The 144,179-nt window shown below is 42.1% G+C and overlaps 5 protein-coding genes, 1 long non-coding RNA gene and 1 pseudogene across 9 annotated transcripts; 2 read left to right on the top strand and 5 right to left on the bottom strand.

Moving 5' to 3' along the window:
* Positions 1-17,727: 17,727 nt before the first annotated feature.
* mthfr (methylenetetrahydrofolate reductase (NAD(P)H)) lies at positions 17,728-36,372 on the bottom strand. 3 transcript variants are annotated; one of them, XM_086213849.1, is made up of 12 exons: positions 36,103-36,372; positions 34,182-34,443; positions 31,282-31,520; positions 27,317-27,427; positions 27,042-27,235; positions 26,064-26,314; positions 22,940-23,074; positions 22,447-22,627; positions 19,890-20,072; positions 19,711-19,812; positions 19,514-19,633; positions 17,728-18,317 (listed from the first exon to the last, which is right to left on the bottom strand). In XM_086213849.1, exons 1-12 carry the CDS (start codon positions 36,152-36,154, stop codon positions 18,096-18,098), a joined length of 2,052 nt encoding a protein of 683 aa, XP_086069975.1. In that variant the 5' UTR covers positions 36,155-36,372; the 3' UTR covers positions 17,728-18,095. The 3 variants fall into 3 exon arrangements, with proteins under 3 accessions (XP_086069975.1, XP_086069974.1, XP_086069976.1); XM_086213848.1 differs by having other exon boundaries at positions 36,094-36,372; XM_086213850.1 differs by having other exon boundaries at positions 36,037-36,372.
* Positions 36,373-37,410: 1,038 nt separating this feature from the next.
* On the top strand, positions 37,411-94,509 carry clcn6 (Cl-/H+ antiporter 6). Of its 2 annotated transcripts, XM_086213851.1 has the most exons (24): positions 37,448-37,500; positions 37,661-37,752; positions 39,427-39,486; positions 39,590-39,655; positions 42,509-42,574; positions 42,656-42,722; positions 43,575-43,681; positions 44,470-44,596; positions 45,917-45,984; positions 47,876-47,934; positions 48,040-48,172; positions 52,613-52,726; positions 56,411-56,577; positions 65,038-65,149; positions 65,302-65,431; positions 70,041-70,194; positions 71,915-72,071; positions 72,227-72,333; positions 81,167-81,353; positions 82,169-82,329; positions 91,585-91,741; positions 93,285-93,392; positions 93,506-93,631; positions 93,792-94,509. In XM_086213851.1, the coding sequence occupies exons 4-24, from the start codon at positions 39,644-39,646 to the stop codon at positions 93,870-93,872; spliced, it is 2,400 nt and encodes a 799-aa protein (XP_086069977.1). In that variant the 5' UTR covers positions 37,448-37,500; positions 37,661-37,752; positions 39,427-39,486; positions 39,590-39,643; the 3' UTR covers positions 93,873-94,509. The 2 variants fall into 2 exon arrangements, with proteins under 2 accessions (XP_086069978.1, XP_086069977.1); XM_086213852.1 differs by lacking the exon at positions 37,661-37,752 and having other exon boundaries at positions 37,411-37,500.
* Positions 94,510-101,459: 6,950 nt separating this feature from the next.
* Positions 101,460-102,569, bottom strand: nppa (natriuretic peptide A). The gene is made up of 2 exons (XM_086215005.1): positions 102,459-102,569; positions 101,460-101,810 (listed from the first exon to the last, which is right to left on the bottom strand). Exons 1-2 carry the CDS (start codon positions 102,567-102,569, stop codon positions 101,460-101,462), a joined length of 462 nt encoding a protein of 153 aa, XP_086071131.1.
* A 957-nt stretch (positions 102,570-103,526) lies between these two features.
* On the top strand, positions 103,527-116,870 carry LOC147255837 (uncharacterized). The gene is made up of 5 exons (XR_015117724.1): positions 103,527-103,888; positions 104,415-104,537; positions 104,902-105,018; positions 105,535-105,712; positions 116,352-116,870. It is a non-coding gene; the product is annotated as an uncharacterized LOC147255837 (long non-coding RNA).
* nppb (natriuretic peptide B) lies at positions 105,194-106,466 on the bottom strand. The gene is made up of 3 exons (XM_086212655.1): positions 106,118-106,466; positions 105,520-105,799; positions 105,194-105,376 (listed from the first exon to the last, which is right to left on the bottom strand). The coding sequence occupies exons 1-3, from the start codon at positions 106,229-106,231 to the stop codon at positions 105,366-105,368; spliced, it is 405 nt and encodes a 134-aa protein (XP_086068781.1). The 5' UTR covers positions 106,232-106,466; the 3' UTR covers positions 105,194-105,365.
* Positions 113,922-116,386, bottom strand: nppal (natriuretic peptide A-like). Its single transcript, XM_086212656.1, has 3 exons — positions 116,222-116,386; positions 115,666-115,979; positions 113,922-114,130 (listed from the first exon to the last, which is right to left on the bottom strand). Exons 1-2 carry the CDS (start codon positions 116,303-116,305, stop codon positions 115,668-115,670), a joined length of 396 nt encoding a protein of 131 aa, XP_086068782.1. The 5' UTR covers positions 116,306-116,386; the 3' UTR covers positions 113,922-114,130; positions 115,666-115,667.
* Positions 116,871-139,079: 22,209 nt separating the features above from the next.
* LOC147255840 (uncharacterized) lies at positions 139,080-140,314 on the bottom strand (annotated as a pseudogene).
* Between the last annotated feature and the right edge of the window lie 3,865 nt (positions 140,315-144,179).

The raw sequence follows: 144,179 nt of genomic DNA on the forward strand, positions 1-144,179 counted from the left end.
GAATGACTGGACATTCCCAGATGCAGTGTAACAGTGTACCTATGTCTTTTTGACATTTCCAACACAAATTATTGTCCATTATGCCTGTTCTATTGAGTCTTTGTGGCGTCCAATAATACCTGTGGATTAGTTTGTCTTGTGTAAATTTCCCTCTTGCTTCCCTTATGTGTTTCCCATTATCTGATATAATTTTTAGCCATTCCTCCTCCTCCATCACACATCCCAGGTCTCTCTCCCATATTGTTTTCAGGCCCCGGCAGTCATCACTGAGCAGTTGGTTGGTTGTTTTATAGAATATAGAGGCTCGATGGCACTCTGCAGGTAGTGTGAGGTAGTCCATGATGTGGTTTCCATCCTGTTGTTGAATCCTGGTGGTAACACAGTCCCTGATCTGCAGATATTTCCAGAATTGTTCTTTTCCATTCAGATTATATTTTCTTTTTATGTCAGAAAATGAAAAAAAAACACCTTCTCTTCATACAAATCAGCAATATGACACAGCCCATTAAGATGCCAGTCCTTCCAGTAAACTGAAGTCTTGCCAATTCTAATCAAAGGGTTATGCCACAGGGAGGAGTATACCTGTTTACAATGTGATATCTTATACATTTTGTGTATTTTGGTCCAGATCTCTTTGGAATGAGACATAATGGGATTCAATACATTATGTGAGCACTGGGATAACCTATCAATAGGGGTGAATGGAGATGACAGTTTATTTTCAATATTGATCCACTCTAGCTGTTCGTCTGTGTTGTAGTGTTTGGCTAATTTGGCCATTTCAAAGGAGATATAATATAATCTTGGGTCCGGCAGTGCCAGGCCTCCTCTGTCCCTGGGAGCACACATTTTACTGAGTTTAATCCTAGGTCTTTTCTTTTCCCATAAAAATTCTTTGGTTATAGTATCATATTGTTTAAAAATCTGAGGAGATATGGTTACTGGCAACATCATAAGCACATAATTAAATAGTGGTGCAACCACCATTTTTATTACATTGACCTTTCCCTACAACGTAAGCCTAAATTTACCCCATTTATCCAGATTAGTTTAAATTTTTTGTAACACTGGTTCCAGGTTTAGTGTGGGCATTTCTTCCACTACTCTGCTTAGTCTAATCCCCAAATACGTCATCCCTTTTGGTATCCATTTAAAGCCGAAATTTGTCAGTAAATTTGAATTACACAGTCCAGATATAGGCATAGCCTCCGATTTTGTCCAGTTTATTTTGTACCCTGATAATTTGGAGTATGATCGTATTGTGTTCATCAGATTTGGTACCGAATTCAATGGGTCTTTCACCAGTAACAAAATATCATCCGCGTACAGTAACAATTTGTGCTCCTTCCCCCCCTCCTTCCACCCCCTTGATAGCTACATTTGATCTGATGTGAGTGTGAGAAGAACGTATATTCCCTCTCACTGTGATTTATCAGACGCCATATATCCACCAAACCCAAATCCTCACTGATCATGTGCATTGCAGCTCTATCCTTAGGCATTCTAGGACCACTAAATTTGCTTCTATCTAAGAAGGGATCTGAAACTTGATTGAAGTCTCCTGCCAGTATTATTTGACCCTCCATCTCACCCAGTGTCTTATTTACTTCGTGGAAAAAATTTGGATCGCCTTTGTTCAGCGCGTAGATGTTGCACTGTGTCATCTTAGTCCCATTCACCAGCGCCTGAATGCATATCATCCTGCCCTCATCATCTTTGACCTCCTTAAGCAGAACAAAGTTCAGGTTTTTATTCACCAGTATAATTACCCCATTCCGCTGGCTGGAGAAAGAACTATGGTAAATATGACCAACCCAGCCCCGTTTCAATTTGACTGCTTCTTCTTTTACAAAATGTGTTTCTTGGATGAAAGCAATATCAGCTTTGTTATGTTTCAGGTCGGTCAACACCTTCCCCCTCTTTACAGGATTTCCACATCCATTGATGTTCCAACATATGCATGTGACATAGTTCCTAGTCATATTTTACAGTGTACAAAAAAGTGCCTTGTGTAATTTTGTTTAGATCAGAATTGACTATGCCTCTTATTAATGCTTTGTGTACTCTCAACATCTCACTTGTCTCACTTCTAATTTTGACTGTCATCACCAAGTGTAACTTCATGCAAAGCAGCTTGTAAACAATAATGTAAACTTCAAAACTTTCAGACAAAGAAGGAAAGAAAATATACATAATGTTAAACATAAAATAGCCCCAGAAAAACTTAGCTGAGGCCTCTGGCTTTTCTCCAGCCGCAATAAAACAAAAGAAAACAAAAACAAGAAAGAAAAAGGCAGGAGCCTATCCCAGCGGCTTTCGGGCGAGAGGCAGGGTTCACCCTGGACAGGTTGCCAGTTCATCACAGGGCCAACACATAGAGACAGACAACCATTCACACTCACAGTCACACCTATGGTCAATTTAGAGTATCAATCAGCCTAGTCCTCAATTATTAGGGCCTGAGCCAGAAGGTACTTCAGGCGAAGACCCTATTATGTTTTTTAAATTACTTTTTAACATTTTTATGGCAACTGACTTTATAATAAAGGCACACCCTTCAATATGCTTTGTCAAATTTTAGGAGTAATTAATAAGCATCTTTGATCATTATTAATTGTTACTATTAAACAAATTTCGCTCCTGCACAGATGCGATGAAAAAGGGCTGTTTTTCATTACATTAAGACTTATAAACAACGGAGGCCCAGCACTTACCAATCAATAGGTCACTCTTCTCAGCTTTGAGGAGAGCCTCACGTGTCAACAGCACTGGTGAGTCAGTTGTAGCCTCCTTTTCAGGCTCCGTGACAAGGGCCGGCTCTACCTAAATTAGTGCCATAGGCGAGATTACTCCCCCCCCCCCCCCCCCCCCCCACACACACACACACATGCAAATAGAGATATTAATCCTTCGGTATTAGTGAAGTCACACAATGATTTACAAATTACAAGACATCTGGCAATAAATACATCTGAAGCATAAATTAAGAATAACAGTTGTATTGTTCAGTAATGTGACTGTAATATTTAATTACAGAACTCACCTGCTTCATGCTGACTTGCAGAGGTGGGTGGTGTGGTTGGCGTGGTAGTGCTGCTGTATGGTGCCTGACTTGTAGCTGTATTCAAACAGAGCACACCCATACTGTCACACCACTGCATTAAGTTTGTTGTGTCAGTCTATTTCACTTCATTTTAACTGACTAAAAATTACATTTACTGGCATTACGAACAAGGTTGTACCATTCAGTAACAACAACAATAACACAGTCGTTTGTCAGAGACCACAAAAAAATTGGATAAACTTACATGCTTCAGTTAGTGGTGTTTCTATGGAGGTGTGATCAATCGTCCCCTCCCCAGAAGCTGTTGGAGGGGACTGTAAATATTTTCTGTGTGCATCTAGACAGACAGTGTAAATTGTATTACATTACAAGCTAACATAAGTAATAAGAAGAAAAAAAAAAAATAAAAAAAACCTGCTGCAGCTTGAATTTTCATTACTTGGCTACTGAATTTCAGCACAATATCAAATGTGATAAGACAGTAGGAGAACTAAGCACCAGCAACTATGTCAGTGGGCACAAATTGTTAATATACTCATGATGACTATGGTAAAATTAATTTTCAACTCGACCAAACATAATGATGACGTGACGAAACTGAAATAAAACATCAAATCAGACCGGACATACAGGCAGAGATGATAACTTGTAGAAAACTAATGAAAACTCGTCACATAACTCACATCACTCATATAACATAAACAACGCCGATGCAGTGCCCATTTCACATTAAACACGATGTAGCCAGTGAGCAGAAATATGTGCTAACTAGCTAGCACAAATAAAATGTCTTCACATAATATTTTGTGTGTGTGCTATTAATCACAAAAATGGTACAGGCAAATGTTACCTTTATGTTGCAGCTTCCTCTTCTCCTCCTCTCTTCTTCTCTTTCTGTTCTCCGCATGGTGCAGAGAACAGAACAGAACTGTCAAAACCGTCACCCGTCTGTGACCTGACCTGTGATCCCCCTGACCCTGAGGTGCGCACCCATCATGTGATCAGCAACACCACATTTTAGGAAAATCATTGTTTATTCATTTAATATATTAAATAATATATCAATATAACATTTTCAAGAGAGAACACACAAAGGAGGGTGACTGGGCATAGAAAATTATTTTTATTTGTATTTTTTTTATTTATTTTTGTATTTTTCCTCAAGGCCAACGGTGCCTGGTGGCGCCCCTCCAGCAGATGGCGCCCTAGGTGACCGCCTATATCGCCTATGCCAAGAGCCAGCCCTGTCCGTGACCCTGCTTAGGGCACCACCACTGGAGAGTGACTCCTCCTTAGAGAGAGCACAACCCAGTATTAAGTCAGTATTTCTCCTTAAACTACTAGTACTTACTGTCTTATGAGCCTGGGTTATAGTTAGCACACTAACCACAAACACATCAAAGTAACAGCATGCTGCATCGTCATGAGATTAATGGGTAGGTACATCCACCTCCTTATGGACGGGATAAACATTATCCCCTGCAATGTCGTTTCCCAATATGAAGTGAATACCATCAATATGAAACTCCGAATGGACACTCACCTTGAAGAACCCAGTGACCATATCTGACCGTACATGAACACAGTGTAATTGCGCAGGTACGAATCCCATCTCGATACCCCTTACCACAGCACGTTCGTCAGACCTGGTATTTAAAGGCGCTGGTCTTCAGCATTTCCTGAAACAGATACAAATCCATCAACGGTGAAAGGTTTAAAACACTCAGGTATTTCAGGAGCTAGGGGGTCAGTGGATGCCCTGGATGATGTGTCTATTAACCCAACCTCCTTTGGCTGTTTTGAGGCCGACCTCTGTCTTTGTTTCAATGCTTCACAGTCTGTTCTAAGGTGGCCAGACTTAAGGCGTTAATAGCATGTTCTATTGGGCTTAGGACCTGTAAAGTGGATACTGTGGTGACCCACACTGACAGACTGTGATATACATTCACCAAATAGTTACTGTGCCTTTAAGAGCGGAGTGTTAGTTTTGTCTCCCCTTCTGGTTCCGGGTTGGTGTCTCTGTTTTGCTGCAAGTGATATAGAGCAAGGGGGGTTTATATATGCACTTTATGTGGAGAGAAATAAGTAAACTATCTCGACACACCAATGTCTTCTGTCTGGCAGTTTCCTACTCCACATTGGTGACCCTGTGAGTGAATACGAAATGTCCGACAACAAAAACAACAATGCCAGCATTAATGTTCCTGCAGCGCCCGCACTGAACATTAGTTCGGTGGTGTTGGGCATCTAGCTTATGTAGCTGGAAATCATCTCCTTTCTTGTCTCCAACTGATCAGCCGTGTACTAGTCAGCAGGCGTTGGACAGAACAGCTCACTTTACCACTGGCCACCATTCCAGTATGCATCATCTTCCTTGTCTGCTTGTCACAGGAATGGTGCAGCTGGCTTGTACCTGTTGTGGAAGTTCCAGATACGGCAGAAAACCAAACCCCGTCATTTCTGGATCCATGACACAATCTAGAGGCACACATGGCTGGGTGAATTTCACCGCCTTCTCAAGGAACTGCACAGGTCTCTATACTTATGTGCTGTAGTGCCGTAAAGCTCCGGGTGATCACAAATTGCAACAACTAGTTTCTTCTCCATTTTCCAACTCAAAAATGCACCAGTACCATTTGCGTCATGTTATTTCAGATCTGCGCCAAGATTGTATGCTTGCAAAAGAGACAAAATTGCAATGCACGCAATGACAATGCTAAGGTTTGATTCGACAATGTCCATGCTGTCGTTTGTTTACCTCACAGTGTTCCGGTACACTTCTATGTGTAATGATGACGTTGTCAGCACGATGACATACCAGACAAAAAAACACAGGTAGCAGCTACAGCGGGAGCTAAGACCCGCGTCTGCTGGAAGCTTGAATGCGCCCTAATGCCGAGCAAAGGCAGGTGCAAAAACCTGCTTTGGCACACATGTTTCAGTGTAAAAGGGGTATATGCACACCCTGGGGACCTAATCTCCACTCTTTGTAGTGCAGCTGACTGTTGAGGGCCAGGGGAGAGAGGGTGACCTGCTGTGTTACTATCTGCCCTTTGTACCTGCTTTGGCTGGTTGACAGAGCTCTCTTTATTTTGGTTCGTTATTAGGGCCTGAGCCAGTACCTGGCGAAGACCCTATTATGTTTCAAAGGCACACTCGCCACTTCAAAAGTTAATTTGACGCCCTAAACATGCTCGAAAACTCACCAAATTTGGTACACACATCGGGTGCGGCGAAAAATTTGATAATTAAAAAAAAAAGAGGCGCTCTACTCAATAGCGCCACCTACATACAGAAAAAACCACGCCACAGGCTGTAGGAATGTCCTACAGACATGGGACCAACACCATTGAACTCGTCTCATCAAGACGGATAAATCATACACTCACACCCCTGACCTAACTGTAACAGGATGTCCACAATTTGGACACGAATGTCTAATTTTGGACAATTTTGCGCCCCGAACAAAATCTATCTCCTCCTAAGCCGTAAATGCCAGGGCTTCCAAACTTTCACACATTACTCTCCCAACTGTGCTGATTAAAAGTTGTTCAAGGTTAATATACTACGCGCTCGGTTTGGATTTTATGAGCCGTCAAAGTGGGGGAGACACATTTCACCTTACAATTGAAGTCTATGGGGAGAGCGTGTCCTCTCAGGGTACATACTCTCGAACAAATGCTTCTCACGTCTATACCATACATCCCACAGCTTTTAAAAACACACCACTGTATTCCTGACAAAAATCCCTACAAAAATATGGTATTTTGTGTGACTTTTGACCAACGTATGCCGACTTATTCAGCTTTTACACACTACATTTCTTTGAATCCTCCACTCTCTTCACTCTAGCACAGATCAAAGAAAGTGCAGCGGGGGAGGGGCTCTTAGCGGGCCAGCTCTCAACTCTGCACTCACACTGTGCAGCACACTGAGGCTCGTATCTCCTCAACTACAAGGCCTAGGGATTTGCCGATTACACCGTTGGATTCGGGCCGGGCTCAGGCCCTAACAACGCTGCTTGCAGCTTTAATTTTGGCTTTTCTTTATTTAGTTCTTTCTTAGCTTACTGTTATTTTGGATTTTGTAATTTTGTTCCTGTTGTTTTGTTTTGGCCATTTGGTGGGGAGTGACAAAGTTCTCTGTCTGGAGTGGCTGACTTCCACCCAGACCTGCTCGGTTTTAAAGACTGCATTTTAAAATCCATATGTTTTTTTTTTTATCATGTTACTTAGAAATTAGTTTAGTTTTTTCTTTTCTACTATGGAACAGTTGTTGTGTTAATTTGGTTCAGTTATTTTTAATTTCTTGTGTTCATTTTTAGTTAAGTTTATTGAATTATTCTTCTGTGGGCTGTTGGCAGCAGTTTAACCCCTGGTGTTGGTGAGCTCCCAAATCCTGGTATCCCCCACCACTTAATTTACGCCACATTTAGAACCTGGAGATGATTCTGGAGAGACAGGAACAAAGGGAGGTAGAGTGAGTGGATGCTTTTCCTCTGGCCTTTACACCTGCACTGGAGGAGTTGCATTGGTATGAGTGGTCACCTCTGCATCATTATGCGCAGAAGGACCTGACCCAGAGAGCACAGCAGAGTGGTCCTCATCATCAGGTGTCACTGCTGCAGCATCAGCCTCCACAGCTAACGTACGATCCACTGATAATACACCCTGGTCATGCAGACCATGTATCACAGCTGCTTTCAAGTCATCTTTCTGGAGGGAATGAGCCACGGGAATGCAATAGAAGCTAGCACTGTCAAACGAAACAGCATTCTTACACTTCTCAACATTGCTGAGCTCAGGGATAGCCACAATTCCCCATGATAAGATTAGATTTGTTACGAGATGAGGTGGAGGGAAGTAGACCCAATAGCAGACAGAGTGTAGGAGGGTGCACAAAAGAGATTTATTGGAGACTCAGGAGACTGGAGACTGAAGCTGGTGACTTGACACTGGCGACTGGTGAGTGGACACTGGCAACTGGTGACTGGACACTGGAGACTGGTGACTTGAGACTGGCGACTGTAGACATGGCGTGAGGGCGAAGGCTAGAGACTTGGCTTGAGGCTGGAGACTGACAACTTGGCTTGAGGCTGGAGACTGACAACTTGGCTTGATGCTGGAGACTGTCGACTTGGCTTGAGGCTGGAGACTGACAACTGGTGACTCGAGACTCGAGCTTACTGGACTCAGTGTGCTTATGTAGGCAGCAGTACATCATACAAATATACAGGACCGCACACCCTCATAGTGACTAAAGAGGACAGGAAATCGCTACAAACATCTTCCTTGCGGAAAGGCAGCTTGAGGTGGTAATGTCCATCTTTCAGTGTTGCAGAGATAGATGCAATGTCCAGGAATTGTTTGTCTTCCACTGACATCTCATTCCTCTCCTCATAATGCTGTTCTGCAAAATCCTGATTGTACTGCTTGACCAAAATCCCTTCCAATTGCGTAATGGAGATTCTACTTGTACTCACATGTGTACAACCATTTTCATCCATGCTGGTGGTGCTGCTGCCAAGTGGATCATTGACCACCTAGCCGAGGACAGTCTTCAGAGCATATGGTCCATTACCTTTAAGCGCTTTTGGTGTATTGACACCAATCAGTTCTATGCTTGCATCAATTTTGACCAGTTCAACATCCTTCAGTTATGGCCTTTTCCTGATTTGATGTTCCTCAGGAATGTTATCTTTGGTCATAGGGATGCTTTGCTGGGTGTAGACATCTGGCAGGCCCACCTATGATCTGCTGTTGAGAACAGCAACTTCCAGCCCAGCGATCCTGTAGCTGGTAACAGGCTTTTCCTGTCCCAGGGTTTTGAGCTGTATCTCCAACAGCTTTCCTTTTGCATTTAACTGTGCCATCAGTGCTTCAATGCAGAATGTGGCAGAGCTGCCAGGATCTAAAAAGCATACGTCAACACAATCTGGCTTCCCTTACACAGATTTCTCCTTGTTAGGAATGTGCTATATCTTGTTGCATGACTCCATCACATTATCCCCATTGCAATACATACATGGCTTTTGAAAGGAAGATTGGCTGGAGTCTTGTTTTTGTCCTTGAATTGCATGTGGGTTGGCAGTTGTCACGACCCGGCTCACAGATCGTGACATCGAAGGAGGGAAACGCGGAGTCAACGTCACACACAACTAATAATTTATTATTAACAATGCAAAATCAAAACAAGGCAAACCATAACATACAATGGAGTGTGGTTATCAGTAGTGTCAGTGGTGAGTGCGAGTGTGTGCATGAGTGTACAGGGGGTGTATGTGCGCGGTGTGATGGATGCAGAGAACTAAACAAGACATAACTCAAGAAACACAACCATCGCTCCGACGTGGGCCAGGAGGAGTGAGCAAGAGCCAGTCGGCCAGGTTGGCCGCCTGCTTTATAGCTGGGAGACGCCCGGGCCCAGGTGCTCCCAATTAGTCAGCAGCTCCGCCCCGTAAAGCTCCAACCTGGGAAGGGAAGGAAGTCCCAAATGATGCCACGCCCCCATGCCCATGACCATGGGGACGTGACACAGTAATAACAGAATCATTGGGTGGCAAAACTGCTCCCTCTGCTGGCCGGTTTAGGGTTTCGTTTTGGGTCTGCAGGATTTGCCTTGGAGCCTTACTGGTGGTTGTCAGGTCAGTGATGTCACCAAAAATGGGTAACCAGTGCAATCCTAGCCTCCTTCTCCACAATCTCCACCAAGTTCTTGAACTTCACCCTTTGCTTCTGTTTATCATGGAAGTCACAGACGGTTGAACTCCATTTGTCACAGAGCCTGAATAGCAACTTGGATACAATTATTCTGAGTTTTGAGGGGTTGTCCAACTCCTCAATTGCTGGACACCTTGCATTGTGCTGCAACAGCCTCTTAAGAATAATGCATTGGCTCACAACGTCTGTCCATTTTCTGCCCTTATGGTGCACCACTTCAGTGCTCTATTCACATAGGCAGTGGTAATTTTCATTTCATCACCAAAGTTACACTCCTGCTGTTCCTTGGTCTGTTTGTCACCCTTTGTGGGGTCCATATGCAAACAGCTGCCAACCAGCTCTTTTGGCTGTCCAGTTGTAATTTGCCATAAATAATGAAGCCTGTGTTGGTCACTGTCAGTTTTTGCCTCAATTCCATGTTCAAAAGCTTTAATGAATGACCCGTATTGGAATGGGTCACCATTGAAGAGTGGTATTTCTTTTGAAGGAAGGAGGGACTGTTGCAATTGTTCCATCATAATTTCTGTTATGTCATGTTGTTTTCCCATAACACTGACCCAGGTTTGATCATTCATATTCATTAAGGAATTTGCATGTTGACCACCATCCATGCGTCCTGAATCAGTTTGCTGTGGAGATGACTGCACTGTGTGCGACTGTGTTGTACGCGCATTGGTTGAGAGGGGTTGCGCTTGCTGCACTGTGTGTGAGTTGGTTGAGTGGGTCTGAGCTGGCTGTTGGGACGGCAGCACTGTGCGCACATTGGTGCAGGCTGGAGTTGTTGTATTGTACTCAGTTGGTGTTGACATGGTCATGTCACACCCTCTGCTACTGCAAAATAAGATGCTGCCCTCTGCCAGCACTTGAATCCTTGCATCAGCAACTGCCAGCTCCCTTTCAAGTTCCAGCCTCTCCCTCCTTGCTTTGAGCTTGGCTTCTTCCATGTCCACCTCATGCTTTTGGTTGAGAATCCCTGCCTTAGCTTTGAGAGCAGCACACTCAGCTGTCGCTTTTCTCAGAGCGCTGTATGTGGTTGAGCTGGCTGTCTGAGATGCACTGTTACATGGCTGAATAACATCCTCATCATCCTCATCCTTCTTTATTGTCGTTTTGACAATTAACCCAACTCTATCACCAGCACCATTTTGTGCCCGTTTTTCTATAGGCACAACCTTTCCATTCCCAACATCGACTGCCTGTTCTGTAGGCCCCCCTTTCATATCACCATTGCCACCAATATTATCATCATCATCGTCATCGTTGAGCGTGTTTGTCTGCAGAATCATCCCCTTTGTTCAACCATACCAGCACAATGTTTATAAATTCCTTATACCAGCTCATACCGGTCAAGGTGATCTGCCTCTTGTTCATCAAGAGAAAAAAATGATTGCACAGACACATGTAACTGAATAATTTCTGTCGACAGTACATCAAATGCTTCCAACTCTTCTTCTTCTGAACATTTTCCTTATTTTGCTCATCAGTTGTTAATGCTTTGATCACATTGCTCTTTCTTGTGAGGGCACTGACTTTAGCATGTTGGATACCTTTCCATTTCAGAAGTTCTTTTTCAGCCTCATTTTCATCCTGAATTGCACCCTAAAGTTTATCTTTATCAGACGTCTCGAGTTTATCTGTATCAGACAATTCGGTAGACGTTCCGTTCTTTGCAACAATGTATCACTCTGTAAGCAGATAAGTGTGTGCAATTGCCCCCCAACACAGAGGCATGGAGTGGGCAAGGCAAGGCAATTTTATTTGTATAGCCTGTTTTCACAAACAGTTTGTCTCAAAGGGCTTTACATGGCATCATAACAACATCCTCTGCCCTTAGACCCTCACATCAACCGAGGAAAAACTCCATAGAAAACCCTTTCAACAGGGAAAAATCTGAGAAACCTCAGGGTGAGCAACAGAGGAGGGATCTCTCACCCAGGACGGACAGACGTGCAGTAGATGTTGTTACAGAGGAGAAAACAGTTTATAATACAGAATGTGGACTTCTGGTAGGTGGGGGGGGGGGGCGAGCCAGATTGATGGGAGGACTGGATGGCAGACTGGTTCAAGTGGGCTACTCATGGCTTGCAGCGTTGGTGGTGGATTCGTGCTTGACATCAAAGCTTCTTTCCACTTCCAAGAAACACGCGCTGGTAAGTCCATATGATTTCCAACTTTATATATCGGCTTTCGAACGACCATGAGCCGAGACCAGATCGCGGGAAAGCTTTTCAGATGGTATATATACTGTATATCTATATCTATATCTATATCTATATATATACAGTGTATATATATATATCTATATATATATCTATATCTATATATATATATATATATATATATATATATATATATATACACACAGTATATATATAGATATAGCTATATAGATATAGATATATAAATAAAGTGTACTCTTAGGAACAAATAAGCAATAAATCTTCTAAAATTGAGCTGTTGCATATCCAGCTGTATCTGAATATGTTTGGCTTATGGAAAAAAGCAATTAAATACAGCAGCCAATGAAGGATATGAGAAGCTGCAGACTAGTTCTCGACTCTCAAGCTCTGCCAAGTAGCCGCTTTCCCTTTGTAAGGCTACTCAAACTGGGCAGGATCAACTGGGTGATGGAGTTTTAAGTGGCTGATTAGGTTTGTTGTTTGTTTTTGGCCATGAATGTTTTACAAATTTCAAGTGCTATATCCTCATTTCTCACAATGAAGAACTTCCACATTGACCCTGAATTTCCAACAGGCACAGCTGTGCTGCGTTTTGGCTGTGATGCCAGATCTCCCCACAGCGGCAAATGCCAGCTTTGTTAACTTGCTCAGATTCTGCTGATTTGGTTGTTGTCTCTTAATTTATATCTTTTTACCACATGCTCGTAGAACATGTTCATATTGTGCTCTTCTCAGGTCCTGTCTTTGCGATCAAGAGCCTGCACATTGTGCTTTATTTTGAAAATTGACTGCTTTTTTCTGACCATCAATTAATCACTTTTGAATTTGTACAAATCAACTACACTCCACTAAGGAAAACTGTAGTTTGCAGATGTTTGTCTGATCAGGCTGTAGCTAGATTTAAGGAAGCGATTCCATTGGCGCTAAATTCAGTGTCATGTCCCATCGTAAGAGAGGATGCTGATGTCAACCTTAGTCCCTCCCAAATTGATAATTTTATCGATAGTGCAGCAGGCACCTTAAGAACAACTTTGGACTCAATTGCCCCACTAAAAAAGAAATCTATAAATCCAAGGAAACAAGCACCTTGGTACAATTCTGAAACCAGACAGGTTAAACAAAAAAAAACAGAAACTAGACAGAATATGGCGCTCTTCCAAACTGGAGGAGTCTCATAATCTGGCAAGACAGCCTTAAAAGTTATAAGAAAGCCCTTCCTAAAGCTAGAGCAGTCCACTATTCAGCACGAATCGAGAAGCAGAAGAACAACCCCAGGTTCCTCTTCAGCCAGACTGACAGAGAGCCACAGCTCTACCGAACCTAGCATTCCTGTTTCCCTGGGCAGCAAATATTTCATGGACTTCTTTAATGACAAAATTCTCCTTATTAGAGAGAAAATTCATCTCCTCCTGCCATCAGCTGACAACATGGCACCTATAACCTCTGAAGCCTTAGAGGCAGACATACAGTTTGATTGTTTTTCTCCCATTAGCCTTCATGAGCAATGTACAATAATTTCCTCCTCTAAACCATCCACCTGTCTTCTAGACCCCATCCCAACTAAGCTGCTGAAGGACTCTCTACCTCTTGTTAGCACTTGTCTCTTGGACATGATCAATGTGTCGCTGTTATCTGGTTACGTCCCACAGTCCTTTAAAGTAGCAGTAAGTAGACCCCTTCTCAAAAAAGCAACCCTGGATCCAGAAGTTTTGGCCAACTACAGACCGATATCAAATCTTCCATTTCTCTCCAAAATTCTGGAGAAAGCAGTTGCTAAACAGCTCTGTGACTTTCTCCATAGAAACAGCCTATTAGAGGATTTCCAGTCAGGTTTCAGGATTCATCATAGCACAGAAACAACACTAGCCAAAGTTACCAATGACCTCCTACCAGCATCAGATGAGGGACTGGTCTCTGTGCTGGTCTTATTAGATGTTAGTGCAGCTTTTGACACTATTGACCACCATATCCTTCAACAGAGACTGGAACATGTCATTGGCATAAAAGGAACGAGTGTTCCAGCAAGTGAGCAGCTAAGAATCAGGAGGACTGACCGGCCAGTCATTGGTCTGGACCAAACAGACAGACCTGACAGCCAGCTGATTCCAGTCCGTTCCTGACCAGAGAATCTGTGCATCCCTAGTTTTTACTTCGCTTGCAGGTTTTTATCAGCAGTATTTCATTGTGTCACATTGTATATTGTGTTTGGGCTCAACTCATTTTGTTGATAAGAGTATACCTACTTGCAGATGTGCTTACAAACAGCACATTTCTGTGTTATGCCCGGGTGCTGTTTACATTGTGTAAAGAGGACATTACAACAGTGCTTGTAGTTGTGTGCTGTTGCACTATTAACAGCCATAAGGAACCCCCTAAAAACAGCTGGATTTTCAATCATGTAGTGGTGCTCGTTATGTAAATAAATCCAAATTGTCTGTGTATGTGGTGCATCATGTGTCTGGGAACACAGCAGTTATTTATTCCCTGCAGTGTGATAGTGTTAGGACCCTGCCTAGATTCAGTGCACTCTTGCTACATGTCCATGTTTTTTAGTTTTCCCCAGGGCTGGGCGGGGTCTCCCGAGATCCACGGCATCTACCCTCCTCTGCACACCTGCTGCTCATTACCTGATTCCACTACACCAACAGCAGTCTTAAGCCAGCCTCCTCCTCCACTCATCGCCAGTTCGTTGTTCCAACCTCTGTGGTAACGCTTTCAGCCGCTATTCTAAAGATTGCTTAAAATTTCCTTGGACTCCAGCTCAGATCCACGAGTTTTTGCCTCGTCTTACCTGTTTTGTATTCATTCCTCCAGCCGTGACGTTTGCCTGCCCTCCATTCTGCCTCGTCCAGCCCTGTCGTCCATCTGCCTCTGTTCCTCCTTTCTTTTTTGAGCATTGAGCCTGAAGAAAGCACTTTCGTTATCGATCTGCATTGTGGGTTCAGTTCTGTGCTTTTTTTGAACTCCTGACAGATGGAAGATTATAGATTTGTCACTTAACTGATTTTCAGATTTGGAGAGCTCAGCCAATGATTACCTGTATCATGCAGTCACACCCCATAGTATTGTGCTAGTGTTTGGGGTATTCCAGTTTTTCTTGGTCACAGGTGGCTGCATTGGCAGAGTACACAGAATCATGTTATTGTCTTTAACACAGTTGTTGCAGTCGCACAGAAACTGTCTTCTTTGACAAAATCTCATGATTTAGCACACTACTCAAACTTAGTTGAGCACCACCACTTCTGTTCTGTAAAACTGTAACAACAAACTCCAATTCATTATCTGTCATAGAAGTATAAGTACTCTGTAAAACCTGAGCAATTTCTTCTGAAAAACAAATCAGTTTTAAATGTAAAAATATCAGGCTCCTCTCCTGGAGAATTGTCTCACAGTTTCAGTCTGGGATGCAGACACCCTCTCTATGTTTCAAAGTAGATTTAAGACCTCCCATTTTGATGATGCTTATAGTTGGGCTGCTTTAGCTAGCCTGTAGATACACTGCTACAGGCCTAGACTGTTGGATTGATCTCCCATGTTACACTGGGCTTCTCCCTCATCCTCTCTGTCCTCCTGTACTAACACTAAAAAGACTGTACTAAAAGACAGGAAAGCAGAGATAATGAGGATGAGAATGATAGCATCACCTGCTCAAGTCCCCATCTGTCTAAGTTTGGTAGCTTGAGCCTCTTCAGGTCTGTAGCCTCTTCCAGTAGCACCATTGTCAGGGATCTGGGAAGTGGGGAATCACAATGGCTCCAGAGATGAAGACGAGTTAGTAACATATATAAATACAGGAGGACAGAGAGGAAGAGAGAGAAGCCCAGTAAACCATGGGAGATGCCCTGGCAGTCTTTGCCTTTTGCAGCATATCTAAGGGCTAGCCTAAGCCAGCCCTAATTATAAGCTTCATCAAAAAGGAAGGTCTTAAATGTAGAGAAGGTGTCTGCATTCCGGACTGAAACTGGGAGATGGTACCTCAGGAGAGGGGCCTGATAACTGAAGGCTATGGCTCCCATTCCACTTTTAGAAACTCTGGGGACCACAAGTAACCATGCATCCTGTGTGTGCATGGCTCTCATACTAAAAAACTGCAGTGGCAAGAATCGCGAAAGTTGCGTATGCACAAAAAAATCCGGATGTGCGAGCGCCGGAATCCACGCACGCTTCCTTGATACATCCCAATCAGCGTGGAATTGAGCGCAAAAGTCGGAGCGACCGGGCCCGCCCCCGTTACCCCCACCTATAGATACGCAAATTAATGTAAATAGGGTCTCCGCTGTCCGCGCTCACAAAATAATGTCAAAGAAAAAGAGTTGCTGGTCGGAAAGGTGGAGGAGAGACAGTCGATTCTGTTTTGCAGCCTGTCCAGTGGTGTCAGTACAAACAATAACCGTTGTGAGTGGGATAAGAATTGAGAGGGTGGGTTCGGCGCAACGCACCCCCACGGAGATTAAAAAAAATGTGGTGGGACCTGTTATTGGCTAAAGTTGTTGCACGCATGTTTGAAGTTTTATGACGACGGTAGAAAAGTGTTGGCTCCTCCTTTACTGAATGATCAAAGTGATACAAAGCAGAGTTTTCCTCACGAAACCTGCGCGAACATAACTACGTCATCAGCTTGCAACACTGCTGGTGCTCTGAAAGATTTCCTCTAGTTCTAATGCATGTCTGCAATTCTAACTTCCTAAACAATGCAAGCAAAACAGGACTAAATTCAACACTGCGCAATCACTAAATGCAATAACTGCAATAATCAATTGGCTTAAATTTAAATAACAATATGGAAAATGGCACTAACAGGACCTCAAGGTGGAGGTCAAGCAGCGTACAGGTGCCCTCCCGAGGAGTGCTGGCCAGACAGGTGAGGGTCAGGGAGAGGGGCACCTAACGGAATTTGAGCAGCGGGTGGCGGCAGTCATGGGCAGCATCTCTGTGGGGTGGGGCGGGGGTTGTCGCTGCCACAGAAGTAGGAGCAACAGGCCTATAATCATCCTCCATCATGCTCCTACTTCTGTAGTAATGAAGGTCTTTGAGCTCCTAGTCTGTACGTACTTGGTGCACATCACACTAGACCCTCACCAATTTGCCTACAGGGCAAATTGGGAATGGACAATGCAGTTTCACTTTGCAAACATTTCATTTCAATTCTGCATCCATCAAACTGCTAAAGTTTGCAGATGACACCACTGTTGTCAGCCTCATCTGATGGGGAGGAAACTGCCTCCCGGAGTGAAGTAGAACAGCTTGTGCAGTGGTGTGCTGACAACAACCTAATCCCTAATGCAACCAAAACCAAAGAGCTCATATTTGACTTCAGGAAAAAGGCAGCCCGGCCCCTTCCCATTTCTGTTAATGGGCAAGTTGTGGAATGGGTCTCCTCCCTCTGTTTCTTAGGCACCACTATCCACCAGTCCCTATCATGGAACCTGAACACCAGTCTCATTGTATTAGTATGAAATGCTATTTTTGAATTATTAATCTATAATGCCCCAAAAATTGCAAGTAAAACCAAACAGAAGTTACTCCTACTTAAAGTTAATGAAAAGCTTTCACGTATAAATTGATCATTAAACAGGTTTTCGTTTTCTTTTAACATATAAAAATACTTAACATGTCACACTCAAGAGTTGCTGCCTGGACAGGTCTCTCATGAGAATGAAACCCTGAATGTCAACAAGAGTATAAGAATACCTGTACAAATGGTTAAATTGCCGAGGTTCAACTAAAAAAAACTGATTAAGAAAAAACAAATGACAAAGTTTGACTTTTATTCAAAACAAAAAGCATTATTCATAACTTCAGGTAATTAAAAAACATCAAAATAAATGTCTTTACTAAAATACATACATTAAGTCTTTTTGACACATCGTAGGATATACATTATGTACACTGCATTTCAGTTTCAGTGTCCAGATGTTTTGCTTTCGCACAAAAGCTGTTTTAAAAAAACATTTACCAGTTAATTGTCAACTACTGTTTTTAAAAGGCCTTCATGAAATACAGTTAGATAAACTTTGTATTCCATTTTACAATACTGGCTAATAGCAGCATTAAAAAGACTAGCATAAAATATCAATATATCAAAAGTGTTTTTTTTTCTCCTCTAAAATTAGATGTATGAAACAGTTAGTTTTACTTAGAGATTGTTCCATCATCGAGAGGCTCTGATGAAGCATCAAGCAGTTCAAACATATCAGTGATGACCTGCCACAGGCAGTTCTCCAAAGGAAAGTCGTTGTCAACCAGATTGACCAGGAAGTAGTTGTCGTGGATATACTTGATGATCATCCTTGAAGGAGATTCGTCTTCATACAGTTTGGCCCATTGTTCAATCCACAAGGCAAAGGCCTCATCCTGGGGAAGAATTTTGACCAATGAAATGTTTCTTAGTGGACGCAAATAAAGCCCTAAAGTAAGGACTCAGCAAAAGCATTTCTAAAACTTTTTAACCTAACAAATCCCTTTTATATGGAGCCCCAGAAGTGCAATGGTGCTTTAATTTTCTACCTAAATATCATGTAACGTTGCAGCCATAACTTGTGGAAGGTGTGCATACAAGATGATCTGTATAAATGTTGTGGCCATTGTGAATTCTGGCTACAAGTTGACATGTTAAGGGAATTATCAGGTCCACATACCATACAAAACTTGTGCACACACCTTTGCAACTCAAGGCCACAACTGGGGTTCCATATGTTTTTGTTTTTTATCTCAAAAACACTCAAAAATGGCCTACTCCTTTTGGTGCTGAAAGAAACATCAGTCCAACAAGAGATGCTTCATCACTTACTGACAAAGCTCAACAATAATAGTGCAAACTTTGATCACTCTGACTGCCTCTTGTCCCTTCTTATAACTTGGGCTAACTTCAACTGAATGCTATCTTTTTCCATGTGGATGTTATGTGGATCATGTATTATGTATCTGGACAGCATCCCTCCAGTTCCTCTGACTGAACCAAAATGAACCCATAATATTCTGGATATGGGTGTTGCCACCTTACACTGGTGAAATCACCGGGCGTTTAAGATTTTATTCACAAGTCTAGGTCAAAACACAATAGATGGATAGATCTTGTATTATCAGTTGAAAATTAATTGGTTGAAAATATGGTCCTTCCATCAAAGGAATGATCAACATGTCAAAAATGGCCTTCCTGGATCTCTGCAATTTCTTGTACTGTTCCATGTCATATTTGTTGTTAAAATTACAATCATCACTGACCCATTTGCAACAGTACACTATACTGGCTGCATTTTGTTTTTATTATCATCTTCACTAGATTACTTGATAGCTTCCAGACCCCAGGAGGACAAAATATCACTAAATTGGTGGGTAATGGGTATCCTTGTAAAACTGAATTAGCACCGCCAGTGGTTTAAAAGGACTGGTCAAGTTGCTGTTTGAACTGCTTACTGTGATGCTATTTGCACAGCTCATTGTGTATTGCCCCTTTTATCTTTCAAGCTTTGTTTCCTGCAGGAATAAAGTCAGCATGTGGACGATCTTTTGTGATTTCCTGCACATAAATAGGATAATATCTATCTTACCTTCCAAAACATAAAGCTGACTGGGTCAACAACTGTGGGCTGAACAATCTCCCTGCCAGGGAAGATCCCCCATGTCACTGCATTGGGCTGCATGTCAGGGGCATTGGTCAGGTTACGGCCCTGCATGAAGGATGGTCATTGTCACAAATTCATCTTTAATACAATCATTGACTCAAGGGCTTTCTGCTCAAACTTACATGCACATTTACAATGTGGTAGTTGACACGGGGTTCATACTTCTTCAGTACTTTGAGAAGGGCAGCCACATTTTCACTGGAGGTGAAGAACTCTAGATAGGCCTGATGGATACAGAGAATTAACCACTCCATTTAAAGCAATTGAGCATTAAAAAAAAAAAATCACAATGTGGTCTTACTTTCTGAAAGACGTAGCCTCCAGCAGGACCCCAGCCTACTACAGGGTCTGTGGAGGGTTTGCCATTGATGTTTGGCTGGGAGTTGATGGTGAGCACGCCTCGTCTGTTCACCTTCTCCAGTTCATCCTTCAGCAGGTTGGTCTCTTGAGCAAGAGGCTCATCATTCCATGGCAAACACATCACCTGGCAGAAGAGGAAACTTTACCTGTGATCACACGGCATATGGTCTTGGTCTTTAATTATGCGGGAAAGAGAATAAGTTCACATCCCACAAGCTCTATATACCTAAAATTGAATCTGCTGATAATGCAGACTGAGGTATCACATTTTTGATACCTTTATTTAAAAATTTCATTTTCAAAATGATTATTTGTTGGAGGCCCCACAGATTTGCAACCTTTATTCTTCATCTTCTTTTTCTGTGTTTAAGGTATATTGTTAAAAAAAAAAATCCAACCACTACTCAGGCAGAGAAAAAAATGACCACAAACCACTATGATGACCGTTTTATTTTTTGCAATTATCTCGCCAGTTGTTTTGGCCTAGTCTTCATCTGCCTCTTTCCTTCATTGGTCTTCTGTTTTAAAACTTGCACATTTTCAGACTTTTTCAATTGTTTACAATATGGATTGTCATCCGAATATGCTGACCTAACTTTAGAAAAAAATAATTTATAGTGGTTAATTTCTCATAAGTTGTTATAAATTAAAATGACAGAAAGAAAGAGAAACATGATAAAACTCTGTTTGCAACTTTTGTTAATTGTATCAACTCAAGCAACATCTATATTTGCACAAGTATCTGTGCTAATGCAAATGAAATGGATCCAAAGATTCTCTTGATTTTAGACAAAATTGTCAAAATGGTGTCTGCATCTGTCAGATGATGTCTCTGCAGTGTTATTAGTTATTAGCTAATATGAATGCAAAAAAATTTACTAATTTTTTGCCCAGTTTTTTAATCTGAGTCTCCCAAAAAGGTAACAAAAACCTGAAACATATCGAAATGATGGGTGGTTTATTTTATAATTTTTGGACCAAGATTTTGGCAGTTGTAATTCTTTAAATTAAACAGTCAAAAATTCACCACTCTGGCAAATGCGATGTTATCACCACCACCACCTACTTTTCTTCAGAGGAGCAGTTAGTTTTTCACCTATTCTATTGACACATGATACAGATTCTGTGTTAAAAAAATGTCTACTGCATGTCTGAAACTATATTTAAAAGTACTGCTTAAGTGGATGGTTTTGCTTTGACACCATAAAAACATCCTTTTAGAAGGGGTTTGTGCAGCAGGTATTTTTTTTTATTATTATTTGTCGAGTCAGATATTGACATGCAATCTCTATTTCATAAGATTTTTTCGAGGGATGGTTTTCTTAATTTATTTGAAATGGTACTCTTTGAGTGGGCGGCACGGTGGTGCAGTGATTAGCACTGTCGCCTCACAGCCAGAAGCTTCAGGATTCAAGCCCGGGCTCAGGCACGGGATCTTTCTGGGGGGAGTTTGCATGTTCTCCCTGTGCCTGTGTGAGTTCTCTCCAGGTACTCCGGCTTCCTTCCACAGTCCAAAGACATGCAAATGGGAACTAGGCTAATTGAATACTCTAAATCAGGTGTCTCAAACTGATCCAGTAAAGGGCCGCTGTGGCTGCAGGTTTTCATTCCAACCCAGCAAAAGCAACACCTGATCCAACAAATGAACTGTGTGGACACAGCTTAATTGATTTAAGTAGAATCAGGTGTTGCTTTTGCTCGGTTGGAATGAAAACCTGCAGCCACATGGCCTTTACTGGATCAGTTTGGACACCCCTGCTCTAAATGGACCGTAGGCATGACTATGAGTGTAAATGGTTGTCTATCTATATTGGCCCTGTGATGGACTGGCGACTCATCCAGCGTGTACCCCGCCTCTTGCCCAAAGGCTGCTGGTTAGGGTTCCAGCCCCCCGCGACCCTTAACAGGATAAGGGGTAGAAAATGGATGGATGGATGGTGTTTGATTTCTCCAAGAGAGGTCAAGACTTCACAGATATTAAATTAACAAGAAAAAGTAGAGGCTTCTGGTGATATCTTATGCCACTCAACTCATATTCAACTAAGTAGTGTTTTCCACAGGTGATGTCTCAATTTTGTCATCTGTTTTGAGACACAAATGTTGGGGAATCAAACCCAACCCTGAAGAATGGCAATAATTGTGCTGATTTCTATCTCTACATCCATCAGGGATTATAATTAGGTTGTTTTTTTTATCCAGATATAAACATATCATCCTGTGTATAAATGTTTTCCAAAGCTAAGAGTATGTGCACCAGGTTTTTTTTCTCATCGTCACAAATATATTCATTATTTCTCATGAGGGAGTTTTCTTTTTAGATATGGTTATTGTGATATGAAAGAGAACCAAGATTTCAGTAAAGGTTGTGCCCAAGTAAAATATGTAGTGTGGATAACATAATGTGCAAAGGCCATTGAAAACCTTCAAGAGAGAGGCATGATATCACCAGTCTTCATACAGACTGTATAAGTAATACTAAACGGTCTTGTCTTGTCTACCTTGTGTCCACTGGAGTTTGGTTTGGCTGTGATGTAGCAGGTGAAGACCTCATAGACACTTTCTTCACTCATGAGTTCTTCACCCCACATCTGCAGCAGTGCAGCTTTGGATGACTTGCTCTTCAAGTAGAACAAGTAGTAGTCATTCAACTCACCAAAAGCTGGGGAAGAGGAGTTACCCCTAGGGGAAAAAAATTAACAAAAGACAGTTATTGGAAGGTTAGCAATCCCCACTTAGATCCCCACTTCCCCTGGTGACCATGTCAAAGTATCCTTGAGTAAGATACTGAGCCCCAAATTGCTCTTGATGGCCCTGCGATGGGCTGGCGACCTGTCAAGGGTGTACCCCGTCTCTCGCCTAATGTTAGCTGGGATATAGAAAATCGATGGAAGGATGGATTATTATGATATTCAATACAATGTAGGTGGGGAAATGAGCCTTGAGGTTTTCACCACATGAAATATGTTTGTGTTATGGGTTGATGAATCTTACCATCTGCCATTGGGGAATTCATCCCAGTCTTGGGTTCTATAGATATAGCTCTTGGGTCTGGATGCCCAGAAGATGGGTCGCACATCCTCAACTTTGCGTTTAGGATGCGCACTCACTGCCCAGGGGAGAGGTCGTCTGGCAGAGAAAGCAAATTCTTAAACTACTTCCAAACACAAGAGCAAGCATACATTTAATTAAACAGGGTTAAGCTAACCAGACCAAAAATGGCAATATATGGGAGATTTTTTGTTTTTATATATATATAAAATCTCCCTCTCACCCTTGTAGGGTTCTGTGTCATCCTCACATCCTCGAGCTCAGGTCCTCTATCAGAGGCCTGGGAGCTTGAGGGTTTGGTGCAGTACCTTAGCTGTTCCTAAGAGTGAGCTCTTCTGGACTGAGGTTGGACAGATGTTGCTCCTGGAATCTGCTGGAGCGACTCTCCAAGTTTGGGGGTCACCGCCCCAAGTTGTCCTACTACCACAGGGACCACATCAGCCTTGACCTTCCACATCCATTTTAGCTGTTCTTTTAACCCCTGGTACTTCTCAACCTTCTCGTGTTCCTTCTTCCTTATGTTGGCATCAGCTGGAATCACCACATCTATCATCACTGTCCTCTTTGTTTGTCCACCACTACTATTTCTGGTTGGTTTGTCAGTAACCGTTTGTCAGTCTGGAAGCTTAAGTCCCTTAGCCCTGTTGTTCTCCATCACTTTTGGTGGTATTTCCCATCGGGATTTGGGTACTTCTCGTCCATAGTGGGTACAGATGTTTCTGTACACTATCCCCACCACTTGGTTGTGTCTCTCCATGTACACTTTTGCGTCTGGTGTCTTAGACCTCGCTACCTGCATCTTGGGTCTCATCTGGTGTGGTACACCTTGGCCTCTATGGCTCTTGTGCTGCCATGATGAGTGGCTCTGTGCTGTCTTTCAGTCCAGCATGTTCCAACCATTGGTAGGTGTTCTTGATATGCACCGCTTCCTTAATCTGGTGGTTGAACATGGCATGTAGGGGCTTGTCTGCCCACATCTGTACCTCTCCCTCCTCACTGTCATTGGGTTTCAGCTGTCTAAGGCATTCACTGAGCAGCTCATCCTGAGGGGCCATCTTCTTGATGTACTCTTAGATATTCGATGTCTCATCCTGGACAGTGGCTCTGGTGCACATGTCTTCATCCTCCCTCTTTACGCTTAGTGTAAGCCTCAGGATGCTGGACTTAGCGTGATGCCCTTCATGCATGGTGAGGAGCTTTCTAGTCTTGTTGTCTATGGCTTCTATCTTCTCCTTTGGCCAGCTTATGATCCCAGCGGGGTATCTGATGACTGGTAGTGCACACATGTTGATTGCTCAGACCTTGTGCTTACCATTCAGCTGACTTCTCAGTACTTGTCTTACTCTCTGGAGGCATTTGGCAGTGGTTGACTTCCTTGCTGCCTCCACATAGTTTCTATTAGCCTGTGGGATACCAAAGCCCTTGTAGCTGCTCTGGATGTCACCTATATTTCCTTGTGTTAGGTTGACCCCTTCTGTTTGGATCATCTTGCGTCTCCTTGATACCATCCGGCCACATTTGTCCAATTCGAATGACATCCCTATGTCGTTGCTGTAGATCCTGGTGGTGTGGATCAGTGAGTCAATTTCTCGTTCATTCCTGGCATACAGTTTAATGTCATCCATGTAAAACAGGTGGCTGATTGTTGCCCGCTTCACAATCGGTATCAATAACCTCTCTTTGTGATGATCTGACTGAGGGTGTTCAGGCCTATGAAGAACAGTAGCGGTGAAGGTGCATTTCCTTGGTATATGCCGCACTTGATGTTAACTTGGGCTATTGGCTTTGAGTTGGCCTCTAGGGTCATCTTCCACAAACCAATTGAGTTTCTGACAAAGGCTGTCAGTTTACAGTAGATGTTGTACAGTTCCAGATATTCTTGTATACATGTGCGTGGCACTGAGTCGTAGGGTTTCTTGTAATCATTCCAGGTGGTGCACAGGTTCGTCCATCTGCTCTCTGTCTCGGGTGATTGCTCTGCCAACCAGTAGCTGGTACTTTGCTCCTAGGTGTTAGTGCCAATTCTTTTTTGAGCCCTGTTCATGTATTCACCCATGTGCTTACTAATCTTATTCGCGATGATACCTGACAGAGGGTTCCATGTTGTGGAAAAGCAGATTATTGTTTAGTAGTTGGATGTGATGGGGCCCTTCTAGGGGTCCTTCACGATCAGGACTTTCTTGCCCTGAGTTAGCCACTCTGGGTGCATCCCATCCCTTAGCAGCTAGTTCGTCTGTGCTACCAGGCATCCGAGGAGTGCAGTTAGCTTTATCTCAGCCAGTATATGTGGATCATACCAGGGCCCTGTACTATTTTATTTTATTTTTTACTATTGCAAAAAACCACCAATGGAAATTCCTTGTAAGTACAAATATACTTGCCAATAAAGTCCTGTCTAATTTTGATTCTGATCTCTAGTATTTTGTATTTTTGTTGCTGTACTGGGCATCAGCTTGTTGGTTGTGGAGTCTGTAGGAGATGTAACTAGGAGATCTTCTGAATGTACTTTTGAATATATATACTACACTATCTATAAGAGATTAGGAGCTAATGTGATCACTGGAATTTTTTGGTATGTTTGTTTATCTGTTTAAATCAGGGGTGGGCAACCATGTGCCATGGAGGGCCGTGTGTATGCAGGTTTTCCTTCCAACCAAACACTTTAACAGGTGATTGCACTGATTAACACACCTTCAGCCACAGAAGAGTGTTAATCAGTGGAATCACCTATTAAAGTGTTTGGTTGGAAGGAAAACCTGCATACACACGGCGCTCCATGGCACATGGTTGCCCACCCCTGGTTTAAAGCAAAGTTCATGATGTGGATGGATTTTGATTTAATTTGGTGGGAAGATGGAACTTGGTTGAGGATGAATTGATTCTTTTTTTTCTTTTGATCAGTGCCAGGTCTGACAATTTCATATGGCTTAGGCCAAGGCTTTACAGCACCCCCTACTTGATGAAGACATCTTTGTATTGCCACCAGTGAACAGACACATACAATTTTGATAGTGTTGACTGAGTGGGAACTTGGCATTTTCTGTGAGCATACATGGAGATCACTGACCTGGGGTCTTCTTTCCACAGGCCCAGGTGTCGGAGGACCTCCATTGTAGCAACCTCTCGATTCAGTGTGTAGAAATGGAGACCTGGTACCTTACCGCTGTCCAAGAGCACTCGACACATCTCCACCGCTTGTTGGATTCCGTAGTTTCGGATAGCAGCATCATTGTCTTTGATGGGTTCAATGATTTTGGTAATCTCCTCTGGTACTTCAAGTTTTGACAGCTTAACAAGCTGACGTAGAGACTGGTATCCCTGGAGAAAAACAGCTGTACTTGGTTCTTTCCAGTCACGAATGACAGGGCAGTCACTGATCTGATATTTTGATCAATATTACTTTGAGGTATTTATGTAGAAACTTCCTTATGTTTTGTGCTAAAATTGATAAAATGATATAAATTCGAACTCCGCTTATCTTCTTTCTTAATGGTACTGTATTGTTTATAGTATCATGTCATGTAATCAAAAAAGTTGTGCAGAAAAATCACGTGCAACTGCACTGTCCTGAAGTCCACTTCTTACAAATGTGGTATTGTCAAGAAAGACTAAATTTTAAACATTCTTACGGTACGTTTCTAGTTTGCAGACCACTCAAATCTCTTTACAAAATATATGCACACTATTGGCAGATGGGACAAATCAAGGTGCAGACTGTTGCAGAAGGCATCAAGCTTAAGCCAGTAACTGTCAGATTACTACACAGCGATTTAACCACAGAAACTCCACCATGCCCACAGTGTAGACAGCTGCATTATACCTAAAACCTAGCTAAAACCTGGTTCTGGTGAGGAAGATGAGAAACTTCAGTGAATACACCCAAAGGGAATAATGGCCAAAAAACACAAATACAAGAAAACATGCCCCAAGCTTTTTTATAAGCTATAGGACTGGGTGAACATGGGACACAGTCAGCAACCAACTTCAAAGGCTTAATTCTAATAACAATGCGGAATTCCTTTTCGTGGATGAAGCAGTGCATTACCTGAATGGGAAAGATACCAGGGAGGATGGGACACATGATACCAATTGCTCTGCAGTCTTCTACAAACTTGAGAAAAGTTTCCACTCTAAAGAACAGCTGGGTGATTATAAAGTCTGCACCGGCATCCACCTTCTCCATTAGGTGTCGAAGATCCTCCTCATAGCCGTCTGCCTCAGGATGGCCAGTGGGGTATCCTGAAGCACACAAACATTTCAGTCACTGACTGACATATATTTCAGTTCATCTCTTTATTCATCTTGTGGGTGAGAGCATACCAGCAACACATATATCAAAGTAGTCATCAAACTCTGATCGGATATGTTTAACAAGGTCAACAGCATAGTTGAAGCCTCCTTCCTCTTCCTCCCAATCTGCTCCCAATGGGTCTGCGGAGATTTCAAAATAACACATATTAGCTTGCAGTCTTCTGCCATGTGCATCTCCAAAACCATTAAAATAAATATGAATAAAATTATTAATACAATTTAATGGGTTCATCCCAAACCATCTGGATTGGGTTTAGGTCAAGTGACTGTGGAGGCCAGGTCATCTGGCAAAGCACACCATCACTCTCCTTCTTGGTCAAATAGTCCTTACACAGCCTAGAGGTGTGTTTGGGGTCATGGTGCTGATGAAAAATAAATGTTGGTCCAACTAAACGCAAACTGGATGGGATGGCATGTTGCTGCAGGATGTTGTGGTAGACTTTCTGGCTAAACCAAAGATCTCAAATTTGGACACATCAGACCAAAGCACAGATTTCCACTGGTCGAATTACCATTCCTTTAGTTTCTTGGCCCAAACAAATCTCTTCTGCTTGTTTATTTTTCCTGATTTGTGTTTTTTTTTTGTAGCTATTTGACCATAAAGGCCTGATTCATTCAGTCTCCTCTGAACAGCTGATGAAGAGATGTGTCTGCTATAAGAACTCTGTGTGGCATTTATCTGGGCTCTAGTCTGAGGTGCTGTTCACTTGCGATTTCTGAGGCTGGTGACTTGGATGAACTGTTCCTAAGCAACAGAGATAACTTTATCTTCCCTTCCTGGGGCAGGCCCTCATGTGAGCCAGTTTCATCAGAGCGCTTGATGGTTTTTGCGAATGTACTTGGGGACACATTCAAAGTTTTTGCAATTTTCTGGACTGACTGACCTTCAGTTCTTTCAGTAATGATGGGCTGTCGTTTCTCTTTACTTAGCTGATTGGTTTTTGCCATAATATTTATAGCATTTACATAACATTGCTGAGATCAGGCATTTCCAGTCTCAAAAAGATGCAGAAGAATTGGTCCATGCTTTTGTCACTTCCAGGCTGGATTACTGCAATTCCCTCCAATCAGGCTGCACCAATAAGTCCCTAAAGACTCTTCAGCTGGTCCAAAATGCTGCTGCCCGCTTGTTGGCGAGAGCTGGTACAAGAGATTATGTCTCTCCTGTACTGGCTTGCTGCCAAATTCAGAATAGAATTTAAAATTCTTCTTCTAACATACAAAGTCCTCAACAATCAGGCACCTTCATATTTGACAGAGCTCACAGTCCCCTACTATCCAAGTAGAACCCTTCACTCCCAGGATACAGGGTTACTTGTGGTTCCTAGAGTTTCTAAAAGTTGAATGGGAGCCAGAGCCTTCAGTTATCAAGCTCCTCTCCTGTGGAACTGTCTCCCAGTTTTGGTCCAGGATGCAAACACCCTCTTTACCTTCAAGAGCAGACTTAAGACCTTCATTTTTGATCAAGCTTATAATTAGGGCTGCTTAGGCTAGCACTTAGATGGATCTCCAATGGTCCACTGGACTTCTCTCTCCTCCTCTCTGTCCTCCTATATGTGTCATACATAAATCATAGTCATATGTGTTACTAACTCGTCTTCTTCTTCTCTGGAGCCTTCGGGCTCCCCACATCTCAGATCCCGGGTGCTGCTAGAGGAGGCTACAGACCTGAAGAGGTTCAAGTGGCTACCGGCAGCACCACCTGCTCATGTCCCTGGCTGTCCATAGGTCTCTTCCCTTTCTCTCCCTCTTTATCTCTGTCCCTCTCTTTCCTTCTGTATATCTGTCTTCCTCTATTATCTGTCTTTGTCTCTCCTGCTCTCTTTCCCTCCAACCTGTCAAAGCAGAAGACTGTCCCCATTGAGCCTGGATCTGCTGGACATTCCTGCCTGTTAAAAGGAAGGTTTCATCACCACTGCTGCAGGATGTGCTTGCTCATGGAGAATTGTTGAGTGTAAATTCATTGAAGGAGTGTGGTACTAGACATGCTCTACCTGTAAAGTGTCATGAGATAACTTTTGTTGTGATTTGGCCCTAAACAAATTACTCAAATTAAGTTGACTAACATGAATTCTAACAGGTGTCAAATAGAACTGTCAAGAAATTCCACAAATGAACCCTGAAAAGGCACACCTGTTAAGTGAAAACCATTTCAGGGGACTACATCATGAAGCTCATTGAGAGAGGCCAAGGGTTGCAGCACTGTCAACGAAGCAAAGGGTGGCTACATTGAGAATCTAAAATATAAAACATATTATCTATTCTGATTATCATCTGCATGACCACATAAAAAATCCTACAGAGAAATCTTATCAAACTGTTAGGAAAAAACAACATCACACTAGAATATGGAACTGCTGAACTGAATTAGTCACAAAATATAGAGATAGTCCCACTAAAAAGCTATAATATTACATCAACAGACCTGCATAAGAGACAAATATGATTAAGAGCTATAACCAACTATTTGGATCTACTACAAATAGTATTAGGATTTAATATAGGTCTCCCTGAGCCACCTAGAACCCTGGCAGAGATACATCAGGATGCTCTTCATCGAGTTTAGCTCAGCCTTCAACACAATCATCCCTGACATCCTGGTCAGGAAACTGACTGACTTGGAACTCCCCACTCAGACCTGTCACTGGATTAAGGACTTCTTTTCTAACTGACCTCAGACAGTCAAGCTGGGTCTTGCTGGGGACTTCTCAGACACTGAGCACTGGGTCCCCACAAGGCTGTGTGTTGAGCCCAAAGCTCTACACACACTGCACCGCCGATTGCAGACTCGCCCACTCCAGCAACGAATGTCATTGTGAAGTTTACAGACGACACAATGGTGGTGGGGCTGATCACAGGGGGATGAGTCTGCCAACAGGGACAAGGACCTGCAACTGTCTGAGTGGTCCTCGGCAAACAACCTGGCTCTGAACACCACAAAGACAAAGGAAATCATCCTGGACTTCAGGAAGCACAGGACACATCCAGCCCCATCAACATCAATGGAGACGGCGTGGAGATGGTCCACATCTTCACCTTCCTAGGCACTGTAATCAAGAAGGCACAGCAGCGGTTGAACTTCCTGAGAGTGCTCAGGAGGAAAAACATCTGCCAGAGGCTGCTTGTGACCTTCAACTGCTTGACCATTGAGAGCATTATGAGATACTGCATTACAGTGTGGTTCTTCCACTGCACAGAGACAGAATGGAAGAGGCTCCAATGAGTGGTCAAGACAGCGCAGAAGATCATCGGCTACAAGCTCCCCTCCTTGGAGGACATCTGGCCGAGGCAATCATCGGCAACAGCACCCACCCCACCCACTACCTCTTTGACCTGCTGTGCTCTGGCAGGCGCTATCAGTCCATCAGGACCAGAACCAACAGACTCAGAGACAGTGTCTTCCCACAAGCCATGACTGCACTGAACTCAAAATAAAACACTCATAAGACATTCATTCCTCACTGCTGCTACTGTACATAAAACATGTCTTCATTGCCATGTGCACTGTACAATTTAAATTAAAATTATTTGTCAACATTTCTTGTTGTTTAGTATTTTCTTACATTGTATATTTATTTTTACTTGTACAGTATTTCTTTATTAACTTATTTATCTAAGTTTATATAGGAGTTGCACCCCAATTTTGTTGTATCTGATCATACAATAACAACAAAGGTATTCTATTCTATTCCATTCCATTCTGTTCTATTCTATCCTATTATGTGGTTTTTAATACAGTTCCTTTAATCTATAGCTACCCTGATTTTATACATATAGCTCTTGGCTTATTCCCAAGAACTGCAGGCGGGAAGAAACCAATTAACTATTTTGTCATGACTGGAAAAAACTATAAGTTGAAGAATATCCCCTTTCTTGCCTCTTTTCCAAATAATAAAAGGTATTCCAACTAATGGAATTATGAATGTAAACATATATTTATAACTGCACACTGTCAGCAGCAGATTTGCTCCTACCTCCTCTTAGAGCCATGATGTTTTTGAGGCCCAAATGCTTTGCTTTACCCAGGTAGCCAGAGATCTTCTCTTTGGTTTGGTTGCAGCAGGTCAAATGGAGGATGCTCTCAAGACCACAATAGTTGACTGCTGTGCTTGCAATCATCATTGATGAGGTTTCCTTGTCCGAACCTGGGTCCCCAGCTGGGTGCCAGGTAATGTCTATGAACAGTGGCCCTCCAGAGCCCATACGGTCAAATCTAAAGAAAAATGACATGGGAAAAAAGACAGACACTCAGGCATTAAAAATTGTACCAATGTGTCTTGCATGGTTAGTTAAAATGCTGAGCAGGGTCCCAAATTACATTTTTGTCTCATCTGCCAAGGTGGCTGATAAGATGATAAAAATCCACCCAATAATTTTTACAGACTCAAATAGTTAAGTTTGATTTAGTGTCACTTATACATTTGTTCATTGAGAGAATTCTTTAAGAATAGACCAGAGCAAATTTAACACATAAACATACAAAATCATTATACATAATCATCTAATAATTTATTTAATAAAACAGCTGTATATACTTAGGGCTTGTTCAGGTAGCTCTGAACCATTTTATAGCTATGCTGCTACAGGCTTAGACTGCTGGGGGACACATCTGGTCCAGTCCTCCCATCAAGCTGGCTCCCTGCCTCCCCTTCCAGAAGCTTCCTTCTTCAACTGTTATTAACATTTCCATCTTTCCCACATTTTGTATTGTAAACTGTTTTCTCCTCTGTAACAACATCTACTGCATGTCTGTCCGTCCTGGGTGAGGGATCCCTCCTCTGTCGCTCACCCTGAGGTCAGATTTTTCCCTGTTAAAAGGGTTTTCTATGGAGTTTTTCCTCAGTCGATGTGAGGGTCTAAGGGCAGAGGATGTTGTTATGATGCCATGTGAAGCCCTTTGAGACAAACTGTTTGTGAAAACAGGCTCTACAAATAAAATCAGAGAAACCTTAATACTGCAATAAGATCTGAATGCCAATTTACAACCATTTGAAATGTACACATGTGGGAATACATCAATTTTGAATTGTATTATTGTTAAGTTAAAAGCAGACTTAAGTTGAAAGTAGTTTTTTTTCCTCTAAACTTGTCAGTACATTGCTTTTGTAAATATAATTTTATATCAATCGCAGTCAACGACCTACGACCCAAAACAATTCATGTGACAAAACAGTAGAGGGCAGCGCGGAGCTAAAGTTCAGGTCGGTGAGGACCTGAGATTCACTTTGGTTTTGAGACAGATGAGACAAAGAAGTCCACGCTGCAGGGAGACATCAGTTTGGAGGGCTTCTGAGACGCTGTTGGTATGATTGTTTATTTATTAAATGTAGAATGTTTGATTTGATTCTTGCTTTTAAGTCGAAAGCATTCATTCTATGTTCAGTTTGACGGTGCGTCCGTGCCTTTGCTTTGATTTAATGTGCCGGCATGTGCGCATCAATTTGTTTGGCAACATGTGTGTTGCGCAGCGGTTGTGTGGTGACCGCTGTTAAATTGTTTAGTTATAGACATGGCAAATTTCATTTATTAAAGAAAAACGGCACTCGCGCACGTTAATTTATGTTGAATGATTTAATTTAGTTGTTTAATTTTGAACGATTGTGAGACCGTGCGCAAACTTGTGCTCGATATTTAATTAGGTGTATGTTTGTATCTAATACCATTTGCAGTATTTGAATTCATTGGAAAATTTAAATATATACACATGGTTAATTATTTGAACCATTTATTAGGAAATAAAGCCGAAATGAAATAATTAATTTGAAAATGTATTTAAAACATTCCTTTTAATTTAAAGTAAAAAGTAATAAAAGAATTACAACTTTGAGAAATGAAAATGAAAGTCAAGTTATTTGAGGAAAACGTTAGAAAGGTTGTTGCTTTCAAGTTATGTATTTCCTTTGAAATGTAAATTTGGAATGTGTTTGAAGTTGAGCAATAACTAATTTTGTGTTTGTGTGTTTAAAGGTTATCAACCTGCTACACTACTACTACTACCTCATGCAACTACTGTTATTCTCCTACTGGAAAACTGAACCGTCATTGAACACTACCTGTATGAAATAAAACCAAGAAAAGCTGAGTTGCCTGAGGCGTTCTGTGTCCACCTCAAGCCATTTTTCAAGTTTAGGCAGGAACTAATGTTGAACCCAAAATAACTTGACAGTTATCTTCATATGTTAATTTTCAGGCTTTTGAAAGTTTGATTTCAGTGACTAATTTGTTTAAGTTAAGTTTTAGATTCTGGAGCCACTCTTCATCTGTTTACACAAAAAGCAATGAACAGATTTTCACACAGATTTTACCAGGGTTGTCTCTTGGCCTTGTAAAGAATCAGGATCCAGAGCTGTGAAATTTTTGAAGGACTCAACATTGTGAGAAATGCCAAATTAGACATTTGAATCATTTAGTGTGATTTTACCCTTAAATACTTTGATTCCTTAATGATCAAAAACTTTCCTACTATACAGTGAGAGATTTAAAGTTTTTAATGTGTAAAGGTGGCAGTTGTTACCATCCCAACTGTATTACCTTCAGCCTTTTACTGTCTTAGTAATGCTTTTTTTGTTTATTTTTAACATGCTGCTAGTTGCAGCAACAAACATTTTCCAAAGAAAAACTTAAGTATGTTCAGGCAATACCTGCTATGACTCTGTTTTTATTTCGTACTGATGTCTATAATGTTTAATTTTGTAACAGGAAGAGGAGAAATATATTGAAATATGGTGTTTATGTTGAACAGCTTTCCCTTTTAGTTCCACCATGTGGCAATAAACAAATATTGGTAAGCTTATGACTACTCCTGTATTTCGCATCCAAACTTCACAAAACCAAATATGACCCCTTTAAGAAGATAAGGGTTTATTGCACATGCCTTGAGATAAGGTTGACTGCTCCACTTGCTGTACGGGGAGGAAAGAATTCAAGCGAGAACCAGCGATCTCCAGACTCTATCCTCTTCCGCATCTTGTCCCGCAGCCTGTCAATTCGGTCTGCATCCAGCACTGGTGTTGAACAGCGAGAGCTATCCTTGGAGCTCTCCCCCCCGCTGTTGCTTGCCCCACTGGAGTCGCTTTTGCCTGACTGGCAGCTACCATCAACTCGATGAACCTGGTTCACCATAATGCCAAATAATGCTGTGAAAAAAGGACAAAAAAAATGACTCATCAATGTCTTGTATATTTTAACAGAAGGCAAAACGCATCACATTAAAATCTATCAGTTTTCAAAAAAAAAAAAAATCATGTAATGGACCACCAAGAGTTGCAGTCCCAGTTTAATTTTTTATTTTTAGCTCAATAGATTTTAGCACATACACTGGTACAGAAATGAGTCCTACATCTCAGACATGGGTTGGGCCACAATAATACATCATGTTTGTGACACACTACATGCAGATATATTTCAGAAGAGATTTGATTCAAGATGTAGCATCACAGATCTGACACTCAAATCAATCAATCAAATCCTTAATTGAGTGAGAACCAGTGGCCTCTGTCACAATGCCATAAAGACCAGACTGGAAGACACTAAAAGAATACAAATGTATAAATAGTATAAAGTATTTAAGTATAACTGGGCTGATTTGTACTTAAGTGTACATGTGTCTTGAAGCATGTGTTAGCTGCAATAGTTTTCACCCAGCAAGAAAAAATGACAAATCCCAATTCCCACTGCACATGTTCAATCTAGTCCATGATCACCACGAGGAAGCACCCTGATGCAGACACTGCCAATTTTAGAAAGACAAAATATCCCCCAACTCTGTTCCACCCAATCCATTTTTGCCAGAGACATAGCAGTGCTTATTTTTTAGAAAAAAACAACTTTACACTCTAATCGTTTCGTTTGTCAGTTTTAATGTTTCATTTGTTAGCGCCAAGGTAAGACAGTTAGTGGCTAAAAAAAGTCAATTTGTTATTTTCTTAAATGATACAATGTACCCCAAGCAAAAATGTCATTGTATTAATCTTCTTTATTTTAAAACTCCTGCCTGACAAGGGGATGACTCTCAAAATTGCGATAAGAGCATGTGAAGTTATGTTTAAGGACAGGGGAAATTCAGCAGATTTAATCTGAAAAATTGCTAACCAAAGAAAGGTGCGGCAGGTTACCATAACAAGTCAGCTTCTACAAATTACCAACAAACTAATAGGAGAATTAAGAAAATACCAGGGAAGAAGACACATTATCAAAATATATGCATTGTGTCTACGTCCTACTAAAGTAACTCATCACATGAAGAAGTTTGGGTTTCTGTCGTCTGTGGCCCACAATGTCAATGTTCGCGATTGAGTTATGGTTATTTCGAAATTATGTTACAAAGTAATTTCACATTTATCATAATCATTATTTCATAATGGTATATTTAATCAGGTTATATCACAACAGCTGAAACATTTCACTCCACTGTGAAAGACTAGTCCATTCATTTTCTGCGTGATGCAGAGATAGCCGACACGGATGTGTAATTTGCATCATAATTTGTGTACACCGGTTTAAAAGAGCTCCAAACTATCGATAATATGTCGAAAAGATTCCAACCACAACAGTGTCTCCTCGAAATGGAATAGTAGTAGCAAAAGCCGCCTTGAGCCTGTTAGAACCATTAAGTGGACAACGGCTAGCTGGCTACACGAATGTTGGTAACTTTAGTCTATTCAGTTATGAATAGAAATGACAATAGTAAGCAACTCGCTTAGTTTTAATAAAACAAGCTTCACGCTAACCCTAGTCATATGCTCGTAGAACGATGTGTGGGTTGGGGAAAACACCACAAAATTTACTTGTCCCACTTTCACAGACGATTGTCTTTGTATCGCCGGTGTCCCAGACAATCCCATCCATCCAGAGAAGGAGCTACAAAGTGAGGAGGGAGACGGAACGACCCCTTTTGCCAATGCAGTGCGAGGTGGCCTCCATGCGGCGGTGCTGACCGGGAACCAATCCCTTTTCCTTCTTCTTCTTCTTCTTCTTAATGTTTTTATTCTGATACTGCTTCTTCTTCGTTGGCGTTTTACAGCTCTGGCTATCCAAGGACTTGCATTACCGCCGCCCTCAAGTTCTCGTCACTCTCGGGCAGTACCAGTCATTTAAATCCTACCCAAGCTGAGCGTTTTTTGAAAATTAGACAATACTTTTGTCATTTCAGCGTTGTCTCCACATATATCTATACTCCCAACATTGTCCTGCACTGGCTCCACACCCTGTAACTTCACCATTTCTTGTCTTTCTACAATAAATGTCCTGCATGACACAAGGGCAGGCCTTGTCATCTCAGGTTTATTTCTTGGATATTTCCCTCAAATAAAAAGGAGATTAACTCCAACAAATGCTTAATGATATTTGCATGATTTAGATCCATGCAAATATCATTTAGTGGAAAAAGAGCCAAGCTTTTGGTCATCAGACCTTCATCGGGTCAATACAATCACAAGTTTATAGGGGAACAATCAGTACAATGTATACAATCAGCAGTATCAGTTAAAGCTTTTGACTGTAAATAATAAAGTTATAGCTGTATTAGGTTACTAATGCTTCACTGGTAGTTCTAATAAACAGAGCCTTTGCAGTTCTATACACAAATAGATCTGTATTAGGTAGATGGGTCACAGTGAAGGTGTGTACAATAACAACTGGCCCACAGTGTGCAAATAAAACATACAAAAAACACCAAATAAACAAAACAATGATACAAAAAAACACTTGATGCTACTGGATGTATATTTCAAATTTAAGAAGGATGGCAGGAGAACCATACAAACGTCATGCAAGCCGTTATAAAATGTTTAGACTTTTTTTGTATGCGTAAATGACCACGCAAATTTGACAGGATAAAACTATTTTCCTGGGATAAGACCAATAGTGGTGTTATAGGTCCGTGGGAAATATGGAAACTTTTACCTTATATCCTAGGTGATCAAAGTGACAATGCCGTGAATGTAATGTATGGAATTTAATGTAGTGGTGCAGATATTTTCTGGAAAATTATTTTAATTCCACAGCATGATATTTAACGTAATATAATTCAATGCGTTTGCCCTGCAAAGACAGCTTGCCAAAATTGGAAATGGGTGTTTGTTGTACTGCCTTGAACGCAGCATGACACAACAACGAAGATGGCGTGCTGTGGAAACTGTTTATGTTGCCAATGTTGCTGCAGAGAAGCTGAGACGCGAACGCCAGAAGAACTGGTATGTGAGGTTTGGAATTGTATCGCAATGGGGAAATCACAAGTAGTGTGGATATGGGATTGTTTAAAAAAAATCTTCGATTTGACGTGTGCTGTAATGCACTCCTCCTTGACTTGTTTGTTCCACCCTGCTACTTTGTGTTTTTTTTTTTTTCTTACAGAAAACTTAATCACAATGCATGGCTGATCGTCATATCTGCCATTCTGTTTGCTTTATTTGATCGGACGTTACTTGTGCTGTTTCCTTCACCGGGTATGTTTTGACCGTAGAGACTGAACCAGGACCATGCACAAACATTTTTGAGTGATCGTTGCTCTCACCTGGAAAAGATCCACCCCACCCGACAGATGCAGTCACAATTTCGAGTGCAAGAAACTGTGACACAAACAGAGAACGTGCACCGTTTTAGTCGTGCTCTCTTCGAATACATTTTCTTTTTCTAATGTGCATATGATGACATTTTGGATGATGACGTCTCAGTAACAATACAGAGCAGGACCCATCTAGTACAGTATGGACCAACATTCATGTGAGCAGATGGCCCCTGCTTCCTTTCTGTATACTCTTTTACCTTTCAGTAAGTAAAAGCATTTCAACAACTATTTATCAGTTGCCTCAGGATGTAGTCACAGTTAAGGAGACATTTTTACATTTTGCTTTTTTTTTCATTCATTCATATTCCACAATTCTGGTTTTATGTCTGCTTTGGTAAATTCAGCATTCGCTTTAGTAGAGTCAGCATTTGAATTCTGTCTTTTACAAAAAGGTTTTGGCATTTTATGAGCATGATATACTCCCAAATTATGATTGCATATTCAAATTCTTTGATAATGCCTAAAAGCATTTTCCCTTCTCCCAGAATATCTCGCCAAGGCAGTCTATAAAGGATTGTTTATTACTGATCTTTGTCAGGAGGACTTTCTTCCAGGCTGAAACAGGAAACTTGCTGTTGATTTAAGAGAGAACATAGAGCCTCAATCTGTGTGAAACATGGAGTGTTTGGTTGTTGCGCCTCTGCACAAACAGGCTTGCCAGTTTATGTCCTGAGGATGGTCCGAGCTTTAGTCTGAGGTGTCAGGGTGACTCCCGCTGCCTTATACCACGTGGTCTTAGTCAGTCAGTTGCCTCTGTATTTGAAACTCTTTGACAGATGTGTACCTGAAACACATCCCATACATCCCATGTCCGCAATATTTGGAGTTGCCCCACCATCATATGCCAAAGATGCAAGGTCAGAAATATAGCAGTACACTGCAAGAAGATCTGAGATACTGTACTAAAGGCATTGTTAAAAAAATACTGTGTGGTAGGGGAGCCTTTCCTGGAGTCTCTAAAGAAGATCTTTACACTACTTGAGTGAAGGAAAGCCCCCCCCCCCCCACACACACACACACACTCTGAGTGGGTTTTGTTGTTTTGTTATCATTTTTCATATATATAATTTATTTTACTAGTAAGTATTCAACACTAAACTTACGTACAGTACTTGACTGATAGTACTAACTTACTTTCCACTACTAACTGCTGGGGCCTCAAGGAACTGCAGTCCCAAGTTTGAAGTCTGGGGTCTGTGGTCCAGGTTGACAGCCAAGATCACAGGACTCCAGATATTTTTGATGTCTGTCTGAAGGTCAACCTGTGATTTGATGGTTTGAAGATAGTTACAGAACACATATAGACAAGGCACTCGATGAATAGGTCGAGCGTGCAGCACCAATTACATCACAATATGACTGAATGGCTTTGATGTTTTGTATTGTCCCATGACCGATGTAAGACCGATAGTTTCTAAATGTGCATTAGCTAGTCTAATGAATTTAAGATATATAAATCTTGGGATAGATATGTCTTTTTCAACAAAGAACTCAGAAATATCCTCATTGTGATTTAGCTAGAGAAACAATTCAAAGTATTCTTTCATTCCAGACAATCCTCGGGGAAATCAGAGATGAAGAAGATGAGATTCTACCAAGGAAGGACTATGAAGTAAGAGAAGAGAAACTTGTTTAGAGAGCTCTACAGCCATGTTAATTTAAACTGCCCCTGGTATACATAAGAGTCAGTAGAGCCTTTATTTTTCTATCAATAGAGCCTGGATTATGACCGCTGTATCAGTGACCCTTATGTGGACGTTCTGGAGGGGATGAACAACAAGGTAATTTAAACTCAGGATTTGGTAGTGTCTAGCAAGGCCCATGTATTCTGAATATATAATCTAATTGAACCTATTTGTGTGTATATAGTATGTAAGGATTCTTTATTCTTTATTTCAAGGATAGCCCCTTGAGATGCACCATCTCTGTTTCAAGGGGGTCCTGTGGCTCCATGATCTGAAATCTGATCTGTTCATCTGATTGACATCAAACTGGCTGTGCCCAGGGAAATGATGATTTTTTTTTTCCAGGGGTCTAAGGGAATAACCTGAGCCTGCAGCTGAGATAGCAGTCAGAAAGACAGAGATGAATGATAATCATGACTGACTGAGTTGCAGACAGGCTTTTGGATAGTTTTTGAGATGACAGACGAACAGGCTCTGAGAACACAGAGATACCTTGACCAGGGGCTGAGATGACAAAACAACCAAGATGAGTCTGAGATTACAGGTAGAACAACTGAAATGAGTGGTAATAGAGGCAGAACAGTTGAGGTGAAGCTGAGATGACAGGCAGAGTAACATGGCACTTCAATGTCATAATCGCCTGAGATGACAACTTGAGACAACAACCTGAAATAACATCAGCATGACTTTGTAGCATATGAATGTGATGACTGATGAGCAGAATGAATGAGATGATAGCCAGAAAGACATTGTGCTATAACTGGTATAGCTGATGAATGAAGAAGTTAATTTATGTATGCTATGCTTTATTGTTTTTATGTCTCTGACTTGATTAAGTCAACAACCATGCATCCCAGTCACATGAACTTGCTGTACACATTGCTAGGGCCTTGATGAAGTGGACTCTGAAATCTATGAGGGTTTGAGGCTTCTGGATAGGTTCTGAGATGACAAACTGAAATGATTAAATGATCAAAAGCAGATATTGCCGGGACGTTTTATAGAGCATCACAACCCATGTCCAGCTCTCCTAACAATGGACATCCCATATGACTCCCGATAGTTGATAGTCCAGCTGTAATGAACTGATATAGTATCTTCTTACTATAAATGCAAGACATTTCAGTTTGTCTGTGTTGATGTATATTTAGATGTCTATGGTTAGATGATCCCATTAGTTGTATGTCTGATCATTGTCAAACTTGGCAGATGCGTTGCTGGTGTCTGAAGGAAGTTTGGTTCAGAGTTTGAAATTTAGGGTATAAAAGAGTCAATGTACCCTTTGTTTTTTTTTGTTTTCTGTTTCAAAACCATATCGGGGGAAAAAAAGAAAATCAACCTTGATTTTCTTGTTCTGTTTCAAAACCAGAAGAGAAAACTGAAGGACTGAACAACAACAAAAACAAACCTCACATTTGTAGATGTTTTTCTTTTTCATAATCAAATGCGGTGCAGTGGTCTGCACTGTTGCCTCACAGCAAGAAGGTCCTTAGTTTTAATCCACTTTCTGGCCAGGCCCTTTCAGTGTGGAGTTTATGTGTTCTCCCCATGTCTGCATGGGTTCCCTCCAGGTACTGTTTCCTCCCACACACTAAAAACACTCTTGTCTTGTGCCTTTAATTGTCAGTAGGTGTGTGTGAGTGGTTGTCTGTCTCCGTGTGGCCCTGCAATGGACTGGTGACCTGTCGAGGCTCTAACATGTCTCTTGCCTAAGGACAGCAGGGATAGGCTCCAGCCCCCTTGCAACCCAGAACAGGGTATTTGTGTCTGTCATTTAGGAGAATCCCTTCCAATTGTGGGGCAGTATGGTGGTGCAGTTGTTCGCACTGCCGCATTGCAGCAAGAAGGTTCTGTGTTCAAGCTCTGGCTCGAACACAGCAGGAGCCTGGCTCCAGCACGGGTCTTTCTGTGTGGAGTCTCCATGTTCTTTCTGTGTCTGTGTGGGTTCTCTCTGGTACTCTGGCTTTCTCCCACAGTTCAAAGACATCAAGAGGGGGCTAGGTCATTTGGATACTCTAATTTGACTGTAGGTGTGGCTGTGAGAGGAAATGATTGTCTCTCTATATTTGTTAACCCTGCGATGGACTGGCAACCCGTCTAGGACATACCCTGCCACACCCGAAGGAAGGCTCCAGCTCCCCCGTGACTCTTAACTGGATAAGCGGTAGAAAATGGATGGATAGATGGACTTCCAACTGCTGTGTGATGTACATGTCCTTATTTGAATATCATTCCTGGAGTTAAAGCGTGTTCCTCCCTTCTCCTTTTTTTCCCCCTTCACCTTCTCCCGGATCTAATTTGTAAAGAGAGGATGAAAAATGTAAAGAGTTTGTTGTTTAGTTTTTCCATTTTTCTGTTCTGTTTTTTTTTTTGAACAAAAAAATTCAAGGTTGATTTCCTGTTTTTCCAATTTGGTTTTGAAACAGAAAAAATGAACACAGGGCGATGTGTTAAGGGAGTCTTGTGTCTGAAGGTCCAGGTTCTGAGATGAGAGAAATCCCATTAATCCAGCGCTGCCATCTACAAGTCTGCTGAGGTTGTTCTCTGTAACTAACTTGCATGGCTCTGGTCTATAACACATCTGACACATCATAGCCACATACAAGTTACATTTTCAAGCTGGCAATGTTTTCTTCAGAATGAACAAAATGTGTAATATCACATAAGCTTGTTTTTATGATCAACATAAGTAAATATCAGCCATCAGCAAAAATCAGTTATTAAATCTCAGCATATCTGCATAGAATCCAGTAAATACAAGAGTACAAGTGGGCCAGGACCACTACATAAAAATGCAAATGAGCAAACACTGACTACACTCGTGACAAATTTGCCACCTTTTCGAGTGCTGTCCATACACTAAATTTTGACCTTATCTTAGTAGCTCTGCTTGCACATCTGTCTTTATTTTTTCAAATAGTTATCCAGGAATTTCTTGTTATGCAATAGAGAGCCAGAAAACATGAAGCAGTACGATGGATGATGGTGTTCGCAATTGGAGCAACAGTTGGTTTGGTATGTGCATTTGGGATCTCCTTTATTGCCCCTCTTTTTAAAATGCTGTGGATAAATATATAGCGCTCCTCTCTTTTTCAGGTGGGCCTATTTGTGGATTTCTTTGTATGCCTCTTCAGCAAACTGAAGTTTACATTGGTTGGTGACTGTATCCTTTATCACAGCATTGTGAATTTCTGACTTAAAGATGGTCAATACACTTGCACGTCACAGATTTTTTTTTACATCATTTTCCTTCGGAGATGAATAAAGTAATCTATCTATTTCCATATGCTCTATGATCACATAAATGTTTTGTAAAACACCATGATAACTGGGCTTAAGGTCTATCCCATCTTAGTCTGACACATTGTAATCACACAAGAGTATATACAAGAAAAGGTCATAATATTGTGTTCACACTATCTTTGATATTATTATTAAGCTGTCAAATCAAAGTGATGCAAAAAATTGAAACAAAAGAAAATAGTAATATTTTGAGAGTATTTTGGAATTTACAGCTTTGTCACACTTAATTTTACAAGTATTAAATTCACTTACAAAGCTTCTACACGGGCACATTATTTGGCTGCTAATAAGCCTTTCAGAGAATAAATCACAGCTTTTCACAGACTCTTTAACTTTTTGACCAGTAATTTAAGTCCAAAATTTCATTTAAATTACAGGAGAAAATGTTAATTTCCTTGAATGAATTGGCCGCTTAAAACTACTCAACATGACCTCATTACTCATTAGAGTGTAAACATTTGTAATATAATTTGTAAACATCATTGCCTTCAGTTTAACATAAGTTTCATTGTGTTTGCCAGTTTGATTTCTTCTATATAAATTTAACTTAGTTGGGGTGTGGACTGGTGTTCATGAAAAAAGTCAACAACAAAAAAGCAAAATTTAAAGCCATAAAGTTTGGTGAATTTTTGTGGAATTCTCATGGAGTGCAAACAGAATCGCATCAACTCCTTTGTAAATTGTATTTTCTACCTTAGCTTCATGCCTGTAGCTGTAGATAAATGCAGTGACAAAGGCTGTCTCCCTCTGTCTCTGTTGGAGCTGCTGGCATTCAACATGACGTTCATCTTTATCGCTAGTGTGCTTGTCCTCATTGAGGTAAAGACTGCATGTTTTTTCATCTCCGTTGAAGATATTTTGTGTTGAAATTTAACATATTTCAATGAAGTGTCACTTCACTTAAGTATTTTTAATTTTAAATGATGTATTACACCATCCTAATACCTGTAGATGTCCCATACTTGACATATTTCTATAAGATAATCAATTCACACATGGATGACTGTCCTTTTGCCATGTGTCTTTACTCTGTAACTGTATATTTTTTGTACTATATACTTGGGTATAACACGTGTCTCTTGAGAATTAGACTTAAGGTTACCTGTAGAAGGAAAGGTTAAACAAATAAATCATATTGTCACAAATTTTTAAGTGATTTACCAAATTAACAACCAGAATAAATAAAACAGTAGACCAGTTAACTACAATCCAAACTAAAAAGTAGTCCTCGACTCAGTTGTGGCAATTACCCTGTACTTGGCTGAAGTATCAGTTTATGGCTTAACAGGAGCATCCTCCTGGAAGGGTACCACCAGAGAAACATAGAAATAGTTTGCTTTCCATGACGCTGTATGGGTTCTTTGTAAGAAAACGTCACACACATGACTAATGGTCCACCTACAGCAATAAGAATTGTTAACAATGTGTACTTTTTTTGTCATCAGCTCCCCTCACGCTTTTTTGATACCATTTGTTGATATCAGGATTTCTGATATTTTGTTCCATGCTGATTTTAAAGTTATTGTGATGGTAGACAATAGCAGTACATTTAAAATCCCTGAAAAATGCTAACGTGTTTTTTTTTTTTTTGGTGTTCTGTTATCCAGCCTGTAGCTGCAGGTTCAGGGATCCCAGAAATAAAAAGTTACTTGAATGGGGTGAAGATTCCTGGAATTGTCCGGCTGCGAACATTCATCTGCAAGGCTGTAGGAGTTGTATTTACTGTAGCTGGAGGTAAAGTATTTCAGTGTTTTTGGACTGAAGGGGCTCTTTTCCATAATCACCATTAAAAATAAAGAAATACGTTTGTGTTTAAACTAGGAATACACTGATTCCCGGTTTTTGGGCAGTTTCCGATTTCCGGTTTTTCATAGAATTTGACCTGCTGATACCAATTTTAGCCAATTCCAGTTTAATTTTTTTCAAACCACTTACAGCACACAGAGAAATTGATTTTCTATCTTTTCTTTAATATAAAATTCGAACATAGAAATAGAATAGGTGATCAGACAAATTCTTTAAGTCTATTTTTAGATGCAATAATCCACAAGGTGTACTTTACTACATGTGCGCAGTTTTGACAAAATACTCTAAGTGGCTAAATGACATCATCGCCTAATTTGCATAATTGGTCATCTAGATGTGTTACAGCCTGGATGAGGAGCAGTGCAGGTCTCTGATTGCAGTAGGGGCTACTCTGTGACAATTCTTTGAGAGAGACTGACCGCCTGTGAGTGTTTATGGATGAGGAGGGGCTCAGGGCAGCACCTGCTGCAGAAGCGATACGTTCTTTTCACGTAAACTGGGACGGGAAAACGTCACTAGATCTGTCCTAGTTGCTTTTCACAATAAAAGTCACCAAGAGGATTTGAAACATCAACAGATATGGTGAAAATGTCGCTAAGTTGGCAACACTGCACGTGCGTACACTTGTGCTGCTGAAGCCACACACTGTTGATCATGCGGAGTGAATTTGACCGGCTAGTTTAAACCTAGAAGGTATAGAACCTTGCTGTGAGTTTTTGGGTGAAGCCTGAAATCTGTTAATTCCCATTTCCAGTCTTAATTTTCAGCAGCTTCTTTCTGTTGAGCTTGAATTGTGGCTTTATCTGTCACTGATTTAATAATTGGCAGCCTTGTTTATCAGAGAATTTGTCTTTTATAACACTTGGATATTTTAAGTATCTTTGTTTTTTTTAACTTTGGTGTTATGCTGTTGCATGTTCTCAGAGTGCACATTGAGAACATACTGTAGGAGTGAAAACAATGTAACACTTAAGTTAATGTGCAAGTGTAAACAAAGCTTATGTGTGGTTGCTGCCCGAAAGCAGCCAACCAGCGTAGCTCTGATCTCTCCTCTCCATCTTACCTTTGATATGATTGGTACATAAATATTTATTTGCTATTCCAAGTCATGAAATCATACTTAAGGGATGGATGAAAAAGGTGCCCTTCATCAGTAAGTGGTTTGGACAAAAAAGTATGTGAAAGTATCTTGAAAGAACATGTGGGTCTACATTGGCTCTGACCCAGAATGTGTTTGTGTCCAATCAGGCCTTTTTGTGGGGAAAGAGGGGCCAATGATACACAGTGGAGCCATTGTCGGAGCAGGTCTTCCTCAGGTATGATGCCATGCATTCCAAACTCAGCATCAACAGTCAGTGAAAAGAGTTTAATGCTGATGGCATTCATTTTCCTTTGCTTATGGTATGTTGTATAGTCAGCTATGAATGTAACCTGTATTTAACTAGCTGATTTAAGCTTTATTCAGTTAAGTAAGCAAAATTAATTTCCATGATGAATACAGATTCATTTCACTTGAAGAGAGCAGACCTATCTTTTTTGTAACCTACCCTTCTATTATGTACATCCACAAATGAAAGCATCAAATGCCTGTAAGTGTTTCCAAAAGACTGGGTATGTCTTCTCCTAAAGGGGAAGTGTAATATATCTTGTAAGATTAATAAATACTCAAAAGGTCAGATTTTGAGTCACATTTGTGTCAAATACTTAAATGATTTGCTGATACAGATTCAGATCACCCGACAAATTTATTGGTGTCTCTGCCTCCCTTGTAATATTTTTATGAAAATCTGTCCTTAATTGGCTGGGCCCTGAGGGAGGGTCCTTATGAATGTGAAAGGGGTTTACTGACTGAGTGTCTAACTGACCCCCCACTGTTACAACACACATGCATGAGTGTATTAGAAGAGCAATTCACACTCTGGAGCTGAAGGTGGCACTAGCAAGCTGAATAATGATGTCACTAAATCCCCTTTCACACTGCACCAAACACTTGGGTCAACTCGGGTTTTTGGGCACTGTGAAAGGGTTGACTCGGCATTTTGACCCGCATCGACCATCTTGCCAAGTGACCCAGGTGTTCGGCTTGGCTCGGCTTGCCTCGCCTGCAGTGTAAAAAAAGGCAACTTGCGTCGGCTCCCTTCCAGACTAGCCAAAAACTCATTCCTCCTTCACTGCATTAGCGCTTGGACATTTTCCAATCTGCGCCTAGTTTGCATGCTTTGCAAAAGAGACAACATTGGAATGCACGCAACGACAATGCTAATATTTGACTCGACGACGTCCATGTTATCGTTTGTTTACGTCTCAGTGTTCCGTGTTGTGTAATGATGAAGTCAGCGTGATGATGTTCGAGCGAGAATAACACAGGCACGCAGCCCTCACAGCGGGAGTTCAGACCCGGGTCTTCTGGAAGCTTGAATGCACCCTAATGCCGAGCAAATGCAGGTCCAAAAACCCACGTTGACACGCGTTTTTCAGCGTGAAAAGTATAACAAGTGTGTAACATTCACTTGAATCACAGTGAAGGATGAGCTGATTGTTGATAGTTCTGGTGTTTGTACACCACAGCTGATGTGTTTGACCTCTCCAGAGACATCTCAGCTGGCAGAAGGTTTTGGCATGATTTGGTGACTGTGGGTACAAGCTTGGCGACCCTGACCTGCAGCTGTTGTTAACTGGTATTGTGAGTGCTGACTGTCCAATGAACAGGAGCTGGAAGGAGATATAGCATGCCAGCAAAAGAGCAGATCGAATAAAAAAGAGGGAGAAAGACAAAAAATGCAATATAATTTAAGGATTTCAGCTTTGTCCCAGAGGTGAGGGGGCACCCAGGTGTACAAGTTGTGCCTAACTTTTTGTTTGCTATCTTTCTCTGGTAGCTGAGAGTGTGACCAGACTAATTGTGCTGTCAAGAAACAGCTTTGTGACAGTCTTAACATGGGCAAATCATGCTTAGGTTTGCCACTTGCCCAAATCTCTTTTAAACTTTGACCAATGCATAACTTTCCAACTTGTGTTGTAGCACTGGGAGATGTGTGTCAGTTTGGATGGATTTTGACAATTTTTTTTCGTATTCTTTGACTTACAAAGAGGACTGTGAACAGGGAGCAGTTGTTAGAATGATTAACAGTTCAATAATCTAGCCAGTGATGCATGTTTTTTCTAACTATAGCTTTGACTGCTTATCAAATGCACTGTCTCCTTCAGTTTCAGAGCATCACTTTTAAAAGCATTAAATTGGATTTTCCTTACTTCCGCAGTGACAGGTATGGCTGTGGTACACACTCATACAACAAAATACTTTGTTCTGTTTTGCACCTCCTTGGACCCCAAAATACAATTAAGTGTGCTGTGTTTTTTTTGTTCTCAAGGGACAAACGAGACTTTGTGTCAGCGGGTGCTGCTGCTGGAGTTGCTGCTGCCTTTGGTGCCCCCATAGGAGGTACCCTCTTCAGTTTGGAAGAGGGTTCTTCTTTCTGGAATCAGGCCCTCACTTGGAAAGTGGTAGGTCATGTCCACACAGTTGTGATGTGCAGGTCATGTTTTGGGTTTTTTGGGGGGGGGTTTTAGAGCCACACCCACCTGACAAGTGAAAAGAGCCAAATTGCCTTCCGAGACCCACAAAAAATATAAAAAATAGATATGAATAATAAAAGAACTCAACCTGCAAATCATATGTATTTGTTAATTTTTATTAATTAAAATGTCCCAATTTTGGAGAAGTGGTTTTGTCACATGAAACTTGCCTGTAAATATCAAACACTAACAATAAATGCACAGTTTTGACAGCACAATAAAGAATATAAATGTCGGGACCTCTCACTCCTCCTGGCTCACTGTTACTTTTAACATGTGAATTATACTGTAGTAGTTTTTATAGGTGTGAAAAGGAACATTAAGTGAGAGTCTGGAAGGGCATAGACTCTGAGCACATGCTGCTTGTGCTTCTGCTGCTATGAGGCTCTCAGTGCGCACTTTGGCTCCTCTGAACAGGTGTGGGAAAAAGCTTAATGTGAAATATATGTTTTCTGTGGAAATTTTGAATGGGCCTGTGTCTTGCCATGTGTGCCAGTTGGTATGACACAGTCACTAACAGGCAGACATCAGTTGTAATTAGCCTTTAAGGCTTGCTGTTTTTGTAGGGACATACATCAGGTGACAGTACGCAAAAACCCAAATTTGGGATTATTATGCTTACAATTTCTCTTTTGTCCCACTTTTCTGTCACCTCAGTCCTTGCCTCATGCTGGAACTTTGAACACACTATTTTGTGTGCTCATAGTAATGCTAAGAGTGTGTGGGTAGTTCTTCTATGTCTAAAAACCAAGAACTCAAAATTAGCATTAGCATGTGAGGTTGTGCGTCACTTGTCATGTACACAAGAACTCAAAATTTGCATTCACATTTTAATTAAAATGCTCATGAGAATACTAAGGATGTGTTGTCATTCCTCTGGCACACCTGTTCACTTGCAATGGTGATGGCCATCCTTGCAGCTCCAGTGACTAAAGCAAAAGTAAGCACTTTTCATGTGACGAATATATGCCTCATGACATAGTCTTAAACAGGGGCTCGTTTTTATCATAGCTCCTATCCACTCCATTTTCCATTGTGAAGTGCAGCAAGACATTGGGTAACATGGAGATGTCGATTAATGGTGAATGGATAAATGATGGTGCATGTGGCACCAGGACATCCTAGGTCGCAGGTCAATGATCGATTTTATAGTCGTATCATTTGACCTGCGACCGCATGTTCTGGACACTTGGGTGAAGAGAGGAGCTGAGCTGTCAACTGATCACCATCTGGTGGTGAGTTGGATCAGATGGCAGGGGAAGACGCCGCGCAGACCCGGCAGGCCCAAACGAGTAGTGAGGGTTTGTTGGGAACGCCTGGCGGAAGAACCAGTCAGAACGATCTTTAAATCCCACCTCTGGCAGAGCTTTGACCCGGGGGCGGTGGGGGACATTGAGTCCGAATGGGCCATGTTCCGCTCTGCCATTGTCGAGGCGGCTGTTGTGAGCTGTGGCCTCAAGGCCGCTGGGGCCGGTCGCGGCGGTAATCCCCGAACCCGCTGGTGGACACCAGAGGTGAGGGGAGCCGTCAGGCTGAAGAAGGAGGCTTACAGGTCATGGCTGGCCTGTGGGTCTCCAGAGGCAGCCGACCGGTACTGGCAGGCCAAACAGTGTGCAGCTGTGGCGGGTGCCAAGGCAAAAACTCAGGCGTGGGAAGAGTTCGGTGAGGCCATGGAGAAAGACTATCGGTCGGTTTTCGTCCCGGCCGTGGAACCATGGATCAATTCTTCACCCTCGCTAGGGTGCTGGAGGGGGCATGGGAGTTTGCCCAACCAGTCTACATGTGTTTTGTGGACTTGGAAAAGGCTTTCGACCATGTTCCCAGGAGCATCCTGTGGGGGGTACTCCGGGAGTATGGGGTGGATGGCCCTTTACAAAGGGCCGTTCGGTCATTCTACCGGAGGAGCGAGAGTCTGGTCTTCGTGGCCGGTAGTAGGTTGGACTTGTTCCCAGTGAGGGTTGGACTCCGCCAAGGCTGCCCTTTGTCACCGGTTCTGTTCATAACTTTTATGGACAGAATTTCTAGGCACAGCCGGGTGGTGGAGGGGGTTGAGTTTGGTGGCGGGAGGGTGTCGTCTCTGCTGTTTGCGAATGATGTAGTCCTCTTAGCGCCATCAGGCCACGACCTCCAGCTCTTGCTGGGACAGTTTGCAGCCGAATGTGAAGTGGCTGGGATGAGAATCAGCACCTCCAAGTCAGAGGCCATGGTCCTCAGCCGGAAAAGGGTGGTTTGCCCACTCCAGGTCTTACCTCAGCTGGAAGAGTTTAAGTATCTCGGGGTCTTGTTCACGATGGAGTGGGAGATTGACAGGCGGATTGGGGTGGTGTCCGCAGTGATGCGGGTGCTGAACCAGTCTGTTGGTGAAGAGGGAGCTTAGCCAAAAGGCGAGGCTCTCGATTTACCGGTCAATCTACGGTCCAACTCTCACCTGTGGACATGAGCTTTGGGTAATGACTGAAAGAACAAGATCGCGAATACAAGCAGCCAAAATAAGGGTGGCTGGGCTCTCCCTTAGAGATAGGGTAAGACGCTCAGTCATTCGGGAGGGGCTCAGAGTAAAGCCGCTGCTCCTCCATGTCGAGAGGAGCCAGTTGAGGTGGTTCGGGCATCTGGTGAGGATGCCTCCTGGACGCCTCCCTCGGGAGGTTTTCCAGGCATGCCCAACCGGGAGGAGGCCCCGAGGTCGACCCAGGACACGCTGGAGGGATTATATCTCTCGGCTGGCCTGGGAACGCCTCAGGATTCCCCCGGAAGAGCTGGTTGAAGTGGCTGGGGAGAGGGCAGTCTGGGCTTCCTTGCTGAGACTGCTGCCCCTGCGACCCGGACCCACCAGATAAAGCGGAGGACAACGACGGATAAATGATGACAGGATCACTTTTTCAAAACAAAGGTCTTCTGTAATCTGCTGAAACTCCAGCAGAAAAATAAAATGGGAATCAATAAGAAAGATGCAGGTTTCTCCTGGTTACCTCCTGTAACAAAAGAATTGTTATGAAGACTGTGACCCAGTGAGTGAATCTAGCTGGATAATCTTTACAGAAAGAGGTATTCATAGGTTTTGAAACTATTTTTTGTGAAAGTGTACATTGTGGCTCGGCGATCAGTGAAAGAGAAAATGTTTTGAGGAATTTTAGCCTCTTTCCCATTCTTGCAATGACATCACCCATTCTAGCATTTGCAATAGACACCTATTGTAAAAGCTGAAACTCTTCCAAAATCTTCTCAAACTTGAAATGTAGCTTTGTGAAGCCTGTAATAGCTAGCCAAGTGACTTTTTTACACCATCAAAGTTGAAAGTCAAAACCTGGAATCACAAGTCTATGTCGAAGTATGACTGATTGGCATGGCTCCAGAGAGGGGTGGGTTTGATCATTTTACATGAGCTCCCCCTTCATTTCAATGGAATTTTTGGGAATTTTATCACCAATGTTGTGTGAATCCCCACGAAAAGTAACAGGACACTTGTCCCAGTTGAGGCAGATGATTTGATGTACATGTTGTTGGGATTCACTCAAAAGTGTGGGAGTTGTAGGGCATAGACAACTTGACAAATGGGAATTTGTTCTCGGTGTGATCTTCACTTCTCGTTGCCAATAGTAAACAGACAAATCATCGCAAATGATTTGTTTTTTTTAATTGTTGATGAGGCATGAGGGAAAGCAAGTAACTCTGCATTTCTGACATGAATTCACTCAGTCTTTTCCTCCTTCTGATCTTTCTCTCCTCAGTCTTTACCTCATTCAAGTATTAGCATAGAAGCTTTGCACATATTTTAAATTCTGGTTTGAGAAATATATACCTAATAAAAGTCGGGCAGACCGAAAAGTTGTAAATAAACATTCAAGTAAGAAAAATGTGCGAGAGCTTTGTTTCTACTTTAAGATTTGGGAAGAACAAAAATAGCCAAATGTCTTCCACCTGTTGCAAATTAGAAAGTGTTGATGGAAATCAAGATGCAACATTCTGTTCATCCATGCATCCATCCATTTTCTATACCCCTTATACATTAAGGGTCATGGAGGGGCTGGAGCATATCCCAGCTGACAGTGGGCAAGAGGCGGGGTACACCCTGGATAGGATGACAATCCGTTGCAGGGCCATCAGGAGCAATTAGGGGTTCAGTATCTTGCTCAAGGATACATCAACATGGTCACCAGGGGGAAGAAGATTGAACCTGTGACCTTTTGGTTGCTAGACGGCCACTCCACCTCCAAGCCATGCTGCCCCCTCATTGATTCATGTTGCCTAAATTAATATAATAATCTTTTTTCAATCTCTCCAAAACTGAGATGCCAGTTTTTTTTCTGATTCATAATGAGTATCTATGTGTCCCCACCCCATTTACTCTTTTTTTAACCTCTATTCCAGCTTTTCTGCTCCATGTCGGCTACATTCACGCTGAACTTTTTCCGTTCGGGTATAAACTACAACAAGTGGGGGTCCTTTCAACTTCCAGGTCTGCTTAACTTTGGAGCGTTCAAGGTAAAAACTCTTTGACTGAATGAATTGTTCCTCGTAAAAATGAATGGTTGTTTGCGAAGGCATGATGGAAATTGGGGAAAAACTCAAACAACTGTCATCAGCTTCCCAATACATATCAGCACCAGGCATGGTGCCAGGATTTAATTTTGGATGGGCCTTTTATTTTTTTTTAGAAGCTGTTTGCATACCATGCAATTTGGTTTATTGTTGTGGAAAAAGACAGCCACAGTGCTTTGTCTTACTGACTGACAGAAAACAGAATGCATTTGGATGGAATCAATCAATATACAGTAGCTATTATTTAGAACCTCTCAACTGCTTTGACCTCAACAGCTTCAAGTATTAAAGTAATATCCACAAATAGTCTGTGTGTGTCAAGAGTAATTCTGTCATGCTCTATGCATTCTCAAGTGCAAACAATATGGTGTGTGCCAAATCATTTGGCTTCTACATCTCATTTTACAGATGCCTTATGGATTAAGTTTAAGAGATACAGCATTATGGGGATAAATGTGTTTTTATATCTGTAGCACTATCTTTCTTATTTGAATTGGCACCTTGTAACATCCTCCTGTTTGGAGTAGCTCATATTGAGAATATAAGATATGTGAGGGGTCCAAACCAAAGTGCAATACCATATCTTAATATGCTCTCTATCACAGCATGATAAATCGCCATCATCATCTTCTTTTCAACTCCAAACACCTTGAGTCTTTGAAAAAAGCTACTGATGGATCCAACCACACACACAATTTACATTAATATCCCAGGACAGGTTAGACTCTAGATATACCCCCAAGTATTTGTAAGAATGATAGTTGTATTATGGACAAGTAGTGGACAGTTAGTTCCTGCACTTTAGTAGAATTATCCATCACATTATTTGCTGAATTTGCCACACATTTTCTTTCAAGTGTGCTGTAGACATTTGATGGTGATGTAATGTTGACTTAAAAAAATGGTTGCTAAAGGACTGGCCAAGGACATGTTTCAAAGGTAGAGTGGCCGTCTAGCAACTGAAGGGTCTCTGGTTGGATCCTAACTTCCCACGGTGACCACGTAGAAGTATCCTTGAGCAAGATACAGAGCCCCCAATAATTCCTGATGACCCTGCAATGGATTGGCGTGGTGTACCAGGGTGTACCCCACCTCTCGCCCAATGTCAGCTGGGTTTGGCTCCAGCCCCCCCTGTAACCCTTAATGGATAAACAGTATAGAAAATGGATGGATGGGTCGCTAAAAGTGACTGTTGTGCTTGAAAATGTCAATGCATTGCTGGTTTATCTTAGTTTCAGTATGTCAACACTCCATTGATCCACTTTTTTCTTGTCTGAAGATCAATTCATGTGACAAACTTGTATTTAAACCTTTCTTAGGTGCTTTCAGTTTTGTTTCGAGCCTTTGTAATTTTGTTTGAAACCTGACATTGCTAGACAGTTAGCAGCAGGGACTGGTAACGTTGTTGAGAGAGATGCTGAGTTTATGGCATAAGGTCAGTCTGATACTACACTCTGGCTAGGTGTCCCTGCTGCATCCTCTATGACCACAAACATTGGCTAGACAGTAATAGACATCACTTTCAGCATGTGTGGGAATCTTTTGTATTATAAATGCTACATTTATGGGTATTCATGAAATTATGCAGAATCCCATACACCCAGATTCACCCTGAGTCTGGCAGTATATTAACATCCATCCATTTTCTATACCACTTATCCTTTAAGGGTCACGGGGGGTGGGAGGGGCTAGAGCCTATCCCAGCTGGCATTGGGGGAGAGTCGGAGTGCACCCTGGACAAGTCACCAGTCCCTTACAGGAGCAACCAGGGGCTCAGTATCTTGGTCAAGGATACCTAGACATGGTCATTGGGGGAAGCAGGGATCAAACCAAAAACCCTTCAGTTGCAGGACAGCCATGCTGCCTCCAAGCCATGCCACTGCCTATCACATTAACATGATTTCACCCATTTGTGATCATTAAAATTTGATTAGTTTTAGTAACAGTGATGGAATTTTTTCAGTAACATATTATAGAATTACCACTCTACTTAGAACATGCCTTATGGGACAATAAAGATGACCAAAGGCGTGTTCACATCAAACGTGACGCGAATTTCGCACGAGTTTGATCAGTGGATCATTCATTTTTATTCGCGTCATTTGCACAAACTTTTTCCCCCTGCGAGGAGAATTTATTTCTGCCGTTTCTTTCCATCATCAACCATGGCTGACATCACAACCGTTGCTGGCTCGTATCTGTTGTGGAAGTCCCAGATACGGTGGAAAACCAAACCCTGCCGTATCTGGATCCATGTTACAATCTGGAGGCGCACACAGCTGGATGAATTTTACTGCTTTCTCCAGAAACCGCACCTCGTCCAGCGGTACTTCAGGCTGACGAGGGCCCAGTTCGGTGACCTGCTGGCGAGGACTGGTGCCAGGATATCATAGATGAACACCAACTAGGGCGCCAGGACCGTTGATGTGACGCCACTGACGCCAGGGGAATCTCAATGCTGATAGACTCTCTTGACACAAAATCACACAAATTTGTCTAGTTGAAAATATTCAACTTGCGCGACACGAATACGCGAACTTCGTGACATGTATTGACGTCATTCAGGCCGCCTGGCGAGTATACACACGAATTTGCCTCTAATCGCCTCTCTACATAGACTTTACATCTAACTTATCACGCAAAAAATTTGTGTTGCTTTTGGTGTGAACTCAACAGTTAAAAACAACCATATAGGAACCTATTTGTACACACAACACTACTTACAGCTGGGAGGGTAAATGCAAACTGAGCAGATCCGAGTGCAAAAAGCTGTATTGGCCCTTTCTGTTTAAAATTTTTGTCTTTTGTCCACATCGAGCTTCAGTGCCCCCTCCTTCTCCAAATAATACACTGAGTCATTTGCAACACATTGTGACAACAACCAGACTTTTGTGTACCTAAGTAGTTTCTGATCATGATTATAGAGGTCCGTTTTGTTCAGGGTCTATAAAAGGTACACAGCTGCAGTTTCAGTCCAATTCAGTAAAATAAATCAGGGCAAAACATGAATAAACCCAAAAATATGGTGGTGGCAGTGTGCACAATTTTTACAATTTTAATTAAAACAAAAAAGGATTTTGCCATTTCAACCATTGGTGTGTGGCAAAAAATGTTTGGGATGTCTCCAAATGTGACCCTGCCACAAACACCTGACATACATTTGAGCAATTATGATTAAATATTCATTTTTTGTGATATTGTTTTGAAATCTGAATCTGAAAACTTAAAGCTTTCCAGCTCTTTTTATCTGCAGGCATCTGTTTAAAAACAGCCTCGGCAAGAAAAAAAAAACTTGATTTCTGTGGTCAAACTTCTAATCAATGCCTGTTGCACTTAAACGGATTTTACTGTGTGAAAATATCAACGTTACCTCTTAAATGAGACTGAAATCATGCATTTACTCCAAATGGTTCAATAACTGCATTCCTTTCACTGTTGGGACACCTTTCATCTATTTTTTAAGCATATTTGACCTGCAGCTAATGGGGGACTCAAGCTGTCAGTCACAAATGAATCAATTAAGAAGATGTGTAGTCAAACACACCTCCAGCCTCCAATTTCAAATGCTTGTTGATACTTGGCAAATGTTTAAATAATGGTTTGGTTCATGGATTATTGTCTCAATAGTGTTCAGATGAAGATAAGGACTGCCACCTGTGGACTGCAGTGGACCTGGCCTTCTTTGTCCTGATGGGTGTGGTGGGTGGACTGCTAGGGGCATTATTCAACTGCATGAACAAGAACTTGGCCAAGTATCGCATTAGACACATCCATCCCAAGGCCAAGTTTATCAGGTGATTTCTGGATATTATGTTCACAGGGCATTGTCAGTTGTTTGTCTTGAACAGGGGTTCCCTATCTTTTCCATGTTTAACATGTTCCATGTGCCACTCGGCCCCTATTTAAACATTACATTTGGAGATATATTTTTGATGTTCAGCCACCTTTCTTAGGTTTTTCCTGCATCATTGATCTCACTCTCAAAAAACTTTAATTCATCATAATACATAAGACATTATTTTGTTTGGGTGTGATTTTTCATTTTATTTAAATTTTCATGTTTAACCTATCATTTTGAATACGGAATTATATTGCTAATTTTCTACTGACCCTTTTTCCAACAAAATTGAAAAACAAAATTAAATCCTGTGATTTGCAATAATAGAGTATTCCACATGGTGATAGGCTCTCAAAGAACAGCTTTTATTTTCTAGAAAGCGAGAAGATGCCAGTATATTGATTAAGCAGTGCTACCTCACAAATGGAAGTCCCAAAAAACAGATGCTTATTGAACAGAATAGAAGAGAATAAGCCTTTTTGACATGGCAGAACTATGGTTGGAACCCAAGTGCACGACTCTGAGGCGAGGGTCAGGGATAACAAATTTACTGGCAAAGTGCACTCGTCACTCGTGGCGAAGAAATAAGGGCTAAGCTACAAACTCAAAATCACTCTAATAAGAAGTTTCTTGACGGAATACACTGGATCTCTCTCAGAGACCGAGGCAAATGCAGGTGATCAGCAGAGGGACCGATGACCTTCACCTCAGATTCTATTGTGGCAGCATGGCTCAGGGGTAGAGTGGCTGTCTAGCAACCAAAGGGTCGCTGGTTCAATCCTTGATCCCGGTGACCCTGTCGAAGTGTCCTTGAGCAAAATACTGGACCCATAATTGCTCCTGATGAGTAGGTTGGCACCTTGCATGGCAGCCTTCACCATCAGTGTGTGTGTGTGTGTGTGTGTGTGTGTGTGTGTGTGTGTGTGTGTGTGTGTGTGTGTGTGTGTGTGTGTGTGAATGAGATGACACTGTAAAGCGCTTTGAATACTGTTAAGGTAGATGCTAAATATAAATTGAGTCCATTTACCATTTGCCAAGTTACTGCTCTTACCACTCAGCTCAGTGATAGGATGAGTTCAAGTTCCTTGGCAGTAGACTTGTGGTCAAACAGACGGGACAAGCAGTTGGGCTTGGAATTTTGGAACCCCTGCCTGTAAGACAGTACAAAGTAAAAACAGTTAAAAAAAAACAAAACAAGGTCCTTCGCGCAAGTTCAGGCTTTTGGCTATACTAATATACTCTAGGTTCTTGTGATAGGTCCAGACAATGTGTGGATGTTGTGCACCCTCTAGCCAGTGTCTCCACTCAACCAGAGCTATCTTGACAGCCAGCAACTCATGGTTTCCAACATCATAATTCTTTCCAGCCAACGATAGCTTCAGAGACAGGAAGGCACAGGGGTGGAGCTTGCTGTCTTTTACAGAGTGTTGAGAGAGGACTGCTCCAATCCCTTCATTGGACTCATCCACTTCCACCACATACTGTGCCTTGAGCTGCTGGAAGGCCTTCTGAGCTTGAGAAGACCACAAGAGCGAAGTCTGGGGGGATGTGAGTGCACTGAGAGGAGCTGCTATGGTGCTGAAGTTTCTGATTGCAAATCCTAGGAATTGCTGAACCTTTTTGCAGCTATCCGGTGTAGGCAACTGAGCCACAGCACTAACTTTGGCAGAATCCATTTATACCTTTCTTTTAGCTATGATGAAGCCAAGGAAAGATAGAGTGTTGGCTTTTACATACAATTGATTCTTTAGCAACTGCTGGAGAACCTGCCACACATGGCCAATGTAATAATAATAATACATTTTATTTATAAGGCGCCTTTCAAGGCACTCAAGGTCGCCGTACAACAGTTTTAAAAACAATAAAACATGCACAATTTAATAGAACAACAACAACACAAGTCTCTAGCAGAGCACAGAAGAGGGCATTCAGCCATACACCTGTCTAAAAAGGTGAGTTTTGAGATGTTTTTTGAAGGTATCAACGGAGTCAGTGTTTCTGATGTCAGGAGGGAGGGAGTTCCAGAGGCGAGGGGCAGAGCAACTGAAGGCTCTAGCCCCCATGGAGGTCAGACGGAAGGAGGGGACGTTGAGGCTGATGGAGGAGGAAGACCTGAGAGACTGGGTGGGAATGTTGGTGTGGAGAAGGTCTGACAGGTATGAAGGGGCGAGGTTATGGATGGTTTTGAATGTATGGAGGAGGATCTTGTAGTCAATGCGGTGTTTAATGGGAAGCCAGTGGAGTTGATGTAGAACGGGGGTGATGTGTGAGTTTAGATCAGGGGAAATGATCATGATGTCATCGATGGAGACAAAGTGGTTCAGAAAGTATCTGAGAACATCGTTAAACATAGCTTGATATACAACAGGAGCATTAGTCAAACCAAATGGCATTACAAGGTAGTGGTAATGACCGCTAGGGGTGTTAAAACACGTCTCCCATTCATCCCCCTCTCGGATACGCACCAGGTGATATACATTCCTCAGGTCTAATTTGGTGAAAATCTTGGCCTGCTGAAGCTGGTCAAATGCGGATGACATGACTGGCAGAGGGTACCGATTTTTAATAGTTATGTCACTGAGTGGCCCGTGATCAATGCATGGTCAGAGAGACACATCCTTTTTCCCCACGAAAAAGAATCCTGCCCCTGCCGGAGACGAGGAGGGACGATTAAGGCCCACTTTTAAAGAGGACTCGATGTCGTCAATTATGGCCTTCTTTTGGACCAGAGATAGAATATAGCCTCCCCTTGGGGATAGGGGCCCCTGGGATCACGTCGATGGGACAATCAAATAGTCTGTGAGGAGGAAGAGAAGTTGTCTTACTTTTGCTCACAATTTGTCCCAGATCATGGCAGCAACAAGGAACAGAAGACAGATCAAGGGGCTCTGAGTCTATGTCAGGATTAGCAGAGACAATGCTAAAAGCAGTTTTTTCATTCAAATCCTGACATGACTGTCAGGTTAAGTTTTTGGGTGAACTCCCAGTCCATGAGGCTCTCATCTATGGCATCAAATTTACACCAGAAGTCCACCATGAGCGTGTATTACACTCCATGCGTACATTGGAGGCATCTATTTTAATTCACTACAAGTGTGTATTATTCTCCACGGCGCGTATTACAGTCCACGCACACATTGACCCTCCCACGCGCGTACAATTCAGTGACCACAAGCGCCGCTCTTTACTGCAGGCACAAAAGTCAAGTTATGCACGCATGTGTTGCAGCTGTCTGTGCTCTCGGTGTATCAATCTGCCCGCTTTTTGATCTACTTACAGCTGTCTGTGCTCTCGGTGTATCAATCTGCCCGCTTTTTGATCTACTTCTGCTCACTTGTGTGAAACATTGGAAAAACCAAGTGTAGAAAAAAAGCACAGAAACAGTCATTTGTCTATGATTGGCCACTTTTATGCTATCCCCGCCCCGTGACCCCAGTTGCTGTGGCTTCCATAACTAAAACATGGATGTATCGAGCTAACGCGGCTGAGTTGGAGTTTGGTGAAACATGCATGTTTCAAAGAAAAAAATCATAAAACTCTTACTCACCTTACCATCTGCTGGTGAGCCCACTCTTTTTGCCAGACACACTTGCAGTGAGATAACCTTGCTGCCCTCAATAGAAACAACGCCCTTTCTGTAGGCAATGACGGCTCTCCTCTGCAAACAGTTTGGCTCGTCCCAGCTGCATGGGCCTCCACAGAGGTAGCCTTTCTCAGTGGAGAGCCTCTGCCAACTGTGTTGGAGCTGCAGCGCAGCACCGATGGCACTCACCTGATGCTGCCTCTCAATTTCGGTCTTGTGGTCACTCTTGCAAACGATTGTCAGTTCTGATGGCTAAGGCTATTAAAGAGTCAAGGTTAGGCGGTTGGTCCAGTAGTACCAACAGATCTTGAATTTGGTCAGAGTCCTTTGAGAAAGACGTCATAAAGACCTGTGGAATTCCATCCACTGACAGTGGCTAGGGTACGAAAGTGGATGGTATAATCACTCACCGAGTGCATATCTTGCTTGATCTTACTCAGTTCGCGAACCTTCTCTTGGCTGGATGAGATGGGATCAAAATTCCTCCTCAGATCCTCGCTGAAATCGTCAAGGGATTCACAGATAAATGATCCATGGTACCACTCAGCTGTGGCCCAGGCCCTTGCTCTCCCAGTGAGATAATATCATGAACGCCACCTTAGATTGTTCATTTGGAAAGACTGATGGCAAGTGTTCATAATGTATATCATAGTCAGCTATGAATGATCGACATTTGCCAGGCTCACCAGAAAACTACTCTGTTGGAGAAAGGCAAGGAGCTGTGGCCTGGAAAACAGGTGCTGGTGATGCTCCAGCAGCTGCTGGGGAAGGCGTGCGTCCCGAGCCGGTACTCGAACCCGGAAGTTTCTTGCTGTTAGGCGACAGTGCTAACCACTGAACCAACGTGCCGCCTAGATTTCAGCATAAAACAGGAAATCACAAGACAACATAGATAAAAGGTAAACAAAAGACACCACCAAGCTACTTGAACATGACACCTTTTTGTCATTACAGAATACAAGTGCTGTGCAGCGAAACTTTGTTATGGCTCTTTACAACAAGACCCAGCACTTAGTGATTATGTAGCACTAACTGTGTTGTGTGATGTTGTATGTTTGTCAAAAAAAAAAAGAGGGAGGGGGGGGGGCGACACTTCTTCTGCCACTAGATGGCAATACCTGTGACCAAATCACAACTGAAGCACTTTTGGCTTACTATGGGTTTTTCCTTAAGTCTGAATTCTTTCTTGTGTTGTACGTCGCTTTGGACAAAAGCGTCTGCTAAATGAAATTGTAGAATTGTAGACAACAATGCAATATAAAGAGAATAGATAAAAATATAAATAGCTACAAATATAATTTCACACATTGTGCAAATAGTGTACAGATATAAAGACTTATAATACTTTAACTATGCAAATAGTATATAGCAGCAACATGTTTGTGCTGTAACAGTGTGTCAAGTTTTTGAGCAGCCATGGCCCTGGGTAAGAAACTATTGTTCAGTCTGCTCGTGAGGATGCAGAGGGCCCTATAACATTTGCCTGATGGCAACAGTTGAAATAGGTGATGGCACGGATGTGTGGGGTCTTTGCAGATGCTGGTTGCTTTTCTTAGGCACCTGGTGTACATCTCATCCAGTTATTCATTCTAAGATCAAATTCTGCACAACAGATACATGATGGATACACAACGGTTACATAGTTATCTGCAGTGAATAATGGGAGGACATGTTTGTTGAGTATGTTTGTTCTTAATATGTACTGTACACTGTTAGTTACAGTTGCAATGGAAATCATATTGGCCCAATGCTACGAGCCCAGTTAATCAACAGCAGGCACCTACTTGTTTTTACATCATTCAGGCAAACTCCCCATCCTCATCCATTCCATTTTCTCCTACAAATCGTGCCTGCAGATAAAAGCCAACCCAACTTTCATTCCAGATAGTTTGATCATTTTTTGAGGATCCAGATTATGATAAACTTCCACAGTTCTCCCTTTCCTCTTTCCTTTGTTTTTCCCTCCCTTTCTCCCTTCCTCTAAAACATATTTACAACCTGGACAGGTCCCTAACACAGTGAGGGTCACAGGTTCACAACCTGTTCACTGTTAATCATTGAAGGGCTATGCCACAAGGAGTCAATAGAGTGTGGGTACGTGGTCACAGCCTGATCCTGATCACAACAAAATACAAGGCAAAATAATAGACTATAGCCTGAAGGAAGGGACTCTGGTGAAACAGGTACTGCTACAGCATTTCTTCTTAGCTTTAGTTTCTTTATATATGTTTAAAACAATGCTACTAACATAAATGAATACACACATACATACATATGTATGTATGGCTTTTTAACTTTTGGCATTTTACTGTTACAACTCTGATTACAAAGCAACATATAACTTCAATGTCTCTTTGTTTTTGAACTGTTATTTTCTACATGACAAGACACATTTTTCACTTGCTCAGGCAAATGTTAAGGAACAGCTTTCTGAATGGGATAGCAATCAACTGACAAATATAAGTAATGTTGTGGTAGTGCACATTCTGAATTGATTATTATTTTTTAGATTATCTAAATAATTTTTGATCAGTCATGCTGTGACAGATTTCTTGTGTTTAAATGCTGGTAAAAGGCTTCGTAGAACCACACTGTTGAGAAACACAAGAATGAAGTAAGCCGTGTCTTTTTTTGCTGCTCAGGGACTGGGGAAGACTTTTAAGGATCCCTCTGGTTTCCCAGACCACCCTTGGGAGCTGATTTAGAACATCACATATCAAAAACAGTAGCTTATTACAAAACTCCAAGAACCATTCTACTGTACAGGTTAAGCAAAAACTGGAGGCAGAGTCTGGCCTGAAGATATCTGAGGATGACTGGAAATCTGTTTTGGCAGGTCAGGGTTTTCAAGGATAGGATAGCTTCTGGAGACAATGTGGCCAGACAGTGGCTGACTACTTTCATATAATCAGGGCTTGCCCACTTATCCAGCCATATTGGCAAGAACTCGGTGGAGAAATTCAAGGCAAGGCAAGGCAATTTTATTTGTATAGCCCGTTTTTACAAACAGTTTGTCTCAAAGGGCTTCACATGGCATCATAACAACATCCTCTGCCCTCAGACCCTCACATCGACTGAGGAAAAACTCCATAGAAAACCCTTTTAACAGGGAAAAATCTGAGAAACCTCAGGGTGAGCAACAGAGGAGGGATCCCTCACCCAGGATTGACATATGTTCAATAGATGTTGTTACAGACAAGAAAACAGTTTGTAATACAGAATGTGGAAAACATAGAAATGTTAACAACGGCTGAAGAAGGAAGTTTCTGGTAGGTAAAGGAGGCAGGAAGAGCAGGCTAGCTTGATGGGAGGACTGGATGGCAGACTGGTTCATGGAAGGGGAGTGCAAGCCAGTTTAACATTGGGGGAAAAGGGGGTTTAGGGGGGCGATGCAGGCGGCGGTTGGTGCAGTGAGCTGGAGCTCCGGTGGAACTGTGGAGACACAGAGACTGCGAGACACCAAGGCCAAACTACAAAGTGCAACAGATAATGATAATGACAGTTCAAAATGTGAGGAAAGGAGAGGAGAAGAGAGGGCTCCATGTAACCAGATGTGTCTTCCAGCTGTCTAAGCCCATAGCAGCATAGCTATAAAATGGTTCAGAGCTACCTGAGAGCCGCCACAAATCTGGAGAGAGCTGGTTCCACAGTAAAGGAGCCTAGTAACTAAAGGCTCTACCTCACAGTCTGTTTTTAGAGATACTGGGAGTCACTAACAGACCTGTATTCTTGGAGCGGAGTGCTCTGGTAGGACAGTAAGGAATAATGAGTTCTTTCAGATAGGATGGAGCTTTATCATTAAGAGCCTTATAAGTCAGCAGACGGATTTTGAAGTCTATTCTAAATCCTACAGGAAGCCAGTGGAGAGAAGCAAAAGTGGGAGAGTTGTGTTCTCTCTTCCTAACTCCTGTCAAAGCCCTCGCTGCAGAGTTCTGGATGAGCTGGAGACTCTTTAGAGAGTTTTTGGGACATCCTGACAGGAGAGAGTTGTAGTAGTCCAGCCTAGAAGTGATAAATGCATGCACCAGTTTCTCAGCATCACTCTTGGAAAGGATATTCCTAATCTTACAAATACTTCGCAGATGGAAGAAGGCGGTCCTAGTTACATGCTTTATGTGGGAGCTGAAGGAAAGGTCCTGGTCAAAAATGACTCCAAGGTTCCTTGCAGTTGTACTCAGGGTCAGGATGATACCATCTAGAGTATTGATCTGATTAGAGCGTTTCCCTGTGGTGTATAGGTCCAAATACGACCTCAGTTTTATCTGAATTCAGTCAATCCTTGATTTAGAAGTCCGTTTTTCTTTCATCACACTGTACTTGGATAAATTTCCACTTAGAGCTCAGGACAACTATCTTTACAAAGTGCTTTTGGCTGCAAGTAAAAAGGCCATTACACGGAAATGGCTGCAGACAAATTTGCCATCAAAGAATGATTGGATCACCATTGTCAACAAAATACAGTGTATGGAAAAACTGACCTTTGCCGTAAGACTGCGAGCTGAACAGTTCACTAAGTACTTGGAAAAGTAGACTTCATATTCCCGAACATGTAACTCATTGTCTATGTGAATAATAACCCCATTTGCTCAAATGTATGGCCTATGTCAACCTGTTTGTTCTATATGATTTTTTTTCTCTGCTTTATGTTTCCTTGTTTGTCCCTTACTATTGGAAAAAAGATCTGAAAACTTCAGAAAAAGAAAGTTTCACCAAAAACAGTAACTTAATGATATGTATTGTGGTGTTAAAAGAAAATATTTTACTAAATGGCTGTAATTTCTTTTTTTTTTTTACAAGCATGTAATTTCAGTGTCTGATCTCTTTGTTTTCCAGGGTTCTAGAGAGTCTGCTGGTTGCCATGGTAACAACATTGGTTATATTTGCAGCTTCCATGTTGTTGGGGGAATGCAGGGATTTGTCCTCCCCAATAAGCCATAACACCACAGTAAGTGTTAGCATTACAGCACTGAACGCCATCGCACTGATTGACTCTGCTACCAGGACTTGAAATTTTCAGTGTTTCATTGCAGTGTTTTCATGATTTAATGTAGTTTTTATAATCTTGTACCAAGTTACTTTTTTGTTCTTTGCTTTCAGCTGTCTGGCAATGAAGATACCAATTCGACTGTCCGCCAGTACTTCTGCACCAACAAGACCTACAATGATATGGCCACTCTGTTCTTCAATCCACAGGAGGCTGCTATCCACCAGCTCTTCCACCAGGATGGTGAGATAGCAGCAATCTTTTTGTTTTTATGCAAAAAAGTCCCCACCGCTCCTACTGTTGGTTCATATCTAAAATATCTATAATAATATATGTGCAACTCAAGGCCCTGGCCAATTACTGAATTCAAATCCATCCATCCATTTTTTCTACCCCCTGTCCTGTTAAGGGTCACGGGGGGCTAGAGCCTGTCCAAACTACTTTCGGGCGAGAGGTGGGGTACGCCCTGGATGGGTCGCTAGTCCCTCGCAGGGCCAACACATACAGACAGACCACCATAGTCCCCTCTTGCATGTCTTTGGACTGTGGGAGGCAGCTGGAGTACCCAGAGAAAACCCACACAGGCACACAGAAAGACCCCGAGCTCGAGCCAGGGCTCGAAGCTCTTGCTGTGAGACGACAGTGCTAACTACCACACCACTATGCCACGGCTTAATCCAAATCCAATGGCGCTACTTGCAACTGGGCCATAGTTAATATGATTAATTAACATGTGTTCACTTGACCTGCAATGATATATCAAAACGGCTGGTGCAAAATAGCCTATAGCTACTTATAGATAAGTCAAGTCCGTTTTACTTCTATAGCCCCAAATCACAACAAAGTTACCTCATGACACGACAGGTCGAGAAGGTCTAGGACCACACTCTTTCAGTTAATTTACATCCAACAATTATCCATGAAGAAGAAGCACATCTTGCAACAGTGGTCAGAAAAACCTTCCTTTTAACTGGCAGGAACATTGAGCAGACCCAGGCTAAAAAGGAACAGCCATCTGCTTTGACAGGTGTGGGGGGAAAGCAGGGGCAGAGACAGACAGATAATGGAAAAAGGCAGATATAGAGAAGGAAGGAGAGAAAGGTGGGAGAGAGAATGACAGACAGATGGTGATGTGAGCAGGCTGGAAGGAGAAAGAAGAGCAGAGATAAAGGCAGAGGGATAAGGTTCACAGCAAACAATAAAAACAACTAGATACCAATAATAACAACATCTTCAGGTTATTCAAGCAATCTTCCATCCATCCATCCGTCCATCCATCCATTTTCTTCCGCTTATCCTGTTAAGGGTCGCAGGGCAGCAGCTTTTGGGCAAGAGGCGGGGTACACCCTGGACAGGTCGTTCAAGCAATCAGTTTCAGCATAATATGATCATTTAAGTGCTAGCGAGTACAATAAAAACATAATACTAATGTTAATGCTAGTACAGCATTGAGAATACTAATATGAGTACTGCGAGTACAAATACTAATACTGATGCTAAGGGCGGCAGCTTGAACCTCTTCTGGCACCTCCTCCAGCAGCAGTATCAGTCAGGGATCTGGAAAGTGGGGAAGCACAAAGTCTCTGGAGAAGAATTTGCGTTAGTGACAAGAATGAGTACAGGAGGAGGGAGAAGCATGCAAGGAGGAAGTGGCATCATGATTCACCAGTGCAGCCAGCAGGTAACATGGCGCCCAAGCAGCACAAATGCTTGAAAGTTTGGTTATATTTCATGTGAAAGGATGACAACAGGGCAACTTAAAATACTTGCAAAGTGGATATTTCATCAAAGGGAGAAAATATTCCCAATCTGCGGAAACATTTGCACTCATAGCATGTGATAACCTTTAATGAATGTCACTTTTTCGAGCTGCTCCAAAGTGAGTCTCAACCCAGCAGCAGTGGAAACGTTAGCACATTCTCTGCTGTTAATACTACAGGTAACTAACCAATGAGGGTGCAACAAAATTGTCAACTCACAAAACAATACGAAATATAAAACAGGGATCACAATACAAAATACGAAATCATGATTAAAAAAAATCAAAAATCAGAAGTGCAAAAACAAATATTCTTTATTTTCTTCCTAATATGGATACAGACAAGTTTTTGCTGCGTCAGTACAAAATAAAATGTTCTTTGCTTTGAAAAAACAAAATATTTGTATTTTCCTTTATTTAGACTACAGTGTAAATAAAAACATAGAATTGCAATTAAAGTGCTTTGTTGTTGTAAACAATAAGGACAACTACATTCTCGAATGAAAAGCAAAACAAATATTAAATAATCCTCAGGGCTGCAGTCTAATCTAGATCTATAATGTCTGACCTCAATGAACTGTAATATTTAGTCTTCAACAGGTGCATATTCTTCTGTCATGCTAGCAGTGCTCACCACAGTGTACAGTGTTGTGTACTGTCTCACCATTGCATTGTGTTTTACATGGGAAGCCAAAATAAGTCCACACAACCGATTTCTTTGATAAAGGAGCATCTGCTACTTGTTCGACCTCGTCTTCCTCCATTTTGAAATAATTGTTTCGCTTCTTCTTCTTCTTCTTCTTCTTCTTCTTCTTCTTCTTCTTCTTCTTCTTCTTCTTCTTCTTCTTCTCTGGCGTTGCTACAGTGTTCTTCTTGTAATATGTGTATACAGTAGGCGAGAGGGTCAAAAATCATCAGTGTTAGTGGTGTGCGGCGCCGCTTCACATTGTTTTTTAACATTGATTTTTATTTTGTGCGTCTTTGAATTTTATTTCATCATTTTTTATTTTTAGGGCCTGAGCCTGAAGGTACTTCATTATTATACTATTATGTTTGTTCGGCAGAGCAACACATTAGCAGCACTAAAAACACGAATTTGTTTTTAAATTTCGTGACTTGAAATTTTGTAACACCCCTACTAACCAACTAACACACCCTATCATGTTCGTGCCATGTGCCTCATTGTAAAACCTGCTATTACTGTTTACGTTAAGTGAATTCCCCCTCATGTGTAACATTTAGATGACCATGATGAGATACGGAATATGACTATTAGTTTCTCTTTTCTTTCCAAATGAGAATCAATAAGGAACCGTTGAGCAGAATCGTAAATGGAATCAGAATCGTAAAAAATTTTAGTGCACATCTTTACTCATGACACTTTACAAGTAGAGCAGGTCTAGGACCACACTCTTTCAATGAATTTACACCCAACAATTCTCCATGAGCACATCAGGCAACAGTGGCAACGAAAACCTTCCTTTTAACAGGCAAGAATGTCAAGCACTCCGTTGAAAACCCTTTTAACAGGGAAAAATCTGAGAAACCTCAGGGTGAGCAACAGCGGAGGGATACCTTAACCAGGATGGACATACGTTCAATAGATGTTATTACAGACAAGAAAACAGTTTATAATACAGAATGTGGAAAATATGGAAATGTTAACAACAGTTGAAGAAGGAAGCTTTCCTCCTGGATGAGGAAAGACAAAGATGTGATGAAGGACAAAGCACCAATGAGAGAGTAGCAGGATTAGTTACTTCATTATGGTCATAAGGAGGCAAGAGAGGGCCAGTCAGACCAGGTCCAACTGGAGGTGGACTAGCCATGTTGGTTTGCTCTCTGTGTGCCCCCTTCCACTACTGCTCCCTTCATAGGAGCACAGCTAGCGATGGTCTTCAATCCATCCCACACTTCCCTTAGGCTGCTCTGCTGCAGCTTCTGCTCTTGCTTCCTTCTGTAATTGTCCTTGGCCTCCCTGAGTTTGATTTTCAGTTCTTTCTGTACACGCTTCAGCCTCTGCTTATCGCCATCTCTGAAGGCCCACTTCTTCTGGTTTAGAAGAGTCTTGACGTCGCGGTCATCCAGGACTTGTTGTTTGGGAAACAGCGAACAGTCCGAGTGGGCACGACAATATCCATGCAGAAGTTAATATTGTCAGTAGTACAGTCCACTGTGTCCTCAATGTCCTCAGTATGAGCTGACTCCTGCAGCACTCTCCAGCCTGTGCAACCAAAGCAGTCCCGCAGAGCCTGTTCTGCCTCACAAGGAAAGTCACAAGGCTGGTTCGCAACTGCTTTCTAAAGAATTTTGGAGAAAAAAGGAAGGTAATAAGAACATAACATTTTTTGTAAAACATTTTCAAAATCAAGTTTACAGATCTAGTGGCAGTGGTGCAGTGGTTAGGACTGTCGCCTCACAGCAAGAAGGTTCCGGGTTTGAGTCCTGGCTCGGGCACGGGATCTTTCTGTGTGGAGTTTGGATGTTCTCCCTGTGCCTGCATGGAATCTCTCCAGGTACTCCGTCTTCCTCTCACAGTCCAAAGACATGCAAATGGGGACTAGGCTAACTGAATACTTTAAATTGACCGCAGGCATGGCTGTGAGTATGAATGTCTGTCTGTCTATAAATTTTGGTCCTGGCGAACCGTCCAGGGTGAACCCCGCCTCTCGCCCGAAAGCCGCTGGGATAGGCTCCAGCCCCCCTGTGAACCTTAACAGGATAAGCAGAAGAAAATGGATGGATGGAAGTTTATAAGTCCTTCACAGACATAAAAACAGAACAGTAACAACACGGTTATAAATTGAAATCAATCAAAGGATTACAAAAAAATAAGAATTTCATGGTGATCATGAATGAGAAACTGATATTATAATAAACTTTAAACCCGTTTCACACTATATGAAGGTAGGTGTTTTGCCATATTTAAAATCTTTTTACACATAATGAGGTAATTGGTATACATATCAATATATATAATATATATATCCATTCACTTACACAGAGTTAACAGAGCATCATTACTGTCATCTTTATTTGATTATATTCTGATGGTTTATATTAAAGCTACTTGTTTCCTGTCTTTCCCCCCAGGTACCTTCAGCCCTGTGACTTTGACAGTGTTCTTCCTGTTATACTTCCTTTTGGCCTGTTGGACCTATGGTGTGTCAGTACCCAGTGGTCTCTTCGTCCCCTCACTGCTCTGTGGCGCAGCTTTTGGACGTTTGGTTGCTAACATCCTAAAAATGTAAAAAAAAAAAAAAAAAAATCTGTGACATTCCATAGTTACACAACTAAAACTTGGTCATCAGAATCTTCAAATACTGATTGGCACTGAGTCATTATTTTTCATACAATAGTCAGTCATACAGTTTTGGCCATTCACAGATATATCTACATTGTCTGATGTGTAAAGGTATACAACTTTTCAGATCAATACATGTAGTTTATGATCAGAATTCCTATATGCATAACAATAGATTTTTATTTAATATGTCAGGGACCATGCAGATCATAATTCATGAGATCAGACTTAGCTACATTGTTAACTTGTTTCTGCAGTCCCTAAGCAGCAGTACTACAAATGCGACACAAAAATAAAAAAGTCAATACATTTTTCCCGGCAGCAACACCAACAAACTACTAACAAAATTATGTGCATTATGATACATAACAAGACATTCAGAATATACATCAAGGGCCCCATGCTGGAGAGTGGTCAAGTCCAAACAAGTTTAAATTAGTGATTACAAGCTTGTTTGGATTTTAGCCATGTTTTAAGTGTTGAAATAAAAAAACAAAAACGTAAACTCATTAAACTAAAACAACATTGTGATATGTTGAATGTAGCTTGGCTCTAAAAAATATTACAATGCCTCAAAACTTGTAACATCAGTCCCAAAGATCTGATATTGGTCAGGCTGATTTCATTCATAATCAAGTTATTATATTTATAACCTTGTGTTGCCACCTGTATTTGTTTCATGTATTGTGGCACCATCTTATGGTTAAACAAAAGTACATCAATCCTGCCAAAAGACCAGACACAAATCAGTTCCAATACCATTTGAAACACATTTTTATCAAAATTAAGCACAAACAAACCTCACGTCTAGCACTTCACTGAGTCCACTTTGTGATAGTATAATTAATCCCTTTCTGCAACAGTTGAATTTCCTCTATTTTCATCTACTTTGTAGTGTTATATGCTTTTTAACTTGTAACTGATGATTTAGATTGCAGCCTTGTATGATTTTATATTATATTTTTTCCAGGAAACATTTTTTAAAGAGATTCTAGTCCCCCAAGATTTAAAAAGCTGTCCTTAAGTCCATCTCAACATGAATTCTTTACTTGTGCTGATTGTATCAACACAATCCACACAAAAGAGTTCCTACATTTACATCCAGGACAGACATTTAATCTAAATGGATGCATTACCGGTGTCACGAGTAGGTTGGTTTATTTGGTGAAATGTTAATCTGTTTTGAAATACGTGGGAAAGTCTAAACAAATTAATTGAAAATTCAGATTTCAGAACACAAAAGAACTATCAGGAGACAGGATCAAAATTCCCCTTTAGCAAAAAATCTTCCAGTACATAGTGACACAATTTTTGGCTCACACTTCCAGTATATTGTGAAAGTGAATTGAAATCAGGGTGCAATCTAGCTCTATTGTTTTTGAAATGTATATCTTTGTGGATACAAAAATGAAAGTACATTATCACCAGTGTGGCCTCAATGAAGAGCTAAATGTTCTCTTTTAGATTAGGATTTTTTCTTATCTCTGGTAAAAAAAAAAAAAAAAAAAAAAAAAGTTGATGTAGCCATTGTTCCTTACCCATTCAGTACCAGAGTCAGCAACTATGTGGTGAACACTGCCCTTTCTCCCTGTTTCTCCTTATACTTTCACTCAGCAATTCCTTGGGTGATACTGGTTTATGATGTGTATCTGTCCTTTGTCAGGAAACTGGGAATGGACATCTACTCAGGAACCTTTGCTCTTATTGGAGCTGCTGCATTCCTTGGCGGTGTGGTGAGGATGACCATCAGTCTGACTGTCATCCTCATTGAATCCACAAATGAAATCACATATGGACTCCCTATCATGATAACCCTGATGGTACATGGCCATGTTTGTATATTTTTAGCATTATTAAATACTGTGATTGCTAACGTTACGATGATTCAAACCCCCTATAAGAAACCATAAGTCTTTCCTGAGAAACATACAGAAATATTTATTGGGTAATGTTCTAAATGCTTTTGTGTTATCAGGTTGCAAAGTGGACAGGAGATTTGTTCAACAAGGGCATTTATGACATCCACATCCAGCTCAGAGGAGTACCCCTGCTGGAGTGGGAGACTGAGGTTGAGATGGACAAGTAAGAATTGGGCCACTACTTTATAACAATAAAATTAAATGAATTTGAATAGCTGGGCAGCATGATGGTGCAGTGGTTAGCGCTGTTCGAGCCCCGGCTTGAGCTCAGAGTCTTTCTATGTGGTGTTTGCATGTTCTCCCTGTGCCTGTGTGGGTTCTCTCTGGGTACTCCAGCTTCCTCCATTATGTGCTTTTAAAATTGCTGGTAGCTTGGGGGACCTCAGACTTAGTTTCATTATGTGGAGGAATTCCTTGGACATCCAGCATTTGATGTCAGAGAGGTAGGCCAAGGCATGCAAAATCTCCTTTGTGTTGCTACCTGCAAGTGTGACATAAAAATGCACATCATCTGCATAAAACTGGAAATTAAAATTGTGGTGATGGATTGTCTGTCCTGCGGGACATATTGAAAATCATAATGGGCCAAGAATTAATCCCTGGGATGCACTAAATCTGATGTATGCACTACATGACACACAACATGTCCCTCAGGCTGGAGGGAGTGTCTTTAATTTCAACATAATTTTCTCAGTGGTTTAAAAGGATGCCTTGGTCATGTTATCCAATGTGGAGCTTAAATCTAATAAAAATCAAAATTGCACAAGCCCAAAAAACAGCAGTGAGCAGTAGTTCATTAGAGATACTGATGAAAGCTGTTTGATGAGTTGCTTTTGTACTGTTCTGGGAATAGAAGCAAAAAAAAATTCTAAAAAATTGCTATGGTTATTTATATGTCATTAATTGAGAGGCAACAGACATTCTGTCTGGAATACCTCTAAATCCCCATGATCATTGAACTAAGGCAGTAGAGATGGGCAGTAGGACGACTATATTTTCTGTCTGAAATGGGCTCCATCACCATTTGGTTATTATTGAGCCAATATTAATCATATAAATGTATATTATTCAATATTGTTCAGGATGTTTTACTGTACCAGGTCTCTGACGAATCTGGCCCGGTTCTAGCAAAGGGTAGGGGTGTGCCCAGACCACCCAAATGAAAGGAATGAAAATATTTTTATTATTATATAATTTTTTTATATTATTGTTTTGTTCTGCCAGTGGAAGAATAGGATAGAGCCATCACAGTTTCTATCTTCTGATTGGAAGGGCAGCCAAAAGCTCACCTCAAAGTCGTTCAGCCATCTTCTTGTAGTGGTATGGTTCATATATAAGTCCAAAGCAGCTCTGCCACTGAAAACAAGGAGTGTTTTCAGTGATTTATTGTATATACACCAGACTGAAAGTGCAACATACAGAGTAAAGTACAGATAGAAATGAGTATGTACACAAATGCTTCACTTCTCGCATTTCCAAAATCCAGTTGATGTTAGTTACGGGCCCAAGCCCAAAGAAGCTGGGACCGAAAAAGTATGTGAAGCAATGTCAGTCCCATGACTGTACTGGGAAAGCTATTCTAATCTGTGGAAACCCTTAGGGGACTTTATTAGAAATACGATACAAATTTCTTATAGAATTTTGCTTACTGACAGACTGACACACAATGTTGCATGCTATAATTTTTAATTTACAACTATGCAGTACTGTAATTGAGTAAGTAAGACCTATTATCACCAACTCTGACTTCCCCATGCCCCATTGAACCTTAATCACAATTTAAAACATTTTGTGAGTAGGTGGTGCCATATCCAGAAATAAATCTTTGCTCAATAAAAAGTCTTATCAATACCAAATTGGGTACATTAATTAACCTCCCATACACAGTGTGTTAAAATAAAAAATTAACTCTCAGGTGGTGAAACTCTCAATAAGATTGTAGAATAGGCTATCAGTGGTGGAAACAAAAAGCTGTACATTTCAACCTGTTGTTGATGCTACAATCATGAAAAACAAATTTTGGCCCATATCTCCCACCATTGTGCATTCTAAGGCAGTGGTTTCCAAACCATTTACACTCCCCTACCCCTTCAGACATTTGACCCCTAGCAATGCAACCCTTACTCCCCCGCAGTTTAAAAACAAATAAAAATGTCAGTGTCAGTAAGCCCATAGCACACATTAAACAAGCCTTTGGGAGTGATAAATATGCAAAAAACAGAAATCAGGAAGGGGGCAAATACTTTTTCACGGCACTGTAACTGCGGTTCTATGAATGCCGAATGACCGCCAGAGGGCGGTGCTGAAAGCCCCTTCACGCATGCGCAATCCAAGTATGAATACCAACAACGTCACCTGTGACGGATGACCGGGAAGAGGCAATATCTTCTGGTGTCATCAGGGGTTCCGTTCCTACAGAGCCTTTTTGCGACAATGCGAGGATTCTGATCGACAGAACACTCTGGCAATCATTCGGGATTCATAGAACCGCAGTTACATTCGTAACTCTCGTTCTATTTCATCTCTGCTGACCGCCAGAGGGAGAATCCCCAGTACACACGTCATCAGGTTGACTCGGAGGACTCCGGCAGGAGAATCGTACTCAGGGAATGGGGAGTGGCCACATTTACCCTGTAGAACCTGGTAAAGGTGGTAGGCGATGCCCATGAAGCGGCAGCGCAAATAGCCTCCAGGGGCACTCCTCTCAGGGCAGCCCATGAGGTTGAAACACTCCTTGTGGAATGGCACCTCACATCAGTTGGCAGGGGGTGGTCATTCGCCTCATACGCGTGTCGTATGACATCCACTATCCAGTGGGAGAGCCGGTGCTTTGAGAGAGCGTAACCAATGATAGGGACGCCGTCACACACAAAGAACTGGTCTAAGCGCCGGATGCTTGCAGTAGCTGCAACATATGGCGATAGGGCCCACATGGGCAACAATAATTCCAGCCTGTCCCCCCCCCTCCCCCTGGCGGAGGGTCAAACCGTGAGAGTCTCACAGGAAGGTTGAGCTGTGGGCCGGACAGCACCTTTGGAAGAAAAGCCACAATTGGCCACAATGTGACCCTTTAGCCATCCGAATTCCATCTCAGGCACAAGGGACTAACTGACAGTGCGTGTAGCTCACTAACACGCTTTGCCGAGACAACTGCCAGCAGAAAAGCAGTCTTATATGACAGCCACTTGCGCCCTACCCGCTCTAAGGGTTCAAAGGGGGGTTGGCACAAGGCATCTAGAACAACAGGCAGGTCCCCTGCTGCTGTGTCGACAGGATATTGCCACCACATATACCTTTAATGTGGAGGCAGAGCGACCCCCCTCCAAGAGGGACTGTAGAAACTCGAAGATAATTTGCACAGAGCAATGCACTGGATCCTCACTGCGGCTTGCACACAACGCAGAGAACAGCTTCCACCTGTTTCCATACTGCAACCGGGTGGATGGTGCTCTGGCATTCAGGATAGTCTGCCTGACATGATCAGTACACCCACCTAGCAGTGGCTCGGGCCCTCCAGCGGCCAGACCCACAGCTGCAGGCGTTGAGGATTGGGATGCCAGATTTGCCCTTCCAGTTGAGATAGAAGGTCTTTCCTGACCGGGAGGGGCCATGGCATGCCGCAACAGAGCTTGTGGAGCAGAGGAAACCACATCCGTGCTGGCCAGAAGGGGGCCACCAGCAGTATCCTGTGACCCTCCTGAAGCTCCCTGTGGAGTACTGACCGAATCAGAGGGAGTGGTGGAAAAGCATACAGCAGACCCTCTGGCCAAGGGTGCGCCAGCGCATCCAGACCCAGAGGGCTGGTCGAATCTGTGAGAGAGAACCAGAGGGGAAAGTGGGTAGAGTCCCCCGAGACAAAAAGATAGATTCCTGCCCTGCCAAAGAGGTCCCAGATTGTGTGCACCACCTCTGGGTGGAGACGCCACTCCCCCGGTGGTGGTTTCTGGCGGGAGAGGAGGTCTGCCAGCTGGTTCTGCTCCCCTGGAACATACATTGCCCCCAGGCTGTTCAGACGGTGGGCCGCCCATGTCAGGAGGCCCTGGGACACCTGCAGCAGTCGTGCAGACTTGGTGCCTCCCTGATGGTTGATATGGAAGAAGGCCGAGGTGTTATCTCACCGCACAAGTACATGCTTCCCTCTTAAGTGTGGTAGGAAGTGCCTGAGGCCCAAATGCACTGCTCGCAGCTCCAGCACGTTGATTTGTTCTGGGCGGTCTCGCACAGCCCACCTTCCCTGCGCTGTCCTGCTCTGCCACACTGCACCCCAACCCATGGGGCAGGCATCCGTGGTGACAACCTCTCTTCGGGACGGGATGGAGCCCATAGGGATGGACAGATAAGCCCCGTCCCGCCACTGAGCCAGGGAGAGAAGACAGTGCTGTGACACCCTGAGCTGCAGGTGTCTGTGCCGCTTGGCATCGAGGTGGAAGCTGTTCAGCCACCTCTGCAAAGGGCGCAGCGACAGCAAGCCCAAGGGAACGACAGCCGAGACTGACGTGAGCTTTCCAAAGAGACATAAAAAAGTGATGAAGTGCAGTAACCTGCCCCTGCGGAAGAGGGTGAGAAGCTGTAGGATATCGTCCACACAATGAGGGGAGGGGCAGGCCCTCATAGGTCTTGTGTCCAGTGCCACATCAATGAAGGTTATGGTCTGAGAGGGCTCTATGTTTACCTTGAGACCCAACGGGGCGACATGAGAGAGCAGGTGTGCTGTGTCCTGGGCCACCTGAGCACGAGATGGCGCACAAATCAGCCAGTCGTCCAGGTATGGCAATATTTTCATGCCCTGAGCCTGCAAAGGCACGAGGGCTGCAGCAACACACCTGGTGAACACGCTCAGCAAGAGGCAGCGCCAGAATGGAAGCACCCTGATCTGCCAGTGGCAACCTCGGTAGCCAAAGCGCAGAAACCGCCTGTGGTGATGTGCGATGGGGACATGGAAGTAGGCGTCCTTCAGGTCTATGGATTTTATCCATTCCCCATGGGCAACGGTTTGCAGGACCTCCATTGTGGTTACCATGTGAAATGGTAAGACCTTCATATAGTGGTTGAGTCCCCGCAGGTCTAAAATGGGGCAAAATCCACCGGTCTTCTTTGTGACGAGGAGGTACCTTGAATAAAAACCGCTGGTGCAACGGAGGGTCCATGGGCTCAATCGCACCCCTGACCAGGAGTGTGGCTAACTCCTAGTCTAGTGCTGAGGCTTTTGCCAAGTCCCTGATGATGGTCATTTTGACCTGGCTGGAGATGGAGGTCAGCATTGGAACTGAAGCCTGTACCCCTGGGACAAGGTGGAAAGCACCCAAGGGTCCAAAGTATGAGTAGCCCAGTGATTGAGCTGCTGGTGGGAGAAGTATCCGATGGCCGGCCCCGGAGCCTCAGTCTCTAGCCCCCTGACCTCGAGGGGCCCTGGAGGCGCAGCGGGCAGGGTTTGGGGTTCGGTGGTGGTTAGGGTCCAGAGCTCGAGGGTCTGGGTCCCGAAATGGCCGGGTGGGCACGTGAGCAGCACCCCGAAAATCCCTCGTCTGCCTCTGCACGGAATGCTGAGGACCATAACCGCCAGTAGCTCGAGACTGCGCTGATGGACGGGCCCGCATGGCAGCCAAGGGGGCCCCAGACCTGCCGGGGGGGGGGGGGGGCATGCTCCTACTGAGACCAGAAAACCTCCGACTGGTCTCCCGGGTTCGAACAGCTTGTTCCAGTGCGGCAGAGCCGAATATTTCCCCTGGCTCCACAGGAACGCTGCAGAGGGTCCTCCTACACGCCTCCGTCAGGGGGGGACTGTGCAAGCCATACTTGGTGGTGAGTCTGGACCATGAAGGACATCATCCGCCTGAGTTTCTTGGACATGAGAGCGAAAGCCTGCAGAGACGCATAGCTGAAGCTGATGATGGAGGTCTTAGCCCCCCCTTCCTGCAGGGAAGTGGAGAGCGCAAACATAAGGTGGCCCACCTTATGTTTGGAGGAGGAGTTGCCAATGAGGCCAGCACATGCTCCAGCGTTGTAAGCCCTTGTGAGAAGGTCGTCTGTGATCCTACTTTGAGGTCGAGGGCACCTGACAGCCACTCGCAGGGCCTCGTAGGGAGACACAATGAGGGATGCGATGGCCTGGACCGCATGCCTGCTGTTGAGCTAGCCAACTCCTGCAGCACCATGCATGGCTGCCAGGGCTCGACCGTCAGCTGAAAGACGTGAACAAGCCCCAGTATCCCTCCAACAAGCGTGTAACTCCCACAGATATTCCTGTGAGGGGGGAACAGCAAAAGCAGTGGGGGCCCACCTGCGCCTGAAGAAGACGCTCTCAGACGCCGCTTCAGCCTGCTGTGGTATGTCCAGCCGCAGGCGCTCCAAGGCCCCACACAGGATGGCCTGCATGGAGCTATCACTTGCCTCACTCAAAGAGCTCTGAGCCAAGGACAAGGAGCCAGGGTCAGAGGCTTGAGAGGCCATGTCTCCATCTTCTTCCTGGTAGTGGGAGGTTGACACTGCCAGAGAGATAACGTCATCTTCTGGATCCAACAGAGGCATTGGTGGATTCCCCTGGGGCCTCCAGAGGGGCGTCAGAGCGACCAGCTTGTAGAAGGGACCTCATCTCAGCCAACTCCGCAGACGGCTTACCTCCAAAGAAAGCCTACATCCTGATTTCGCCCTCTTCCTGGAGGGTGCAGCAGCAGCAGGCTCAGCTCTGCGTTTTGAACGCGTGGTGCGAGCCGGAGGTTGCGGACTTGAGGGCCCACCTACCACCTGGGCCAATCTATCAGCCCTCAGTGCATGTGGCATGTAGCTGCAATTCATGCATTTACTGTCCGACATCGCCTCAATCAGATGATCCTGACCAAGACACATTGGGCAGAGGTTATGGCCATCACTAGCCTGCAGACGAGCCCCACAGCCAACACAGCAATGACTACCATCCATAGTGGCAAATGATATTCCACAATAAAACACTTAAACTGAGGGAAGGGGGCACAGCGCCGCCTCCTCAGTATCAGGAGAGGTCGGAGTGCTCAGCAGAAGGTTAGCGCCGACAACACTCAGGTCGGCCCGTGACGGACTGTATTTGGCGTACATGGGGGCGAATAAGACTCCTGTCAGCCAAATGTGAGTACAACCACGACAGCAGGAAGGCACCATCAGCTGGGAGAGGGGGCGCAAATGTTGCCTTCACCAGCAGAGGTTCCGAACAAATCAGAGAACTTAACAAAGAACAACCGCCACGAACGCTCCGGCAGGAATTGTTCTCCTCTTTTCTTAATGAGAAATCAAGCAACTTTAACCAAACTAGCCACCGCAATACCGGGAGCGGGGAGCACAACGCTACCTTCACCGCCAGTGACCGCAACTTACACAGCCGTAAGTAACAAAAAAACTTAGCGAACGCCATCGCTAAAACCAGCAAGCTAATCAGAGCTAAACAAAATTAACAGCCATCAGGGGGAGGGAGCGCGGACGCTGCCTACACTGACAACTGTTGACACAAAGTAAGCAGGGCAGTAGTTTACCGAGAGATGCTGGAAAACAAACCGAAGACAAATAGCCGTTGCAGCCCTTGGAAGGTGAGCTTCACTGCTCCGACCAGTCACAGGGCGTCCAGCAACAGTACCGAGGAGAAATGTAGACCCAGGGTCTTATAAGTTTAGAAGAGCAGTTAGCCGATGCTACCGGATGCATACGGACTGCACACGAGAAGAAAAAAGGAACAGAACCCCTGATGACACTGGAAGATATTGCCTCTTCCGGGTCATCCGGGGGTCACAGGTGACGTTGTTGGTATTCATACTTGGATTGCGCATGCGCGAAGGGAACATTAATTGCTTTAAGCACCGCGCTCTGGCAGTCAGCAGGGATGAAATAGAACTTATGTACCCAACTACCCATGTGGAAGAGTCTCGTGTTTGGGATTTTAACTTATTGTTTCAGTATCATTATTGAGATATTTTCGGCAGGTATCATATAAAAGTCATAATTTTGATATCGTGACATACTGTATAACCAGCACGTCTCCCAGTACATCGTCATCCTGCAATAAAGCTGTAACAGGGGAAGAAAATAGGTTCTCTGTCTGCTAAAGGTTTTACTTCAACATTTATTTTACTTAGCAAGTCACGTATTCAGTGGTGCGTAGCGATCATAAACTGGTAAAGGGTCAGCATTTCTTATCACACATAACAGAAACAACACAATGTGAACCGACAGCAACAGACAGCAGGCATCATACACTGGCGCAAACTTATCCCACGGCAGTTAGGGTGGAAGGATGCACTACCATATTAAAGAAACTTCCTAACATATTTGTGGAGTGACAATTAGCACACTGCATGCTACATTACAAAATGTGTTTGTCGTGTGATGTTATTTGACCATTTGGGTTTGCCATGATCAAGTCAAATAAATTCAGGTTTATTTACAAAGTTTCATCATCGCAGATGATCTGTCAGTGTTCTTTTGAAGTATAGCAGTTGTAGATTGAACTTTTACAACTGTTTACGCAATGAGTTTGGCAAGGCACCAAAGGCTCAAGTGTTTCAACTTACCAGAAGCTCAAGTGGTGAGATATTTCAACTCTTAGGATAATGCTGTTTCTGTAAATTTGAAATCAGATAAAAGCTAAAATGCTCACTTCATTTATGGGCGGCATGGCCCAGGGGTAGAGTGGCCGTTTAGCAACCAAAGGGTCGCTGGTTCGATCCTCGACCCCGGTGACCATGTCGAAGTGTTCTTGAGCAAGATACTGAATCCATAATTGCTCCTGATGAGTAGGTTGGCGCCTTGCATGGTAGTCTCCACCATCAGTGTGTGAGTGTGTGTGTGAGTGAGATGACACTGTAAAAGCTCTTTGAATGCCGCTAAGGTAGAAACACGCTATATAAAATTGAGTCCATTTACCATTCAATTCCAAAACAATCCCAAAGTTGCCTCAAAGATCATATGGGTTAAATCAGTATTCATTCAGTGGGTTCACTTTGTCTGTGTATCTTTTACCTCTTTTATCCAAGGCTTACAGCCAGCGACATCATGGAGCCCAACCTGACATATGTATACCCGCACACTCGAGTCCAGTCTCTCGTCAGCATCCTCCGCACCACCGTTTACCATGCCTTCCCTGTGGTCACAGAAAACCGGCAGAATGAACGTGACTTCATGAAGGGCAATATCCTGGTTAGCAACAACATCCACTTCAAGGTACACCCTGTGCTAAGTACATTTTACCTTTTTTACAAGAGCACATGACATTCTAGGTATGATTTCATGGTAGCTAGTTGCAAGGGATTACATTTTAGTGTGCTTTGAGACTGCAAGCAGCTTCGCTCTTGTACTGTGCAAGAGCAATTATTTTCATCACCCTTCTAGACCAAAAGGGTTGGGAAAATAGGGTCCAAGTTAAGGAAGACTTAAGTCATAAGATTTCTTTTAGTAAAGCGGGGTATTTCCAATCAAAGAAGTTTCCATATGCCATAAATGAATGTCAGTATATAAAGATATTAATATGTGTACCAAATCCTTCCAGTTACCATTTTAAGATGGAAACTGACTGACTCACGCACACCTGCTCTGCTTCTCATGCTTTAATCTGCCCAACATGTGGAGGTTTGTAATGCAGCAATTAACATGTACACTTTCCTGCTATCTCAATATGATTCCCATCAGCAGACAGAAACCTGGACTGTATGTTTTTAAAGTGTGCATGAAGGACATGCATCTTCACTGTTCATCCATATCATTAGGATCACTTACAGGTTAAGTGAATAACATCAACTAGCTCATTACAATGACACTTGGTAATTTTTATTTTTGTTCACTATTAAATGTTTATGCTGCTTTTTAGAGGTTTTTATCTATCATCATTTGCTGTGTCACTCTATTGGTAATACAGTTACATGTTATCTTACTTTTTCTTTCCCTTGTCTTGATACTTGGTCTATAAGATAAAGTGTCTCTTTAAAGTGCTGATTTATATTACCTGACGGATCAAACCTACCCTGAACTGTGCCATTTAGAAATCTAGTGTTGTGTCCCGTGCGGGTGAGCAGCGACGGCGCTGCCAGTCCATGAGATCTTACCCATCCAGTGAGCTGAGGAATGTTTGTGACGAGCAAAATGCCATTGTGGAGCCTGCTGAGGAAGGAGAGGACCTGCTGCAACAGATGTTAGAGAGGAGGTGGGACAGACATACAGATACAAGTATCTGCATGTGTATATATATATATGTGTGTGTGTGTGTGTGTGTGTGTGTGTATATGTGTATTTATAGTTTTTTGATATAAATGTAATATGTGTGTATGTGAATGGACAGTGATGAAAGTTGATTCGGAATTTAAACATCTCTGCATGATCTAGATTCCAATATGAAATTTAAGAAACACAAAAAAGATGACCACTATAGTAATGTACATTATCAGAAATTTACATTACATCATAAACTTGCTAACAACAGAAGTTGCTAAATCTTGAATGTCAAGTAAAGTCGGTTTTATTTGTGTTGCACCAAATCACAACAAAAGTTATCTCATGGCTCTTTTCAAGCAGAGCAGGTTTTGCATCATACTCCTGCAATGAATTTACACCCAATAATTCTCCACAAGCAAGCACATCCTGCAACAGTGGCGATGTAAAACTTACTTTTTACAGTTAGGGACGTTGAGCAGATAAACACAGATAATGAAGAAAGACAGATATACAGAAGGAAAGAGAGGGGCAGAGATAAAGAGGGATAAGTTCTTTAAAGCCAACTCTCTTTTTTTGTCCTTTGTAAGGATATCAACTGCTAGAGGAGCAGGAACGACAGGAATAGATAACACATATGGTGCAATTGATTATCTGAACACACAAGGAGGGTTTCTTGACTTCTGACTCTCTTGACTGTGATGAACACATAAGACTTTTGAGTAGGAGGAGGGGCAGATATCCAGGTACTTATTATGAGTCAAAACTCTCCTCCTTCTTACACTCAAAAGTGTGGGCACTATCTCATTCTCGGCCTCTGGACTGAAGGCTGTTTTATAGGCTTGTCCGACACAGTTGAGGGCAAAAAGCCACAAGGAAGAAGCAAATAATGATATAAGGTGCACACAGGTCCATCCTTGCCCTCTGGTTTGACAGTGTACACAGGTATGTCCCCAACTTGCTTTAGGACAATATTTACATCATCCTCCCACTTGTTTGCTAGCTTGTGCTTCCTGTGCAGCTTGACATTACAGACAAGTACAGTGTGAGAGTATCCCTGTCCCCAACTCCAAGGATGAGGCAGTGACTCTTTTGTCAAACCTGATCTTGTTATGTTCAGCATTCTTCTGTGCATTAAGAGGATGCCATTGCTTAGCTGTCTTGCAAGTGACATTTTAATTAACTGATGTACTGGGAGTAAGACTACTTATGGGTATTGATGGGTGACCCTGAAGGAAGATGGATTGAAAGCCTTGGCTGTCTCCCAAACATTAGCTCATATGGAGAGATCCCTGTCACCTCATGTTTTGTGCAGTCATAAGAATGGACAAGAACCTTGATGAAGTTCTTCCCCTGCTGTATCTCATGTTGGCTCACTGTTCCAAGTGTTTAGTTGAATCGCTTAACTGGGTTTCCTCTGAGATGGTAGTAGGTAGGACACACCTACCTCCAAGTCTGGGCCTTGGTCACTGTGACGTCTCTCTTGAAACCCATAATGACCAATACCGATTGAGTTCACACAGCAGTTAGGGGAGTTCAGGCAGTTCTTCCCTGAGACTGAAAGGTGAGGTGTGCCTGTCACAGATGTCCTAAACTAGATCTCAAGAAATAGTATGTGAGGGTTTAGCATCACTGAGGTGGTGGAGTATGAATTCTCCCATCATCCTTTTGTGAAATGGGACCATCTTCAGGTGCACCACAAGATCATCAAGGTAGTACATCTACTTAGTTTTGCTTGCCTGCTTTATATTAGTGTTGAAAGGAATATGTGGACAAGGCAGAAAACCATCTGTAACTCACTCAGATGCTATAATCTAAGTCAGTGGGTCCTCTCAGTCACCAACACAAAGACCATGGTCTAAGTAGCCTGAGAATTTGTTTCTGACTGTCCATTTGAGGGCCAAGTATATATGCAGTGAAGCTGGGGTTCTGCAAACCCAACACTGGAGCTGAGGTTAATTTCTGGATTAATAGGTAAAAGGCTTCCTGGTATTGCGGTGTCCACCCTTGGCTGAAAGTCTCTCTTTAGTTGTGGTTTTCCTCGTCCTCTGCTTATCCGGTTGCTCCAGATCGCGGGGGCAGCAGCCTCAGCAAGGAAGTCCAGACTGTCCTCTCCCCATCCTCTTCCACCAGGTCTTCCAGGGGAATCCCAAGGCATTCCCAGGCCAGCCGAGAGATATACTCGCTCTAGCGTGTCCTGGGTCAGACCCCAAGGCCTCCTCCCGGTCGGACATGCCTGGAAAAGCTCCCGAGGGAGGCATCCAGGAGGCATCTTCACCAGGTGCTTGAACCACCTCAACTGACTCTTCTCAACATGGAGGAGCAACAGCTCTACTATGAGTCCCTCACAAATGGCCGAGCTACTTACCCTATCTCTAAGTGACATCCCAGTCACCCTGTGGAGGAAAATAATTTCGGCTGCTTTGCAATCTGGTTCTTTTGGTCATTACCTAAAGCTCATGACGATAGGTGAGGAACATAGATTGACCGGTAAATCGAATGCCTCGCCTTTTGGCTAAGCTCCCTCTTTACCACAACGGACTGGTGTAGCACCCGCATCACTGTGGATGCCCCTCTAATCTGCCTGTCAATCTCCCGCTCCACCCTACCCTCACTTGTGAACAAGATTCCGAGATACTTAAACTCCACCTGATGCAGGACCTCCGCCCCCCGGAGTGGGCAGGCCACCCTTCTCCGGCTGAGGACCATGGCCTCAGACTTTGGAGGTGCTGATTCTCATCCCTGCTGCTTCACATTAGGCTGCAAACTGCCCCAGCAAGAGCTGGAGGTCGTTGCCTGATGGCGCTAAGAGGACTACATCATTCGCAAACAGCAGAGACGACACCCTCCCGCCACCAAACTTGAACCCCTCCACCACCTGGCTGCGCTTAGAAATTCTGTCCATAAAAATTATGAACAGAACCAGTGACAAAGGGTAGCCTTAGCAGAGCCCAACCTCACTCAGAACAAGTTTGACTTACTGCCAGCAAACACGAAGGGAAGTTCAACTATTGCCCTGACCCTCCTCTCCAGTAACCTGGACCTTTCCAGGGAGGCTGAGGAGTGTGATCCCCTGATAGTTGGAACACACTCTCTGTTCCCCTTTCTTAAAGATGGGGACCACCACCCTGGTCTGCCACTCCAAAGGCATCGCCCCCAATGTCCACACAATGTGGCAGAGACGTGTCAACCAAGACAGCCCTACAACATTCAGAGCCTTGAGATACCCAGGACAGATCTCATCCACCCCTGGAGCTCTGCCACCACAGAGTTGTTTCACTGCCTCAGCGACTTCTGCCCTGGAGATTGGACGATCCCCCGCCCCCCCAAGTACTTCCCCAACTCTGTGTCCTCCATGCAATACATGTTGGTGGAATTAAGGAGTTCCTCAAAGTATTCCTTCCACCATCCCATTATCTCCCCAGTTGATGTCAGGAGCCTCCCGTCCCCACTGTAAACATCGTGGGCAAGTTGCTGCCTTCCCCCCGAGGCAACGGATGGTTTGCCAGAACCTTTTCGTAGCTGACCAATAGTCATTCTCCATGGCCTCACCAAATTCCTCCCATGCCAGAGTTTTTGCCTTGGCGACTGCCATGGCTGCACCCCACTTGGCCTGCCATACCGGTCGGCTGCCTCTGGAGACCCACAGAACAGTCACTTCCTTTAGGAATCCTTCTTCAGCCGGATGGCTGAATCCTTCTTCAGCCGGATGGCTCCACTCACCTCTGGTGTCCACCATTACCGGGGTTCGGTAATTACAGCCGCTACCAGCCCCAGCAGCCTTGCGGCCGCAGATCACATCAGTTGCCTCGACGATGGGAGAGCGGAACATGGTCCATTGGGAGTCAATGTCCCCAACTGCCCCCGGAATGCGGTCAAAGCTCTGCAGGAGATGGGAGTTGAAGATCATCCTGACAGGTTCTTCCACAGGTCAGATGATACGACTATAAAATCGATCATAGACCTACGACATTGGGACGTCCTGCTGCCACCTGCACCGATGGACATCCTTATGTTTGAACATGGTGTTAGTTATGGACAAACTGCGACATGCACACAAGTACAATAACTGCACACCACTCAGGTTCAGGTCTGGTTTGCTGCTCCTCCCAATCATGCCTCTCCAGTTCATGCTGTCATTGCTTACGTGACCGTTGAAGTCCCCCGTTAGGACAATGGCGTCTCCACTCAGGGCACCATCCAGTACCATTCCCACGGATTCCAAAAAGGGTGGATACTCTGAACTGCTGTTCGGCGCACAAGCACAGACAATAGTCAGGACCCATTCCCTGACCCAAATCCGCAGGGAAGCAACCCTTTCGTCCAATGGGGTAAACCCCAACCTACAGGCAGAGAGTCTGGGGGCTATCAAAAAGCCCACCCTGACCCTCCACCTCTCACCTGGAGCAACTTCACCAAAGGAGAGAGTCCAACCCCTCTCAAGGACTTGGGTTCCACACCCGGAGCTATGTCTTGAAGTGAGGCTGACTATATCTAACCAGTGATGCTCAACCTTTCCTCCAGCTCTGGCTCCTTCCCTGCCAGAGAGGTGACGTTCCATGTCACAAAAGCCATCTTCCATGTATGGGGATCAGACAGCCAAGGCCCCCGCCTTGGTCTTCTGCCCAAACCATGCTTCACCGAACCCTTCAGGTTCCTCCTGCAGGTGGTGGATCCAGTGGGACGAGTTCATGTAGCCATGGCTGGACCCCATGGGCTAAGGCCCGACAGCCAGGTGGTCAGCAACAGGCCCCTACCCTGGGTTCCAGTAACCCGCCGGGCTGGGCACACAAACTCCTAGTTCTTATTTCCATGAAGGGTCTTTTTTTGGGTTGTGGTTGTGTGTGCCGATTAGACACCTTTTCTTTCCATTTTGAGGGTAATGGAGAGTCTGTCATGATCCATGTCTTGTGTGTCCTGTTTTACTTTGTAGTCATGTCCTGTCTTCCTGACCTCCCTCCTGTGAATACCCCATGTGTCTCACCTGGTTAATTGCACCACCTGTGTCTCGTTTTCCCTCGTGTATTTAACCTCTGTGTTTCCCCCTTGTCCTTGTTGGGTCGTTGTTGTATGGTTGTCGTCAATGTCAGTCTTCAGTCTCAAGCCACCAGTCTTCAGTCTCAAGCCACCAGTCTTCAGTCTCCAGTCTCAAGCCACCAGTCTTCAGTCTCCAGTCTCAAGCCCAGTCTTCAGTCTCCAGTCTCCAGTCTCAAGCCGCCGATCTTTTTAATGAACCTCTTTTGTGCACCTTCCTTCACCTAGTCTGCATCTGGGTCTACTTCCTCATCCCCCAATCCCGTGACAGAGTCTTTGATATCAAAGTTAAGCTGTGCGAGTTGAGGGGATACTTTCCTCTGTGTCAGAGGTAGGGAAGGCTCTTACAGTTGGCTCTTTGTGCAGCACTCACACTATGGCTTTAATATTTTCAAATGCCGTTCTGGGTGGTCTCACAATGTTGTGATCTGTCTCATTTGTCAACACAATGAGCAGGTTGCAGGGTTGTTTTCTTAGCAAGTTCACTAAGCAGGCTGAAACCATAAGACAGCCTGGCAAGGAAGAGGCTGATGGTTGTTCAATGATGGCACAATTCTCAGAGTCAGCATCAGGGATGTTAACCAAGCTGTCCAGAACAACTGTCTGTTGTGCAGGGACAACCTTTGGTCTCTTTCCCCCAAGGTTTCCACAGCTGAGTCTTGACAACAGCTCAATAGCCATAGAGCGAGGCTGGAAGATGGATAGCTTTGGATCAGAGATGAAATCTGTATAAAGGATGTCAAGGGTCTTTGTCTCAACAAGCACCTGCTCTTGGGCTGCAGAATCAAGGTGAGGGATAACCAGAGCCAGGATGTTGATTTTTAGAAACATGATAGGTAGCTCATTGTATCCTAAATACAGAACTTCTTTGCCTTTGGCACCTTCCACATCAAGGAGATCACGTAGTGAATGGATAGTCAGTTCTGAAGGTGCTACTTATAGAAAGACTGGGGTACAGTTGTCACCTGTGACCCCATATCCAAGAGACTTTGTGTCTTTCCATGCAATTCTAACTTGGACTGTAGTTTTACCCTACAGTCCCTTAACTCTTATAAGCCCGATCGGCCTGCTGCCAAGCCGAAAAACACTGGACGTAATTGGGCGCTGTAAAAATGTACCGAAATTTGACGGCAATGTTTACTTTCAATTCTCGATCAAATTTTGGACTCTAATGCTCACAAAACAGGGTCGGGTGTCTGTTTTAGTGCAAACGTTACCTTTTTATGGTGATTTTAATCTGTTTTGGTACGAAATCGGGACATTTAAATTTTGCAACCACTGCAGAATCAAAGTTGAATAGTGTCGCGTAGACTTCTTCTTTACGGCAGTGTTTGTTGTCTTTGGAAAGGGGAGAAGCTACTGAATTGATCGACACCTACTATTCCAAGAACTACAAATCCCAGCTACGTAAAACTTCGAGCGTAAAACCTGCACAAACTATGCGCTCTCGCCGTCTTTTACACACAGTGCCCCAGAGACAAAGGCAGACCGCTGAACAAAAGCCAAAAGCTCCAATAATTAGTAGTAGACAACTAAAATTAAAATTTATTGTAATCTGGAGCCAGTTTTCATCAGAGGTAGAAAATAATCCCTTTGGCACAATTTGAGAACTGAGTTCTCGCCTGGGTGTATCCTTACAAAACCCTTGATGTAGGCTTCAATGTTAGCCCAAATTCTATCAACTTTGGTAAATTTGTGGTCAAGGAGTGGATGAAGCTAATCAGTGGTGTCTGGGTGCATGAAAACATTGCTGGCATAGTGTTTTCCTCTGTCAAAAAAATAAAATATTTTGGCGAGAGTAAAAAAAACAATTTTTCCTCTGGTTTAGTCCAATTTACTCAGGCTTAATGACAGATACAACACTTCTGACAATTGGAACGCATTCTCTGAAGTCCCTAGATGCCCAAGGACACCAAGAACATGCATATAACCATTAGTAAAGTGTAGTAATTACACATTTACTATGGGTATGTCTTTTTAGGCATTTTTTCCTGAAAATATGCTGTGAGTGGAAGAGGTTAAGGAGTTAAACAGAATGTGGCTTGGTTTGAGCTCTTTTTGAGACAGGTTTCTTTGATTTGGGACTGGAATTATCAGATGTTGCTCCGATTTTTTCCTCAATGGGAGCAGATCTCAGTGCCAGGGGCATGGCTTGCTGTTTGTGTTGATGAGTGGAGTATTTTGTTGTGCTGCTTCCTTTTTCAAAGTGTGCACTTTGTCGTTGGCACTTATCACAGAAGATTTAGGTTTCTGTCAGTTTGCTTCTGTTTGTGGTTCTCTGTTTTTATGTTAAGGCTGCACGGTGGTGCAGTGGTTAGCACTGTCGCCTCACAGCAAGAAGGTTCCAGGACCGTGGGATCTTTCTGTGTGGAGTTTGCATGTTCTCCCTGTGTCTGGGTGGGTTCTCTCCGGGTACTCCGGCTTCTTTCCACCATCCAAAGACATGCAATTGGGGACTAGGCTGATTGATACTCTAAATTGACCATAGGTATGAATGTGAGATTGAATGGTTGTTTGTCTTTGTATGTTGGCCCTGCGATGGACTGGTGACCTGTCCAGGGTGAACCCCACCTCTCGCCCTTTGACGCTGGGATAGGCTCCAGTCCCCCCCCCCCCCCCCCGCGACCCTTAATGTAGCAATAAGCAGAAGACAATGGATGGATGGATGTTTTTATGTTAATAAGATGAGCAATCCCATCAGCACATTAATTCTATAACATCTTGTATTCAGATTCAGCAACAGCATGTTTAGTTTGCAGATGAGACATGAGGCATTACTGAGTACAATAATGGGCAATCTTGGCTTTGTTCAAGTGCTGTGTCATACAGCTGAATTTTGAAGCTTGCTCATCATCCTCTGTTCTTAAAAGCAGTAGGAGTTCTGCAAGGGAAGGTAGACTCTCTGTTTTCTGCTCTAGCTTGAAGTTGATTATGAGAGCATTATCCCAACAACCACAGCAGAACTGCCTTAAAAGCTGTGTGTCAAATTCATGAGCAGACACCCCACACCTTCTCATAGCCATGCACACACAACCATGTAATCTTTGCACAAAGGTGGATGACTTTTCTCCGTCATTCTGCAGTGTACTTGTTACACCACTCACACTGACGACACTCGTGGTGTAGAAGAATGTTCATTTATTGACTTCAGTGGTGAAACTCAACATAACGGCAAGAGTAGCAATACAGCAGCACATCCCATTATTTTGGCCAAATCTTACATTAGAATTCACATTTTAGTAGGAAAATTTGTCCCTAAACCAGTGATACAGATAGGAAAGTGGTCAGACTTATAGTTTAGACATCAGCAGCCTCAGTTTGACGCAAAGTGTATGTCCACGGATTGCCTCCCCATTGGTTTGCATTGTAAGGTACGATGTGGCACAGAAACTTTCGGGACTTACAGAATCCAAACCGTTTGAGTTATTACAAAGTTTTTAATAACTTTTGTTCAGCACAGTGTCATAAGTTGTGTATTAAAGTTTTAAGTAGGATGAATTTTTACATCTTTTGCAATGGTCCAGTGCTGACTCACTTTGAATATGTGTTATGGCTTTTATATTTTTTGTTCTTTACTTGATATTATCTCTTCTTGATGAACATAAATGACATGTGTTGTCAGACAGGGAAAAAGGCCTCTCCACTTGATATGTGGAAACAGAAAATACAAAGACAGTCCTGATGAGATACATTCATACATACATACATACATACATATTCCTTCATTCATTGATATACCCTGGTGACTGATACATTCAAACTTTATTATTACAATACTGCAATCTCTCTCCCTCTCTCTCGCTCTGTCATATATATATATATATATATATATATATATATATATATATACATATATATATACATATATATATATAATGTGTGTGTTTGTGTATATATATGTGTGTGTGTGTGTGTGTGTGTGTGTGTGTGTTTACAATTTTTATATTATATTTTTATATTTTTTTGTTCTGTATATTGACGTTTGTTTTCTTTCTACTTCTACTTAAGACTGTTGACTACGAGAGTCAGAGAGTCAATTAGTGCCTGGACTGTCTGTTTATGCACAAATGGCAAATAAAAACCTTGAACCCTTAAACCTTGAAACTCTTGGCAGATGAGATGCCATTCTTGCATAATGTTATGGTGCTCTTCATTGAACACTGTTTTTATTAATTTGTTGATTTTTTTTTTTTTTTTCCCTTTCTGTCATGTGTAGACATGCTCCTTACCCCAACCTGTACCCAGATCAATCTCCCAGTGAGGAGTGGACAATGGAGGAGCGTTTCAGACCACTCACCTTCCACGGCCTTATCCTGCGCTCCCAGCTGGTCAACCTGCTTGTCAGAGGAGTCTGCTATGCTGAGAACCAGTCGGTGTGTGACACAAATGTAGCAAGTTAAATTCAGAAAATTTGGTTTTGTGATTGAAACTTATAAAATGGTGCAGACTGAGCCATTTAAGTATTTCAGCAGCTGCCTTAACCACACCTCTTTTCAAATTGTCACTCTCAAGGGTGCAAAGATTGGTGCAGGTGTATTTGCTGGTTAATCAGCATGGCTGCAGGGTGACAAAAACACAGCCACCCTGGTTTAAAGCTTGCAAAGACACATGGGCTATGCTGGCAACAAGATAGAGCCCTAAGACTTTGCCTCAATTGCAGTAAATTTAAACTTCTGCAGCTAAGCCATGAATTTGCGCACTCAGTAATCATAGCTTTGTCTTCTTATGTGCACAGGTGTATTGGGGATGGGAATTTGAAAAAGAGGTTTGGTCAAGCCATTGCTCAAGCAGGTTCTATCTAGAGACAATGCACCATTTACCAACAAAATCTGGTTAAAAGTCTACAGCACTTTGTTGTCCTGTTAATTAAAGGGTGCAATGTTCATACAGAAAGCTGCGCTGACATACACATACTGCTTGTTATACACAGTAGCAGTAACAAACATGCACCAGCAGAAACATGCCAAAGATTACAGCTAAGGCATTACAATGTGAAACATTATTACAGTAAATATCATGTCTACATCATGCCATGTCTTTGTTTTAACCCCTCTGGAGGACTTGATATCCTCTGCTCTCTGTCATAATTTGGTCTCAGTTTAAGAAAAGTAGTGCTCCGCTATGTCACAATATACTTTAAGCTTGCTTGTTAACAAAGTAAATGTTGAGGTGAAAAAGTCAGATAATTTGTTGATGGTTCTTTTTTGGCACCAAAGGATTACTTTAAGTGGACTGCTTGATTCAAATAAAAAAACCTGATAAGTACATCCATCTTATAAATACACCGATGTTACATCCATAAGTCATAGTTACAGTTTATCTGAATGACTTGAAATGTGAACAACTTGAATTTATATTTGAGGGATATTTGATGTGTCAAAGGGTTGTTAGATCATGACAAGTAACTTAACAGTTCTATGAATGATGAGCCTTCAACTTCAAATGATTACTGATAGACCAATCCTGATCACACCTCCATAATGTTAACGAAGTACAGTTACCATATGCCAAATACCATGAATGTGACACAGTGTTTCTCTGTAACTGCTGTAAACTGTGATGTAAATGAAGGTCAGTGTCATTTCACTTGCTACATCAAACTCAGATTCTTTATTCCAACAATTCTACACATCAAATGGCCTGCCAATGTGCTTTTGGGTAGAATCAAACCATTATAATAGGAAAACAGACAAAAAAGTTTTTAAAAAAATGTCAGAAATATAACCCTGCCATTTTATTTTCTTCTGTCTCTTTTCAGACCTCAGTATAAACAATGTTTCATGTATCACTGATACTAGAGTACAAGTGAAATTATTTATGCCCCAGTTTTCAGTGTGGTTGCCACAGCATTACTACCTGTAGGGAAAGCTTTGTTTTTTTTTTGTTGATTGTCTCCTTTGACTCCTTTCATCACAGAGTGCTTCTCAGCCCAGATTGTCCTATGCAGAAATGACTGAAGATTACCCACGATACCCTGATATCCATGACTTGGACCTTGCTCTGCTTAACCCCCGCATGATTGTGGTACAATCATTCAACCAGAAAGATTACTCTGAAATTTTAATAAAAGTGAAATACTAATTTCAATAAATGTTTTTTTTATTTGATACAACATGAAATGTTCCCTTTGTTCTCAGGATGTCACTCCCTACATGAACCCATGTCCCTACACAGTGTCACCTAACACCCGCATCTCCCAGGTTTTCAACCTGTTCAGGACCATGGGTCTGCGACATTTACCAGTGGTCAACGCTGTTGGTGAAGTAAGTAGTTGTCTTGAATATAAATATTCGGCTTACTCTGGGTTCCTCCATTTGGACTTTTTAAATATACTGATACTTTAGTTTTATGTTTCAGCATTGTGTGCAGCAGCATCTGCAGTGTCTGACCAAACCCTTGTCCATCATCTTCCATCTCTTTCAGATCGTTGGAATTATCACAAGACATAATTTAACCCATGAGTTCCTTGTGGCCAAACTACGACAGCACTATGTCACAATTTGACCCAAAATTCTGCAGTCCTTAAGACGTGAATTCAGTTTGTCTTGGTCCTGAGCCTTCCTCTCTGTCCATTCCGAATAGCAAATAGGCACATCAAACAATTCAAGACAAACACACACCACCTTTACATAAAGGAAAAGTCTCCACTGACAGAATTTTCTAAATCAGATTTCACTTCAGTGTGACATTTCATTGTTGAAAAATTGTTTTAGCTTCCCGTTTCTGGTACTCTACACTGGAGGTTTTGTATTTTCATATTTTGGACCTCAAAGTTCACTTTCAAGCTGCTGATTCCCTCTTGAAATGATTTTTGCGAGTAGGGTCACCTTAAAAGTTTAGGCTTAATGCTATAACATCAACAAACTTTCTTTGGTGGGTCCATTAACGGACAAACTCAAAATGCGTCACTGTTGTGTCATATAACAGCATTTGTGATCAAGTTTCTCAGTTTCAGCTCAATATGTACAGCATCTTGTAACTGTAATTAAAGTGATAATTTACCCCAAAGCATATTTTGCCTTTCAAGTTCTCACAAAGAGGTGTCTTGGCAAATCAAGTATTTATGGATTATTGAGTATGTGGCTCATAAAGAAGAGGTGAATTATATTGAATATATATATATATATATATATATATATATATATATATATATATATATATATATATATATATATATATATTATATATATTAAGTTAGTTAAGATGTGGTTAGTAGTTGGTGGCCACCTTTATGTTCAAGCTAACAATATGTCGCTGGGTCTTTCTGCATTCTAGGATCATAAAAAGTTGATGCTGTAGGGAAAAAATATCTTCATGTGCTGAAAACATCTATTTCTAAGTATTGAGGCAAAATAAAGATTTTGGGTAAAGTATCACTTGCAAGTGTTTTTTGTTTTGGCCTTCTTAACTGCTAACACACAGCTATTGCTGTGGGATTGGATTCAGCATGATGTACAGACTATATTAGCATTCTCAGCACCTGTTGAATTTTTAGACTAAGTGCACCACCTCATTTGGGCCGGTTCTCGCTATGGGCAGGGTAGGTAGGCCACTCAAATGTGTGTCTTTCCTGCCCAATAAAAAGTAAAGAAAATATAATTCAATGGTTTTGTTCAGCTATTGAAAAAATAATATAATAGTAGTTCTAGCTTCTCATTGGGTGAGTTCCCAACAGCCCGCCTCCTCCTACCCAGTCTTCTTATAGTGATCACATTTGAACACACGGAGAAAGCTGATGTATTGATATGCACTGGACTTAATGTCAAAAGTATGGCTTTATCAGTTGAGACAGAGAGTTTTGGCAGTTAGTTTCATGATGCATATAAATATATGCACATGTATTCCATTTCTGGCATCACCACACTGCAGTTGTTGTTACTTTGTCTAGTTTCTGTCCTTAATTGCTCACTATTTCTGTGCCACCTGCCACTGCCATTTCTGCTCTTCATTCATTTCCTCAAGAAGTTGGCTATAAGTTTAGAAATATCACATTACTAAAAATTGATAAAGCATGTATTTGGATTAAGTTCAGGTTTTTTTTTTAAATAAGATGGAAAATGTTGGATTGAAGGTGACAAACAGTAGTGAAATAGTGTTTTAATCTCTCTACCCTCAGTAAGAGATCCTCAGCGTCACAACACCTACAGCTGCAAGCGTTAAAAGTGAGATTAACATTCTCCTCTTCACTGCCACAGACATTCAGTACATTATTTCAATCATTCATCAGCCACTATCCAAACTAATCTGTCAGAGCCTGAGCTGTTCTATGTGTGCCTATGGTGTAGTTTAATTTCAGAAATGTACACCCTTTTTTAACATATCTATGTATGTAACAGAGGAAGTGTAACATTAGTTAAGGACCCACATGATTTCAGTTGATAACTGCAAACTCTGAGCACCAGATTAAGGTACGGAACACTGCATTCATGCTTGGCCCCAAGGTTTGCTCAGACACAGTTCATGTGTGGCTAAGTAAATTGGTGTAAAACTACAGAAGTAGAACTACAAACTGGGGAGAGCTCAGAACTAGTCTCATGCGGCCTCCAATACATGTCCTTTTAGTAGACGGGATCAGATTTATCCCCTGTCTTGTGAAAATGTGAGCCAAAATGTCCAACAGCATTCATGGTGTCAGGAGCTATTATCATTTTCAAGACTTTTGAGTAAAATCCCTTCAAAACGGTGACATTATTGAGTCAACGTGGGGGTCCAGGATAGGAGCAAGTTTGTGAACCTCAGCTTTCTTTTGGGAGGGAACCAAAATCCACCAAAGTGAAATATTCCTTATAAAGGTTTTTTTCTACCGAAATTGAATAATCTGTTTTGACTGTTTAGGTTTCATTGCTGTCACTGTAGCACCTTTATTTCGACTGTTTTAACATAATTATTATTTAAAGTTGTCTAACTGGAATATATGCACTAAAAGAAGATCAGCAACCCTTCAGAGCCTGCTACTCTAATAGACCTCAGACAATGTTGAAGGGTTTTGCCCAGTGATGAAGTCAGTTCATTCCAAGTTAGACATAAGAAAAAGATTTCAAACCATTTCAGAAGTCTGTAAAAAATATAGGCTTTTTTGCACTAATGCTTTTATCATCATTCAAAAAGTCAGAGCAGAGGACTGTATGTTTGGTAGTCATGGGTTAGCGAAGGACTCATTATGAAAGAGGGACATAAAAGTATTAGATTTACTAAAATCTGGTTACAAATCTGGTTTAAAACATTTGATGTGATTTTCCATGATTCATTTTTCAGCACAGTAGTCTGTTTTTTGTACAGATTTTTATTTTCATTTCTGAAAGGCAAATAAAAGATTTACTCATAGTAAAGGCAAGGAAATGAAAGTGGAATATATTTCTAATGATTGACATGATGTCCAATTTATGTAAGACTGATGAATTATGTGTTATACAGTAATGATACTTTAACTGTGATGGGAAATGTATCAAACATTCTTGTATCTTGTGTTTGCTTTATCATTTATTTAAGAGAACTTTTTATAAAATATTTTTATGATTTGCAGCTTTTTTTGAAAATAAAACTGTTTATTGCATTTCTTGACTAAATTGACTGAGGCTCTCCAGCAAAGAATGATTGTGTTTTAGGCATTGCTCACTTACTGTTGTAAATGATATTTTTATGTTATCCATTCCAAATGTCATTCAGTGCATGTGTGTTATTGCAGGTGTTATATTGGTTTAGGAAATATGTTCACCTGTTCAGCCTCATGCAGGGGACAGTCTGCCAAGCACTAACCCTGACATGCAGGTTTCATTTGTCACATGAAAAAGTTTTAAGCAGCAACTTGTGCTTTGTTATAGTTTCTACAAGTGAAGAAAGTTAGCACAAGGCATGGTGCAGCAAAGGAGGAAAAAAACAGAGACTTGTCTTGTGCCTTTATTATTGTTCAAATAAAGGTTATTATGTTTGGTCAGTCACAGAATAGTGCGTCTTTTTTTTTTTTTTTTACAAGGTTCAGCTAAAACATGAAGCAATTTTTTTCCTAAGGATGATTATATACAGTGAAAAGTCGATGTAAGAATATAGATAAACAAAAATGTTTGGCCAAGCAACTCTAACAACTGTAAGTATTGAAAACTCCACATTATGTGATATTCACCAAATAAAGTTGTAAGCAAAATTCATTGAGAAATCATTCCAGGAAAAGGTTTCATGTACCCTTATACTACAGTGTTTTAGCCAAGCCAGAGGGCAGATGTATTTTGTTTTACCATCTGAGACCCAACCAATATTTTAAGTCAATTTTATTTGTATAGCACCAAATCACGACAAAAGTTATCTCATGACACTTTACAGGTAGAGCAGGTCTAGTACCACACTCCTTCAATGAATTTACACCCAACAATTCTCCATGAGCAAGCACATCCTGCAACAGTGGTGATGAAACCTTCCTTTAACAGGCAGGAACATCCAGCAGATCCAGGCTCAATGGGGACGGCCTTCTGCTTTGACCGGTTGGGGGGAAAGAGAGCAGGAGAGCGGGGCAGAGACAAAGACAGATAATGGAGGAAGATAGATATGCAGAAGGAAAGAGAGGGACAGAGATAAAGAGGGAGAGAAAGGGAAGAGATTGATGGGCAGGATGAATATTTATTTTATTTGAAGGGAAAATGTGCTTACCAATTCTTCATGATGGGGCCTACCAATATTGCTGCAATCTTGAAGACTTTTTATTCATGCAACTTCTCTTAAATACCATTTTCTTCACAAATGAAAGTGAAATGAATGTAATTTTGAGCCCTATGTACTGAATAAGCGTTTTTAAGAAATTCCAGAAAGACCATGGGGCCCGGAATCTCCTTGCTGTGAGTTGACAATTCTAACCACTGCACCACTGTGCCACCCTTTCAGCTTTCTCATTTTCATTTTTATGGGAGCAGTGTCTCTAGGTTACAATGTGGGTGGAACAGCTTGGAGGAAGCATGGCCATCTAGCAACCAAAGGGTCGCTGGTTCAATCCTCACTTTCCCCCTGTGACCATGTCGAGGTATCCTTGAGCAAGATACTGAACCCACCAAAGCAAATACTCAATGTTTTGGCATTGAGTATAATATAACAAGCCTCCAAGACATCTCTGTGTGGATTAAAATGTTCAGTTTGAATTGAATCTGTCTGACAGAGGAGTTGATTTATTTTAATGGTTGGTTTGAAGGTGTCAGTTTGTGGTTCTGTTGCACTATGCTGTGGTGTACAGATAGATGTACTTATATATTTTAGTCATCCCTTTTATGTGAAGTATTGTGACAGTATTAGGAACAAATCCCAATAGAAGCCAGTACTATTAAACAGAACCACAAATTACAGGCTCCAAAATGACAAGAATAAAATAATGACCAGAACACTCAAACAAATTCAGTTAAAACTGAAGATTATAAAGGGAGAATTTATTGTAAGCCTGCTGTATTTTCCTCAAAAACAAAACAAGCCAGTGTTTTTTTTTAATTTTTATTTTAACTGATCTGTACAGCGATACAGTGGTTTTAGACTGTTTGTTCTTTTCCTTTTTAGACCACAGTGATCATATACAGTACTGCACTTCATTATCCAGGAATGAATAAAACATCCTTAATTTTTCATATGGAAAATATGTTTTTATTTGATAGCACCCAACATGCAGTTAAATATCCTTTGAGGTGTTAATGTTACACAGTATATACTCTTCATAGAATCCATTCATCTATATCTTGAAACACATCCATTTTTCACTTCAAACTTAGAAATACATAGATATACAGACTGAGTTATGAGTTATCATTATGTAAAAGCATACATATCCATATAGTTGTGTCTTCAGTTGATTGAGCGAAAACTTATAATCCAACATGCGTCCCAGGGAAGTGTCAGCCTAACCTGATAGAAAATGACATCAACACAAAAAAAGAGTAATAAATAATTGTTCATATAATGACACTGAATTTATTCATGTTTACTTCATAGAAGAGTTTTTTAGAGCTGGCAGCCCAGTCACCAATATTTAACTTTGCCCTATAAAACAAATAAGGTTTTATAATAGTTTTTAGAGATATGTTACATAATTTTTGACGAGCAATATTGGTAATGTGATAACCTCTACTGTATGAATATCAAGAGGAAGTCTGTTTTAGGAGGCAGGTTGTGATGTGGATGGGTAAAACGAACATTAGATTTGCTGCGGGGGGTTGGCTCCTTTTGTTGAATGTGGGTTCAACAACTAAAATCAGAGACGTAAAACCCACAGCAACTAAAATATTCTAGAACAGCTTTATTATTTAACCACAGCGATGAAGACAGGCCAGAGACCCTTGCTGGCTGTAAAAAAAGGCCCCAAGTCCAAATACTTAAAATTTCCAAAGAATGATCCCTAAAACTAAATCTACATTTACTGCATCTTAATTTGAAAATGCAAAATTTAAGAAAACAGACCAAAAGGACTCTCATCAAATTCAGAGTATTGTGGGTTTTTTTTAAATAGTTGAATATCAGTGTGCATTTAAACATAGTGAAGTGTAAGTGTGAAGTAGCAGCATTCCCAGGCCAGCCATTCATTTTGTATCAGTGAACGCATGCTTTCTGTCACTAACCAAAGATTGTCACCATATGAGGGTTGAAATGTGAATCAACTGGTAAACTGAGAATTAACCTATTCTCATTCCTTAGAATCTGGGAGGTTACCTAAATATTTTAGTCCCCTTATGAAACGCGAGGTTAGGTTTCTGAAACCAAGGCACGGTTGAAAAAAATAAATGTTTACTTAAATCTAAAATTAAATTCAGACAAGCAGAAGGCCGTCCCCATTGAGCCTGGGTCTGCTCGACGTTCCTGCCTGTTAAAAGGAAGGTTTTTGTCGCCGCTGTTGCAGGATGTGCTTGCTGATGGAGAATTGTTGGGTGTAAATTCATTGAAGGAGTGTGGTACTAGACCTGCTCTAGTTGTAAAGTGTCATGAGATAACTTTTGTTGTGATTTGGTGCTGTACAAATAAAATGACTTGACTTGACTTGACAAGCTGTAACCAGTGATTAACACTGGACCAGAGCATTAACAAACACAAATGTTTTTATACCAGTGAATATTGTAGAGGGAGGGCAAAACTCATTGGCTACTCCGCCACATTTCATTGAATGCATCACAGTCATTGTCTATGGCAGAGCAATTTTGCCAGAAAATACTAGAAGATCATGTCACGTCACTACTTCACACTTGTTGCCCGATATGTAAATGTGATACTATACAAATGGGATAAAATTATTGGTGATTAGGTTCTTCTCAAAATATAGAATACTCTCCCTTGCCAATTGGTACAGTTGAAAAATGAGCTGAGTCATGATTTTCAGAAGATGCGCTGAACATATTAAATAAAAATCTTGTGTAACTCACAGTGTTTTCTGTTGCAGTTAGTCTATGAACATCAGATAATTAAGAACATTAACCAGAAAATAATGAGCCAAATATATCAATATGTGATTCCTTAGCTATTTTTCCAACATATCTATACTGAACTTTAAAAATTCAGTCACAGTTTTTGGGTCCCAACTACCCTGTGGAAATTTTTTTTGGAGTGCCTATGTAGATATGTAACCATACTCTGTTGACAAGAACTGTAAACTCTACTTTTTTAAAGTAGAACGAGAATTTACAAATACTGAATTGACTTCAAAACCTGAAAAACCTAAATTCACACACCATTCTCGTGTTCCGATATCATACAGACTTGATTTCTAAATCTAGTGAAATTCTAAAGTCATACCAAATACATAGTCATATTAGAAAACAATAATTTTAGCAGTGCAGAGCTGGTTAACGTGTTTTCTGAGTCATGTGTCACTGTATACTCGCTTTCTGTTGTCTGGCATTAAAACAAAAATATATGCACAATTAGAGCACCTGAAATAAATATTAAAAGCAAAGAACTGTCTGCCTCCAAATTTGCCAGAGGGCAATCATAGAGATACTAATTCTTGTTGATCATGTATTCAGGTATTTCTCACCAATATGATACTGTATCATACTTGACATGAATAATACATTAGTTGGCAATTCTAAACATTGCCATGGACTTTAGTTACCTTTATCTAAACATAAACATCATTTGTTACCTTCTGATATTCCCTGCCAAAGCCTCACCTCTGACATTGTTGCAGCCCAGACCGCTTGCATTCCCTATTCGGTCCATCCTGGCTCCAAAGCAGCCAGATGTCCGTTTCCTGGCACTCATCAACAGATCCAGCAGGTGGTTCTTCTGGTTTGTTACCCTGCTCTGGCCCTCAGCTGGTAGTTGAGATCTGTCCATAATCAAATGTTCTTGGTCCCCTTCCTGTGCCAGGCTCCATGCTCGGCTGGTCTGGCTATGCTCTGGTTCTTGATCTGCAACTTCATAGTCTGATTCAATGTCCTCTTCCTGGGCTGCTTCAGCCATAGTCTCCTCAAAGTGTTCAAGTAAGGACTAGTGGGGAAGTGAAGATGGATTTCAAATAAATGATGCAATTCTCATAAGCATGACCCAAACTTGTAACAGAATGTTGTAATTTTTTACACAAAGAACACAAACTTTCAAGTCAGTATCTCAGAATATCCTCTTTCACCTCGCAAGGCTTACATTTTTTAAAACTAAACAGACAGTATTGTAGATTGAAATTGATCTTCCAAAGAATACTTCAACACATTTGTGGAAATACATAATTGTTTTCTTTCTGAGCATGACTTTTTTTTTTTAAATATTGTTTTCCGGGGGTCATAAAGTCAAAACAATTCAATGTCTGTGTATTTAGTTTAAGCATCTGGGCCAAGACATTTTTAGTGTAGTTTTATATGGAACTGGAAGTGTCAGTAAGCTTAAGAAGTGATTATTTTTAACTTGACAATGCTATTGAGCTTGTCCCTATTAAAAGGTTGTATGTATGCAAACACTTACTCATATGTATGCAAACACTTCCATCATACAACCAGGTATCTTTCTGAAATGCTTTTTGGGGGGCTTTTATCCACTATCCCTATATTGGGTATTCTGAGGTATTTTGAAAAGAAATTAGATAAAAGTACTTAACAATATTATCCAGTAGGTTTGATTATTAGAGAGGTGACATGATCTTACCTTCAGCTTAGCCAGGTCACTGGCGAGGGAGGGCCTTCCCAGTATGTGAGTGTTAACCAGTGTGAGCTGACACAGCAGGGCCAGCAGGCCCCACAGGACGGCAATCCTCATGTTATCCTTCTGCTGCTTATGACCTTACAGCCTGCCCTGCATGCTTTTATAGACACACACACACACACACACACACACACACACACACACACACACACACACACACACACACACACACAACATGTAACAGTGAATGTCAGTAGCTCATCATTTTTATATTGCCTCAAGTGCATTCTGACACCTCTGCATGATAAGGCAGGTGGTCAGATGTACTTTTAAGTGGTTCTCAGTGGTGAGAGATGTGCATGCGTGCCTGCATGTGTGCAGTCAGTAAATGAGTCTGTGTACCATCACACTTAGTATCCAACAGCAGCATGACCTAAGGAGCCATCCCAGAGCTCTGAGCTCATACTTGGTGTATATTCACAGGAATGACACATTCACCCTGCAGACACTTAAGACTGTCTGAACCCCAGGCCCTCAAAAATACCATAGGGGGTTAAACTGGGCTCTGTTGTTCCTGGCCTACAGGGAGGCATACTGCAATAAAGTGTTAGATACAGTGTTACATATGCTCCATCTTACCACTATTGAATAAATCCTTTTAAGATCATTAATATTCTATGGATTTTTCTTGGATTCTAGTAGCTAATTCATTTAGGTCCTTTTCACAGCAACCGTTTTGAAATCCTAGCAGGACAAACACTGACGACGCTGATAAAATTAACAATACTCCCATTTCATTTCAGTTTACCTCACTAGGGACGTCATGATAGCATAAATTTGTTGGGTTTTTTTGGGCTCCATTGCCACTGAACATACCCGAAGCATGATTTGTTTGATTCCATGACAGTCTACAATACAATAATGATATCAATTTAAAAGTGAACAGTCTGGCAAATGTGTCACTAAGATTAGGCTAGTGTTGTAAAAGCAATGTAGTTCTTTTAAGAACAGTTCAGTGCAAATAATGTGTGTAATGAACAAAGAGAAAAGGAGAGTTGCTGTGAGTTTTAATATTATTTGGCATACAGTATGTCTTAACTGTACACATATAGGTCACTTTAGATGGGAGTTTTATTTGTGATCCACCATAGTTCAATTTCAGACTGAAGCAAAAACCACTGCTGTGCTTGAAGTAATAACCACAGTCACATACACTTTAACTCTACTGCAGTACAACAGTGGGAACCCCACACTTCCATTTCCTCTGTGACATCCATGAGCTGGCTTGATTATCCTGAGGCCATCCCCCCACTGGGTCACCAGTCTGCCCTGTGGCCTCCTTCTAGCTGGATGTGCCCAGAACTTCTCCCTTGGGTGGTGCCCAGGTGATCTGATTCTCCAGCCCTTCTCATGCTCTACAGTCCCTCTTCAATGTAATTATTGTTTTTTTTTTTATCTTATGACAGGTACCATGAGTCATTCCATTCTATTTTATTAAAAACCAAGACCAGTGGTCTGTCCATTTGAATCTACTTGGCTAGGTCATTAATGTAAATGTCAATCAGATGTTCTGTGAGTCATTGTCATCAAACACTGTATTGCTTTTCTTCTATTGTAATAATCAAAAAATTGTTATGAATAAGTTTTGATTGGAGGACAAAATGTAATCTGCTTGAGAGTGCCTGTTAACGGCAAAAGTCTGGTTTATAGGGTTGTGTTACATCTGTCCATTTTCTTAGTTGTACTAAGAGTACATTTGGGTCAAGCTTTGTACATTATGTTGGCAATCACATACCAGATCCCAATAAAGAATCTAACAAAATTACTGTACATGTATGTAGACTTTTGAAAGTCAGACAACTTTTGTTTTCATATATCTGTTGAATCAAAAACATACTGTTTAGGCTGAGCAGTAAATCGTGGCAAAATGTGACTGTCTTTATTGTCTTTATGTTTCAGTACTGTTGCTGACTGGTGATACGCAGGATGAATCCTGTGCGTGGCATAGACTTGGATTGCCTCAAACTCATCTGTAGGTGTGGACAAGGCAAAGAAAACCAAAAAATTTTGCTCTTACATTTAGTAAGTTTAATTTAGATTTAAGAGTTTAAGTATACCTTTATGATTTGAAAGTGTCCAGGAGGCTTATAATGGAAATACACAAGAAAGTTTGATGCAGGAAAGCTAGGCGTTTTTTTCATGAAAATAAGCATTGCAGTGTTAAGTGGAAACCATTATTATAATGTAAAGACTAAATGACAGAAGATATCATATTGACTCTTGTGGGACACTTCAATGAAGTTGTGCTGTGTTTTGTCTGCTGTTACTTAACTGGTTTGTCAGTAGTAATTGTTGTGTATATGCATATTGAGGGTGGCATGGTTAAGAGGTAGAGTGGCCATCCAGCAACTGAAGTGTCGCGGGGTTCAATTCTTACTTCCCCCAGTGTCAGAGTATCCTTCAGCAAGCTACTCAACTCCTTATTGGTCCTGATTTCCCCTGCGATGGACTGATGACCTCTCCACGGTGCACTCCGCCTCTTGCCGAATGTCAGCTGGGATAGGTGCAAGCCCCCTCCCCCCTCCCCCCTGGCGACCCTTAACGGACAATCGGTATAGAAAATGGATGGATGGATGGATGGATGGTGTATACATATTGATATGGTCATCAGTGACCACTTTGTCTTCAGTGGTGATGCTTAAGATATCAAGAAACACTCAAGTCAGGGATGTGTAGTTGTAAAAATTTAATAAAAGACTCACCAGTACATAAAGAAAAATTCCTCCATCAATTAAAATAAATAAGTCAGAAATAATATTCAATAAATATTGATAAATAAATAGCAGTTGAATAAAAATATCTTTTGGTAGAGATGTGCTGTCATCAATCGTAGCTGGTAAGACTTCATCTTCACTTTGGATCTGCAAGAGAATACAATGGCAACAAACCAGTTATGTACTAAGACATCATATTAATCATGTCTTTAATTATGTGAGAATGATTAATGGTATACAGTAGTATTGTAATATAAATGTAGTATAATATCTCTTTATGTATAACTTACTGTATTTGCCCACAGTGTTGCAGCCCAGAGAGCTCATGGAACCTATTCTGTCCATCCGTCGTCCAAAGCAGCCAGAGGATCTCCTGGAGGAGTCATTACGGGTGCTCTTCAAGTTCTTGGCAGAAAGAAGCTCCCTGATGACAGCCTCATCCAATGTCCTTTGGGGTTGCTGTCCATCTCCATCTATGTTCAGGTTGTCAAGACTTTCCTTCTCTGCAAGGATGTTCTGGTCCATCTCTGTCTGCTCTGAAACAGACTCCTCTAATCTCTGAAGGAGTAGCTGTAATATCAAAATAGATAAACTGAAAATGTATGTAGGATTTGCTTCCTCATTCATTTAAAATGAACTCTATTCATTGTGTTGCATCAGGCATAGCTATTAACTTTGTTAGGGAAATGTCTTTCAGTTAAATGTCATGTTGATGGGTGCACAGCTACAGAACTGATCATTATGAAGTTGCTGTTCAGTGAAATGTATGAGCAAAATAAAAAAAAATCATTCAGCCCCCATGTCTAAAACTTTCACAGGCCCCTATGGTGGAGCCCTCAAAATGAACTTTACAAGCCATCTTAATGACTTCCTCATTTTGAGACTTACCTTTAATATTTCCATGTCATTGTCAGTCAGCCCAGTGCTGATGGGATATGTACTGAATAGCTGCAAGTTTAAGATGAGGAGAAAGCCGCTGGCAGGAATGGAAGAAAGATGCATATTTTTTTTCTGTGAGTTCCTGGTGGTTGTATGCTCTTTGGTTTATGCTCTGAATAGCTGTTGGATGTTGGAAAACACAGCAACAACCACTGGTCTTTTATACTTGAGCTCAATGCATGTAGGTATGCCAGGAATTGGAGTGGCATTCCTGACACCTAATTCTGATAACAGGAGCTGTCAGAAACTGCTCCTTTTAAAGGATTGTCTCTCAGAAGTGGGGCATTCATATGACATAGACGCTTCCATAGCTACTTTGTTTCAGAAACATACTTCACCCTCAACACAGGATATTGTTGTCACCATGCTACATGATGTAGTAACTAACAGTGTTACTATTTTAAGGAGTGCATGTGATTGTTAATCATCAACAAGTGGAACTAATTCTAGACTGCCACAATTGCTTGAAGGTACCTCAGAGAGACCTGTCCTATTGACTTTTGGGACAAATGAGAGCCAACCTCTGACCTTTTTGGGGCAATTGCAGTTTTTTCCAGAGTGCTAAGATGTGCTTCAAGAAAATAGGATCCACCTGATCACCACCTTCACAATACAGTGGAGGTCTTCCCTTGAATCAATCAATGTTACTTTATTCATATAGCACTTTTCATACAAATGAAACACAAAGTGCTTCACACTCTAGGCCCCAAATCTGTCTCACTCTCTGTCTCTCTTATGTACACAAACACATACATACACTAACACACACAAATACACACACACACATCAAAGGCCATAGATCTGTTACTATTTTTACTGACACAAGATTACATATTGCCTTGAGCTGAGGAAACACTATCATTGATTAGGAAATGCCACAAGCAAATTACAACATAACATTAAAAGGTTATAAATCCATCATTCAATAAAAATAGAAAGTAAATGAAAGGATAAGAGCATAAGGTAATAAATGAATATTATGAAAAATAAGGTTAGGTGGTGCAGTGGTTAGCACTGTCACCGAACAGCACGTAGGTATTTCTGTGTGAGTCTGCATGTTCTCCCTGTGCCTGTGTGGGTTCTCTCCAGGTACTCCAGCTTCCTCCCACAGTCCACAGACTTGCAAGAGGAGACTAGGCTGATTGAATACTCTAAATTGAACGTAGGTGTGGCTGTGAGGGTGAATGGTTGTCCATTCATATGTGTTGGCCCTGTGATGGACTGGCTAGCTGTCCAGCGTCATCCTGCCTCTTGTCCGAAGGCAGCTGGGATAGATTCCAGCATCCCTACCCCCACCAGTGACCCCTAACAGGATAAGTGGTAGAAAATGGATGGATGGATGGATAAATAGGATTATAAATTAATTAGAGGAGGGGTGAATGAGAAGTAAGGAGCAAAAAAATAAAATAATACATAATTAAATGTTAATGAGAATAAAATTGTATAATAAATAGAATGGTAAAATTTAATTGAAAGGTGATACAATAACTTGTAAACCTTGAAGTTTTTAAACAGTCAATAGATAAGTACTATAAAATTCAGTTAAGGGCCAGTTCTTCACGTAGAGTGTTCCACAAATGTGGACCATTGTAACAAAAGTGTGCTTCACCCGAGATTTTTGTTCCAACTTTTGGAATGATTAAAAGGCCAGTGCAAGAGGACCCGAGAGTTCAAGATTGTGTGTCGGATAAATCTAAAACTGATAAATAGCTAGGACTGGGAGCAATGAGAGCTTTAGAAAACAAAAAAAGGATCTCACAATCAATTATGAAGCAGATGGGAAGCACGGCTTTGCTTCTTTTACAAAAAAGGCCAACTCTGTTTTATAGGATGGAACTTTACAATTTCAACTTGAAGCTTTTCTGGTTGACCTGCTCTGTAGTTTCTCAAGATATTCACAAAGTGGCTGAGGAGGAGTACCTTATTTGCTTATTGCTTATTTTGCTTTTTTCAGGATTTTCAAGGGACAGTTGTAAAGGCACTTGATAGATTAAATGACAGATTGACTGATCTGGGACCAGGTTTTCAAACCATAAGACGAGTGAGAGTGCATGGTATTGAGAAATAGTAAGGCACAGTCAAATTTCAAACAGTCACCTTAGAACAGTTTGGAGCAGCACCCGGGATCTAGAATGAGGGGAGCCCAAAGGCTCCGGAGAAGAAGACGAGTTAGTAATACGTATGAGTATGATTTATGTATGACACATATAGGAGGACAGAGAGGAGTAGAGAGAAGCCTAGTGCACCATGGGAGATCCCCCAGCAGCCTGAGCCAATAGCAGCATATTTAAGGGCCAGCCTAAGCAGCCCAACTATAAGCCTGATCAAAAAGGAAGGTCTTTAGTCTGCTCTTAAAGGTCGAGAGGGTGTCTCCATCCTGGACCGAAACTGGGAGATAGTTCCACTGGAGCGGAGCCTGATAGCTGAAGGCTCTGGCTCCCAATCTACTTTTAGAAACTATAGGAACCACAAGTAACCCTGCATCCTGGGAGTGAAGGGTTCTCGCTGGATAATAGGGGACTATGAGCTCTGTCAAATATGAAGGAGCCTGACTATTGAGGACTCTGTATGTTAGAAGGAGAATTTTGAATTCTATTCTAAATTTGACAGCGAGCCAATGCAGAGAAGCCAGTACAGCCAATCTCTTCTACGAGTTCTCATCAACACGTGGGCAGCAGCATTTTGGACCCGGTGGAGAGTCTTTAGGGACCTACTGGTGCAGCCTGATGGGAGGGAATTGCAGTAATCCAGCCTGGAAGTGACAAAGGCATGGACTAGTTTTTCTGCATCTTTTTGAGACAGGATGTGTCTTATCTTAGCAATGTTTCGTAAATGAAAGAAAGCAGTCCTAGAAATTTGCTTAATGTGGGCATTAAAGTACAGATCCTGATAGAAAAGAACCAAGAGGGCCAAGGTAATACCTTCCAGGGTACCTATCTCATTAGACAGGGTGTTTCTAAGATGTTTTGGGCCCAGGACAATGACTTCAGTTTTGTCAGAGTTTAATAAAAGGAAATTATGGGTCATCCAAGTTTCTATCTCCTTTAGACAGGCCTCCAGTTTAGTCAGCTGATTCATTTCATGAGGATGCATTGATAAGAACAGCTGTGTGTCGTCTGCATAGCAGTGAAAATTAATTGAGTGTTTCCTAATAATGTGACCGAGAGGAAGCAGATAAAGGGTGAAGAGGATTGGTCCAAGCACAGAGCCTTGTGGAACACCATAAGTGACTGCAGTGGTTTCCAAGGGGTTATCATTAGTTAGTACGAACTGAGATTGACATAGTAAATATGACCTGAACCAGTTTAGTGCAGTTCCTTCAATGCCAATGACATGTTCCAGTCTCTGTACAAGGATATGGTGGTCAATGGTATCAAAAGCTGCCCTAAGATCTTGAGTCCCTCATCTGATGCTAGTAGGAGGTCATTGGTAACTTTGACTAGTGCTGTTTCTGTGCTATGATGAATCCTGAAACCTGACTGGAAATCCTCTCATAGGCTGTTGCTACGGAGAAAGTCACAGAGCTGTGTAGCAACTGCTTTCTCCAGAATTTTGGAGAGAAATGGAAGATATGATATTGGTCTGTAGTTGGCCAAAACTTCTGGATCCAGGGTTGCTTTTTTGAGAAGGGGTCTAATTATTGCCACTTTAAAGGACTGTGGGACATAAACAGATAACAGTGACACATTGATATCATATCTAAGAGGGAGGTGCTAACGAGGAGTAAAGAGTCCTTCAGCAGCTTGGTTGGGCTGGGGTCTAGAAGACAAGTGGAGGGTTTAGAGGAGGAAATTATTGAACTGATCTCATGAAGGCTAATGGGAGAAAAACAATCAAACTGTATGTCTGCCTCTAAGGCTTCATAGGTTATAGGTGCCATGTTGTCAGCTGATGACAGGAGGAGGTGAATTTTCTCTCTAGTAAGGACAATTTTTTCATTAAAGAAGTCCATGAAGTCTTTGCTGCCCAGGGAAACAAGAATGCTAGGTTCAGTAGAGCTGTGGCTCTCTGTCAGTCTGGCTGAAGAGGAACCTGGGGTTGTTCTTCTGCTCCTCGATTAGTGCCGAGTAGTGGACTGCTCTAGCTTTACGAAGGGCTTTCTTGTAACTTTTAAGGCTGTCTTGCCAGATTATGAGACTCCTCCAGTTTGGAAGAGCGCCATATTCTCTCTAACTTCTGAGTTTTTTTGTTTAAGCTGTCTGGTTTCTGAATTGTACCTAACGTGCCTGTTGCACAATCGATAAAATGGTCAATTTGGGAGGGACTAAGGTTGACAACAGTTTCCTCTGTAACAATGGGACATGACACTGAATTTAGCGCCAATGGAATTGCTTCCTTAAATCTAGCTATAGCCTGATCAGACAAATATCTGGAAACCACCATTTTCCCTCATGGAGTGTAGTCGATTAGTGCAAATTCAAAAGTGATTAATTGAGATAGTTCGATGGGGAATTCCTGTTTTTTGCAAGGTGAAGATTTTATATTATTAATCATATACTGTCCACCACCCTTAAAAAATTACAAGTTTGAGTAAGTTTTGACAAAGGATGGAATGGTTTATTGTGATAAATGCAAGTATAAATGCAGCGTCAAGTCTAGAAACCCTGCACCTACTATATTCCCTTGATCAAGTGAAGTTTTATATTTTCTAATAATACGCATAGACTGAATCCTAGGAATGGTTGGCCTGAAACCAAATTGTGAAGCTGCAAATAATTGTCTCTAAATAAAGTAACAGTTATTATGAGACATTCTCCAGAACTTCAAAAAAGAGTGGGAGAGGAATTATTGGTCGATAGTTACTCATCTCTCCTGTACTCCTAGATTTTGAAATAGGCATAGCCAAGGAATTTTTCCATTGATTTTGGAATTGCCCAGTTTTGACTGAAACATTGATAAGATGGGTTAGGCACTAGACTGTGTCAGGGATCCTAACCACACATGGATAAGGCCCACTGGTTCCAAGAGCCGGCTCTTTAAGATGAACGATGGGAGCCAGCTCCTGTCTGTGAGCCCCCCCCCCCCCCCCCCCCAGACCATAGAAAAAATACTACAAGGCAGAATGACAGGAGGACGGGTGCTCCATGCTTCAGTGCATGACTGTCACGTGTATGCTGTGTGCAACCAATCATGCGAGGATACACCAAGCAGAGGGGGCGGGGTGCGCCATGTGCTTGTGCTCATTAGACGGATGCGCTCAAGAAAGAAATGAATGACGAGGAGAGAAGGCAAGGCAGGTGTATTTGTATAGCACAATTCAACAGCAAGGATTTCAAAGTGCTTTACATCAAACAAGAAAACAAACGGAGTGTAAAAGCAATAAAATCAACACAGAGAAACAACAATTAAAGAGGTAAAATCAGAACTAAAAACAAGTTAAAGTAGGAGATAAATTGCTAAAATTGGAAATAAAAGTGAGCTAAAACAGGAGATAAAACAGAGTGCAGTGTTAGATATTGATCAGAAGCCACAGATTTGATTTAATAAAAGGCAGTGGCAAACAGTAAAGTCTTTGGCTCTGATTTGAAAGAACTATCACTTGCAGCAGACCTGCAGGTTTCTGGGAGATTGTTGGCAGATATATGGAGCATAGAAACTGAACGCTTCTTCTCCATGTCTAGTTTTGACACTGGGGACAGAAAGCAGACCTGTCCCAGATGACCTGAGACCTGAGGTCTGGATGGTTGATAATGTAGCAGCAGACCAGAAATGTATTTTGAGAAGGAGCAAAGGAGAAAGGAAGGAACACCAAGATGAATGAGAGGAAACGAAACAGCATTTGAATGCACTTTAACAATATTGATAACACAAAGACAGAATGCAGAATTTCCAAAAATACTGTCATATCAAGCAGGGTCCACAAACAACCTCCACAGACACACATGAACTCCACATCCAACAGTTAAATTGGAAGAAGCAAGGCAGGCTGGCGCACCTGCATCTGCCAGTCCCTCTATTCCTCCTGCTGCTGCTGCTACGGCAGTATCCCCCCGTGCATCAGGTACTCAAGACACAACACCGGTACAGAGCTCTATAAGTGAATTTATGACATTTTTATTATTATTACTTATTATTACTTTTTTTCAATTTTCTATATTTTCGTGATTATTTACATTGTAGACTCTCACTGAAGGCATCAAAACTATGATTGAAAACATATGGAATTATGTCATAAACAAACATTTGTGAGGTAACTCAAAACGTGTTTTATATTTTTGATACCTCAAAATAGCCAACCTTTTCTTTGATTACTGCTTTGCAAACTCGGCATTCTCTAGATGAGCTTCATGAGGTCGTCACCTGAAATGGTTTTCCAACAGTCTTGAAGGAGTTCCTAGAGATGCTGAGCACTTGTTGGCCCTTTTACCTTCCCTCTGCGGTCCATCTCATCCCAAACTATCTGGATTGGGTTTAGGTCAGGTGACTATGAAGGCCAGGTCATCTGGCGCAGCACCCCATCACTCTCCTTCTTGGTCAAATAGTCTTTACAAAGCCTTGAGGGGTGTTCGCCCTGTTAAAAAATAAATGATGGTCCAACTAAACGCAAACCAGATGGGATGGCATGTTGCTGCAGGATGCTGTGGTAGCCATGCTGGTTCAATTTTGAATAAATCCCCAACAGTGACACCAGCAAAGCATGCCCGCACCATCACACCTCCTCCTTCATGCTTCACGGTGGGAACCATGCATGTAGAGACCACTCGCTCACCTTTTTTGCATCACTTAAAGAAACGGCGGGTGGAACCAAAGATCTTAAATTTGAACTCATCAGACCAAAGCACAGATTTCCACTGGTCTAATGTCCATTCCTTGTGTCTCTTGGCCCAAACAAATCTCTTCTACTTGTTGCTTTTCCTTAGTGGTTTCTTAGCAGCTACTCAATAGTAAAGGCCTGATTCGCACAATCTCCTCTGAGCAGTTGATGTGGAGATGTGTCTGTTATGAGAACTCCATGTGGTATTTATCTGGGCTCTAACCTGAGGTGCTGTTAATTTCCAATTTCTGAGGCTGGTGACTCAGATGAGCTTATCCTCAGTCGCAGAGGTGACTCTTGGTCTCCCTTTCCTGGGGCCGTCCTTATGTGAGCCAGTTTCATCATTATGCTTAATGGTTTTTGTGACTGCACTTGAGGAAACATTCAAAGTTTTTGCAATTTTCCTGACTGACTGACTGTCAGTTCTTAGAGTAATGATTGAGTGTTGTTTCTCTCTACTTAGGTGATTGGTTCTTGTTGTAATATGAATTCCAACAGTTGTCAAAGAGGGCTGTCAGCTGTGTATCAACATGACTTCTCCATAACACAACTGATGCTCCCAACCCCACTAAGAAGGCAAGAAATTCCACAAATGAACCCTGACAAGACAAGTCTGTAAAGTGAAAACCATTTCAGGTGACTACATCATGAAGCTCACTGAGAGAAGGCCAAGGGTTTGCAGTGCTGTCAACAAAGCAAAGTGTGGCTACTTTGAGGATTCTAAAATATAAAACATATTTACAGTTATTTAATATTTTTTCTTTGCTACATAATTCCATATATCTTGCTTCATATATTTGATTTCTTAAGTATGTATCTACAATGTAGAAAGAAGTAAAAATAAGGAGAAAAAAAACATTTAATGAGAATGTGTGTCCAAACTTTTGACTGGTCATGCACACGTAACTGAAAATTAGTGGGCCTATGTACAGTGTCATGAAAATGATTCAACCAGACTCAATTTTTTTTTTGCAAAATAAATATTTTACTACAGTATGATTCATTACAAGGTAACTTTACTTTTTTCAACAAGAATATTAACAAGCTTACTTTTAATTATCTTAGTAACAGATAACATATGAAAAGGGAATATCACAGCTCAGGATGAAAATCACAACAGGAGAGAATGAATAACCACCCTTTAAAGTGTCAGTCCTAGCTCTGTGCCCATCATAGGACCTCAGCAGGTCGTTCATCATCATCAACCACTGTCGAGAGAACAAAAACACATTACTATAGGTATATTCCATTACCTGTTTCTGATTGGAGTCTGAGGAGATGGTATGTTAAGTGTCACTGCTTACCAGGTGCCCTTGAGCAATGTTACGCTAAAACTTCAATCACATCTTAATTGGCTCAGTGTGAAACTAAAGTAAGGCTATTATTTGTTTCATTTTCTCTTAATGAGACCATTCTTTTACCAGCCTACTAATTCCAAATACTGTATTTAGGGGTATTGATGCTCTCTGTAGTCTCCTGTGCCATTAATGGAACTACTATAAGGGGATTGAACTTCGAGTCACTGTGGTGGTAGGCAAATGCTTTCACCTCTACACTACTCATATAGTTTTGAGACTATTAAGCTGATGTTAAACATGAACCTACCCATAACACCACTGCCAACATGGAAAAGTGAATGGATCTCTAGTTGACTTATAGAAGTGACTTTTTTTTTTCAACCTGCATTTACTTTTGTTTGTACTACACCCTCAAAACCAAGAGTACTTTGAGTCATTATCGCTCTCTTTCTTATTGGTTTCTTCCTGAAATAAAATAACAAGTCTTCTGTACAAGTCTTATGAGATAGTCATTTAGTAATTTGAAGGCTTTATCCCATTTCCCCTAGAGGCCACCTAGAAGTGCCCTTGAAAAAGGCAATGAGCCAGTAATTGCTCCTGATAATGAGGTTGCACAGGGCAGCCTGTGCCACAATATATGCAGGTGTGTATGAATACTTGAATAAGCCAACTTTGAAAAATACTGCAGTGCTGCTAATGTACATCATTAGGAACATCAGCAGAATTACTAATATTGTATTACAGGGGAGTATTTTCTTAATTCTATTTTCATATTGTTTATTTGAGCATACCTTCCTTTTTTAAAAAACAAACACAATTTTCCTCTAAAAATAGGCACATCTAAAAAAAAATTGAAATTTTGAAAGAATTGCCAATCATGGATAATCATTCTAGGGAATTTGGGTGTAATCTATTTATTAATTTATTGCAAGTGGTGGATATTGTATGGTACACAAAACGAAACTATTTTTATTAAGCTTTTCTCTCTTTTTTTTGCCAGTTTGCTTATCTTCACTTTTTCTGAGCCAATTCACATTTTCCTAAAAAAAAACAAAAAGAAAATGGGCCTGATACATTTGCAAAAAGTTGCTGACAGTTCATATAAAATTAATTAGTGGTATTCCTAATAAGAATCAAGAATCAAATTAGCAAACAACAAACTAACATGTCTTCAAAAAACAACAATAATAGAGCTATATTTCAAATTAAGATTTATATATGAAAATGAGTGATGCTGTGCCAGATTTCTTGTGCCGAAACAAAAGAAAGCATTTAACACTAAATTAATATCACAAATTTTGCTGTGGCTACTTAGATTGGCCAGTATCCCTTAGTTAAGACCTAGTCTATTATAAATCTTCTGTATTATCTCTATGTTTCTGCCCCTTCAGCAATAATATTTTACCCTCATAATAACATCGGACATCTGTTCCCATGATTCCTACCTTCAGCATCCCAGCCCGCTAAAGGAGCCGATTCGATCCAACCTGACCCCAAAGCAGCTTCTCATCCCACCCTTCTTGTACCGGCTCCAGGAGCGCTTCGAAGTCCTCACGAGGTCTTTAAAGAGACGCGCTACGACGTTTTCTTTCGCCGCCAGTGCCGAGTTGTTGGGGTCAGAGGATTCCCATTGTTGTCCATCTACAGCTCCAAGCATCAGCTTCTCCGTGTGCCTGTCTTTCCCATCTACCTCCATCGCCTCCTCCGACGAGGAATAGGGCGCTGTGTTCATCTCTTCTTCTAAAAGCTGTTTCAAATTCTGAGCGCAAATATGGAAGTTATTAAAAGACATTTAGTGAAAATAAAGGAAAATACCTGAAAAAACAATAAAAGCAAAAATACATCAAACAAGCAAAAAGAGAAAGAAAATAAAAAATTGCAACTACAAAACAATAGGTTTCTGACATAAGCAGTTGGTAACTGTAGCTTTATAAAATATGCTTAATTTTTACCAACTCCTAAGTACCTCTGAGGTAGAAATAAAAGGGCAAGTTAATGTACCTGTAAATCTGACATAGGGCTGCCTTCAACAAAATAAAACACTATAAGCAGATATAACCAACAAGCAGAGATATTTTGATTCATTTTCTTTTTGTCTTTCTTTTTTGTTTGTTTGTTTGTTTGTTTGTAGATCCTGGAGCAATTCTTCGTCCTGCTCGTGCTCCTGTGACTTGCCGCTGGCAGGTGCAGCCTTTTTATCCGACCTGATTCCGTCAGCAGGCGTGGAAAATTAATGATGTGTGACTAATGTTCCTATATGTGGGAGTAAGGGCTAAGTCCACTGCTGAAATGGGGCCTTGGAGAAGTTCAATGACTCAAACTTTGCCATGAATTTAGATTTAAGTGTCTTTGGTTGCTCAGAGACAGGACACTTCAGTTTATGTTGTAACCATATACATAAATAATCAAATTCTCAAAAAATGCTTAGGCCTCTTATTCACATTATTTTGAAAATTAATGACAATTTGTCCATTTTAAATCATGAATGAAGTTGCTGTGCATCATGATGAAAATGTACAAATACACAATCTGACATTTTGATGAAGAAGAAAGGAAGAAAAGGACAATTTGAGCAATCCGCTAATACTGCATGGATCAAAATTATCATTAAACCTTGAATGTGTCTCTAATTCACACAGCACAATGCCTGAGTAGGAATAAGCCTGTTTATTATACATCACAGACAGACAGGCAAGGGGAGCTTAGCCCTTGAAGGATTTTCATTATGGGTTCTCATTCTTTTTTCTTTTTTTTTACACATTTGTTTAAAAAAAGAGGGCAACAAATAAAAAGGAACATGTATGTTCAAGGGACAAAGAAGAAATGCATATTAAGTAGACCACAAGTCTAGTTGGGAACGAGATACCTTCCTATCAGGACCTGGACATAACCATTGTATCATTCAGATATATAAAAATAATTGGGCGTATATATTATATTTGAACAGATGCAGTTTTTTTTATATACTGGTTTAGATTCCCAGGAAACACACAGACCAACTGTATGTTAAGTAAATCATCTAACATGATGTTTCTCAGCCAAGCAAATTTTGCATTCTGGTAACCATGATGATTGGAGCTCTCCAATCATCATGGTTACCATGTTCTCCTCATTCATAGAGCTATGAATGAGGAAAACAGCGAGACAAGTGACAACTTCTTACATGTTCATTTAGCTCCAACAAACTTCTTGACAGTTACGACAATGCCAGTGTGTATTTTATGTTCAGCGATAGTGGTAATTATTTTTATTGTTTATAGCAGCAATGTGAAAGAAATGGTACGTCAGATGTGATATTGAACGCAAACTCATGGAAATGAATAAAGAACAACTTGAGCAAATAGGGTCTTGGCAAAGGTCCTGAAGTTAGTGACCACACCATTCAGGATGCAGAAGTCTTTTCCTCCAAATTGTATGGTGTGATGAATGCTGACATCATCTGAAAAATTTAGTCAAGCGTTTTTGTTAAGGCCGTGACAGTAAAGCCACTACCATCCACAAGAAATTGCGTCTATTTTTATGTTCAGCGTTCTCAATACCAGATTTTGGCCAGTCAAGTTGGATAAACACCAAAAACTCAAAAACAGACCACAATGGAAGAGGTCTCTGATCATGAGGATATTAAATGGGAGGCTGACGCAGCAGAGAAAATGTATCAGGCGGAGACACAATGAAAGCAAGGCTTTTTAGCATTGGTAAAGATATAAGAGACTTCAAGCAGGAACTCAGAAATGAACTGATAACGTTTAAATATGAAATTAAAACCAAGATGAGATAAGAAACGGAATGTCAGATGTAATATTGAACGCAAACTCATGGAAATTAATAAAGAACAACAGGAGCAAACAAACATAATAGGGTCTTCGCCTGAGGTACCTTCAGGCTCAGGCCCCAATAAAGAACTTAGCTGAAGCCCAGACATGCATAACAGCGCTTGGAAGAGCATAACATAGATGCAAATGACTTAACAGAATAAAATTTTAGACCTAGAAATGAAGTCTTGGAGGAACAATGTCTGTATTTTCTGCCCTGTCCTTCTCCTTCTATCTTGGTCACTTGCCCTTCTGTCTGTCATTCTCTTTCCCTGCCCTCACTCTCTCTGTTCCTCTTTTTTCTTTTCTGTCTCTCTCTTTCTCTTTCTTTTTCTCTATCCATCTCTGTCTCTACCCCTTTTCTTCTCTTAAGCCCCTTTCACACTGCACCCAAAACGCAGGTCAACAGGGGTCGACTCAGCATTTCGACCCGCGTCGACCAACTCGCCAAGCGACCTGGGTGTTTAGCAGCTCAGCTCCGCTCAACTCAGCTCGCCTGTAGTGTGAAAAAGGCAGCCTGCGTCGTCTCAGGTTTAACGCTACCTTCCTGTCGCATCCTGATTTTGTCACTGTGCCGCCTGTCAGGCTTCGCCTGTAGCTTCTTCAGCTCCCTTCCAGACTAGCCAAAAACTCCATCCTCCTTCGCTGCATTAGCGCTCAGGCATTTTCCAATCTGCACCTAGTTTGTATGCTTTGCAGAAGAGACAACATTGCAATTCACGCAACAACACTAACGTTCAACTCAACGACGACCATGTTGTCGTTTGTTTACCTCTCAGAGTTCTGGCGCACGTTTATGTGTAATGATGACATTGTCAGCCCAATGACAAACAAGAGAGAAAAACACAGGCCCACAGCCCTCACGGCAGGAGTTCAGACCCGGGTCTTCTGGAAGCTTGAATGGGCCCTAATGCCGAGCAAATGCGGGTCCAAAAACCCATGCTGACACTCGTTTGTCAGTGTGAAAGAGGTATTAGTCAAAGTAGATTGTCATTCCCATTGAGCCTGGGTCTGCTCAATGTTCCCACCTGTTAAAACAAAAGTTTTCATCGCAAAGATGTGCATGTTCACAGAGAATTGTCTGGTGAAAAATGATTGAAGCAGTGTGGTGCTAGATCTGCTCTACTTGTAAATTGTCATGAGATAACTTTTGTTGTGATTTGGTACAAAACAAATAAAATTGACTTGACAATGTACACTCAAGAACAGATTACTTCTTTGTAAGTATAGGTGACAAGTACAGAGTAAATGAGTTTAAAATTGGAGGGGCAGATATATCAGATAATAATACCCTGTTTTTTTTCAAATACATCTAAATGCCGAGAAAAAACAAACAATCTAGAGACTAAATGCAGGAAAATTAAATTATATAAGGTTAGTGGGTGAATTAAAAAGGAAATTAGACAATATATGGAGACAATAGCAATGGAATTTTACCATTTTGTTTGGGATGCCCAAAAAGCGGTTGTCAGGTGAAAGTCACTGGCTAAAACCACATTTGAAAAAAGAAAAAACTTAGAAGAGAAACATAACAGAATCACCTTATAAGATTGAGGGAATTGTAACAACAATACCATAAGACAAATGACACACAAATATATTAAAAAAAATTAAGGTCACTAAAATATAAAGATAAAAGATAAAATATATGAGACAGTGTTAGATGAATATGGGAAGAGCATATTTTGAAGCAAAGTTACATAAAATAGGTCACAGAGCAAAAAAATTAGCAAAATGTACATGAAAACAGCAAGCAATAAAAACACAGAATACATACACAATATTAAGGATCCAAATATGAGCGAGAGAATACATGAACCAGAAGGTATATAAAGAGTATTTCAGAGGGTCTATGAAAATCTACGTACACAACCAAATGCCTGAAATGGGGAAGAAATGAGAACCTTTTTATGTGAACTAGCTCTTCCGTTGATTGGCATTTACCATCATGAAAGACTAACAGCAGACATTACGATGGAAGAGATTATCCAAGGACTAAATTTGCTTAAAAATAATAAATCTCCAGGGATTGATGGCTACCCTACAGAATGGGATAAGATTTTTAAGGAGGAAGTTTTACCAGCCATACATCTTTTAACTGGACCCTCAAGAAGTCATGTCCTGTCTTCCTGACCTCCCTCCTGTGATTACCTTACAGTATGTGTCTCACCTGGGTGATTGCACCACCTGTATCTTGTTTTCCCTCATGTATTGAAGTTTTGTGTTTCCCTTGTTTCAGTGCTGGTCCATTGTTGTGTGTCATGTTGTTGCGTGTTGTGCTTCTGCGTCTTGTCGTTCACTTAGATGAGTGTATATCACTAACTGTGCTTCTCAAGTATCAGTCTCAAGTCAGGTCGTCAGTCCCAAGTCAAGTCATCAGTCCCAAGTACAGACGTCAAGTCTCCAGCCTCACGTCAAGTCTCCAAGTTTCCCCATCTCAAGTTTCCCCGTTATCAATAAACCTCTTTTGTGCACCATCCTACTGTCTGCACTTTGGGTCTACTTCCCCCCTCACCCACTACACATGACATTTTGGTTGGCATTGACACTGAAAACGGAAGTTCTGTTCAAGGTGAACTCCACCTCTCGCCCGAAGGCTGCTGGGATGGGCTCCAGCCTCCCCCGCGACCCTTAACAGGATAAGCGGTAGAAAATATTTGGATGGATATCAACATGACCCTGTTTCTTCCAGTAAAGTCAATGTTGTGCAAATCCTCATGGTATACAGGCTATAGTTGGGATGATTGCATACATTTCATTTCATTTGTGGGACCACTACCATTGACCACCTTCATTGATTGGTGTGAAAGGAGCAGCTCCTGTCAGATTCTTAACAAACAAATGAACCAATGTTTTGTCTCCTAGTAAAGGGTGCATCTGCACCCTGCTTCCATGCTGGCATAAGTCTCCAATGATGATACCACATGATAAGTGGTATGACATAAATGTGGTGACTTATCAGTTCCAGCCTTGGAACACAGTCTCAGTATTACTGCTCCTATCTTGGACTGCCCTTGCAGTCTATTTCTCAGTCCCATATGTAGTTGAGAGCATTATGTCCTTTACACATCTGAATGTAAGAGGAAAACATCTATGCCACATTAACATATTGAAACCCACCCATTCCAGAGAAGCTGAACAGGAACAAGGAAAGCCAGAAAACATCTCTGGAAATGGCTGAGAGAACTGTTTCCAAGGTATATGTGGCATATTCCCCTGTTGATAACCTAAGGTTCCCTCTGATGGTGAACAGGGCTGTAGACTGTCTAATACTGATTTCTTGATGAATTTTATGTCACAGCTATCCTACCTGCTTGACCATCAGTGTAATGACATAATTACTCTGCTCCATTCCTATCCTACTCTGTTGAGCGATGTGCCATCCTGTACCACTGTACTGATGTCCAATATGATGTGATGTCGGTCCATCAAATAACATGCATGTTGCTGCTCCATGCACAAGAGAGAGTAAATGAAAGGAGAGGCTAAGTATTTATTGAAAATCAGTTCAGCCATGCCTACAGCTTGTGAAGCTCACTGTGTCTTCTTGCTCCCAAATGCATTGACATTCTATGTTGTTGCACAGATTTTAAAAAGTTAATGCAGTGACTGTATCAAACCTTTTTCCCTCTTCCCCTCCTTGAGGACTGCATTGATTGTTTGCAATATGTGGCCATATTTGTTTGGAATGAGGAATGCCCCACCACTTTTCAGCAGTTGATTCAACTGGTGCTGGGAGATGTGATAATTGCAGTGTATCCGGACAATGTAGTTGTCATTTCTGAAACCTGGTTATGTTTCCAGCATAACTGAAGTTTTTCAGTGGCTTGCTGAGGCATAACTGACCCTAAATCTCATCAAGTTTGAGTTCATTAAAGCCACTCTTACCTTGGGAAACAGGCTGAAAAAACAGTAAAGTCCGTATGTTGGATGCCAAGATTGCAGCTTTGCTGTCTTTTCCAAATGCACTACACACTACCAACAGCAAAACTTGTGTTCATAATGTGTGGCACAATGTGCGCTAACATGCTGCTAAATTCCATGTCTGGAGTACCCCTGTTGTGGCTGCTCTTAACTGCTGTTCCCCTTTTAAATAGGACATGGACATCAGTCGTACAGGAGCTGGTGCAGTGCTGCTGCAGGAATGTAAGGGAGATGGTGACTATCCAGTATTCTCCTTGCCTACTATTTGCCATACTCCTCTGTCTTCAGCATTTGGAGTTAAATGCTGGTTACAGGTCATCCTCTTTGATTTTGTATACTGACCTCAACCCCCTTGCCTTCCTATTAAAAATGTACCATCATTCAACAATTGATGAATATGCACAGGAAAGGAGCAAAATATGCGGTAGTTGATGTGCTGTGCTGTGAGTGCAGTGTTGATTTTGCACATGATACTGTGGTTATGTGTGCATATGTATGTATTTAGTTGTGGATAATGTTCTATTATCACTCTTATATAGTCTGATAGGTATGGTATTGGGTTTCATATAGTTTAATGCTAAAACTGATTCCACTCATGATTAACAGCAGTGTAAAAGCTGAAAAAAATGTGGCTGTGGTTGCCAGTCAGCCAAATATGCCGCTAGAAATGCTGTGTTTGTTTACACATATATGGCCATTTTTATAATAGAAGCTTGCTTTAAGGCAGTGGTCCCCAAACTACGGCCTACAGGCCGGATACGGCCCGCCTCCACATTTGGCCCAGCCCCCTGAACAATACCAGAGACGCATTTTGATTTTTTTTTTCATATATGTGTATTTGTATTTGATAATAAAATTTGGCTGTTGCAATAAAATGTTCCTCAGCTATGAACTATTTTCATTATACCAAACACGAATTCACACTTTCTCGCAAACAGTTTCCATACAAAATCTATGCAGATGCGCGAATGACACAAATTTTCTGTCAGTTGAAAATATTCAACTTTGGCAAAAAATTCGCGTTAAGCTTGGTCACAAAAGCCAATCAGCATTGAGGTTGTTTTGACAACTGCTGACTGTGTCACAAGATGGAGGACAAGTTGATTGTGGATGTGTGTGGGAACCCGGTGCTATATGACACTACGTGTCAAAATTACAAGAACCGGTTGAATAAGTTGGTGTCCACTGCTGAAATTCTGTCACCGATCCTAGCTAGCAGGTTGTGAAACTGGCCAGTCGTCATCCAAAAATACTGCTGGAAGTGGCAGTTATCCAGATGCAGCCCCTGGAGGAACTCGGTGAATTTCACTGAGCTGTGCTTGCTTTTAGATGGTATTGTGAACTCAGATACGACGGCATTTAGTTTTCCAATGTATTTGCCTTCCACAGCAGGCACAACGCAACAGTTCTTTGAATATCCATGGTGAAATTGCGGAAAGAAACGTTGCCGGAAATAGTCGTTACTCGGGCAAGAGAGCGAATTCGTGAATTTGCATATTCGTGCGAATGACACAAATGGACACTAAAATGATCTGTGGTCAAATTCATGCGAATAACGAAACGCAAAATTCGCATCATGTTTGGTGTGCACTCACAGTCAGTTAGTAACTATTTCATACACGCATAGAACGTGACATTCTATTCCACCCTTCTGCAGTCTGTGCCCCTATCTGGCAACCCCCAGAAAAAAAATCCTAGACCCGAACCCAGAGAGGGTTATTTGGTAGCGTTATTATATATTTCCTGACTTTTTTTCTGTGAAGAACCCAGAGAGGGTTATTTGGTTGTGTGGCTTTCTGGAAAACAATACATTTTTACGTTTAGGCACCCCTGCGATCGTCACACTTTTTTTGTTACAAACTGACCCCGGCCCCCTATCAGAGAAGGGAAAAGTTATGTGGCCCTCACAGAAAAAAGTTTGGGGACCCCTGCTTTCAGGGAATGACAAGTTGTTTTGAGTGATTGCTCATAAATGTTGGCCTTTTATTTATTCAAATCTGATTCCTTCATCTTTATCTGGTTATACAAGGTATTTATTATTCTCCACAGTCCCTAGCCACAGGGACTTAACAAATCCAGGCATTCTCATACTTAATTTAAAGAATCCTCATGGTCAATCAGACTAAACCCTCTTTTGTGTAAGGAGGTCCAAAAGCTAGTGCAAAGGAAGAAGCTGGAAGAGGGAACAAAAGTCCATCAGTGAGAAAGAAAGAGAGGGAATGTGAAATGAAAGGATAGTATCAAAATGGCACAGGACCAATAGTTTACTCAACTGTAAAAATATGGCCTCAAGTGATAAATTTTACTTTTGAAGTGACAGTTTTTTGCTTGTGTGTTTTTAATTCAAAGTTCTTATTTTTGTTTGATATTTTATAGAACAAGTTTTGTTTGGAGTGGCATGGTGGTGCAGTGGTTAGCACTGTTGCCTCACAGCAAGGTTTGGAGTTCGAGCCCTGGCTCAAGCATGGGATCTTTCCATGTGGAGTTTGCATGTTCTCCCTGTGCTTGCGCGGGTCCTTTTTTGGGTACTCTGGCTTCCTCCCAGAGTCCAAAGACATACAAGAGGGGACTAGGCTGATTGGATACTCTAAACTAAGCATAGGTGTAGCTTTGAGTATGAATGGTTATCTGTCTATATGTGTTGGCGGTAGATGGATAGATAATATCTCCTTTCACTGCTTTGCAAACAATGTACTAATGCAACTGAAAGGTGACTGACTTGTGATGAGAACAAAAGTGACCACATTACCCTATTTTTGAACTACAAAACTTATGATTTGAGTCAGAATGGCAAATAAGGACTGAGGGAATACAAATAAAAAAGCTGGCAGCATGACTGCAAAACTGTGGGAGCTGGTGAGAATGAAAGAGAGGGTTTTTAAAGCAATAGGCTATATTATTTAAATAGTTAAATGCCAATACTTAGGGCAATTCTAACCTGCTGTGTGCTCCTTCAGATTATGCCATGTATCCAGATACGGCTGCGTTTGGTTTTCCGCTATATCTGGGACTTCCACAACAGGTACAAGCCAGCAATGGCTGTATTGTCAGCCATGGTTTATGATGGAAAGTAATGGTGGAAATAAATTCTCCTCATAAGGGACAGAGTTTGCGCGAATAATGTGAATAAAAGCAAACGATCCGGCAATCAATGAAGCAACGTGAATATTTGTGTCGCGTTAGGTGTGAACACACCTTTATAGTTTCAGAATGACAGCAAAGTGTGATGTGATTGTTCTCACTCCCAAGTTCGTCAGACAGGCTGACATTTAAACCTCTTACTGCCACTCAGATGAGGAATGGGTCTTCCACCCCCATAATGGTTCCCCTCCATTAAAGGCCTTAATTAGAACATAAGCTCCTCATTATCTAAACAACAGAGCTCACTGAACTGAGGCAAGGAACTCTGATATTTGTGGCATACGGTAGGTTGAAAGTCTTCATGACATCAGCACTATGTATCAAACAGCAGTGGTTCCTCAGCCTTGTGTTGCTGGATAAACTCCCCACTGAAATTAGTATGGTAGAGAAACAATCTGGCCTGTCAGTGGAGGGAAAAAAATGCACCTTTTTTGGCTGTGTAAACCACCAAATCTGAAGACTACCTTGAGTATTGCTTTCAGGTTCTGATATTGATATCAGACAATTCTATTTACTTGTCAATATTTTATTGCAATAATAAGTATAGTTTTCATCAACTCACCACAGCCATTCTGATGCCCAGACTGCTGCCTGCTCTATTTTGTGTGAATGTGGCACTCTTACTTCATTTACTCTCAATGACTTCCCTTTTAGCTTTCATTAATGTAATGAGTAACACTTCATTTCAGTTGATTTTATTGAGTGTACTGCTTTTGTTGCAGTAAAATAGTTCTGGCAAACTTTCTTTTTTTTAAATACTTTTTTTCCATTTGTGATGTACACAATTGGAACTGGATATCTTTGTAACATCAGAAATATTTGACAATTTCAATTGGCAAACACATACTCAGTGGGATTCAAAACATATAAATATGAAACTTTCCTGATATTCCATATTTAACAGAGGCTCCACGGTGGTGCAGTGGTGAGCACTGTCGCCTCACAGCAATAAGGTTCCGGCTCGGAAACGGGATCTTTCTGTGTGAGTCTCCATGTTCTCCCCGTGCCTGCATGGGTTCTCTCTGGGTACTCCGGCTTCTTCCCACCATCCAAAGACATGCAATTGGGGACTAGGCTAACTGGATACTCTAAACTAAGCATAGGTGTAGCTTTGAGTATGAATGGTTATCTGTCTATATGTGTTGGCGGTAGATGGATAGATAATGTCTCCTTTCACTGCTTTAAATTGACCGTAGGTGTGACTGTGAGTATGAATGGTTGTCTGTCTCTATGTGTTGGCCCTGTGAAGGACTGGCGACCTGTCCAGGGTGAACCCCGCCTCTCGCCCGTAGCCGCTGGGATAGGCTCCAGCCCCCCTGCCAGTGACGTGCGGTCAGGGGAGGCAAGTGAGGCCGTGCCTCACCTGTCATCATGGAAAGAAAAAAATGTAAATTGAAAAAAAAATGTAATTATTGTATTTATCCTTTGATTTGTACTATAAATTTATTTTACTTTTAACTAAGCCAGTTTTAAGTTATTTTTTATTAAAAATCAACGATTTTTCATATTTATCGTTCAAAAACTGAGAAGAGACGTGCGGTGAGGCACCAGGCAGCTGAGCCTCACCAGGGATTGCACAATGACTCGGCTAACTGTGTTGCATGCTATGCAGTGAGCCCGTATTGCTGTCTCGTTCTATGTCGCAATCAAAATGTTCAAATACTTTTGCTATATAAACTACATTTCTATAGTTTAGCTGGTGAATATAATGTATAGTGTTTTTGTCGAAAACTGTATGTGTGTGTAACATGTTTCTTGTGCTGAGCGATCATAAAACGGCTGCAAAAAGGTGCCGGGTGAGGCACGCAGTTTTCCTGCCTCATGGAGGAGGCGCTAGTGAGCCCAGGGATTCTGCTTGCGCCTCCTCCGCTCCGCTGCAGGATAAGTGACAGCGAGCTACAATTTACTGTAAGGAAAGTCAAGTGCAGTCATTCAGTTATTTTTTTTTTTCTCCTGAGTGGCCGTAATTTCACAATGGAGGATTACATTTCTAAGCTAAAACAATTTTCTAAATTGGATTTTCAACTGAAGCAGGAGGTTAACACTAAAGTATCCAAAGCGCTGAAGTAGCTATGGCAGACAGAAGCCAAAACATGGAGAACATTTTTTGTCTGTTTTTTATTATTGAATGCATTTTTTTTTTCATATGTTTACAGATCTGATTGTGATGAAGTCAGTGCCTCACCAGCCATCAACATCCTCGCACGTCACTGCCCCCCGCGACCCTTAAAATGAATAAGCGGAAGACAATGGAAGGATGGACATGTTTAACAGATTTTTTTTCAAAACTACTTGTAAGGCCCAGGCTGTGAGCGTAATTCTCACTTGATGGCAGGCCCCATGACCTTGGTGGAGTCAGGTGGAGGTAAGATAAGATAAACCTTTATTCGTCCCACAGTGGGGAAATTGGCACTGTTACAGCAGCAGAAACAGAGAAGTAGCAGCAGAAAAAGTACAGAGCAGTAAATAGCAAAAGCTACAATAAACTACAGTAAAAAAAAAAAACTACAATACACTATCATAAACAAACAATTAACTACAGTAAATATTAGCAGCATAAGTGTTGGCTATTGCACAGTACCGTGTTAAGTATTGCACAGCAAAATGTTAAATATTGCGCACAAGATTATCCAGGGTCTAGTAGGTGTGGTTAGTGGGAGCAGTGCTTATTGTAAAGTCTGACAGCTGCAGGTAGGAAGGACCTGCAGAACTGCTCCTTCACACACTTGGGGTGAAGGACTGAAGGAGCTCTCCAGTGCTGTCAGGGTGTTGTGCATGGAGTGGGAGTCAGTGCTCAACAGAGATGACAGCTTGGCCATCATTCTCCTCTCTCCCACCACATCCACTGGGTCCAGGGGGCATCCCAGGCACAGAGCTAGCCTTCTTAATCAGTTTGTCCAGTCTCCTCTTGTCTGCAGCTGCTATGCTGCTGCCCCAGCAGATCACCCCACCTCCTGAGCAGGTAGAGTCTGCTCTGACCCTTCCTGTAGATGCTGTCTGACCAGTCCAGTTTGTTGTTCAGGTGAACACCCAGGTACTTATCCAATATCCATTCCCTGGATGTTCACTGGCGTTGGGTGGGACTGCGTCCGCTTGCAGAAGTCTACCACCAGATTCTTGGTTTTCCCCGCATTGATCCAGAGGTGATTCCTCAGGCACCAGTCTATGAAGTCCTGGGTCAAGTCTCTGTACTCCCTGTAGTCCTCATCCTTGCAGAGTCATCAGAGAACTTCTGCAGTTGACAGGTGGATGTGTAGTGGGAGAAGTCTGCAGTGTAGAGGGTGAAGAGGAACGGAGCCAGGAACATTCCCTGCAGGGCCCCTTGCTGCAGACGACCATGTCCGAAACACAGTCCCCGGACCTCACATACTGTGGGCGGTTTGTGAGGTAGTCTAATATCCAGGATGTGAGGTGATGGTCCACTCCTGTATGCTCCAACTTGTCCCTCAGGAGCACCGGCTGAATGGTATTGAAAGTAGTGTTGTCAAAAATATCGATTTATCGAGTAAATATCAATTTTGAAAAGTAAAAATCGTACACAATGACTTTTCAATAGTATCAATACTCTACTTGCCTTCTTGATTTACACACACATACATACAGACAGAGCGCTGCCCTGGGGAATGAGCCATTGTGTAGCAGCCCCTCCCCTCCTGCCTCGCTCAAACAAACACCGCTGGCTGTATTTATTTATTTTTTTTAGTGTCGTCGCTCTATGTGTGTAAGCTGCCGTGAGATGACATCTGCAGGGCCTTCGCAAACAGTATGAATAAAGACAAAAAAGAAGTGCTGTTTGGAGGTTCTTTGGATTTGAGACGGATGAACAAGGAAAGCCAAAGGACAGCAGTAAGCCCACATGCAAGAGATGCAACAGAACTGTGCCGACAAAAGGAGTGAACACGACAAATGTAGCAAAGCACCTCCAAGACAGACACCCGCACTTGTATAGATTTAGAGGTATAGAGGTTGGTAACAGTATAACTTGAAGTATGTGTTGCCAATAGCCAAAGCTAATCGACGGTAGGTTACATACATTAAAACTTATTTGCATACTGGTAATGTGTAAAGAATAACTTGAAAAAGTTCTCTACCACAAGAATAAAGTTCTTTATTTTCTTTAAATAAAAAACATTTTTGCACTAAATTCTGAGTGAACAAGAAAGCCACGGGACCGGATGGCTTTCCTGCAGAATTCTACAAAGAGTTCTGGCCTGAGCTTGCACCAATATTCTACAAAATGTTCACTGAAATACAGGAAACCTCGACCATGCCACCCGACATGAACCGTGCGATTATTAGCCTTCTCCTTAAACCGGACAAAGACCCAGCACTTCCATCAAGCTATCGTCCAATATCACTTATAAAAGCAGATATTAAAGTCATCAGCAAGGTGCTAGCTAGAAGGCTTGAAAAAGTAACACCTCACATAATACATCCTGACCAGACCGGGTTTATTAAAGGACGACACTCTACCAACAACACATGTAGACTTATCAACCTGATAGACTACTGTAACAGTCATAGCAAGGATGCCATAATTGTCTCCTTAGACGCAGAAAAAGCATTTGACAGGGTAAATTGGAATTTTCTCCTCACCGCATTACAAAAGTTTGGGTTTGGAGATGACTTTGTGAACTGGATCAAAACATTTTACCGCACTCCCAGTGCTTGTGTCAGAACAAATGATCAAACTTCTCCAAGCTTCTCTCTCCAAAGGGTAACCAGGCAGGGTTGTCCACTTTCCCCCTCCCTTTTTGCTATATTCATAGAGCCACTTGCAGCTGCAGTCCGGCAAAACAAAGACATCAAGGGAAGTGATACCACAAATGTGAACCATAAGATAAACCTTCATGCTGATGATGTATCACTTTTCCAACGGAATGCACAATCATCTCTCCCTGAAACAATAGCACTCATTGATAAATTCTCAACCATTTCTGACTACTCTATTAATTGGAGCAAGTCAACTGTCCTACCCATCAGCTCAGGTTTCTAGAGGACGCTTGCCACACCACTAGTCAAGTCAAGTCAATTTTATTTGTATAGCGCCAAATCACAACAAAAGTTATCTCATGACACTTTACAGGTACAGCAGGTCTAGTACCACACTCCTTCAATAAATTTACACCCAACAATTCTCCATGAGCAAGCACATCCTGCAACAGTGGTGAGGAAAACCTTCCTTTTAACAGAGCCCATAGCAGCATATCAAAGGGCCAGCCTTAGCAGCCCAACTATAAGCCTGGTCAAAAAGGAAGGTCTTAAGTCTGCTCTTAAAGGTCGAGAGGGTGCCTGCATCCCGGACCTAAACTGGAAGACGGTTCCACAGGAGCGAAGCCTGATAGCTGAAGGCTCTGGCTCCCATTCTACTTTTAGAAACTCTAGGAACAACCAGTAAACCCGCATCCTGGGAGTGAAGGGTTCTGGCTGGATAATAGGGGACTAGGAGCTCTGTCAAATATGAAGGTGCCTGACTGTTGAGGACTTTGTATGTTAGAAGGAGAATTTTGAATTCTATTCTGAATTTGATAGGGAGCCAATGCAGAGAAGCCAGTATAGGAGAGACATGGTCTCTTCTACTAGTTCTCGTCAACACGCAGGCAGCAGCATTTTGGACCAGCTGGAGAGTCTTTAGGGACCTACTGGTGCAGCCTGATAGGAGGGAATTGCAGTAATCCAGCCTGGAAGTGACAAAGGCATGGACTAGTTTTTCTGCATCCTTTTGAGACAGGATGTGTCTGATCCTAGCAATGTTTCATAAATGAAAGAAAGCAGTCCTAGAAATTTGCTTAATGTGGGCATTAAAGGACAGATCCTGATCAAAGAGAACTCCTAGGTTCCTTACAGTCGTGCTGGGGGCCAAGGTAATTTCTTCCAGGGTACCTATCTCATTGGATAGGGTGTCTCTAAGATGTTTTGGGCCCAGGACAATGACTTCAGTTTTGTCAGAGTTTAATAAAAGGAAATTAAGGGTCATCCAAGTTTACTACGGCCAGGAATCATTATATACCTGGGCATCAACATCTCCGCCAAACTTTCTGACTTGACACGGCTAAATCATACCGCCCTAATTAAAGAAATACAGGACAACCTCATCCGGTGGCGAACACTACCCATATCACTTATGGGAACAATAGCAACAGTGAAGATGATGATCTTGCCAAAAATCAATCAATGTTTTCTCGATGGTTCCGACCCAACCTCCCCGGACTTGGTTCAAAACACTCAACTCTAACATCTCCAACTTTCTCTGGAAAGCTAAACCACCACGTATAAGCTTGAAGACTTTACAAAAGAGTAAAGAGTATGGTGGCTTGGAACTACCAAATTTTTATAATTACTACTTGGCCAATAGATTGCAATACATACTAAAATGGTTAAAGCCAAACTCATTAGACCAAGCATGGCGCGATATTGAACAAACATTCTGCAAAGAAATCCAAATCTCTGATCTCCCTTTTATCAGCCCTGTTATCAAGCATCACAGCTGCTTTAAGTATATTAGCATCAGCAACACCCTCATAGCCTGGTGGGAATTTCTCAAAAGCAATGGGCTATCTAACACCCCTTGCAGGCTCACACCTATCTGGAACAATCCTGACATTCTGTAAAATAAAAAATCAAGACATTTTGCTGCATGGGTCGATAAAGGGATTAAAAATCTAGAGCATATCTTCCAAGACAACAAATTCATAGAATTCAACCAAATTACGGCAAATTATGATATTGACAAAATAAATTTCTGGAATATCTTCAGCTCAAATCTACAATAAAGGCATGGTTTGACCTTACCCAGTTGGACTTAGAGCTTCCACCCAGAATAACAGATTTTTTTACGACTTTCACCCCCTATGCTACTGTCTAAAATTAACTCAATAGTTTCTACAATAGAATTCACAATCTCTATTCCTTCCTCCAAATGGGAGAAAGATCTGTCGATCAACCCACACCCTAACTTTTGGATACAAATCTGCTCCAGCACATTTAGAATGTTTCGGAGTGGTAACCTACAATTAATAAATTACAAGGTTCTCCACAGGACACACTATACAGGACAAAGGATGTTCCAGATGGGCCTCACACAAACAAAAATTTGTCCAAATTGTCAGACTGGCTCACCAGACTGCTGTCTGCATGCTATTTGGCTTTGTACACCTGTTAACAATTGTTAACTCCGGGGGCTGCTTTGGGTGTCGCCTGTACGGGTTGGTGTGGGGGGCGTGGGGGCGGCTTCCCCTATCATGGTGGCACCCTGTGAGATTGGGGGTTGGGGGGTTCTTGGGCTGGGTCGGGGCTTCTACCCGGTATGGGGGGGGTCCAGGGCCCTGGGCCCTGGTGCCTGGGATCTGCGCCGGTCGACGCTGGGAAGAGGGTGGGGAGGGAAGGTTAGGTGGGGGTTGGAAAGGGAGAGGGAGGGGGGTCGGGAGGAGGTGGGGGTGGAGGGGGAGGTGGATGGTTTGGTACCTGGGACTTGCTAGCCTGGGACCCTACCGCTCTCCCGGGAGGTTACACCCACATTTGGGAGGGGTTTGCTTACCTCGGCCCTGTCCTCGGGCGGGCTGAGCCCTGGTGCGGTGTCCTGGGCTGCCGCCACTCCCGGACAACGGGAGGATGCGGGGGGACATTAGAGGGATGGGGGCTGGCCTCCTTGATGCTGATCGAACTGGGTGCCCTGACCATGGGCTGCCGGCTGGGGGTCCTGCCATGCACGCTGGGTATGGGTCCTCCCTGCCCTCGCCCTCGGTGGTGGACCCTCTGCCCGGATCTCCGGACAGTGCCCCTTGGTGCTCCAATTTAACCCCTGGACCAGGTAGGCCAGACTCCCTGTCGGCTGGTTGTGGTGGTGACGGGGTGGTCCGCAGGGCCAGTCTAGAAGTTGGCCCCCTGCGGGTCTGGCCCATTCCTCAACCCCTCTCATCGCCTCCCTGTCCTATCACGTCACATCACATCTCATGTGACACTAGGCCTTGAGGGGCTGGACCCCCCCAATTTTAATCACATCGTAGACATTTAGGGCTTGGGGGAGTGCATGGGGATGTACTGGGAGACTCTGCCGTCTGCAACCGGCGGGGCTCCCATGCCCTTGGTGCCTCCCACAATTTTAACTACATTCTAGTCATCTACATCATCACATCTACATTCCCACGCACAACACGCATCCTGCACCCATGTTGGGATGGGGGGGTGGCTGGGGCAGGGAGTGGGTCCATTGCTGCCTCTTTTGCGAACTGCAACAACATGGGCCTGGGAGCCTGACCGGTGCTCTTGGGAGGGGTTGTCTTCCTCCCAGCATGGTGGTTGGGCTGGGGTTGGTCGCAGGCCTTTCAGTTGTGTGGAGGATCCCTTGCTGGCGGTTTTACTAGGTCTGAGGTGCCCTGGACCGTATCCACATCCATGGAGTACTCAGCCCCTGTGTGGAGGAAGGTGAGGGTATGATTGTTTTGTCCAGGGGTGGTGGTCCCAGGCGCGGGTGCCTTTGGCTCACCCCGGCAGGCGGGCTGGGCCTCTCCGGTGAGTGGGGAGTCCTGGCTGGCTGGCTGGTGGTGCCTTATGACCTGAAGCCCGCCTGCTCTGGGGGGAGGGGGAGAACAGGGGATGGGTGGAGGGAATGGGGATCGTGGGTTGGGGGGGGGTAGCTCTGTACGGGGATGGTGGGCCTGGTCGTTGTGGTGGGCTGTGGTTGCCCCGCCTGGGTGTGGGGTGTGGGTGGGTGTCAGCCTCGCCGCTGGTGGACCTCTTGGGGGGCTCTGGTCGGGTCTTGGGCCAGAGGGACCCTATGCCCCTGGGCTCTGCTCATGCTGTGGGGGGGGGGGGGGGTGCCTGGCGGGACCGGGTCATCTCTGCCCCGTCTCTCTGTGGGTTGCTTCTCCTCTCTCTGGGGGTTGCTGCTCCTATGCTTTCCTACGGGTCCTGGCATGGGTTGGACCTGTGGCTGTTTCCTGGGGGAAGGGGTGGCCTGGGGCTCCCCGTGTTTTGGGGGTTTCTGGGTGCCCTGGTGGCTTGGTCCTGACCTACCTGCTATACTGGACTGGGGGTGTGATGTCCTGATCCCCCACATCAGCTACAGCCAGCTACCCACAGCATCCAAGACAAATCGTAGCACACATGTGGTACACAACTGATCCATAATCACACACTCAGACATTTATTTGAAAAATTATATCAAACCAAATGGTAAGCCTGCACTGGAAATTCTGCAACCAATGTTTTTCTTTTTTTCTCTCTGTTGTTATTGTTGTTACTGTTCTTTTGTTTGTTTGTTTTTCTGCTATTGTTGTTGTTTTTGTGCCCCCTCCTGACTTCCCTATCCTGTCCCTGTTCTCTCTTCCTATCCTCTCCTGAGCCTCAGTCCGGTAGCTTTATCAATGAACCAATACCATTCCAAATAAAATTAAACACAAATGGCGATAAGAGGAGTTTATCAGATTCCTCCTTTGCAGAATAAAACTGCTTCAGTACAACAAGGCACCAGGAACTTCGATACTGCTTGCCCCAGCTACTGAACAGGACAGGTTAAAAAAAAAATGAAAGCACTGGAGAAATCAAAAAACATGATTCTCATAGTGCTCCCGGGCTTCTCCAGGTGAGAGAGGGCTCAATGAAGGAGAAAGATCACGGCATCATCCACCCCAATGCCACACTGTTAAGCACCCAGTGGGTCCGTGGATGAGCCCACCAGGAGGCAGAGATGTCCGAGGACTAGCCTCTGAAGACCAGTCTTCATTAGGTGGAATGTAAGTGCCACTGGTCTTTAGCTGCTGTGGTCCTTGGGATGCGGTGTCTTGGGCACAGGGACCACACAGGATGTTTTCCACAGCTGTGGCACTATCCCCAGCTTCAGGCTCAGGTTGAACATGTGTTCAGCTATCACACACAGCTGGTCTGCGCAGGACTTAAGGAGCCTGGAGCTGATTTCGTCAGGACCCGGCACCTTCCTCGGTTTGATCCTCCTGAGCTGGTTTCTCACCTGAAGTGTTGTAAGGGACTGGTTAGAGCAGGGGGGCTCTGTGTTCAGGAGTGGTGATGGTCAGTGGATCAAGAGAGCAGTGGGGGGTGGCTGGAGGCTGAGTGCTGTAGGCAGAGGTGTGAAAGTGGGTGAGGGTATGAAGCTCTGATGGCCTCCTGAAGGTGTCGATGAGGGGGTTGCAGCGGTGAAGACTGGTCAGGGGGAAGAGTAGGTGTCTGATCCGATTCCTATTTGGAACCGGATTCTAACATCTGGTTCCAGAACTGCTAAGCAGCTTTTTGAATTTCGATTCTTTTTTCGGTTCCGAGTGCCCGCACTATTTTTTTTTCGGGGCGTGTATTACTCTGCTTAACATTCTTTGTGTGTCCGCTAGCAAGAATATCAGCCATCTTAACATGGACAGCAAAAAACGCTCAAAAGTCTGGCTTCATTTGAAAGAGAACGGAGTAGCACAGTGCAACATCTGCGAAAAAAAAAAACATTTCTGCCAAAGGAGGATGTACCACAAACATGACGAAACACCTTTGCCTGCATGGTGTAACAATTAGCGAGTGTACTGTGTTCAACTTGTGGCGTCGGTCTCCTGCTCCCGTCACTTCCTCCACTTCAGACAGTCAACCTTCATCATCAGCCAGCAACTCCTCATTGCAAACAGGATCCGGTGGGTGAAAATTATGGTTGTCTCATTCTTAGCAAACCTGCTTAAGTGATAGACGACCAATTCTTAAAACTGTGTATTGTAGAGTTAAGCATGGGAGGCGAGTTGAGCAGCGTAGTAAAAACGCAAGTTGAAAGCGAGCCGTTTAATGAATGCGTCTTCACTCTTCACATCATAACATCAACAACGGAAACTCACCACAGGAAACCTAGCAACCAGAGTAACAACAACAACAACGTACTTGAAACGCTCAAAACAATGAACTTGGTTCCTAGCAGTAACAGAGGTGAATTATGTAAGTAGAGTAGAGTCCGCTACAGTATATCTGTTTATAGTTGTTGAACGCTTGCAAAGTGATGGTAACATTAGCCAGTCACAACCTGCTGCTGCTACGTTAAGCAGCCGCAACCCCAGCCAGCAGAGTCGTACATACATCATATATCGAATTTACCGGACTATAAGCTGCTACTTTTTCCGACGCTTTGAACACTGCAGGTTATACAACGATGAGGCTATCAGGGGGCGCAAGAAGTGCAAAAAAAAGATACTAGTTTTTGGTGCACTCAACTCAAAATGCAGCATGACATGCACAAATACAAAATAGCAGCGTGGAGCAGTGTGAAAGAATCCACGATCACCAACGGGGTTCGAAAGGCTGCTGCGTGAAGAAAACTTCAGTGGTAACTTTGCCTCGAGATGAAAGTGACATTGAGAGTGACACTGACACATAGGTTTATGACGGAGATGTTCTGAGGCTCTTGAACTCCGACACTGAAGAAGACGACTTCAGTGGTTTCAGTGCACGGGTGGAGGAGGAATAAAAACATTTTTTTTTTACTAAAACTGGCAGTGTGAATAAATAAATTGGCCTGTGTTAAGGCTTTTTCAAACCAAAAAAATTCTGATGTATGGGCTGTGACCTGTTGCCTTCCATCTCAGATAATCGGAATCAGACTGAATTGGTAAAATCCAAACGATACCCAATCCTGCATATGATGTCATGAAAATGACTAAAGCAGGGCATTCAAATGGTTGCTACTCATAAACATCACCTCATTTGAAGGCTCCATTAACCTCATACATGAGAAGAAAGTGGGTCCTTATTTCTTAGAGATGAGCATCCCAGCATTTTGGTATTTCAGTAATATGGTCTGGAATGTGGAATATGAAGCGCTTAAACAAAAAAATGTGAAAAACTTTACATTTTGATAAATTGATACTTTTCTGTTCCTCACCATTCAAGTACATTTAATATCTTTGAGTTTGAATTGATGAAATGATAAATTAAGACATTTCATCATCTTCAGCTACTGAGGCACATACACAAGCTAATGACAAGACCAGTGATGGCAATAACACTATCATGGTTATGACATATTCGCTGACACTATTTGAACACACAATGCACTAGGTGCTGCATGCAAAGAATGTGGCACCTGATAAATCATGGAACAGAGAGACAGTCATTGAGGTTTAAATGCTCATCTGAGTCATCCTATCTAACATGGTTGCAACGCTTCCTCTCTTAAAAAGATAAGCTTATCAAAAACACACTGCAGGAAGAATCCCTAGTTGTAGGCCACAAACCAGTTGCTTCAGTAGAACAGTATCTATCAATCTTGATCCATGTGTTAAAGTAGGCAAAATGGCTTTCTCTGATGCCAACAAGCTGCTGGCTCAACACAAATTTAGGTGTGCTTTAAACATTCTGGTAATCATTGACAACAGTGCCAGAAATAGCAGTCAGCATTTGGCTTTATAATCTATAGGCTTTATGCAAGAACATGTTCGTTTTTTTTTCCTTAAATTTCTACAACCTTTTGCGTGTAATTCAGCACGAATCACCTGGAAATGCTCATAAATGAGTTGCATAACCATGATGAATCCCACCTATTCTAAATGAACCAATGTTCCTGAGCAGAGCAAATGAGTATAAATCAACATGCTCAAAATACCATACAAGGTTAGCAGCTCCATTCATGAAAGTGGCAGGGAAAATGAGCAGGTGGAACTTCCAACCCACTGAAAATGAATTCCTACTTTCAGAAATAGGTAAATGGAAACACTTATTATTTAGTAGTGGAAGGAATATGTATTCAAAATTATGAACAGCACAAAATCTGTTAATCAGCCTCAAAATTTAATGGCTTTAGAGAGCCCCAGGTAGGTTGTGCGCATCTACTAAACTAGGTCACAAATTACAGATTGTGTTTGTATTTCAGAGAAACATCTCAAATACAAAAATATTGGTGGATTCGGGAAATTCTTAAAAGTCACTCTGTCTGACTGATTTAAGAACAAATGATTCAACAATAATGAATTACTCGAGTCTCACTCAGTCAACTCTTGTTGACTTGCTAATTTATCTGCAGAGATTAAATGTTTTAGCGACAACAAATCTTAATTTTTCAAATTATTTCCTGTTTTTAACCATAGAGAGGTTGAATCCTTGTGAATTACATTAAGAATGGTTAGGGTAGAAATGATGGGACTCTGACTGTGCGGCATCACGTCAACCTTCATCTCACTTGCAGAAACCAAGAGGGGTTATTACCATCTTATTGCATTTAAATTATTTGACACCATTATATGATTAACATTTTGTTTTTGTTGATTTTTTAATTATTCATGTGAGACTTTTTGAAGAGATAATAATAATAATAATAATAATAATAATAATAATAATAATAATAATAAACTTTGTTTTTATGGCAACTTACAAAAACATTGAATAAAATTTTAAAAATGATTTATAAAAAAAGCAAAATAAAAAATCTGAGGCATGCTGCAAATGCCATCCATCCATCCATTTTCTTCCACTTATCCTATCCCAGCGGCTTTCGGGCAAGAGGCGGGGTTCACCCTGGGCAGGTCGCCTGTCTATCACAGGGCCAACACATATAGACAAGACAACCATTCACATTCACAGCCATACCCACAGTCAATATACATACAGTATCCAATTACCCTAGTCGTATTTGTGAATATTCTCAGTCATCCAGGTCATCGTAATTCTCAAAAATGATCAAACTAGGCAACTGGACTCACCTCTTGTAAGTGAAGACGTTTCCCCTCTCATCCAAGAAGCTTCTTCAGTTCTAAAATTCTGATGGAAAGTATCAGGTATGTAATCACCCAAGGGGGTGGTGGCAAAAACAAGTGGTCGTAAGGCCAGAACAATGGGCTCATTAGGTGGTGATGTGAGTTGTTGGCCTCAGTTTTGGGTTGTTACGCCTCCCAGCCCTCTTAGGAGGGTCGTTCAGGTCACCTGAATGAAGGTGTGAAGGCTGGCAGCACCTCCTGGGAAGGTTCGAAGCAAAGTAAAAGCGATCTACGATGACCTGGATGATTGAGAACCTACACAGACCTCCTGGGAAGGGATCTAAGGACAGCATTGTAGGTGGGTGATAGGTGGTGTCAGAGGCCCCCTCCTCTGTTCAAAGATGGATGTTCTACTTTGACATGAATGGCTTCTTTCACCCTTCTTTCAAACCATCTGTCCTCCCTGGCCAGAACGCGTACCTTGTGATCTTCAAAGGGCTGCCTGTTCTCCTTGAGGTGGAGGTGGACTGCTGAGTCCTGGCCTGTGGTTGTGGCTCTCGTGTTTGTGCATTTGTTTTGTCTCCCCTATGTACAGGTCAGAGCACTCCTCGTTACACTGGACTGCATAAACAACATTACTCTGTTTATGCCTTGGAACCTTGTCTTTATGATGGACAAGTTTTTGCCTCAGGGTGTTGCTGGGCTTAAAGTGCACAGGGATCTGATGTGTGTTAAAGATCCTTCTGAGTTTCTCTGAAACCCCTGCCACATATGGGATGACAATGCTCCTCTTCTTTTGGGCTTCATCTTTCTTATCCTCCCTGGGCTTCTTGGCAGGCCCAGTTCGGATAACCGCAATTTGAGTATATGTGCTTGTGTTCCCTTCTTCTCCCATTTGTTTTAGAAGGGATATTTTGTGCTCTGTGTTTGAGGGTTCGGATAACCCCTAGTTTGTGCTCAAGTGGGTGGTGTGAGTCAAACAGGCGATACTGATCTGTGTGGGTGGGTTTCCCATAGACCTCAATGTTAAGTTCCCCATTGTTTCAACGTGTACCGCACAGTCTAGAAAAGCCAAATAGTCGTCTTTGACATCTTCCCTTGTGAATGTGATGTTCTTGTCCACTGAGTTAAGCTGTTCAGCAAAAGGCTCAATTTCACTTTTCCTGATAGTGACCCAGGTGTTGTCTACGTATCTGAACCAATGTCTCGGCGGGTGGCCTCTGAATGTTCTCAAGGCTGGATTCTTCCATGTACAGGTTTGCTACAATGGGGGATACTGAAGATCCCATGTTACAGCCGTGTTTTTGCCTGTAGAAACCATTGTTGTATTGGAAGTAGGTGGTGTTGAGGCAAAGGTCAAGAAGGTCACACACCTGGTCAAGTGAGAGTTTGGTCCTTTTCGCCAGAGTTTTTTCTCTCTTAAGCTTTCTCTTGACTGTCTGTACAGCATCTCCAATGGGGATGCATGAGAACAGAGATGTCACATCGTATGAAACCATGGTTTCTTCAGGGTCTAGACTGATTTATCTGATTTTGTCTGCAAAATCCATGGGATTTATTATTTGGTGGGGCCTGATTTTTAGTCTCCCTTTGCATGTCTCTGGACTGTGGGAGGAAGCCGGAGTACCAGTAGAGAACCCATTCAGGCACAGGGAGAGCATGCAAACATCCTGCAAATGCAAAAATTATATTTTACACAAAGCACAGCTAGGAAACAAACATATTATTGATTTTATAATTATCATATGAATAATTTAGCCTGGTTAAAAAGCTCTTGTTACATTTGAGAAGAAATGCAATATGCCTACACCATTTCATTACTTGGCCTACAATAACTTCCTAAAGGGTAACAATGAGCCTTTTGAATAGTAAAGTTATTAATCGATTAACAAAGTCAAATAGAACTTCTGAAATCAGGAAACACTGCCTTTATGAAATCAACATAGTTTTGTTTTAAATAAATGCCCATTCAAGCAATAATTGTTTAGCAGATTTATTGATTTGAGTGGGAAATTTCTGCTAAGTACCAATGGGGATATCAGTGTTTTAAAGGCATATATAACACATATTCACACATCTTGCATCCTCAGTTACAGTTTGGATATCAGTAGAATTTCAGTTAGTTATTTTAGAAAGTAAATCATAATGCTTGATGGTAGGACTCCAATGTGAGTCCAGTCCATCTTGTTGGTGACTAATGCTGCAAAAGAAAACCAGTTTAACCTCCATCAGCTCTGCTATCTATTCCGGTCATAGACTGATCCCAGACTTCCACGCCATTATATCATGCCTTCCCTTTCCCGCAGCAGTGGAAAGACCAGCATATTCCTGCTGTAAATGTGACCCCTCTAGTAGCACCTTTACATAGATAAGGCTATTTTCGCACAGCAGGGATGGTGTTGCATAAATTTAGCGTTAGCTCATGATTTTTTTAATCCTGTTTCAAATAAATAAACCAAGGTAAGGTTTGAGAAGGGGTTTGTTGTTGTTGTTGTTGTTGTTGTTGACATAAATGTCTCACAATAAGTTAGAAGTGGCTGGTTTATTATAGAATTAAATTTGATCTTGTCAGATCTTGTCTGTGTTTTCACTTGGCTAAGTTCTGAATTTACTCTTAATATTCATTAAATGCAAGATGGAAAGTGATACAAAAGCTCATTTCAAATAAAGGGAAATTGTATGCATTATTTATTTTGGAAACAATATTTTGAATAATACATTTGACTATGTTTCAAAAATGTTTAAAAGAATATGTGAGTCAATATTGCTTCAGAATTATAATTTTAATTAACATGGTTAGCACTGATTTTCCAGTGAACAGCTGTCTTTTTTGAGGGAGGTTGAACAAACTGACATGTTATCTAAATAGTAATGAGGTTTGAACAGGCTCCTGTGAAATAGTCCTTGTGTGTCCTAGAGGGAATTGCAGCTTTGACATGTCTTTGAAATGTCATGGTTGCATGGGTGAAGAAGGCCAGCTATGTAGTTGGGCTAGAAATGGAAACTCTAAATGTGGTGGTAGAGAGGAGGATGAGGGCAATAATCAATGTCATCCTGAAGAACCACCTGTCCTCTGCATGATGAGCCTGACAAGAAACACAATCTGGCACAGGCTTATCCCTCAACACTGCTCAACTGAGTCTTGCAACTGTTACACTGGAACATGTCCTTTATGTTCCAGTGTAACTTTAAATATGCCTCCAAGAGATCTTTTGGCTGTTCTAACATGGATGCAAAGAACTGCTACCAATGTCATTAAAACCTCCTTAGCACCTCCCCCTCCACCAGTGTTGGCCTCCCATCGTGTCCTGACAGATATCAATGACATTACCTCAGGCTGCAAGACCCCCCACTGTTGCAGAAGCACTGCAGCAACTCACACAGAACAGAAAGTAACTCTGTTTACATCAACAGAGACTGTGCTCACATACAGACACACATACACACACACACACACACGGTTTTGCATTTATAAAAGTGAAGCTCCTCTCTACAGTCTATTGTGTGAGCTTCTCCACATGACTTTAATGGCTATATGAAAGACCCCCTTAGTCCACCTGTGAATAATTTTCTAATGTGTCTGAGTGGTTATAAAAGTGGCTTCATCTTTTATTACTTGTTCTGTTCAATGTAGAATTTTTTAATTTTTTAAAATCATCAACATAATGTGAAGAGCATGGTAGGATTAAGTAGTTGTGCTTCCCAGAGAACATTTTATGTGGCAAGGGCCCTTTGGAGAAAATTGATTTTTGACTTAAGTTGAATTAAGGTCAGATAATAATAGAAGCCACTGATGGCAATCTACAATTTTACTGTTTTTTTATGGTTGTGCAAAACAAAGACCTAATGTGAATATGTCTTAATGTCACAGAGTATGACAATAATGTTACCTTGAGTGCACCAAAAACTGGCATTTTTCATATTTGGGACCCCTGGTTAGTTAGCCATTAAAGTTTGATTCATTAAATCAGTCTACACTTTTATAGTTTTCTCAGTTGTTTAATCTATTTCTTGAAACCTCCACCCGTTTTCTCAACACCTTAAACACAAATTCAAACTAAATTCACAAAACCCCAGACTTTTCTATAAAAATCAAACTATCTATTCAGATCATACAGACAGCAAGTAAAAATGTGTTCACCACAGAGCATCCAGGGGAGGAATTTTTGTTGTTGTAAATGCATCTATTATAAAATTATGGAAGTCAAAGTGATATCTACATTCAGCACTGCCATTACAAAAAGGAAACAGAAAGAAAATTATTGCCCAAACGAAGTCACTGAGATTCATTTTCCAACATCAGGACTTCATATACTTACAGGCAATAATTTCCCATGCCAGGCAAAGGGGGGAAAAAAACCCATTGATGTGCCAAACCAAGCCTTGACAAGACTCCACAGTTACAGTTATTCCCAATTCTCAGTGGCCTAAATTTATTTTTCAAATAAAGCACTCTCTTGGCCAAACCTTGAAGACTGTTCAGGTACTTAACTGAATTTGCAAAACTCATTGCTTTTTTTGTTGCTAAAACCTAAACAAGGCAGAGAGACGGGAACATAATTGGTCAACATGCCATTTTAGATGTCCCTAGCTGGCGTGGTGGCAATGTCACCCTTTGTGCAGCCATAAGTAACTTTGGGGTTCTCCACCATCATGCAAACGTGGGGCAAAATACACTGAAAATACCTTACAGCCCATTCCTGAATCCAGTAAAGGAGTTTTTCCATGTGTGGCAGTGGAAGGGCTATGACCAACAGCCCAATACAAGGGGAAATTTACTGGAGGCAATGGCATCCGTGTTTACAGTTTTGCAAAACAAGTTCTTCACCGTGTGAAATGTGCTTAAGTGACTGAGAATGTGTTTAAGATTAAGCAAAAAAGAGTGAGGTTTTTTCCAAATTGCATCTTGGTACCTGATCAGTGTTTAAAGCTTGATTTGAACAATAAGTTTAGGTCACTGAGAACTTGGTTCAGAGAATAGGGTGTAGTGCTTTAGCATTCGTGATAAACTGTAATCAATCACTGTGATACAAATTGCTTTAGGCAACAATTCTGGACCAAACAGGCGCAGTAACAACAGTAACTAAGAGAACAAAGCAAACTTTTAATTAGAAAACAAGAGAAATGAGCTACAAACTAATAAATAATAAAATAATAAAGAGATGTGAGTGAGATAAACTGTAAATAAAAAAAATACAGACTTCTCATGAGACAATGTGCTTAATAGACACTTTGTACTGTGACTCACATATGTTCAAGTGCTCCCAAGGAGCCTGCTGCAGCTGGCCACTGCCTCATCCATCTCATGTTTTGACTGCTCCTCCATCCCCTGTTCTGCCTGGACTGCAGCCACAGCCACCTCGAGAGACTATCACTCCAGAGTTTGTTTCTGGCAAAATGAAAATAACCTGACAT

This window comes from Aulostomus chinensis, chromosome 9 (assembly GCF_037954235.1).
Source record: "Aulostomus chinensis isolate RoL2024-O1b breed Wild chromosome 9, RoL_Achi_v1.0, whole genome shotgun sequence".
NCBI classification, from domain to species: domain Eukaryota; kingdom Metazoa; phylum Chordata; class Actinopteri; order Syngnathiformes; family Aulostomidae; genus Aulostomus; species Aulostomus chinensis.

Coding starts and splice junctions, on each gene's coding strand:
- nppb (XM_086212655.1), bottom strand. CDS start 106,231: ATGCATCTTTCTTCCATTCCTGCCAGCGGCTTTCTCCTCATCTTAAAC. Junction 105,800..106,117: donor ATGACATGGAAATATTAAAG/GTAAGTCTCAAA, acceptor TTGATATTACAG/CTACTCCTTCAGAGATTAGA.
- nppal (XM_086212656.1), bottom strand. CDS start 116,305: ATGAATCAAAATATCTCTGCTTGTTGGTTATATCTGCTTATAGTGTTT. Junction 115,980..116,221: donor GCCCTATGTCAGATTTACAG/GTACATTAACTT, acceptor ATTTGCGCTCAG/AATTTGAAACAGCTTTTAGA.
- nppa (XM_086215005.1), bottom strand. CDS start 102,569: ATGAGGATTGCCGTCCTGTGGGGCCTGCTGGCCCTGCTGTGTCAGCTC. Junction 101,811..102,458: donor GTGACCTGGCTAAGCTGAAG/GTAAGATCATGT, acceptor CTTCCCCACTAG/TCCTTACTTGAACACTTTGA.
- clcn6 (XM_086213852.1), top strand. CDS start 37,426: ATGGCGTGCTGTGGAAACTGTTTATGTTGCCAATGTTGCTGCAGAGAA. Junction 39,656..42,508: donor TGGAGGGGATGAACAACAAG/GTAATTTAAACT, acceptor GTTATGCAATAG/AGAGCCAGAAAACATGAAGC. Junction 72,072..72,226: donor CTATCATGATAACCCTGATG/GTACATGGCCAT, acceptor TTGTGTTATCAG/GTTGCAAAGTGGACAGGAGA.
- mthfr (XM_086213848.1), bottom strand. CDS start 36,154: ATGGATGGGATTGTCTGGGACACCGGCGATACAAAGACAATCGTCTGT. Junction 27,236..27,316: donor CTTTGATATATGTGTTGCTG/GTATGCTCTCAC, acceptor TGTGTGCTTCAG/GATACCCCACTGGCCATCCT. Junction 22,628..22,939: donor GAATTCCCCAATGGCAGATG/GTAAGATTCATC, acceptor TTTTTCCCCTAG/GGGTAACTCCTCTTCCCCAG.